At 44.1% G+C, this 126588-nt stretch overlaps 3 protein-coding genes across 3 annotated transcripts; 1 reads left to right on the plus strand and 2 right to left on the minus strand.

Moving 5' to 3' along the window:
• The first annotated feature begins 513 nt into the window (after positions 1-513).
• On the plus strand, positions 514-11013 carry Tsfm (Ts translation elongation factor, mitochondrial). The gene is made up of 6 exons (XM_076853062.1): positions 514-602; positions 867-1040; positions 1748-1876; positions 2601-2723; positions 8404-8491; positions 10427-11013. The coding sequence occupies exons 1-6, from the start codon at positions 546-548 to the stop codon at positions 10831-10833; spliced, it is 978 nt and encodes a 325-aa protein (XP_076709177.1). The 5' UTR covers positions 514-545; the 3' UTR covers positions 10834-11013.
• Positions 11014-12357: 1344 nt separating this feature from the next.
• On the minus strand, positions 12358-33174 carry Avil (advillin). Its single transcript, XM_076853061.1, has 20 exons — positions 33095-33174; positions 30824-30908; positions 29181-29255; positions 27863-28059; positions 26321-26429; positions 26118-26228; positions 25521-25723; positions 24995-25073; positions 24243-24341; positions 23383-23536; positions 23192-23292; positions 22288-22425; positions 22035-22193; positions 20597-20776; positions 19454-19599; positions 19170-19314; positions 17618-17806; positions 16947-17015; positions 15073-15198; positions 12358-12904 (listed from the first exon to the last, which is right to left on the minus strand). Exons 2-20 carry the CDS (start codon positions 30887-30889, stop codon positions 12791-12793), a joined length of 2460 nt encoding a protein of 819 aa, XP_076709176.1. The 5' UTR covers positions 30890-30908; positions 33095-33174; the 3' UTR covers positions 12358-12790.
• An 810-nt stretch (positions 33175-33984) lies between these two features.
• Ctdsp2 (CTD small phosphatase 2) lies at positions 33985-58704 on the minus strand. Its single transcript, XM_076854797.1, has 8 exons — positions 58111-58704; positions 44316-44464; positions 41543-41581; positions 41071-41172; positions 40482-40538; positions 38186-38278; positions 37861-38046; positions 33985-37682 (listed from the first exon to the last, which is right to left on the minus strand). Exons 1-8 carry the CDS (start codon positions 58172-58174, stop codon positions 37557-37559), a joined length of 816 nt encoding a protein of 271 aa, XP_076710912.1. The 5' UTR covers positions 58175-58704; the 3' UTR covers positions 33985-37556.
• Between the last annotated feature and the right edge of the window lie 67884 nt (positions 58705-126588).

A 126588-nucleotide genomic window follows, 5' to 3' on the forward strand; every position in this document is an offset into this window, starting at 1 on the left:
TTGACTTGTGTGAACATTTGTCTTATCCTTGTTTTCTCACTGTGGGATTTCCTTGGAGGGTAGAGCTGTGGTCCGTTTATTCATGTCTAATTCCCCGAAGCTTAGCACAGTTCCTGGCACACAAGTGTTCCACAGATATTTTGCTGATTTAACAAATACTTGCTAAGTTTATTGGAGGGACTCTACCCATCTACCTGCCTCAGGGAGTTTGTCGTGAGTCGTCAGTGGAAAATGAATGTGAAATTACATTGGAAATAAAAAAAAAAAAACAAGTGTCAACCATTCGTCTTACATTATTATTTTGTGACAACTTTATCCTTTGATTTTTCTTATTTTTCCTGTCGCGGGTAAATCCCTGTGAAGTGTCTGAATCTATGCTGTCTCCATAAATTGAAGCTGAATGGAGGTGACTGTGTTCCTCTTGCCAGCAGGTGGAGCCGCTTTTGTTTGCCACGTTCTGGGGAAGAATTTTGACCCTTCCGCCGCGTCGTAGTCTGTCGTTTGGCCCGTACGTCAGCGGGCGGGAGTGAGCCGTAAGTGGCGAGATGTCCCTGCTTCGGTCGCTACGCTTGTTCCTGGACGCGCGGACCGGGACTCTCCCGGTGAGGACACCTGGCCCGGTGCTCACATTGCCTTCCTTGTAGTTTTCCTATGCGCCCGGAGCGCACCCCTTCCTTTATCCCGACCGGCATTCAACTCGGTTCCACCTCCTCCACCGGCATTGACTCTTCTGTGTCCAGCTCCAGTCGCTGCCCTGTCCTCGTCTCCCCAGCCCTAAGGCTGCCTCGGAGCTGACGTGCCCTCTTCCCTCTCCCCGTCTCCTAGCTGCTTCCGGCTTCTCATCCCTGTCTTCTCACCCTCTCCAGGCCGGGTCCCTTGGGCTTCAGTCGCCCCAGCCACGGCACACCATTCACGCTGCGTCCTGGTTGTCTGCCTCTTCTTCCAGCAAGGAGCTCCTTATGAAGCTGCGGCAGAAAACAGGCTACTCCTTTGTAAATTGCAAGAAAGCTCTGGAAACTTGTGGTGGAGATCTCAAAAAGGTTGGAAAGGGATGCAGTGTAGGATACTAGGGTCCAACTTCAGTGTGGAGAAGTGATACTGGGGAGCGTAGGTGAGACCTGTGGCCCATAACCGCAGAAACCTAGATGGAATTCTGGCTTAAACAACCACCTCCACCTGTGTTAGTGGGGAGAAATTGACCCAGGGTTAACGAACCCTATGTCATGCGAGACTGCTTGGTGTTTTCTGCCGCATGGACCTGTGTGCACTCAGGAGTCAGACCCTCTAGGACTCAAATTATGGTGCCTTCACATCAATACTTTGTGGACATTTAAATTAATCTTTCATTGTTGAATCGTTCTTTAAAAAAATATTCAGTTTTTAGTTTTTTAAATGGACACAATGTCTTTATTTTACATTTATGTGGTGCTGAGGATTGAACTCAGTGCCTCAAGCATGCTAGATGAGCACTCTACCACTGAGCCACTGGCACAGCCCCCATAGTTGAATCATTCTTGTCTATATAATGAAAATAATACCATTTTCTCCATAGGGTGGTTGTGAAGATTAAAGTTGTCCAGAGCACCAGTTTCTGCAATCTATACTCAGCATTTAGTGGTGTACTGCCACTAGAATTATAGAATTTAGGGGAAGCAGAAAGAATCAAGGAGCTTGATCATATTTTAGAACATCATTCAGTATAAATTCTGTGACTTCATCATCTGCCCTTCTTCTTTCCAATTTATAGGCAGAGATCTGGCTTCACAAGCAGGCCCAGAAGGAGGGCTGGAGCAAAGCTACCAAGCTCAGTGGGAGAAAGACTAAAGAAGGACTGATTGGGCTGCTGCAAGAAGGAAATACTACTGTATTAGTAGAGGTAAGTTGTTGGAATTTCACATATCAAGAATGGATGGTCCTTCAGTGTAAGGCTTGTAGTTGACCTTTTTCATTCTAAAATAAGAAATTTGAGAATCATAAAGGGTAGTTGGAATTAAACTTTAGAGACCTTAGTTATTAGCTATGGACTCATTTAAGTATAGAATTGCACAGGTGTGGTCTAGAATATTAGTCCTAATATCCTAGAATATTAGTCCTAAATGTGAGTCTAGTGCAGTCTGTACCTTGTCATTATTTCCTGAAAATTTATATTTTAAAGTAGTAACCATATTAATTAGTAGAGAGTATCTGTTTTAGAGGAGGTTTTGGGGCCTTACCTAGTGAAAAGAAGTAGGTGTAATTAGTTTAGAGTAAGAGAAGGGGATAAGCAGGGTGATAGCAAATGTGATTTGGAATTGAAGGAGGCTGGAGAAATGAGGTGTGCAGTCAGAGGCAAGTGGTCAACTTGTAGTGAGCCCTTCACAACATTATGGAACCCCCTCTGAATGTGTATGTTTGTGCTAATTCATTGGCACAGAAAGAATCACTTCATTAGTTTCTGGCCTTGAGCAAGAGAGGAACTGAAGCTTTAAAACTCTCCTGGAGTCATTTGTTTTTGCTGAGTCTGAAGCTGATTCTATCAACATCTTGGTTTACTGCACAACCTTAGGGCACTTTTAGAAACAATCAGTAAACAACTTATACAACATCATTTATCCCTACAGGTAAACTGTGAGACAGATTTTGTTTCCAGAAATTTAAAATTTCAACAGTTGGTCCAGCAGGTAGCCCTGGGAACCATGTTGCATTGTCAGAGCCTAAAGGATCAACTCTCCACGTACAGTAAAGTGAGTTTGGAGGTTGTCTTCAGCATGCTGCATTTGTTCCTGTTTTGGTGTTGGGGATGGAATTTAGGGTCTTGTGCATGCTAAGTATGTGCTCTACCACTGTACTAAACCTCCAGCCCCTACTGTTTTTCTATTTTTTACCCCACTACCCCAAACTCTCTGATATCACTCTCTTGCTTCACATTGCTGCTTATATGTTATCTCTTTGGGGGAGGTGTATTTCCCTTTTGTTTTTCTTTCTCCTTAGTCTGCCTTATTTAAAATTTTTTTATTATAGTGCCCATATGTTACATTTATCTACTTATATATTGTCTGTCTCCCCCCATAGAATGTAAGCTTCATGAATTTGTTTTTTCACTGCTATATCTTTGGTGAAAGAGAAGTGGGGGCTGCATTCAATTGGAGCTTAGTAAACCTTTGTTGAATGAATGAATGAATGTCCATTGGATGGGATCACACAAATTAAGCAAAACCATCTGAGGCTTCCTATTCAGAAATCTGGAATGCCCTGAGGAAAGTGTTTCCAAGTGGGGAGATTGGAAGAAGCACAATTTGGGAGAGTAAACATATTCTGATTCATAGAAGGGTAAAGGAATGAATTAATCAGTCTGCCTTTGATTCAGTATTATTGTCAAGACAAAAATGATCCAACCACTCAATTACATTTTTTTGTGTGTTCATTATCATTTATTTCTTTTCTTATTTATCCTTCTCTTGAGATTGTGTGGTAAATGTTAATTGTTACAGCATTAATTAAAAAGTCCTATTTGGGCTGGGGATATAGCTCAGTTGGTAGAGTGCTTGCCTTGCAGGCACAAGGTCCTGGGTTCAATCGCCAGCACCACCAAAAAAAAAAAAAAAAAAAAAAAAATGTCATTTAGCCAGTCTTAGTGCTGCATACCTGTAATCCAGTGGCTCAGGAGGCTGAAACAAAAGGATCATAAATTCAAACCTTGTCTCAGAAACTTAGTGAGGCCTTAAGCAACTTAGTGAGATCCTATCTCAAAATAAATAAAAAAGGGCTGGAGATGTGGCTTAGTGGTTAAACACCTCTGGGTTCAATCCCTGGTACCCAAAAAAAAAAAGTATATTATATGAAAACTGTGTTGCATTAATTATTATTTGGGTGCTGGGTGGGTGCTGGGGATTGACAATACCCAGGACATTATACAGGGTAAGCGGTCCCCACCACCTTTTTTTTTTTTCATACTAGGATTGAATCCAGGGGTGTTCTACAATTGAGCTATATCTCCAGCTTTTTTTTTTTTTTTTTTTTTTAACTTTTTTATGTTTTGAGACAGGGTCTTGCTAAGTTGCCAAGGCTGGCCTTGGACTTGATCCTCCTGCCTCAGACTCCCAAGTAGGTAGGATTATAGGCGTGTGCTACTGTGCCTGGCTAACAACACTCTTTTTTTTTTTTTTACAATTGTATGCGTAGATGGATCACTTGAAGTATAAATTCTTATCCTTTTTAGAGACACAAGTGCTTAGGGATCAAATCCAGGATCTCACAAATGCTAGGCATGTGCTCTACCACTGAGCTATGCTATGAGCCGTACGTCCATCCCCATGAATTCTTTTTATTTTTGGAGGCGGTACTGGAGATTGACCCAGGGATACTTTAACACTGAACTTCATCTCTAGTCTTTTTACTTTTTATTTTGAGATAGAGTTTTGCTAAGTTGCTGAGGATCTCACTAAGTTCCTAAGGCTGGCCTCCAACTTGGGATCCTCCTACTTTAGCCTCTCAAGTTGCTAGTGTTACAGGTGTGCACCACCAACTATGGGCGTCCCCCTAAATTCTATATCTATTTTTTTCTCTTTTTTTTTCTTTTGGTCTAATTTTTTAAAAAAGTTTGTATTTTGAAAAAATTCAAACTTGTAAAAAAGTTGCCAATGTTCTGCAATAAATTCCAGTGTACTCTTTGTTCAGATACACCATTTGTTAGTATTTTACTGCATTTGCTTTATCTCTTTATATACATATTATCGTTCCTTTTTGTAGGAATATCAAATAGTATTTTTTTCAGATCATCACATGACAAGGCACATAGTGACTATTGGGTTCATTATTGGTGATGTTAACTTTGATCCCTTGGTTAAGGTAGTATTTGCCAGATTTCTCCACTGTAGTTGCCACATTCCTCTTTTTAATTGACAAATAATATGTATGAGAGATTCTTTGAGACTCAGTTGTTCCTCAGAAGACTTTTGGATAATGCTAGTTTTAGCATTCATTGATTATTCTTGCCAGGATCAGTTTTTACTACAATGGTCATTTAATGGTTATTTTTCTTTTATAATTTCTTCTGTATGCACTAATTAGTTGCATTCTACCATTAGAATTTCCCCCTCTTTTCCCTTATTTAATGATTTATTTAGTACCAACATTGACTCATGGATTCTTATTTTAGTTTTAATTAGTTTTTGATTACTGGGGGTTGGCAACTACACTGAGCTATAATAATCTATGAATTTGACCAGTGCAAATCAAACCTGTACAAGCTGGCTTTAATGTCTTTTTGATATGTCTTTATTATTTTCTGAGTATTACCTTCTTTTTGGCATAACAAAATATTCTGGGTTTATATCCCTGCCCCATCCATGGAATTGGCCACTTCTCCAAGGAGTCCTTTTCTTTTCTAAGTGGACACAATATCTTTATTTTGCTTTATGTGGTGCTGAGGATTGAACCCAGTGCCTCACACATGCTAGGCAAGTGCTCTACCACTGAGCCACAACCCCAGCCCATGATTTTTGTTTAATGGTACCAGGGATTGTGTCCAGGAAAGTTCTATCCACCAAACTACGTCCCAAACTTTTTAAAAATTCTCCTTTGAGACAGGATTTCACTAAGTTGCCTAGGCTGGCCTGGAGCTTGTGATCCTTCTGCCTTAGCTTCCCAAGTAGCTGGGATTATAAGTGTGTGCTACAGTGTTGTCCTCTTCCCCCATTCTTTGAGGTTATGTTAGTCATTTGAAATACAGTTGGGGTTTTCTGTTTGTTTAGTCAGTTTTTGTTTTCATCCCAGATCTTTGTTAATTTGATTTGATTTTTGACTATGGAAAACATTAACAAAGTTCCAAAAGCTTAAAATTATTTAAAGAAAAGAAGTATACCCAGAAGTCCTACTCCCCATTCTATCCAGTTCTCATTATTCCTATAAATAACCAACTTCACTGGGTTATGGTTATGCTTTCAGTATTTTTTTTTTTTTTGCAAAGTTAAAACGTGTATATGTACACACACATGCATATATATATTCCCCCCCACAGATATTTCTTACAATGATGATATAATGTGTATATATCCTTTCCTTTTTTGGTACTAGGGATTGAACCCGGGGGTGCTTTACCACTGAGCTCAACCCTTTTTATTTTTAATTCTGAGACAGGCTCTCACTAGGTTGCTGAGGGCCTTGCTAAGTTGCATAGGCTGACCTTGAACTTGTGATCCTTTTGTTTTAGCCTCCCGAGTTGCTGGGATTACAGACATGCACCACCAGGCCCATCTATGTATACTTTTATTTGTTTATTGGTACTTGGGGATTGAACCCAGTGGTACTTTATCACTGAGCTATAGCCCTGGTACTTTTTAAAAAATTATTTTGAGACAGGATCTTGCTAGATTGTTTAGGGCCTCTCTAAGTTGCTGAAGCTGGCCTTGAACTGGTTTTCCTGTTTTTTTGGTTTTTTTTGCAGTGCTAGGAATTGAACTCAGGGCCATATGCATGGTAGGCAAGTGCTCTACCACTGAGCTACATCCCTAGTCTTGGCCTTGAATTTGTGATCCTTCTGCCTCAGCCTCCTGAATCACTGGGATTACAAGTGTAATCCTGGAATTATATATACTTTTAATCTGCTTTTATCACTAATAATATATCCTAGAAATACTCTATAGCAGCTCCTGGAGATCTTTCTGTTTCTTTTTTTTTTCAACTGCATAGCAGTTTGTTGTGTGGATATGCCATAGTTTATTTAATCAATTCTTCTGTGGGCATTGAGGCTGATTCCAAAATACTCCTTTTTTCCTTTTTGGTACTGGGGACTGAACCCAGAGTGTTTACCACTGAACTAGATCCCTGCCCTTTTTGAGAGAGGGTCTTGCTAAGTTGCTTAGGGCCTTGCGAAGTTGATGGAATTGACCTGGAATCTGCTATTCTCCTGCCTCAGCCACCAAAGTTGCTGGGATTACAGTCATGCACCATCAGACCTAGCTCTGATTTCAAATTTTATGATTAGAGCTGGGTGTGGTGGCACATGTCTGTAATCCCAGTAACTCAGACTGAGCCAGGAGGATCATTAGTTTGAGGTCAGTTTGGGCAACTTAGTGAGAACTTGTCTCGAAATAAAAAGGGCTTAGAATGCAGCTCAGTAGTAGAGCACTCCAGGTTTAATTCCCAGTATTATATATTGCAAAAAACAAACAAACAAAGAAAACCCCACATTATTAGAAATAATTGTTTAATGAATAATCTTGTACATATGTACTTATATCTAGGTATTTTGGTTTTTTTTCTTTTCTTTTTGGTGGTGCTGGGGATTGACCCAGAGACTTGTGCCTGCTAGGCAAGCACTCTACCAACTGAGCTATATTCCTAACCCTTATGTCTAGTTTCAAATGTATCATAAAATTCTTAGAAACTGCCAGGCATGGCAGTACATGCCTGTAATCCCATGTATTCAGGAGGAAGAGGCAGGAGCATCACAACTGAGGCCAGCATCAGCAACTCAGACTCTGTCTGAAAACTAAAAAATTAAGAAAGGGCTGGAAATGAAGCTCAATGGTAAAATGTTCTTGGATTCAATCCCCAATGCCAAAAGGGGGAAAAATGTCAGAAACAGAACTGCAAGGTTAAAAGGTAAACATATATATAATTTTGTTAATTATTATCTAATTTTCTTCCTTTGGATTTGGGATATTTTGCATTCCCACCAACAATTTGTAATTCTCCTAGGTTTAATGTTTGTGTGAAAATATTGTGCCTGGTTTTTAGTAATTTATATTTTAAGAAGTTAGGTTAGGGGATGGGAGTGGAATGGAATTGGGGATAGTATAGTGATAAAATAATTCATAAAAACAAGACTGTTAACATTTTTTTTTTTTTTTTGTACTAGGGATTGAACCCAGGGGAACTTACCCACTGAGCCACAGCCCCAGTCCTCCTTTTTATTTTTTATTTTGAAGCATGTCTTCTCTACATTGCTCAGGGCCTCACTAAGTTGCTAAGGCTGACTTTGAACTTGCAATCCTCCTGCCTCTGCCTCCCAAGCCGAAAAAAGAGATTACAGATATGTGCCATCACACCTGGCCTGTTATCAGTTTTTAACATTTTTGGCTTAATGAAAATATTATCTGTTTCTGCTTAGTTATCTTAATCATTTTCTTAGAAATAGATTATTTTTGCCAGTTAATAATTTTTTTGGTGGGGGGTACCAGCGATTGAATTCAGGGGCACTAGACCACTGAGCCACATCCCCAACTCTGTTTTGTATTTTATTTAGAGACAGGGTCTCACTGAGTTGCTTAGTGCGTTGCTTTTGCTGAGGCTGGCTTTGAAATTGCAATCCTCCTGCCTCAGCCTCTCAAGCTGCTGGGATTACAGGTGTGTGCCACCTTGCCACTATTAATAATTTTAATAGTGCAAAACTGATTCGTGTTTGTTTTCTTGTGCACTTAGGGCTTCCTGAATTCCTCTGAGCTTTCTGGACTTCCAGCTGGGCCTGACAGAGAACGCTCTCTCAAGGATCAACTGGCCTTAGCAATAGGTAAGTATTTGTAAGGATTCTGGAAACTGGAAATTAATGACTAGATCTTTTGATCTTTGCTGTTCCTCCAATATTTCCATGGAGAATTGCAAGCTCCTGTGCCTTTCATCGAGCCAGATGATATGAATGTAAGAAATAGGTTGTGTTAGGTGTTAGGGAGCAATAGGCAGTTTGAAGTGCTTCTCTGCTGAAGCTAGCACTAGCACCAAACTCTAGCCACCTGTTATATATTAGGGTAAATGGAGTTCCAGTGATTACTGGATTCCTTAAAAGAATTCAGAATTATAGGCAGAAATCTCAGTTTTTAACTGTTTGCAAACTAAAATTATTTTCATCATTGTGCCAGCCAAACAAAGTGTGGCTAAGTTCCAGTTGACTATCTCTTTATATGACATAGGGAAAATAGTACTTTAAAGGTAAGTTTTTCTTCTTTATAAACAGTTCTAGGAATTTTTAGGGTCATTGTTTTTAGGGATTTGATCTCAAGATCAAGATCAAGATCAAAACCAGATGGTTCTGAATTTGTAAAGGTATGTTCTTTTAGAGCTCACTGATGTTGGGAATCAAATCTAGATCATTATGGTGGGAGTAGCAGGGATTTGCTTGTTTTCTGTATCCTTAGTGGAGGAAGGAAAGAGGGCTGGGATTGGAATTACTGGGATTTTTCTGCTTCTCTGCAGTTTCTAGTCAAGATGTTAGTTCTGTTTTTATCAGATCATAGTATTTATGATATTCCAGTGAGTCGTAGATGAGAACCAGCAGACTGTTACATATTAAGAAACAGGTGATTAAGAAATTAATTATTATTAAGAAATTCTGGAAGAACTTATTAAGAAATTCTGGAAGAACTGGGTGCATCAGCCTTGTAAATTTCAGGGAATTAACAATTGGGTAGATGTTTTAAGACATTTTAAAATTTGTTTTGGTTTCTGGATTCTCCCTTTTCATAACTTTTAGCTTTAGTTGTGGTTAATCCAGACATATTTATCCTGACCACTTTGTTTATCCTCCTCCTCCTTCCTACTTTTTGGTTTATTTGGACTTCTGAGAATGGCATCTGAGAGAAAGGAGAAAACTGCAATCTGTTTTTGGTTCTCATAATTCTGATAATGTCATCCTTTTGTTTTTAAGGAGAGGAAGTCAAAACTATCAGATGACATGGCTTTTGGATTTTCTGGGACTTTTAGTTGTAGATCTTTTCCTGATACAGTGAACGATGAGTTGTTGATGTCAGTTATGGTTATAGGGTAGGGATAGTAATTCAGTGGTAAAAATCACTTATTTGCTTTGGAGTCAGATCTGAGGTGTTTTTTTTTTGTTGTTGTTGTTTGTTTGTTTGTTTGTTTTTTGTGGTGCTGGGGATTCAATCCAGGACCTTGTGCATACATGGGAAGCACTCTATCAACTGAACTATATCCACAACCCAGATCTCAGTTTTAAATCCAGCTCTGCCATGTACTGTTGGGTGGGTTACTTAAGCACTAGTCTAAACCTAAGTTTAATGTATTAATAATAGCTAGCCTTTAAGTGCTCACTATGTGCCAGTTACAATAATAAAATACTTTTGCATATATCACCTTATTTATTTCTCTCTATAACCCTGAAGGTTTATAGACCAGGAAACTAAGGCTTGATAAATTAGTAAATAGGGTTATGTCATTAAGTCTCTTGCCCAAGGTCATATAGCTAGCAAGACATAGAACTAAGACTGTGTCTGAGACACCATAGCTTCTGTTTTAAATACTAGAATACCTATCACATAATGCTTCTTCAAGTACTCCCCTACCATGCCCCTGGTTCCTCTTTAAACAAAACTGAAAATTATATATCTTTGAGGAAGAATCACCTTCCAAATTTAGACTCTTTGTGCATACATTAATATCACCACAGGTATTATATTCTGGTGATGTGTTGTTTTTTGTTTGTTTTTAATAGGGAAACTAGGAGAAAACATGACTCTTAAACGAGCTGCATGGGTGAAGGTGCCACCTGGGTTCTACGTTGGCTCTTATGTCCATGGAGCAATGCACAGTCCCTCGCTCCACAACCTGGTGCTGGGGAAGTATGGGGCCCTGGTCATCTGTGAGACATCTGAACAGAAAGCAAACCTTGAAGACCTTGGCCGCCGTCTTGGGCAGCATGTGGTGGGCATGGCTCCCCTTTCTGTTGGCTCCCTGGATGATGAACCCGGGGGAGAGGCAGAGACCAAGATGCTGTCCCAACCATACTTGCTGGATCCCTCCATCACATTGGGACAGTATGTGCAGCCCCATGGGGTTTCTGTAGTAGACTTTGTGCGGTTTGAATGTGGAGAACTTGAAGAGGCAACAGAGGCTGAATAGGTTCTAGACACTTTTGACTTAGGAGAAAATGTTTACTTTTATTTCTGGACATCATAACAAAAAGAAGAAATTGCTCAAGCCTCTTCAAACCCAGAACTTGTCAACTGAATTTTTAATGAAATTATATAGTTCATGGGGTAAAGTTAATAAATAAAATATTTTTTCCTTGTTTGCATGCTATTGGATTTTCCTTGTTTGCATAATACTTGGGGGATTGGACCCAGGGACACTTAACCACTGGGCCACATCCCCAGCCCTTTTTATTTTTTAATTTTGAGACAAGGTCTAAGTTGCTTAAAGCCTTGCTAAATTGCTGAGGCTGGCCTTAAATTTGTGATCCATCTTTTGAACCACTGGGATCACAGGCATGTGCCACCACTCCCTGCTGGGTTTAGCTGTTTATTATTTTATTTTGGGGGGTATTGGGATTGAATTCAGGGCACTTGACCAGTGAGCCACATCCCCAGCCCTATTTTTTTGTATTTTATTTAGAGACAGTGTCTACTGAGTTGCTTAGTGCCTCGCCATTGCTGGCTTTGAACTTGCTATCCTCCTGCCTCAGTCTCCCAAGCCACTGGGATTACAGGCGTGTGCCACCACACCTGGCTTATTTTTTAATTTTAATTTTAATATTTTTTTGTATGTGGTAATGGGGATTAAACACAGGGCCTTACACATACTAGGCAAGCACTCTGCCACTGAGCTACATCCCAGCTCTTTAAAAAAAAATTATTATATTTTGAGACATGGTCTTCCTAAATTGAACAGCCTGGCCTCAAAGTTGTGATCCTCAAACCTCCTTAGTTACTGGGATTACAGTGTGTGCTACACATCTGCATGCAAGTCAGATTTTGACATTCTTGTACTAATGACAGTTATTACAGTGATCCAGTTGTTGAGAGAGTTCAATCAACACTGTCTCTTTGCTTTTCCAGTACTAAAACATTTTCCCAACATAATATAAAATTACCATAACAAGCACCCAAATACAGAAAAGAACTCCATTTGCTTAAACAGATTATTTTTATTTGAAAAGTTAAAAATGCTGTGGCATGTAATGGATCTGAGCCTTTGGATTTTGACCCTGAGATATATGTGCAAATAACTTCAATGCTTTGTGGGTTGAGTTGTGCTGGGAGCCATCAGCCAAGTAGGTATGACAAATTCCTTGCCAGCTTACTCCCATGCTGTCTAGTGGAAGGACTTCTGAAAGGTGACCTTGCTCAAGGACCAGGGCAGGATCCGTGTTTAGGGTGTTCCCCCTTTAGAATAGGGCAGTTTAGCATAATAGGAGAGTAGGGTGTTTCCCCTTTAGAATAGGGCGGTTTAGTAATAGGAGATTAGGGTGTTCCTCTTTTGGAATAGGGCGTATCCTGCTGCTGAGTTCCTCTTGAGTGCTTAGGGTCAGACAGTATATTTTGGGAGACAGAAGCCCATGCGGAGGGGATTTGGGAGAGAGTGGATTTGGGAAGAGAACGTGGATTCCCCCAGAACGTGTTTGTAGACGGCCGGTGTGAGTTCGGGAATAAAGAATTGCTGTTTGAATCTACAAGCTGTGTGGAGACTCGTGATTTGTGCCCAGCCAGAGACTGCGGCAGAGTTGACTTCAGAAGTACTGATCTTAAAATTTAAAGCAAACGTAGGGCTTTGCATGGTGTTATATATTTTAAGATTAGTTTTTGATTCTCTTACTCTTGGCTTCTCTAAATTCATGCAGTTTTAGTATTTTCTGCTAAGGCTTTAGCCAGAAGACCACAAAAGCCAAAAAGTGTATAAGTTAATGTTTTAAATATATAATAAGCAAGAGATACATGAGAAAAAAATGGAGAACATGCTGTGATTTTCAGATTCTATAAATGTGTCTAAATCAGTAGCAGGCAAAAGTTGGTAGGTAAATTCTTTCCCAACATCGGCACTATCTGCTGTCTTCTGTGTTCTTCTAATAGGTCTTCTTGCTTTAGAAAAGCCCCTTTTCTTTCTTCAGTTGGAGCTGTTTCCAGCCAGGCAGAGCAGTAAATTGCCCTCTTGTAATGCCAAACACAGACACAAAGTCCTGTTCAGAGAGGTAATTCTAAGAGAGAAAACAAAGTTTCTGATTAGTAGGAAGATATGGTACCTATTGGTGCTAACAGAGGTGGAGAGAGTAGGGGCAAGAGGGAGACCTATGTAGATCCTTGGAGGGGGAAGTAGAATGAATTGTTAGGAAGGCTATACTAGACTTAAATTATTCAAGGCCAAATTGTTCTTCAGGTAGTGGATCCCCAAGGTGGCCTGTGGAAGAAACTGACTGGATTCCCTGCTCTCATGATCCCAGTTTCTTTCCTGAAAGACAGTGGATTATATAAAATGGATAAATTATAGGGGCTGGGGATGTGGCTCAAGCAGTAATGCGCTCGCCTGGCATGCATGGGTCGCTGGGTTCGATCCTCAGCACCACATAAAAATAAAGATATTGTGTCCACCGAAAACTACAAAATAAATATTTTAAAAAATGGATAAATTATAGAGATTAGATTTTGGAGGAATGGACAACTAAACTGAGTGGTGCTTTTCTTATACTAATGTCCTTAACTACCCTTTTTTGGGAGGGAGGGGCTTACTAGGGATTGAACCCAAGGGTGTTTTACCATTGAGCTATAGCCCCAGGTATATTTTTGAGATAGGGTCTTATTAAGTGGCTTAGACTGGCCTTCATCCTGGTGATCTTCCTGCCTAAACCTTCCAAGTCCCTGGGATTACAGTAGTGTACCACTAGGCCCAGACTTAATCAACTTTGTTTTTTGGTGCTGGGGATTGAACCCAGGACCTGATGCATGCTAAGCGTGTGCTCTGCCGACAAGCTACATCCTCAGACTCCCAGAATATTTCAAGTGGATCTTACTGAGACCCTATAGTTCTCCTAACATTTATTTTTTGATGTAATGATTATTTTGTATCCAAGTAAAGCTTATTAATATGCGGCCTCTACTTTCAAAAATGTTGTAGTCCAGATACTTAAGACTTAGGACATTGTAATAAATCCAAAGCCCTTTCCCAAATCAACTCTTCCAAGGGGAATTTAATTAATTCAACATGAACATGTTAATTCATTCATCAAAATCCTATCTCATAGGCATCTTTTTAGGAGTTGAAAAGATGGGAATATGACTGGGCATGGTGATGTACACTTGTAATCCTAGTGGCTCAGGAGGCTGAGACAGGAGGATCACAAGTTCAAAGCCAGACTCAGAAACTTAGCGAGGCTCTAAGCAACTCAATGAGATCCTGTCTCAAAATAAAATCTTAAGGCTAAGGATGTGTCTCAGTGGTTAAACAACCCTGAGTTCAATCCCCTGTACCAGAACTAGACAAAACAATGAAAATATGATGGCAAACAGGACAGAGAAGGTCCTTCCTCCTAAGGATATTACTAGTGGGGGATATAGACAATGAACAAATTTAAGGGGACTGGAGGGGATGAGGGAAGAAGTGTTTGATGGGGTGGTTAAGGAAGGCTTTCCTGGGGTGGTGATGTTTGAGCTGAGACCTATACAGTGGGAAGGAGCTGGCTTTGTGACTGTCTGAGAGAACATTTGTTTAGGCAGGAGCACTAGGAAGTGTAAAGTCTCCAAGGCTGGGATGAGCATGTTTAAGTGATGAAAATCCCAGAGGGTGATGGAGCCCGGATTATGTAGACCTTCAGTGAGGAGCTACTTGAGCTGTTTCAAACAGGACAGTAGGCATCTGCTTTAAAAGGTCCCTTTGATAGCCAGGTGTGGTGGTACACTCCTGTAATCCCAACTACCCAGGAGGCTAAGGCAGAAGCCTGGGCAATTTAGCAAGGCTTTGTCTCAAAAATAAAATTTAAAAAACTACCAGGGATATTGCTCAGTGGTAAAACACTCACCTAGCATGTGTGATGCCCTGGGTTTAATTCTCAATATTGCAAAAAAGATCCCTTTGGCTATTATAATGGCCATGTGGAGAACAAATTATAGGGATGAGGTAGAAATCATTTGGATTACAGTAGTACATGATGGCTAGATTAAATCAGTGGTAGATAGATGGAGAGGAGTAACAGAGGCTAACTGATTTCATGTGAGAGGTGAGAAAAACAATCAAGAAGGAGCTCTTGGTTTAAGCCACTGGGTAGCTCCAGTGTCCACTGAGTGCCTACAATGTGCACAATGTCCTAGGCCATTTACTGAGATGGGTGCTTTACTGACAGCTCCACTTATCCTAGTTCCTTTAGCCACTCACCTCCTTTTTGGCAGGGTTCACATCCTCAGGAAGCTCCTGATTCTGATTTTTCAATAGAACTTCTATAGGGTAATATTTTGGCTCACTGCCAGCAGAATTCAGGGAAAGGGTTGCATTTTTCATGTCCTAGGTATAAAAGTATAGACATGGGAAAAGACTATTCAGTGCAGTGTCTGGCAATCACAGTTTTGCATGTATATAATATTTAACATTTTGTTTTATACCACTTCATCCTTCATAGTCATCTTTGTTCTCAAACTTGACTGCATGTCAAAGTCATCTGGGAATCAAAAATATTCAGAGTTTGGATTCTTCTTGGGAAAGTTGATTCACTAAGCCTAAGGTGAGTCCTCATAGCCAGTTTGGAATACATGCTGTATTTTAAGTCTCTTTTATTATTATTTTTAGGTCCTGGAGATCCTACCCAGAGCCTAGTGCGTGCTAGGCAAATACTTTACCACTGATTTAAAACTCCGGCCCTAAGGCTCTTTTAAATATTATGGTAACATACCTTTCCTTGACTCTTTTATTTAGGTCCTACATTTCCAGTATTTTTTTTTTTTTTGTACTGGGAATTGAACCCAGGGGACTTAATCACTGAGCCACATCCCCAGTCCTTTTTATTTTTTATTTTGAGATAGGGACTCACTAAGTTGCATAGAGCCTTGATAAGTTGCTGAGGCTGGCCTCAAACTTGTGATGCTCTTGTCTCAGCTTCCTAAGCTTCTGGAATTACAGGCTTGCTTCAGTGCGCCTGGCTTAAATGCCTTCAGATGGAAGTCTTATTTTTCTTAAAAACAATTTAGAAGACTCTACATAACCATTATCTTTGAAATTTGACTTTGTGGAGCACAAAGAACATTGCCAGATGATTTGAACTCCTGATACCATACAACACTTGTCCTAATTTTGTGTGTGTAGGTGTGTGTGTTGTACTGGGGATTGAACCTAAGGGCACATTACCCTTGATATGCATCCCCAGTTTTTTTTTTTTTTCTTTCATTATTTTCCTCTCAGTTGTTTTTATTTTTTTACTTTGAGACATGGTCTTACTAAGTTGCCTAGGCTGCCTTGAACTTTTGATCTTCCTGCCTTAGCCTCCCGACTTCCTTGGATTATAGGTGCGCATCTACTTGCCCAACCAATCATCCTGATGTTAAAGAGCTGTTGGATTCCTGACTAGAGGCTACACTTCTTTTATCTGTTAAAACAGTGGTAAATGACCTGCGATTCTGTGGGCTTAACTGTCAGAAACTGATAAAAATATAATTTGAATGAGAAATTTATTCACCAAAACTGCCAATAACTTTAATCTCTCCTAAATGGCAGAGAGGCAAATAATAAATAAAATTAGTTTTATTTTTTTATTGTTCTTCTTTAAATAGCAAGTCTATTCGAAGTTCTGGAAGGCAGAAAGATAAGGAACTTAGGTCTGAGATCTGTTTTTCAGTCAACTGAAAAAATCTTGGTGCCAGGCTCAGAGGCAAAGGCCTGTAATCCCAAGCAACTCAGGAGGCTTGAGGTAGGAGGATTGCAAGTTCAAGGCCAACCTCAGCAACTCAGTAAGACTCTGTCTCAAAATTTAAAAAATGAAAAGGGCTGGGTATTTAGCTCAGTGGTGAAGTATCCCTAGGTTCAATCCCCAGTACTGCATAAATAAATAAATATCTTGGGGTTGCTCCTGGTATAGCACTTGCCTGGCATGTATCAAGCCCTGAGTCCAAACCCCACCATTGAAACAAAACAAAACAAAACACTCTTCGTCAAGGATAGACAACTAGGGCAACACTAAGAAAGACATGGTAGAGCTTTGACCACTAGCATTTGCTTTTTTCTTTGGCTCTGGGGCTTCTCTAAGAGCAAACCCAACTCACAGAAGTGATTTGCATGATAGTAGCAGCATCTCCCAGCTCCTCCTTTAATTGTTCATATGATTTTCCAGCCTGAGAAGAGAGAGAAAACACAGGAAGAGATATTGCTCATAGGTGAGAAACATCTTAGGCCTGGTCTGTACCTTCAGGAAAAGCAAAAAGTCCCGAGAATCAGATAATACATAAGTAAGACCAAAAATTTTGGTTTGGATTCGTGCAGGCTACAAAGATTCTTTAATTTACATTCTTTGAAAGTATTCCTTCAATGCCCCCTGTAAGATTTAAGAAAGAGCAGTTGAATGAGTTAGTAAGCCTGACTTCTTCTTATTGACTATGACTTTGAACTTGTCCTCTCAGTGCCTTCATTTGTAACATAGGAAACACAGTACCTGCTCTATCAGAATAGTTTATAAAGATCAGAAAGTTGATGTGTATAAATACACTTTATAAACTGTATTACTTCACAGTGCCTACTGCCGAGTCAAGCTGTGAATGCTCTAATGGAACTTACTGCTTTGGTGGTGAAGGGGAAGAGAAGAAAAGTAAAAAGCAGGGATTGGAAGAAATAAGGTCCTTGGTTTTACTTGGCCCCTAAATCTGTACACTCCATCTCCTCTTATTTCTGAGCTCTCTAACTGTAAGATCAAAATAACCTCCCCAATCTCTGTTCTTACGCTCCAAATGTGAGGGTCCCAGGCCAGGAACCAGCCTGTGAAGGTGGGAGGCTCAGAACCCTGTTTGATGATCAGGATGGGTGTATGGATGTCTCGGCCACTGGGGTGAGTGTGCAGGTACTCCTGGGCAGTAGCAAGGGCCCTCTCCTTCTCTATGGCATTGGCCTCAGCTCCAATCCACAAGAACACCTGTTATGGTACAGATTTAATATTTGTTAATGAGGTCAGACCAAGGACTAAGTACTAGATCATATATCTATCCCCCTCAGTAATTTGCAGCCTCAGAAAATGTCTCAGCCTGATTTGTTCAGCAGAGAGAAAGGTTTTCCCAGAATCAGCTTGATATTTTTGGTTTTAATTGCTATGTGTATCTCCCAAATCTACATCGTGAAATCTGAGCTCTCTCTGAACCTCAGCTTCCTAAATCTAACTTGCAAAACTTCTCTTGGCCGTCTCCAACTATCTCAAATAAAACCCTCCTAAAATATAGTTCCTCTTTTCTAAATGTGTATCTCCACTCTAAGTAAATGGTATTCATCCATTCATCTAGGGCAGAATTCTAGGAGGCATGTCCATAACCCTCCATATCCAGTGAGTCACCAGTGCTGGTCAACTAGACTTCCTCTGCCTTTGTCAAATTTGTCATTCCTCTGTCCCTACTCCATTGCCCTCTGCAGGCCCACAGCAGTTCTTACTTGACCCTCATCTGCTTCTAACTGGAACTTACAGGAGTGAGCTCTCTAAAGTGTAATTTGACTATGTCACTTACCTGCTTAAACTTCAGGATAAACTTCTTGACATGGTAGGTCAGGCCCATACCTACTTTTTCAGCTTCATTTCTAAGGTGGTCCTTAACTCTAGCTTATGTTCTGATAATATTTCATGTCTTGCTTTTACATGTACAATTTTCTTTTCCCACAAGGCTTCTCCATCCTTTGCCTGCTCATCCGTTGAGTTTCATCCTGAGAGTCATCTCTTCTAGGAATTCTTCTTAGCACCCTTAAACTGTATTTAGTGCCCTTAATTTGTGTTCCTGTGGCTCCTCATCATGGCTCAATGATATTTCTCTGGCTCCTCCCACCAGCGTGTAAACTCTGAGAGTGAAGCCCTTTATTTGATGACACCCACCTGGTACAATGACTAGGCATGGAGGTGCTCAAAGTGTTTGCTGAGCTGAACACAAGAACATGGTATATGGAGGAGGGGTTGCCTTGAAAATACCCATCCATACCCTTTGGTTCCCTAAAAGGTCCACATTATCTGGATTTGGAATCTGTTGCTATTGATCCTAAGATTAAAGAAGGGAAGGATGATGTGATGACCAGATTTTCCCAAAGCAAGGTGGGAAAATTTCCAAGGTGGTTTTAGCCATCTTTCTGTACTTTGTGACCATGGCAAAAAGCAGGCTCTTTCTTTGGTTTCTACTAACACATGTTGACTTGGGGATGATACAAGGTTATCCAGGGCCTATTCTGAGTGTCGACATATACAAAAATAACCTAAACTGTGGGCATCCTTGTTATTTGTTCAGAGTTCTGTAGCTGTGTCTTACCTGATCCCAGGTATCCAGGAGCATCACATCACCTGGGTTCAGGTCATCCTGGGTGAAGTCTGTGATTTCAGTGATAATGAACCGGCCAGTCTTATTAGAACATTCAAAGAGACGGGATTGGACATCTAGGGTTTCCTGCTGTAGTCTACAACACAGTCCATTTAGAGGCACTGATGTACATAGAAATCATGTTTTTAAATCTGAAAGAGATCTTAAGAGTTTGTGCAGTTCACAAGCTTGGAGGCAGGGGGAGCCAAGAAGAGGAGAATACTGTATTCCCATACCTTTTGTCATTGGCATAGGGAGTTTTACCTCCCAGTAGGTCCCAGAACTCAGCTGATTCCTGGCCCTCTGCCACAGTTTCCTCGGTGCCATCACAGAGAAGACTGGCCAGCTCTTTAGCCATTGCCCGCTCATCTCCACTAGATCCCTGAGAGTCGGGCAAGCAAGGCACAGATGTTAGTCACATGTGGACACATTGATGTGGACAGAGAAGTTTCAAGACTAACTCAGTGTAATCAGGATTAGATGCCAAGACACAGTGCCTCAGAATAAGGGAAGATAGGTTAGTTCTAGTGGTGGGAATAGAAGAAGGAAGACAGAATGTGCGGGCAAAGAATAGGACTGCACTCTGAAACCTGCAGTGGATATAGACAAGAGTAACAGTCACCTTTATTTCAGCTTCAGCTGGAATTTTTAGCACCTACTTTTTTTTTTTTTTTTTTTTTTTTTTTGGTGCTAGGGATTGAACCCAAGGATACTTTATCACTGAGCCATAGCCCCAGCCTTTTTTTTTTTTTTTTTGAGACAGGGTATCCTTAAGTTACCCAGATTGATTTCCAACTTCCACTTCCTCTGTGATGCTTCTGCCATGGCCTCCCAAGTAGCCATGATAGCTGGGATTACAGATGCTTGCCACCAAACCCAACTTCATTTCTGTGTAAAACAATTACAGTTTTTTTTTTTTTTTTTTCTGGTGGAGCTGGGAATCAAACGCAGGGTTTTATGCATGCTAGGCAAGCACTCTACCTAGACTATATCCCCAGCCCCAATTTCAGTGCTTTTTAAGAAACTAATGCAATATGAATTATGACAACATCATTTTTTTTGTTGTTCTGTTAGCATCTTTCCTGTTATAGGTCAGCAAACTCATGTGGGAAGATTGACTTATCTAGTCTTCATCATGTTTGTAGTTGTTTATGGAATGTCTCTTGGATGTAAGTCGGGCTATCCGTGATTTTCTGGTGAAGGCCTGACTATGGGGAATGTTGGTGCTTCCTTTGAAGTTTCTTTAGGGAAAAGGATCCCCTTTTGAGCACCACACCAGTTGACTTTTTAGTTCCTTTGACCTTGCTGACCTAGGATCAAGGCCACAGCAAGGCTAGGCTCCAAGGGACTGGCCTGACCACTGGGCCCAGCCATCCTACCTTGCCATACCATAGGTAGTGCTCTGCCTGGGTCTTTAGCAGAAAGACATCATTGGAGTTTAAGGAGGAGGCGAAGGCTGGAAGCTCCACTGCTTTGGTGTTAGATTTGTCATTTCCTCGAATCTGGAAGAGTCTTACTGGAGGGTCAGGCTCGGTATTTCCTTTCCTGGAAGTCCCACCCTAGAGCAAAGAGGAAAAGGAAAGTCTGGAATCTTGCATTAGGCTGGCTGTTGTGGGAAATGTGGATGTATTTGATGCTATCTTTGTCTTTCTAGAGCTTCTAGACTAATAGGAAATGGTTAGGGTGAGCTGGGGCTGTGACACAATAATATTAGCTTTCATTGTTTTTTTATAAAGCATAAGGCTTTGGGGGCTGTGGTTGTGGCTCAGTGGTAGAGCACTTGCCTTGCATGTGTGAGGCATTGAGTTTGATCCTTGGCACCACATAAAAATGAATAAAAAAAATAAAGGTATAAATAAATGTTAAAAAAATAAAAGAATAAGGCTTGTCACTGGTTGTGGTTAGTGAGACCCTGTCTCAAAATAAAAAATAAAAGGGCTGAAGATGTAGCTCAGTGGTATAGTACTCCTTGGGCTCAATCCCCAATACTGACAAAAATAAAATAAAAAGGGGTAGGGGATGCAGCTCAGTTGTTGAGAGCCCTTGGTTCAATCCCCAGTACCATACACACACACACACAAAAAAAAAAAAAAAAAAAAAAAAAGAGGAGGAGGGGAGAAGGAGAAGAAGAGGAGTTGTATTTTGTGCCAGGCTCTGTGATTCGGGCCTTACTAATACTTTGCTGATCCTGATTTTCATGATAACTCTTAACTCTATGAAGTAGTAATGAAGTAGGTGTTATTATTCCATGGTGCAGATAAGGAAACTGAGATTTAGAAACCTGGCTGATAAATAACAAGACTAGGACTTGACCCCAGACAGATGTGATATCTAGAATATGGCCTGGTAGTGCTTTAGTCAAGCTTCTGTTATGGTTTGGATGTGAGGTGTTCCCCAAAAGCTCAAGTGTGAGAAAAGCAAGAAGATTCAGAGGAGAAACGATTGGATTATAAGAGTCTTAACCCAATCAGTAAATTAATCCCCTGATAGGGATTAACTGAGTGGTAACTAGAGGCAGGTGGGGTGTGGCTGGAGGAGGTGGGGCATTGGGTGGGTAGCTTTGGGGTATATATTTTGTATCTGGAGAGTGGAGTCTGTCTGTCTGCTTCCTAATCATCATGTGAGTTGCTTCCCTCTGCCACACTCTTCTGCTGTGATGTTCAGCCTCATCTCGAGCCTCTAGGAATAGAGCCGGCTGTCTATGGATGGAGACCTCTGAAACTAGGAGCTCTTAAATAAACTTTTCCTCCTCTACAATTGTGCTGGTCAGGTCTTTTAATCACAGCAGTGAAAAACCTGACTAAAACAGCCCCTCACCTCATAGATAACCAGCTTCCCTTTGAAGATGGCCATGAAGTGGCGTGGCTCCTTCCCCATGCTGACACGAACCTGCACGGGAGCCCCGTCCAACTGCTGATCCAGCTGCACTGCCTGGTATGCTGAGGCTGCCAGCTCATCCTGTGAGGCGTGGCGGCCCTGCAGCAGTGAGAGGGGAGCCATGGGCCCTGCTTCCTGCCCCAGCCCAGTGGCCAGAGGAAGCACATCTGGATCCAAAGCTGAGAGCCTGTACCTGCCAGATGTATAAGATGTAATTTGGCTTCCCGTTCACCTCATATGTATAAAGAACCAGATAGCAGTCTCCTCCATAGAAGAAGCCGTGCCACTGATGTTCCACAGGGACCAGCTCCAGGTTTTCAATTCTCCAGACCTGTGAACAGAAGGAAGCACAGTTCCTTAGAGATAGGTGTCCTGTTCAGAGTGCATTACCCAAAGGGAACTGGGCCATGCTTAGTGGAGTACCAGGTGGGTGAGGTGCTAACATTCACTCCATGTACCCCTTTCCTCTCTGGTTCTTCTCTGCCAGTGGTGAGGCTTGTCACGTATGCATGATTTGAATCCTGAGAACTAGGTCATGAGGCTAGAGGTGTGTAGCTCAGTGGTAGAGTTCTTGCCTTACATGTGTGAAGTCTTAGGGTGCAATCCCCAGCATCGGCCAGGTATGGTGGTACACACCTATCATTCCAGTGACTCAGGAGGCTGAGGCAGGAAAGTTGCAAGTTTGAGGCCAGCCTCAGCCACTTAGCAAGACCCTGTCTCAAAATAAAAAGGACTGGGGATATAGCTCAGTGGTAAATTACTCCTAGGTCCAATTCCCAGTTTAAAAAAAAAAATAAGAAAAAAATTCCCTGAACCACAAACAAAAAACTGAGTTATCCTTATTGGGTGTATCCTGTCCAGCTGGGTTTTTGTAGGCTAGGCAAGCAATGATTTGAATATATCTGTCAGGTGAGTTACTGGTAGCAGATTTGGGGATGTGTCTTTCACTTCCCTGAAGCATTGTGGGGAAACTGTCAACTTGCAAGCCTCTTATAGAATACTGAGGAACCAGAGGGGAAAGGGAAAGGGGAGCAGACAGAATCACCTGCCTCTTCTACAGCAGGCAAGAGGACCAGTGTTGCCCTCACTGGGCTCACCTCAACTTTCCCACTGCCATCATCCACCATCCTTTCCTTGGCGGCTACCTCTGGCTTTGTGTGTAGCAGAGTCACATCAAACTTGTCCTGGGAAACTTTAGCTGCATAGGAAGAGTTGGGAAGAGCGGTGAGTGAGGAGCACCTATGCCTGGCTGTCTAGTAGTGACAGGATTCTCTGGGGGCCATCTCACCAATTTTACCAATGTTGAACATTTTCCCCAGGCCTGTGGTCTGGTCCTTCACTGACCACTTCTGGAACAGCTGCTTGAACATGGCTGACTCAGCACCATCATTGACGGTCTCCACGTTAGTGCTGCTGGGGTAGCCCTTCATTCTGATGAAGCCCTGTAGACCCACCCGAATACAAAGGCAGGTCAGTTGGGGAATATATCGAGCTCTTTGCTTCTCTAGTAATTAACCCCTTTGAAGTTAGTTGGTAGGATCCCTCTTCTCTGGGAGTCAAAATTCTAACTCAAAAAGTGCCTGTGTGGAACATCTTAGCATCTCTTCATAGGCCTATCCTGATTATGATGATTACTGTTTTTGTAAGACCCTGTATGCTGTGTTCCTTCAGCACTTATATAGCTCTACTGACTTTGTATTACTGTCATTTGCTCATTTATTGCTTTGTAAGTACATCTTGTCTGCTGGGTCTGCATGAATATCATAAGCTCCTTGAGGAAAGGACCATTAACCTTGACATGTGATATCTCCTTCAATAACAACAGTCACCTATTATGGAGCAGGTGCTGGGTGCCAACTACTGTTCTGAATGTTTTACATATGGTATTTAACCCTCACAACAACCTAGGAGATAGTTATTACCCCTGTGTTAGATGTGGAGAAACTGAGGCTTGGTAGTATTCAGTGTCTTGCCCCAGAATATTCAACAAGAAAAGGCAAAACCTGGATTTGAATCTTGGTTTGTCTGTCTGACTTTGAAGTCCATGTATGTTACCTCAGTATTATATGTGCAAGTGCCTAGCATGGCTCTCTGCACACATCTGAAGTGATATTAGTAGATGTATTACCACACATCTGTAGCTCCTACCAGGGCTTTAGACATGGCCGCCTGTTTCTCAACCTTTGTGGCTCCTTTTCCTTTCCACACGTAGATCTTGGTTCCATTTTGGTCCACAATGTAGCAGTCCTGAAGCAGTTAGGAACAAATGTGGTTACTGCTGTTCAAGATCAGAAGGAAGGACTTTGCCTAGGCTCTATTTTTTATTTTGTTTTTTTTTTTATACCAGTGATTGAATCCAGAGGCATTTAACCACTGAACCACATCCCCAGCCTCTTTTTACATTTTATTTAGAGATAAGGTCTTGCTAAATCGCTTAGGGCCTCATTGAGGCAGGCCTTGAACTTCTGATCCTCCTGCCTCGGCCTCCCAAGTCTCTGGGATTACAGGCATGTGCCACCATGCCTGGCTCCAAGGTTCATTTTTTTTTTTTAATTAATTTTTATTGTAGGTTGTTCAAAACATTACACAGTTCTTGATATATCATATTTCACACTTTGATTCAAGTGGGATATGAGCTCCCATTTTTACCCCATATACAGATTGCAGAATCACATCAGTTGCACAACCATTGATTTACATATTGCCATTCTGGTGTCTGTGAGGGGAAAGGAGGAAAAATATAAGGGGGAGAAATGAATTACAGTAGAGGGGGTAGAGAGAGAAGGGGGAGGGGAGGGGGAGGGGGGATAGTAGAGGATAGGAAAGGCAGCAGAATCCAAGGTTCATTTTTGAAGCCAGGTCTGGCTACCCTGAGCTAAGCTCCTTCAAGCTGTACTTACATCATGGATCAGTAAGTCCTGGACCAGAGGCCTCGTTGCTACCTCTGTGACCACCAACTGCCCGACCGAATCTGAGACACTAGAGAAGGGAGAGGTTAGTTTGTACCTTCTCTTCTACAAAGAATCCTGTAGTCAATTTGATGTTTCAGTTGGGTGTATCTGGGTGGAGTTTGACTTCTTAAGATAGACATGACTTAGATACAGTCAGGAATATATAGACTCTATTCTCTGGAGGAGACTTTTGTCCCAAACTTTATTCTTTCCACATCACTGAGCACATATAGACCAGCCTACAGGAAAGGTCTCCTTAAGAGAGCAGGACTGAGTTGCTAACAAGAACAGAAGATAGCTGCCTCCTTGAGAGGGGAGTCTCTGAGCTCTTAATGGGAGTTGTTGCATTTGAAAAGGACAGAGAAGAAAACCAGGCGCCTGCACCCAGAACAAGGAGCCAAGGTGAGTGCCTGGCTTTTTAGGGGACACCTTCCACTACCCAGCCTCTAGCCAGCAGCTGAGTTTATCTACTCACTGATATAGCATGATATTTGATTTCTGCTGCTGATCTATGATCTCATCAGGGACTGCAGGCTTGATAATTGAGCGTTGACCAAGGGTGTCCTGAAGAACCTTCATCAGCTCTGGGCTGGCTGCCTCCTTGTCTCCTTCGATCACTCCTATTTCAGCACGGCCCCCTCGCTCCCTGTCCCGAATGTCCTTTGCCAGAAGCATAGCCTGTTAAAGAAGCCCAAGGAAGCACTCAGCTCATCTGGAACCCCTTTCTGCCTGATAGGCTCATGGGGAGCAAACTTAATTCTAGACACAGGAGTTATTCTGATACCGAGGAGTCCTGCATTTTGCCTAGACTACTCAAAGGCAGGGATCCAGCTAGGCACACCTGTAATCCTAGTTACTCAGGAGGCTGAGGCAGGAGAATCATAAGTTTAAGTCCAGCCTCAGCAACTTAGTGAGACCCTGTCTCAAGGAAAAAAAAAAAAAAGGCAGGGTCCACTTTGAATCTTAGAGAACAAACAGCATGGAAGGAAAAGGGTAAAATTATCTGAGAGGGCCCAGACTCATAACCAGGCCTGAGCCGAGAGAGCTCTAAGACTAAAAGGCCATACCATACCTTCAGGCGCTCTCCACTGTTGCTCTCTGGACCATTCCATTGGATGATGACCTTCCCAAGGTCCAGCAAGAAGACATCACCTTGGTTAAAACTGTCCCAGCTCATTTCCACCTGCAGGTGAGAGGTAAACGTTGTTGAGGAGATATTCTTAGGTGCCAGGTAGGGAAGCCCTGGGCCCAGGGTAGTCAGCAAGCAGGACTCACCTCGGTGGCCCTGATATTTCTCTTCCCCTTCACATGTAGCAGCCGCTTCACATCATATGTGTTGGTCTCCACATGCTTCATCCCAGAGGCTACACCTCCCTTTTTATAACTGAGGGGACATCCATGCAGTTATTTATTGAGCATCTGTGCCTAGGTTCTGAGAAGACTGCTATGAATTATACAGATGCATCCTCTGCCCGGATGAGTGATGACAACAAATGAACTAGGTAAATACAGACAGCAGTAGCTGTTTTCCTACAAGTAGACTTGGTGACTGACTTTCTGATGGGTCAAGGCAGATGTCTCTGAAGAACTAGCATTTGACAGCTTCAGCAATGGCGAGGTACTAAACAACTCAGACCCTGTCTCTAAATAAAATACAAAATAGGGCTGGGGACGTGCTTAGTGGTTGAGTGCCCCTGAGTTGAATCCCTGGAACCCTCTCCCCCACAAAAAAGAACTGGCATTTGAGCTGGAATATTACAATTAGAAGGAGCCAACAACACAAGGAATAGTGTTCCAGACAGAGGGAAACTTCATTGGAATTTTTTGTTTTTAATTTTAGCTACAAAGTTTGAATTAATGTAACTCCTCAGTTTATGGAACATTATCATCATTGGCCTTATAAGCCCCTCTTGTGTTAAGTGTCTAAGTACTTCCTATTATTTGTGTGCCCCATTCCCCTTCTTCCTCCCACCACACTCTTTCATTCTTTTTTTTTAATATTTATTTTTTAGTTGTAGTTGGACACAATGCCTTTATTGTATCTATTTATTTTTATGTGATGCTGAGGGTCGAAACTAGGGCCTTGCACATGCTAGGCCAGTGCTGTACTACCCCAGCCCAGTTTAACATCTCTTTTCATTTTCATTTCAGTAAGATGTGTCCTGTTGCTTATGTGCTTTCTTTTTTTTAAAAAAAATAAAACAGAAGTTGGATTCTGTTATGAAGTAGTCTATTTTATACTGTGTTCTGTAAGCACCATGTCTGTGAGATGTGTCCATGTGCTAGGTACGTAATCTAATCTGTTGCTTCTGGTGCACATGTTCAGTCTCCCAATTAATCTACCCACAGCTTCCTACCACCACTGACACAACTATAAACATTCTGGTTTGTGTGCCTTTATGGTCCTGAGTATGTAAAGCTCTCTTTGAGGTGTATACCCCCAAGTGAAAAATTGCATTAGTGGCATTGACTATTTTCCAGAATGCAGTGTCAGTCCACACTGCCATCAGCAGGCATGAAGCTGCATTTCCTTGCGGCCTCACCAGCAGTTGGCACCACCCAGCTCTCTAATTTGTGCTAATTTAATAAGTGTCAATGGCAGCTTTGTTTTGCTTTGCGTTTCTCTGATTACTTCTTTCTTTCTTTTTCTTTTTTTCTTTTTGTGGTACTCAGGAAGAAACCCAGGGCTTCACACATGCAAGGCAAGTTCTCTACCACTGAGCCCCTCAGATAACCTTCTTCATGTGAATTGGCCCTATGGGTTTCTTCTGTTAATGGCTGTCTCTGTCCTTGTTCAGTGCTGATATTACTACTTACATGATGCCCTGTTTGAAGTAGCCTCGGAAGGTGTCAGACTCATGGAACTGGACCTCTCGGTGCTGCACAGGACTGCCTCCCAGATAGTCGTCCAGCTGTGTGGTGTAGATAGCTGCACAGCTCTGCTCATCCTGGGAGGAGTCCTTCCCGATCCAGAAGTGGATGTTCTGGGAGAGAAGACTGCCCAATCTCCGGGTCTGGGATGTAGTCAAAGAGAGCAGGTCAGGGGCCAGCTTACCTCCCCTTTGCTGCTGGCTCCTCTGGCATGGGAAGAATGTGGCATAAAGTTGTTTGTGCTCTGCCCTTGGCAGAGTAGGATTCCTCCCCTATCCCTGCAGTGTATTGGGGTTGCCGTGTCCTTTTCTCAGACCAGCTATTGTGGCCCAAGCTTTGACAGCCCAAATTCCTCCCCACATTTGGGAACACTGACAACTTTTTGCTCCCAAAATAAATGGATACCAATGGGGATCTTTTCTCAGTTGGATTATTATGGTTTGGATACATATGTGTTCCCCAAAAGCTCTTGTGTTAATGCAGAGAGGTTTAGAGGTGAAATGATTGGATTATGAGGGCTGTGACCTAATCAGTCCATCCTACTTTGAATAGACTGACTGGGTAGGGTGTGGCTGGAGGAGGTGGGTTGCTGAGGGGAGGCATCCTTCCAGGGATCATTTTTCCTGCAGGTCCTTCCTCTCGCAGCTTCCTGGCCACTACAAGTAGAGCAGACTCCTCCACCATGCCCTTCTGCACTGTTTCTTCCTCACCTTGGGCCTGGAGCAGTGGACTTGGGTGACCATGGACTAAACCTCTGGGACTCTGAGCCATTATAAACTTTTTCTTTTCTAAGTTGTTTTTATCAGGTATTTTGGTCACAACAACACAAAGCTGACTAACAGATTGCAGACTTACCTTGCAGGTCCTCCTTGTGACCCTGCACCTAACCTCTGATCATGCACAGCTGACCTGTTTGTGCTGTTCATGTGGGATGTTCTGTCCTTCATTAGAATGGGAAGAGTTAGGCCTTTTTCTATGTCTGGCCTTCTGCCTCACCACTTTAGTATGAGGCCTGGGTCTCTGGAGGGAGAAGTGCTGCTTGTGGGTTTAGACTGAGGGCTTCATACCTGCCTTTGGATGTAAAATTTTAAACCCAGGCCTATCAATGGCCTCAAACTGGAGGCCTGCTCCCACAGAACTGAGGAAGAAGTAAGATGGATATCAAGAAACCCTATTTCCTTCCCTCACCAGCAGATCTCTCAACAAAGCCTAGGAACTGGCTCTTAGGGGAGATGGTCACAGGAATGGGGAGTATGGCGCTCACCGAGAGGATGATGTAGCAGTCCCCCTCATAGAAGTTGCCATGGGCACTCAGGGGCACCAGTGCCAGCTCCATTTTCTGGAAGGACAAGGGGTATAGATAATCTGCATTCCCTCCTCCTTCCTTACCCACAGCCTCTTTCTCTTTTCTTTGACACAGGTGGTAGGGGAGAAATGTTTCCATGACCTTACGGGGCCAGGTGGCCAGCACAAGATTTATGTGGTCACCCCTCTGGCTTCTGTGAGTTCTATCTGCATCACCCTGGATCTGAAGTTGGGCCCAGTACTGGTTTCCCTGGCCCTGTTATCCCCATGTCCTGCTTGGTCTCATCTCGCCATACTGTGAGGAACCTTGTGAGTCACATGCTGCCCTTTGCAGGGGAGAGTTGGATATAGATTGTGAAACAAAAATTCTCAGTTGTACCAATGCCTCAGTACTCTTGTCCCATTCTCTGTCACCCAAAGCCAGCAGGCCTGCCATGTAGAAAGGGTGCTGGAACTTTGTGGAGGTGAGGAGGAGGCTAACGGCAGTTGGAGGTGCCATTGGGGAGCTGAACTCCAAGCTGAGTCCCATATCTGGGTTGGGGCCTTGATTTGTCACTGCATGCACTGCTTGTCCCCAGAGGGCCATTCACATAGCCTCTGATGTAAATTTTCAGTCTCTTCAAGTGAGGTAAATCTGTAGGCATGTTTGTGTTCTATGTGAGATGTGTCTGTTAATTCTCAAAAATAAGTATATCATAATTCTTAAAACTCCATTTTAGTACTAATTTATATTTTAAGTAAACCGGGAGCCTTAAAACAATGGAAATGGTCTGGGTCTTTCACAAACTCTGAGAGGCTTGCTATCACTCCTTCCTGATTGAGGAGAGTGAAGGGAGGCATCATCTCTTGGATTTTTGTTTGTGGTGCTGGGGATTGAACCCAGGGCCTTGCACATGTTAAGTAAGCACTCTATCACTGACCTACATCCCCAACCTCTTAAAATTTTATTTTGAGGCAAGGTCTAAGTAAGTCATTCAGGCTGACCTTGAATTTGTAATTCTCCTGCCTCTGCCTCCCAAGTAGCTGATGACAGGTATGCAACCACCATGACTGGCACCTCTGGGTTTTATGCAGTAGTAACTGACTGGACTTGGGGAGGGTTATCCTCACATCTGGCAGGCAGAGCGACCCAGGCCAGAGCTTGGAGCTTAGTCATCCAGAGGGGTACAAATGCAGGGGGAGAAGAGATGAGCAATGCCTCCTCCGTGCAGTGCCCTCACCACCGTCCTTCAACTCTTTGTAGAACTAGAGTGCCCTGTAGAAGACATGTTCCATTTATCTGACTGGAGCAACCAGGAGTCTCCTGGGAAAATTCCACCCATCTTTCCAGAGCATTTACTGGAAGTGCAGACTCCTAGGAAATGGCTGGGAAAAGGACAAGCTAATTTTTGTTTGGAGTCCCATTTTCCAGAACTAAAAAGCATTTTTTCCTCCTGCCACCTATCTGTTTTAAGCATCAGGGAAGGAACAAGGATGGGAAAATGCACACTGTTCTCAAACCATAGGATCAGGAGGATTGAAGGGCTGTCATGTAGCAGACCTGGGCAGTTGGCTAATAGATCCCAGCAATCAGGAGTAGGATGTGCCTCCCACCCTGCTCACCTCTATTCTCCAGGTGATGATCCCAGGGTCGTTGCCCACAGCCCTGAAGGCGCTGCTCAGAGACATGGTGCTTGTCTTCCCAGGACTGAAACATCATAGAGCAAGAGGTGATACCCCTTGAACTGGGCATCAATCCAGTTTTTCTTGTAAATCACATCCCAATCTTGAACAGCTATCCTGCCACGTCCTCGTGGTGCATCCCCACACCATTTCATCATTATGTGGTGAGCCTGGCTGGCCTAGTCCCTACCCACAAGTCCTGCTTTCCACCTGCCACTTCCTTTGTTAAGAGCTCTGGTAATAGCTATGATTATTTTCTAAAGGAGTGATGAATATTTTAAGTCTTATGTTGAGTCACTTTGCATACATTATCTCATTTAATTCTCAGAAGGTGAGCATATTTTCTTCATCTTGTAGTATAGCTGAGGTTTAGAGAGGTTAAATGACTTGCCCAAAGATATATACTAGAATGAGATCCATATCGATCTTAAAATCTGTGCTTTTAGCTATTTTGACATACAGCAACCCTTCCTAAATTTATCGAAATTCACTGGCTTGTGGAAAGAAAACCTGGTTTAAAAAAAATTTTCCCCCCAAGGTTTTCTTCTTTTACTCTTTAAATCTTCCCAGATTCTCTGCTTGAAGGTTCTCTTCATAGTCACCTCTTTGTTTCCATCTTTCTGTTTTTACCTTTTTTTTTTTTTTTAAAGTAAACTACTTTAGAACTCAACCTTTTTAGAACTCTGGAAGAGTTCTTCCACCCCCAGCCCTGAGGTCTTCAGTTCCTTCAGGCCTGAGCAAAAGGAGGAAGTGGTAAACAGTAGTCCATGTGTCCATGTGGATCGCAGGTTTTCTGAATTCCAGGCATGGCTTGGGTTATTAAGCACCTGCACATGTCCAAGGTCACTTAGAGGCTTTAAATAATTTAAGTGCCTCCCTAGGTAGTTGCTGCTCTCAAGGAGATTGCAGTCTGACAGCATGACAACTAATGAATGTTAGATTAGTTTCTAAGGAAAAAGGATGAGATTGGTGGATTTACATAGGAAAAAAAAAAATCATCCAGGAAGGACTACGTGGATTTTTGCTATTTGGAGGCATATTGTTTGTTACGAGGAACATGTCAGGGCTGGAGTGTCGCTCAGTATTAGATCAGTTGCCTAGCATTTTTGAGGCTCTAGCTCTCTCTCTCTCTCTCTCTCTCTCACACACACACACACCCCACACACACCCCTACATGCCCCGTCCCCGCAACAAAAAACGTGTCTAAGGATACTTCAGCTTTGATGGATGAAGCTAGGTTTGGAGAATATGTGCCATTATCTAGTACAGACTTTGGCAAAGCAAAACTAAAAGAAGAAACTAAGAGCAAACTTGTTTTGTGTACTGCTAGAGCAGGACTAAAGCAGAGCAATGATGCGGAGCAGCCAGTGTTTGAGGATTTAATTTGATAACTTATGCTGCCCCACCCTCTGCTGCTCAGAATTGCCAGGAAATATTTGTGTGAGCTTTCTTCAGACCCTGGATTTCAGTTATTAAAGGCAATTACATGAACCAGCAAGGGGAAAGGGACCATAGCCGAATCCATTCCTTGGAGATGGATACGTATCAACCTGGTAAATGCCAAGCTAACTGGCATTATTTTGAGCTGAGTTTCAGATCCCCAAAGCAGTCCTATTTCCCAGCAGGGACTTCAGAACTGGGAAGGTGCTCACTCAACTGGAGACCCTGAATGCAGGTGATGATATACTCCAAAAAGGGACTTCTCACTACACTGGAACACCCCCCCAAATCTAATTTCATCTGCAAAAACAAAGTCCCCAAAAAGCTGGATCCCTCCCTTTCACCCTTCCCAAGTTCTAATTTATAATTCACTATCCTTTGAGAGGACTGCAGAGATTTTTGAAATGGGATTCGAGTTTTGAAATTCCAGATTAAAAGTCAGTGGTCCTGAATCTCACAGAGGTACCTTTATGGATGGACCCCAAGTAGAGGAAGCTGGTTTACTTCTGCCTTGCCCCATGCCACCTTCCTCAAAAAGATAAACACGGTCTTCATCTTTCCCTGCTTTGAAAATGTGCCCTATCTGTTCAGTGGTCTTTTAAAAACGCCTGTTCACCTCAACAGAAGTTTGTAAAACTGGTCACAAACACCTGATTCAACACTTAAAAATTCTTATCCCAGAAGAAAAAGCGAAAGAATTTTTCTCCTTTCTGCCTCATTTAGTAGGATTGTTTCACTAATGAGTACCCTTATATAAACCAGAGATCTTACCTTGCCTGGTGAATTCCTAGTTTTTTGGTGAATTAGCAGCAGTAGTATTGAAGAGCTACTCCAATGTAGGAGGCTTCAGGTCCTGAGGACTTAGCAATGGCTGCAGAGACGCTGGGTTATATTTGCTTGTGTTTGCATCTTAACCACATTTTCCTAGTCCTGGCCAATCACAGCCAACCTAGCCCTGGGCTTGACTTATTCAAACCAGAGGGAAAGCTTTATCTGTTCCTATTCAAAACAGTAAAAACAAGAGCAGACTTTTAAAGGCTTCTTTTTAACTCCAGCTCCACGCCCTGATCTATTGATTTTTTTAAAGTGCACAGCCCATCAATAATGCAGAGGGAGGGAGGATATGAAATTTGCCATATTGTAGATATGAATGCATTACACTGATGACAGGAGGCAGGGGCTGGAGCTGCCTGGTGTGTACCTGGAAGTCCAGGGTGGCAGAGCTTGAGAAGCTTCTGGCATTTCTCAAAGGAAGGGACAGTTTGGGAGAGGGGTCAGTAACATTTTGCTCCTTGCAATCTCCATCAGTCATTCATCAGTCCAATCAGTATTTGAGTGCCTACTGTGTTGCCAGGAAATTTCAAAGCTTCCAGTTTGGTAGCATGTGGGAGGGGCAATAGGAAAATCCAGACTTCATTTTCCTTAGGGTTTTTGGTTTGAGCCCAGCAATCGATAGGACACCAAGCACACACTTGTCAAGTACCTGGATGGAAATGGAGTTGGTGCCAAAGAGGGGCCCAGGAAGATCCTACTGCTGTAACCTTGTCTGGAACCCAGTGCTTGTTCCACTTCATCATGATTGAAGGGGTTGTGAGAAGAGTAATGCCCTCTGAGTGCCCAACGAACAATGGCAAGTTAAGGAGGCAGCTCCCATTCCCAGGTAGGTTTTTTAAACCTGCTTTTATTAATTAACTGTAAGTAATACAAATATTCCAAAAATATAAACAGACACTTAATGGCGTCCTACATTTCAAGTTTTTGAATACAACAAATTTATCAAATCATGAAGCAAGGTAGTCAGAATCCCATAGCCCAGTCACAGTGGGAAGCAGATCTCCCCTTCAAATGGCATCTTGAAAGGGGAATGTGGCAAACTTAGGGTAATTACAAGCAAAGAAGCTCATGGGCCAAAGAGAAGGGTCTGTTCCAGGAACAGGCCCCACAACATTAAAGGAGGGGGGCAGATGGCTAGATCTTTGACCTTTCCCACAGTTGAATATGCAGATATTTACTGGCATTAAAAAAGAAAAAGGAAAAAGACAAAACTAAGTCCCCATTTCACAAAAAAGGTGACTTAAGTGCCACAGTGGTTAAATAACCAACTGAAGATCTGAAGGGAAAATAGGCTTACCTTTCTCATACACTTGGCCTGGCAGGAAAACTACATAAACAGCCATTCGTGGGGCTGCCCTACTAATGAGGCCTCCGAATAAGACAGGGAAAGCAGAATTGCATGGGATCCATTTCCCAGGGAATGACTGCCTTCAGACTCCCATGCTTTAGTATAAAGAAGCTTCTGGGCCACTGTTAAGAGGTGAGTTTACACATTTAAACATACAAAAAAAAAAAAAAAAATCTTTGGGAGGCAGGAGAGGGAGCTAAATAGAAGGTCCCAAGTTAACTGAAGGCAAATTCACTCAACCTCTCTATTAAGGGACCCATGGGCCTACAGAGTGTCCCCTCTACAATGTGCAGAGTGAAAACCCTTACCTGACCCTTTACCAAACTGGTCCTGTGTCCAAAGCTCCCCCTATAAGAGGGACACGAACATCAGGCTTTTGATTTAGAAGCCCAATCAGAGAGACACACTGTGTCCCTGAAGAGGCACCTTAAAGAACTGAACCTGGCAGGGGGCAGATTCCTGGCATGGCTTGAGTTGGTGTGACACTAGGCACGGTGGCCTGGCCTGACTCCCAAATCCAGTTTCAACAGATAGTGGGATGAACCGGCTCCCTTCCAATCTTGCCCTCTTTCAAAAAATGAGTCTCCCTGATTCCTCTAAGGAATTGCAATCACTTGCTCTTAACGCACTGTGAAACTAGAAAGTGGATGGCAATGATGGCTTCAGGCTGGCTCTGGTTCACACCGATGTTCTGTTTAGGTCTGTTCAAGTTGCTTTTCTGGGAAAATAAAGAGGGGCAAGTGGAGATGGCATTTCTGTGGAAGGACTGTGTGTGGGCAAGAAAGTTCTATACAGCAAGGCTTCATGCAGGACACTCTCCCCAAGCCAGCCTGGGCTTTGGTCATGGGTAATGCTCTAAGCACTCAGCTAAGTCTGAGAGAAAAGGGGGTGGGGAGTGGTATAGCCTCTTCCTCCATGTGGAAAAACATGGAGATTCAAAGGAGGGCAGAAAAGTTTCTTAAAATTCAATCGGCTTTGAGCCTTTTATTGCTTAAATAAGAAAAGCGTGGCTGGGTCAAATGGCAGAAGACCTGGCCATGGGTTAACCCTCAGGGTAGGGTTTTGGAAAGAGGCCTCTCCTGACACCAGGCAGGAGGCACTGAGGCCAGGGCCTGGTTCTGAAGCCACAGCTGGCCTTAAGAGTCCAAGCTTCTACTTTCCATCAGAAGATGGCGTTCCTTACTAGCACCTGGAACACTCTTCCCCCTCAGTTGTGCCAGGACCCCACAGGGATCTGGGAATGCTGCTGGGGGAAATAACCACATGAGCTTTGGGGGCTCTGTTCCATTCTGTGATGCTAAAAGACAAAGCCTCACAAACTTGGGACAAGGAGGGACAGTGGCGGCACTGGAATACTGCAAAAAGAAGCTAGCCAGCCAGCTACCACTCAGAACCCTGAGCTGCTACTCCACCACCTGGCTTTCTTCAGATTGGTTAGTTTCTCAGGGTAGAACCAGTGTGGGGAAACTAAAAAGGAAAATAGGATGAGTCCTGAGTGGGTGGTGTCCCTGCACCTGAAGCAATTCACAAATGATTTATGACACCTGCCTCCAGGGAAAACAGAGATGGGGAAAGAAACTCATTCCCACTCCAGGGAGAAGGAGGGAAGAGAGGAGAGAACCCCACCCAGCCCCTGGGGAGGCCATGATTAAGGCAGTGATGCTGAGGTGAGGCCCTTTTGGTGGCCCCCTGTGCTCCCAATTACAGCAGCACTTCCCCTTTTCTGCCCTGGGGAAACTTCCATTTTGTGACCTTGAAAGCATTCATGATTAAGAACCTTTGAAAGCAAGAGACACCCAAAGTTCAGGAAGATGACAAACCAAATGACAAGACGACCCTTTCCCCTCAGTCCTGGAGACGCAGGAGTTCTAGGCCCAGGAGAGGAAGATGACAGCTAGGAAAGATGAAGGTTGGAACAGACAAAGCTTGGCATAAGACAGGCCCCAAGAGAGGACAACAGGAAAGAGCACTGCCCAAGCAATGGGAGGGGCTGGGACAGCTTAGAGAGTCCTTCCCAGCCTTTGAAATAGAAGTGCTTTTGCCAGCACCAACGAGAATCCCTGAAGAGCAGACTTAGGAAAGCAGCTCAGCTGATCTACAAAGCCAAGGGGATGCACATTCATGCTTTGGGGGTTTATCTTTCCTGCGCCTCCAGCACTGCCCACATTCACCTCAGGCCCAGAACTGCAGCTTTGCCAGAAACAAACCAGGCCCAACTCTCCATGTTTAGAAAGAGAATTTTAAAATGGCGTCAAGAACGGAAATAAGTTATCTGTCCTCTTCCAGGGCAATGAGAAGACCTCCTTCCCCAGAGGATCAAGACTATGGCTAGGTGGTGAGGAAGGCAAGCCCAGTGCTTGAGCCTTGGGGAGACATAGAAAGAGCCCACGGCAGGCAGTCAGTTGGAGGGAAGCAGCTGGTGGGCCACAGGACCTGATGGTCGCGGGGATACTGGTTCTGGAAACAAGTTCTCATCTTCCCAGAAATGGCATCTTTTTGTCTGCAGCAGCTGGTTGGAGAAAGTTTTTAGGAAGGAGTGTGCCTGGGGCATCCAAAGGCAGCCTCTGGCCCTTCCTTTCTCCTTGGCATGGGCCTTACAACACTAAGGGAAGGCCGTGGTTTGGCAATGGAGCCTGTGATAGTCTTCATCCCTGTAAAGCTCAGTGGCTCATATGGTGACAGGAGAAGAGATGAACTAACTTGGGAAGAGTCTTGATCTTTCAGCTTCTCCCCCACTGAAACACTGAATTATCCCAAGGCCACAGTTCACCGCAATACACACCTGCATACATACACTCACTCACACTCACCACACCCACACACACACATCTTGGAAACCCAACTCAGGAAGCAGGCAGCTCTGGATATCGTTGGTCTGATTTGCCCACTGGGCACCTAACCTGCCCTAAAGCTCTTTCCAATCAATTTTCCCTATTTCCAGGCCCCATTTGGTGAGGTGCCCCAGCTTCCGCTCAGTCTGTCAGGCTGATCAGAAAGGCACAGTGTAGCAAAGTCCCCTACTGGGATGGCCGTTGCTTGGAAGCAGGAAGGCTAAGGGGCCCGTAGTTGCCCAAGGCTGGTGTAGACATCATCTGCTCCACTCAATTCCTCAAAGATTGGGATCAGGTTCAGCAACTCAGTATCTGCCATGTCATCAAACCAGGACTGCACAGGCACCTGGGCAGGAAAAAGGGAATGTCAATCTCCTGGCTACCGCTTCTTCCCTTTCTCACCCTCGATCCCCTGCAGGCTATTGGGTTGGCCTGGGGTAGTGCGCTCCTTTGGTGAAGGCTTTGGTCCCCCAGCCCACACCCTCTCTCAAGCCCTACTTTGTAGGCCTGTCTGGACCACTCACTGCATTCTCTGGGTGGAAGATGTAAGAAGCAGGTGAATTGTCCAGGATCAGAGTTTTCCTCAGGTCCCGCCCCAGGCGGCTGAGGTCCTTGACATAGCAGCCCTGATGGAACACACAGGACTCCCGGAACAGGCGGGCCCGGAACACCCCACACCGGTCTAGCAGGTCAGTCACAGGGTCGGCATACTGGAAGGAGAGGATGCCTTGGTTTGGATGCAGTTCTGGTACCCCTATGGCATCCTAAGGACCAGGAAGCAGCTGCTGGACCACACCTGTGGCTGCCACACCTGTTCCTGTTCTTTCCTCCCCTTCTGCCCACAGGTACCTTGGCCAGGCTGGCAGTGAAGAGAACACATTCAAAGAGTTCCCCCATTCGTCTCAGGAATTCATCCACGTAAGGCCTCTTGAGCACATATACCTGAGGAGAAGCAGAGGGGCTTGTTGGAGATGCCCTCTGAGGCAGAAGCTGCATGTGTTGGTCTCCTTTACCATGGATACAGAAAGTAGCAAACAGGTCAACTTCCCATCCCAGTTTCTTAGGCCAGTGGGCTGGAACCTTTTGCTCCAGCCCAGGCTAGCATCATTCCCTCACCAGTATTCTGCTGGTTCAGTGGTCCCAACCTTAACCCAGCTCAGGAAGAAATGCATACACCATGTCCCAGGAGCCATCTCTGATTCCAGCGGTAGACTATCAGCTGCCTCCAGAAACAAGTAATCAAGAATAGGCCTCACGGATGGAAACAGCCTATCCTGGATTACTTGAATCCAGCCACAGCCTCTGTGGGAGCTTTCTGTCATTGGCTCCATCAGGACAGTCCATCCAGGTCCCCATCAGGCAAACCTCTGCCTTCACTTGGTTTCTCTGAACTTTTTTCTCCCTGATGACCACAGATACTGTGTCATGCTACAGCACCCTACTGCCCCCTTTTAAACTCACACCTACCAGCCAGTGTCAACCTTTAATGATCTTGCAGGGTTTTTTTTTTTTTTTAATATTTATTTTTTTAGTTTTTGGTGGACATAATATCTTTATTTTACATTTATGTAGTGCTGAGGATTGAACCCAGTGCCTCACGCATGCCAGGCGAGCGCTCTACCACTGAGCCACAACCCCAGCCCCAATCTTGCAGATTTTGCTCTAAAAGGTTCTTTGATTACAGGTTCCCCATCAGTCTGTGTTCTACTGCTTCCTGCTATCAGCCTACATAGGTGCTTCTAGAACTAAATCCTCAAAGTCCCTCTTATCCACACCACTCCTTAGCTTAAACAGTGCACACTTACCCTAACTCCCTTCTAGAGCCGATCTAATTTGGCCACCAACTAATTTGGCTCTTTTTAACCCTGCAAGAACCACTCTCTTCCAAGAAGCCACAACTTTATTCTCATTAGTCTGCCAATTTTTCAACCTCCACAGCAAGCCCCTCCCTCTTCCTGGCTTTTTTATCAAGCTTGATCTCTCCTTACCACTCTTTGCTCAAAATCCACCTTGGGTAGGTAGTCCATCCTCATTTTAATCTCACACATTGCCTTTATTTATTTATTTTTTTATGTGGTACTGAAGATCAAACCTAGGGGCATCACACGTGCTAGTGCTCCACCACTGAGCCACAAACTCAACCTAATCTCATCCCTTTTTTATTATTCATGACCTCCTCATTAATCAGGTCACAGTATATATATATATATGATTGTTTCAAAGTATGCAAAATCCATGGAGAAAAGAGGAAGGCCTATCTCCATATCCTCAACTAGACTGTAAAGGGTTGCTGGGTTTGAAAGAGCCTCTTAGTTGGGGTGATGCAGAAACCTCCTTCTAATGGAGGTGGGACATGTGACAACCTATGGAAGCCTCAAACCTCCTCTACTATTTGACCAGGTCATGAAAACAAGTATATATAGGCTACCAGGTTCCAATGGCCTCTGATGTGAGGCCAACTGGCAGGCCTTCTGAGCAAGCATAAGGTCTTTTCCTACAAACTTCACATGATCCTCAACCCCATACAGAGCAGGTTATATAAGGCTGGAGCCTAGTTCTATTTAGAGTCAAGTGTTCTTTGACAACTGTCTACAGAGCAGTTACTTGGGCAGCATCCAGTATAGGGACCCAAGGGGAGGGAAATAAGACAAGGTTTCCAAGAGAATGAGATGCCTGGATTGGGGAGGAAGAAATTTACTAGCTTCTCACAGGTGGCATGGTGATATGGGCCTTCCAGGCAGAGAACCACCATTACTGTTTCCTTGCCTTTATGAGGCAGACACACCAACTATTCAGGAATAGACACAAATGCAATAAATCCCTAAGTGTTGGTCACATGAGAAGTGGTGATTAATAAACAATAAATGCTACTATACTAAATAATGTAAGTTGTTCTTTCAAATATCCTGGCTACAAAGACAAAAAAGGGTGACAGCTAGGGGCTGAAGGGTTTTTGTTTGTTTGTTTTTAAGAGGACAAAGACTTGAGTGTCAAAGATACCAATAAAATAGGAGTAGCTAAGATTATAGAAAAGAGATCAATTGATAGAATAAAACCCTGAGTGGGGCAGAGGACCCCAGTGCAGGTGGAGCAGAAGGCAGATTCCCTACTGTCTGGGTTGGGTGTGACCAGGCAGGCAACTTACCTGGTGAGTGGTCCCCTCAATCTCTACAGGCACTATGAAGTCAGCATTATTGATTGGCTGGAAGGTAGAAAAGTTAATAATATCAGCATGGTGAAAGAGACAGGAAGCCCCACCATATTCCTGGGACGGGTGGGGAGAAGCAGATCTTGGAAGACTCCAGGAAACTACTGCCAGCCCACAAAGGGTTCCTGCCTCAGTACTGGATGCCACATCCCCTTCGGGTTTTCCCTACTACTCAGTTCCCTCCTCAGCCAAATTTTACCTGAGCTGAGAGTTGCATGGCTTCCCTGAGTTAACAAATATCCAGATAATAAATACAGGGGCAAGGCCAGAGCTGACTGAACCATGCTTTTATGTCTCCCCTGTGTGGAGTCCTAGCAGCTATCTGTGCTACGTGGCTGGGGGCAGATCTAGCCTGTTGGAAGTGATTAGGGGGAATAACATCCTTAGATATCTGTGACACCAGAGTGGGCCTGGCCTCTCCTTTCTGCTCACTTCTATCCTCATCTTTAGGCTGCCTCATAGCAATTATTGTTAGACTCATGGACAGGCCCAAGATGGTATAGGAAGAGCTTTAGATGTCACTTACCTTAAAGGAGCTATGCACAAGGGTTTCATCCAGGTCAATGACCACACAGATCCTTCCTTGATCTTCCTCTGTCACCTCTGGGAGCAGGCAGGTCCCAGGGATCTAAAACCAGAGCCAGGATGCTGAGATGTACCCACCAGCAAAGCCCAAAAGTTCCCTGCTGCAGAACTGTGGGAAAAGCAGGGCTGTTTGTGAAACTGGACCCAGGATAGGCACCACTTAAAGGCAGAGAACAAAGGAGGTAGAGTTGAGTCCTTGGTTTTAGCCTCCCAGGGGGCCTAGTGTTTGACATTGGAGGTGGCAACTAGGGCTAAAAACTGCAGGAAGAGGATGTGTAGCACCAGCTATCACCCAAACTTAATGGTGGGCTCTCAGCAAATATTTAGAATGAATGGTTTCTCAGCATAGGAAATAAGGGCATTGCCCCGCCCACCAATAGCCAGGGATCAGAGGCCTGGCCAGAGTCACATACCTGATAAAACTGGTACTGTAGACACTGAAGCAGATCCGACTAGGGGAGAGAAGAAGGTGGTCAGTGCCAACTCACCCACATCCAAACCACTGCTTCTGCCTCCTAAAGAACCAGTCACCTAGAGGTTCTTCACATAATAACAGTGCCTTTTTAAAAGGATCTTGTCAAGGCCAGAGCTTCCTTTCCACATTAAACCTGATAAAGGATGGAGAAGACAGTGTCCCTGTTCTTGGCTGTCACTGCCTCTCAGCTGACAAAGTAAGAAACAAGGAACTTGAGTGGCTGATTCAGAGACATAAAGTTAGAGGCAGAACCAAATCCTGAATTCCTACTGTGGCTGTTTAGCCTCTTGCTTAGTTCTTAAACCCAGCCTCTCTTTGAAAACAGTTTCTGTGCCTTCCATGGGGAGACAGGGGGCACATCAGGTGCCACAAAACATCAAATAAGCCAATGTGAAGCAATTATGGGTACCCAAAATGTGAGTGAAGGGAGGTGCAATACAGAGATCAAAAAGATACCCCCTCCCACCTTTTGCTTAATAAAAACATTATGCTGTAAAAATTGTTATAACTATTCTTAATGAAAACCTTGAAGAAGAAAATTAAAATCCCAGCATTTACAAAAATCAAGTATTGACATTTTAGTATGTTTTCGCAGTCTTTTTTCCATAATATTAATACTATATAATTTCACAACCTGCTTTTCCATTTAATGTTGCAACTCAATAGTTTTCCATGTTGTGAGACTCTTTAAAAAAATTAATTGCTTAGTAATACTGTCATGTTGCACTTCATGTAACCATTTCTCATCATTGGATAATGAAATGATTTTTCACTGATAAATCATGTTGGTCCTTTGCTGGGGATCGAACGCAGGGCCTTGTGTATGCAAGGCAAGCACTCTACCAACTGAGCTATATCCCCAGCCCTTTATTGTGATTTTTGAGAGAGAGATAGAACAGCTAGACCTTGGTGTTTCACAGAGGTGCCATTGGCAGAATAATATTTGTTGGTCAGGGCTGGCTTCACCTTCAAAATTGTAGACACAGTGCCTGTCGTTGAGGTGCCTGTAATCCAGCGGCTTGGGAGGCTGAGGCAGGAGGATCACGAGTTCAAAGCCAGCCTCAGCAAAAGCAGGTGCTAAGCAACTCAGTGAGACCCTGTCTAACTGGGGATGTGGGGATGTGGCTTAGTGAATGAGTGCCCCTGAGTTCAATGCCCAGTACCCCACCCGACCCCTGCCAAATTGTACACATATCAGGAAGGGTTATTAAGAGCATGGCAGAGCGGTCACTCTTTAATGACAGCACCACCTAGAGGTCGCTGAGCTCCAGCTAAAGGACAAGGGGCAGGTAAGTTAAGGAGGCCTATCTACTATGGTTTGTATGAAGCCGACTGCCTACAAGTCAACTGGTAGTAAAGCACTTAGGCAACAACTGGTTATAAGAGCAACTCCCAAGAGTATACCCTTTACAGGAGAGGTCGTTACAGGGTGGTAAGGTGGCATTCCATGAAATTAGACATTATCAGAAGTCCATTGAACTTCTGATTTGTAAACTCCCCTTCTTATATCTGATAAAATGCTCAGACTTCAAAACAGATCTGTGCTTCCAGAGTACAACTACTGGTAATTTGCAGGAGGCAAGTGAGGCTTATCTGGTTGGGTTTTTTGAAGACACCAATCTGTGTGCTATCCATGCCAAATGTGTGACAATTATGCCAAAAGACATCCAAGTAGCATGCTGCATACATGGGGAGTGTGTTTAAGAATCCACTGTGATGTGAAACTTCATTCTCAAAAAAATAAAATAATATTTTTCTCACCTTCTTCCTGTAATAGAAACCCCCACCCCCACCCCCACCCGCAATGGGGTCAAAAAGCACGCACATACATGATTGCAAGTGAGAAATGGGGAACAGAAATCAAGTATTGGCAGTTTTTCCATTTTCATTTGTGTGAATTTTTAACATAGGGATGTAAAAGATTAAACCAAGTCAAAATGTTCCAGTGAATAAGTTTCAGTTGCTCAACATTATAACAATTATAAATAAACCTGTTAGATTTTTTTCTGGGCAATGCTAGCATTTGGATTATTTTAAAACAAGTAAGATGCTAATTGATGGCAACTAAATGTTGTATCATTTTTATCATAAAGAAGATTCCATTCATTTTCTATGCTTTTCTAAGTGAGTGGTCCTACATGCAAATACATTTCTAATATTGTCTGTCTTCTGTGCCGTTCCTCTAAGTTGTTATTAAAATACACTAAACTATTTTAAAAAAACACAACAGTAACAAAAAAAGAGCATGGCAGAATTTCAATTCCTTTGTACCCTGCAAGTCAGGTAAAACTTGGAAGGCAGCTTTGCATAGTAGAAAACAATAAACATGGGCTTTACAGTCAGAGAGATCTGAGTTTGAACTCTGACATTACCACTGATTAGCTATAAACTCTTCTGGCACTGCATACCCTCTAGGTCTCAGTTTCTGTATCTTCAAAGTAGGAATCCTATGAATTCTCCAGAGTTGCTGTGTGGACCACACGAGACAATATATGCAAAGCACCTTGCAGGGGCCCTCGGAAACCAAAGGGGCATCTGGATGGCTCATGCCACAAACAGGATGTAAGAGCAAGGAAATGGAAAGAGGGGGAGTCTCTGAATCAGAGATCTTTGTAAACTCAGGCAAGGCTACTTTGTCTACTTGCTATGGTCTGCAGGAGTCTCCACCAGCAGACCCTGCCTTACTTCATCACACCACCCTATCTAGCTACCTTGGCAATGGTGTTGGCTTCCTCCTTGTATGCAGCAAGCTCAGTTGAGGAGCTTGACTGGCCAACATGCTGGGCACGAAAACAGCAGAAAAGGGCGTTGAAGATGCTACGTCCTCGAGGCTTCTTAGGAGAAGACTTGGAGACCAGGCCTAAAGAGGAAAGAATGACAGAGGCATCAGCTATACAACATAGTCTCTGCCTGCATCCCTTCCAAGCACACAGTATATGCCTGCTGAACAACCACATAGAGTTAACAGTAGAACATGCATATTTTTATTTCACCATTTTCTTTCTTTTTTTTCCCTACCATTTTCTCTTTAAAGCAGAAATGGCAGGAAACCTGTTTAGTTTGGACAACAGGAGACCCTGAGCTGCAGAAGATTTGTTATTCATTCTATGGGCAGCAGTGGAGGTGGAGGGAGATAAGCCAGGTATAGAGCCTAGATGTTCTGTTGCTCTGGTGACAACACACGAAGGTGCCCTCAAATTTAATTCTCAAAGATATAAATCCTCCCTGGCTAACAGCAGGTCCCAGCAGTACCATCTTAGACAAGGAAGTAACCTAGTTCCCTTTGAGTTAGTAGAGCTGCATTCAGTTCAGTGTCATCTTCCCTAGATGCTGGGTCCACGGCAGCAGAACTGAGTTCAATTTGCATAAAAACTCCGGACTAGAAACTCACAAATGGCCAGAGTCCCAAGGAAGAAACATTTTTTTTTTTTTGTTTACACTCTTATCTCCGTCCAACATTACAGACACTTTTAAAAATATATATATTTTTTTAATTGTAGTTGGACACAATATCTTTATTTATTTTTTATGTGGTGCTGAAGATTGAATCCAGGGCCTCGCATGTGCTAGGCAAGTACTCTACCCCTGAGTTACAACCCCAGCCCCATAGACACATTTTTTTAATGCTCTCTCCCTTCAGAGATAAGGACCCTATTGGTAAAACATAGGTGGATTAAGCCCATGGGACAAGTGCATCCAACCCCTAGTCCTAGGGTGAGGCCTTTGCTTCTAGACTGCAGCTGTTTAGCCCTACTTTGGCAATTTGGGCTTTGGAAATAAGGCTTGGCAAAGCAGTCCCAGAAAGGCAAAGCATTGCCTTTTAAAAGCTATGGCATTATAGGATTGACCAGAAATGGACTTCAAAATATCTTTTGCAAGTTCATTTTTCTTTAGATGAATTGTTCAGACACCTATTGTGCAACATTGGGGAGACACAATGGGTTCTGTGGTCAGGAGGTGGCGCTGCACAACCACTCTCAGAATGGTCCCCGCCACAGGTCTCTCTCAGAGCCTGAGTGGAGACTGGCCTAAAAATTAAGCCCAAGCCATTCCAGTTTAAACAGAGGGCAAATGCCTATATGTCTTTGTAGGGGAAAGAAAAGCAAAGAGAATACACCAGTGAGGTTTCCATGTATTATTCCTTGGGAAGGTAATGTGGTGGAGGCCACTCAGGAGACACCTGGAGCTCCTGCAGCAAAGTTCAGTCCTCAGAGCCCTCACTGAGGTAGTCCTTGCACACATGGGTAATGGGAGAGCCAGTGACCCTGGAGAGGATGAGAGAAAACCAAACTTTCCAGGACCAAGAGGGAGGAAGTGGTCCTTATGTAACAGTCAAGGTAAGTCAACACCACTCAAAAGACAACAGATTCAGCTCCAACTCAAGAGAAAGGCAGATACTTTCCACAGGTACAGCCCAGGCCTCTCCAGTTGGGTCCAGAGGTCTCTCCTTCCCCTTCCCTGGTTAGGCCAGAGCCCTTGACACTAGTAAGACCACTGGGAACTTTTTAGAAAATGACAGTCTTTCTAGCAATTAGCCCCAAAGCCTAGCTGTCATGCTTAAGCTCCTGGCCCTGAAAAATCAAGATTTTGGCCTGGGGGCGGGGGAGGGGTTAGGGCTGGTAGGGGATTTTTTTAATAAAGATGTGCTGGAGAATTCTTCAAAGCTCCTCTGATTCAGAGACCAGATTCAGAGACCAAATTCAGAGCACAGCCCTGTACTTACAGACATGTGAGATTCCTTGGACCCCACCCCTATACACATACTATTCTTATAAATCTATGTAGAAATCAGAGGAAAAGGGCAGCTTCCCCATCTGCCTGTTGGCCCACATTACACTCCAAGTCCAGGAACTCAGGCAGACACCAACACAAAGCTCCAAGACCAAAGCTGAGCGGTTGCTTTTCCTTTGGTTTATGGTTTCTTCATGCAGAACCACAATTGGAGGCTTAACCCGGCACGTAGCCTTTCTTAAGAGGCCACACAGCCTGGGTCTTTCCTGAAGAGAGGCTGTCAGGAATGCACTCAGCATCTTAGTGACAGACACTGTGAAGACTGAGTAATCCTGAGAGGCAGCAGGGTGAAAGGGCCAGCTGGCTGGGGCCATGCAGAGGCTTCGCCTGTGCCCGCTGCGGGAGGCCCAACGGGCACAAGTGCCTTGGTCTTATATAGGGAGCTTGGATTCTGTGGAGAATGAGGGTCTTCTCAAAAACACAATATGACTGGGAGCCCCTGTGCCTCAGAGATCACAAATGTTCTGACCCTGGGGGCAGGCGCTCAAAGCAGAATACCCCAGGCCCACAACAGCAAGGTCAATACTCCCATCGTCCCTCACTCCCCCTCTGCTGTGGGCCTCTCTCCCCTCCTTTCTCCAGGCTGTCTGTCCTCCTTACCTTTACAAACACCACTCCTGAGAATTCATCCAGGCCTGCTTCAGCCTCCCACAACATGGCTGCCTCCCCATAGGGCCTGCAAGAGCCTCAGCCGTTAGTCTCTGACCTCTATGTAGCAGGTGTGCAAAAACTTTTTGATTGGCTGTGTGAATAACTCAGGGGTCTCTGTCAATTCTACAGAGCTAGGACTTGGGAAACCTACTAGTTTGCAATAGCCCCAAAGAGCTGGAAACAAAAACGCCTTGAGCAAAGTGGCACTGAAGGAGCTGAGTACCTAAGTCAAACGGCTGGGTTTTTCAGGGCCTCAGTCACGTTAACTGAGCACTCATGATGTGCCAGGCCTGTGCTGGACACCTGATATCACTGCCTGATATCCCTCAAGTTCATTTAGAGGCACTAATGCCCCAATTTACAGAAGGAAAGCTGAAGCACTGACAGGTTAAGTAACCAGCTCAAGGTCATTCAGGTGGTCTAACAGCAGAGCCAGGATTTGAAATCATAAATGCAGCTAAGACTCTTAACCATTACCCTGTAGGGCCTTTGACAGTTCCAAGAACATTGTGCACATTTACCCATGCAACAATCGGGAAATTTGGGAGCACTCTCAAGATCTTTTCTTGGGAACTTTTGCTCTATTCCTCTCTAGGATGGGCTGGGTTGGTGAAAAATCAGTTTGAGGTCCAGTCCCCTACTTTCTTGCATTCTCTTGGGCAGCCCATTAAAGGAACAGGGATAATGGTACAAGGCTCTGGGATTCCACTCCAAGGGAATCGATTCCCATCCCTTTTCTGTACCTGCTCTGACCAGCAAATACTGAGGTGGGGATGTGGGAAGGTGGAACCAGGAGCTTTGGCCCAAGACCCACTTTGTTCAGTGGGTTTGGAACCACTCACCCACAGAGTGGGATCTGAAAGTTGTGTCAAAGAGCCTTTCAATGGCTCCTTTCAGCCAATACTCAGCTTTGTATCTCTGACATTTAGGTGCAGGCCACTCACTCCCTAACCCCTCTGTATGATGAGGAGAGGCACCAGCCTCTCTACCCAGAAGGGAAACACAAGGATTTACAGGCCTGAAGGGGTTTTATTCCATATGGCTTTCCCAATGAGGGAAGGCAGGATCCAGTGGGTATCATGAAACTCCAGTCAGCTGCTCTCCCTCCTTCATCTCCCTGTTGCTACCCTCTTTGTGGACATTCAGTCCTTCTCCTGCCCAGCTGATAATGTGCATCTGTTCTCACTGCTCCAAATTTCTGGTTTAGGGCTAGATGTCTAAAAGGAGCATCACTGACTTGATGAAGGAGCCAGCTCTGATGCAAGAAGAAAGTGGGCACTGTTGCTGAAGACATGGAAACCAAGCCACAACTTACTGCTGGAGCCTCCCTACGGAGGCAGGATGTGGAAAACAGGGGGATGCAAGAGTTCTCCCTCTACTCTGATGACTGCCTGGGCTGAGGTCCAGGCTCTGCCAGTTACTAACTCAACCATACAGCCTCTTGTAGCCAAGTTTCCTCATCCATAAACTGGGATAACAGCAAGAACCTCTCTCAGGACTGAAAGGATAAACAAAACAAGAGTGAGGCACCGTGCAAACTCTAAGACCAAATGCTATGTTTGGTTTAATTATTATCTAATTGGCAACATCCTGCGCCTCATTCATGGATCACTAATTGGTGACATCATGGGTCTTATTTCAGGGGACCAGTGACAGTGAACTAGGAGCCCTCCCAATCCATTGTGTGGTTGAAGCCCAAGAATACAAGATGAGGGAGAACACTTGGAAACACTCATTGTGAGCAGGTTTCAAAAAAATCTCTATACATTCTCCCAAATCCACCACAATTTGTGTCCCAGTATATAAGCCCCTGACTAGTACTCCACGAATGAGAGGAAAGGCTGTCCCATTTGTTGTGAACACTGCTCTCTCCCTATATATCCCCTTCATTGCTTCAAGAAGCACCAGATAAGAACACTATTGATCTCTGCCTCAAAGAAGAATGTGTGTGGTGCACCAGTACATGCGCGTGCGTGCACACATAAACACACACACACAGATGAATACCAGCCTTAATAGGACAACACTATTTTTAACCTTCTTTTGAAGGTCAGGTCCAGGTCCACATATCACTGTTGCCAACAACACAGCTTGGTATCCCAGCAAAGGAACTCCTCACAGGAAATCCGCTCAGGACTGGGCAGAAGGAAACCTCTCAAGCTATATTGGATTTTAGCAAGCCCATTCACATCCAAGTATACTTTCTTGGTTTACCCCCCTGAAGTATTTCCTTCCCCACTACTTCCCATCCCTCCACAGTGAAAGGTTTAGTCTGGCTATTGCTATAAAATGGCCTCTCTGAGGGGCCTCTCTCCTTAGCTATTGGAGGAAGCATTTGGAGCATTTCCGGCCCTTCTTGGCCAGCTGCCTGGGCCCTGCGGCCAAGACACATCTGATTGGGGCTCCCCATGGAGAGGAGTCCTCCCAGGTTCTTGGCAAAGGACATCTGTGCCTTGGCTAAAGGCAGGAGCTAAAGTGCCAGGTGGATGGAAGGGCTTCTTAGACCAGCAGGTGAGTGGGCAGAGGGACAAAAGATGGTATAGTCATCCCACACAGAGAAAAGCCTGGAAACAACAGGGAAGATGGATGACCTCTTTCGCCCAAGCACTCTTCAGCTAACAGGCAAGCAGGGCCTCACCCAACTCAGGACCAGCTCCCATAGTTCTAAAAAAGTAGCTGTGACTGACTGTATGGACTTTTTTTCTTTTTCTTTCTTTCTTTCTTTCTTTCTTTTTTTTTTTTTAAAGCAGTTTAAGCTATACTGTTTGGTTCTTACCAGTACATTCTACACTAGTGCCTTCCCTGCAGTCAGCATTTGGGATAGTCCTGCTCCCTGAATGTCTCCTTTCTAAGAAAGGACTTCTTTGAGACCTGTATCCTTAATGCTACCTGTGGAATGAGGCTGGGGTCACAGGTCACATGCGACCATGCCTCTTGTCTTTTTCCTGTACCCTTTAGCAATCTGGTCTCTGATCTTCTTTAGGGACCTTCTCTCAAAGATTTAGTTTTGGGAGGAGGGGACTCTGGCAACTTCTAAAGCATGATCAACATATTCTGTTGATTTCAGAATTGGCTCAAAATGATTTACTGGCAAAACAGTCTCCTGGGCAGCTTCAACATTCTTTGAAAATGTACTAGGTGTAGAGTCCCCAGAAAGTAGGGGACCCTCAAGAGAGGAGGAATTTTCTCACAGATATGTCAACAGCAGGCTCAGCCTTCTAGCTCCGATTCAGAGGAGTCCTAAGGAATGTTCTAAGATGTCACCCAAGAAAACTTTAGGGCTGGTAGGGTGGGCATGGTGGTGTATGCCTGTAATTCCAGCTACGTGGAAGGATGAGGCAGGAGGATCCCAATCAAGGTGAGCCTGGGCAACTCAGTGAGGCCTTATTTCAAAATCTAAAAAAGGGCTGGAGATGTAGTTCTCACAGAGGGGGGGGAAGGGGGTGAGAAAAAAAGAAAACTCCAAGGGTTAGATCTTACCTCTGCCTCTGAGGACACCCCAGCCCACGTAGCACCAGCTAGAGCAGGGGCAATACTGTAAGGGATTAGAATCAGCAATCTTGAGCCTGTCTTCTCCTGAGGAGGTGCTAAGCAGGTTCCTGGGGACTAACAGAAACCTGTTACACAGGGCACAACAAACACCCTTATGGTGGCTGTTTCAATTCCTGCCTTGACTCTCTGCCCCTGACTCTTGGAATGCTTTAGTCAAAAACCAAGAAGAAACCAGTGCCTCTTTCTCCTCCAGCTATAAACCTACTTTAGGTTGCATGATGGTGAGATGGAAAGAGAACAGACACAGGCAAGTAAGGGTACCCTCTGACTGGTGAACAAAACAGTGGCTCTGTGGGCGCCGCTCAGAAGTAGGGCACTTGACTAGCAAGTGAGACATCCATCCCTACCCAGCACCGAAACACACACAAAACAAACAAAAAACCCCCTCAGCTCTGCCATGCATAAGCAATGTAGCCAGGGCCTCAGTTTCTTTATCTGTAAAATGAAGATGCCTGTATCTCAGAGCATGAGAGTTATAGGAACTCAGGGAGTGTCCTGGCACTAATAAAAATCTTCCTCCTCAGTGTCAGCTGCTAGTATTAAGAGCAAAGTACTTTCATGCTCTTATCTCAATTTCAATCTCAAAATGTTCACACTTAAAGGGACCATAGAGATTTTTTCTAGCTCATTTCAGAGGTCATGCAGAAGTAGTGACAGGACCAAGTGTGGGAAATGAGCCTCCACCAAAATCATTTTCTCTCTCTCCTTCTCTCTCATGCACACAGACACTGAGATTGGCCAACAAATTCCTTCTTCGTGTGGTAGGCCTCTGTAGGACAAAGAGGAGTGTGCCATGCTAGGAGTGTGCCAAGGAAGCATCTACCTCCATGGACACTCACCTGTTCCTTCCAACAATCCTCAGCTTCACCTAGGTCTAGACAACCAGGAAAGATGTGTCCACTTGAGAGAGCACTGAGCTGGAAGTCCGGAAACCTGGCTTATGCCCCAGTGTGGCTTCTAAGCTGCTCTAGGGTTGTTCCTGCACAGGCCAATGGGAAGAGGTCTCCCCTACCTGGTCCTTTATAAGGTGGCTTCAGATCACCTGGGGTATGAAGTCAAGGGCACTTCAAAAAGTGGAATGCCAATGCAAATGAAAGGCTTGTGGGGCTGGTTAAGGTTGGACTCCTTAGTGAAGACTCTGGGTGACTGCAGGGTTGTGTCCTCAGGCAAAGGTCTTCCCTTCATCTGTCAAGTAATTGCTACCTCATACGGTTGTTATGAGGATTAAGTGAGGTACTAGATACAAAATTCTAGAAAATTCAGTGTCTTGCCCATGGTAAATACTCTATAAATATTGGTTGTGACTAATACTGGGTAAGTAAGGATCATTATACTATCTATTCACTCAGAAAACTTTAGGACTCTCTTTGAGGAACACAGGATCTTTAACAAACAGTAAAACTCAGCCCCCAAGGGGAATCTTCCTCCTCAGGGCTGAACAGGCAGTTGGAGCTACTGCTGTGCTTACCTGGCTCTTCTCCGAGGACACCTGTCAGAATCACAGGGAGCATTTGGAACACATGCATGCCTGGCCCACCTGTCATGCTCTGATGATTCAGTAAGTCTCAGGTGGGGGTCAGTAATTTTAGCAAGTGTCACAAGAGTCTCTGATGTATGTCCCTGGCTGAGTGTCAGTGTCTAAAAGTTGCCAAGGGTCTTCAACCAGCCCTTCTAGGACTGGAACATGATTCAGCTGAAGTCCTGTTGGCCCCTCTCCACCATATCTGAGGGCTTAGAGTATCTTCAGGTCTCAAAGAACCCATGTCCAGGGTCTGGTTTGCCTTTCTAGGGTCGCTTGTTCTATTCCATACACAAATCAAAAGATCTGAGCCTGCTCTCCCTGCAGGTCCCTGTTGCTGTGGGAAGGACCCCACCCTATTCTGCTATGGAAACAGAAGAGCTGGCTTACACTGTCCCTTCCCATAAGCTTGTGTTATGCAATTTATGACTCTCCATAAGTCTGCTTGGTATTTCACTGGGGTTGGGACCATGTCTGTTCCCTGGAAACAGGGCAGGTGGGAAAGAGAAAATTTGAGAGGATGGAAGAGCTGTGTCAAGAGAAAGAAGAGAGTCAAGTGTGGCAGGCCTCTGTAGGACTAAGAGGAGTGTGCATGCCTGTAATCCCAGTCACTTGGGAGGTTGAGGCAGGAGGATCACAAGTTAGAGACTGTTTCAAAAAAAAAATTTAAAGGGTCTAGGGATGTAGCTCAGTGGTAGAGTGCCCTGGGTTCAATCTCCAGTAGAGAGAGAGAGAGAGAGAGAGAGAGAGAGAGAGAGAGGGGAGAGGGGGGAAGATACAGATTAAGAGCAAAGCCTGTTTGGGGGGTGGGAGAGGGGATGGGCTTAAGAGCTCCTGGGAGAGAGAGGAAACATCCGCTAACCAATAAAACAAGACATGCACACCTCCAGCCCAGAGGGAGACTGTGGTGCCCACTAGAATACTCATTGTGCAGTAACAGATCCTGGTGCAGGCACAACCAGACCTTAAGGGTTAGGCACTTTGCTGACAAAGAAACTGCATTTTAGTTGATTTCTGGTCCAGAGAGGCTTCCAGTTCTAAGAAATCAACTTCTCCACTTTGATTTCTACTAGTTCTTTCATAAGATTTGCATGTTAACATGCTCATCTGCATCCCAATTGGGAACTATCCCCCACTTCAGAAGAGGGAAAGAATTATGTCAGAGCCACACCCCATTTTTATCCACCCCCCACAAGTGAATTAATTTCCAAGCTTCCCAGATCTGGCCAGGCTGAGACAGAATGAAAAGCAATTTAATGCTACTTTGTGCTCTCTCAATGTTCTACCTCCAAACCAAGGCTGTGAAGGCATAGTTTAAGAATATCTATTTCTCTTCAAAACCTGTTACTTTTCCCATCTTGTTATTAAGATTCCTTAAAAGAATCTGAATTTCTCAGAGCTCATTAACTCTCAAAGCAAATGCAAACTGTAAGAGAATGTGGCACATTGTCCTCTTGAGTATTGTTATAGCCATCTTTGGGAGGTCCCACAACTGCCATGAAGGTTTAGTTAAGACTTCAGAGACTTATATGAGGCATATTACTCCCTGGCCTCCTCCCAGATGCCCAGGCACCAGACAGAATGGCTGAAGCCCCAAGGTATAAGTGCTACTCAAGGCACATGCAGATAAAATCCCATTCCGAGTCACAGTGGTATAAAGAAGGGGTCTGTGCAGGAAGGCTATGTGTAAGCCTTAGAGGTTGATTCTTCCAGAAGGCCCAAACCCCCACATTAGTGTACCCTCTGAATTGTATCCCCCACAGCAGTAATCCACATGACTGCTGCTTAACCTATGTGTCCCTGGAATAGAAGGAGAATAGTGTGGCAGTCTAGCTACATTAAAAAAAGGGACATTAACATTTATTAATCATTTACTAAGTGCTGGCATTATAGAAAGGTAGATATTATTCCTATTTTACAGATAAGTTGCTTGGAATACTAAAGTAATTTGTCAAATCTCACTGTGAATAGGTAGAACAGTATTTGAACCCAGGCCTGAACCAACTGGGACAATTATTCCCAATAACAGTGAACATTTTTTTTACTGCTTCTGCACATTACCTTGATACCATTTTGCCCAATCCAAGACTCAAATTTCCCAAGGTGTAAATAAGAAACAATTACCCAAAAGCTAGGAGGAAGAGAGTTGAGGAAGAAAAGTGAAGAGAAACTGTATGTATACACACACACACACACACACACACACACACACACACAATGCCTGTATATTTGTATATTGTCTTTCCTATATTTAAGAGCATTTCTATTAATTCTCCACAAAGAGGTTGGGAACATGGATTCCACCTGGGCTAGGAATGTGACTTCTATAGTATTTACCATTTTAACAAATCCACACTAAAGTATTTGGGAGGTCCACAAAAAAGAAACAACCACTTCATTTTTTTTTTTTTTTTTTTAACTTTTCTCAAGTTGTCTCTAGCTCAGAGGGAGGAGACAGGAATACCACCACCTCTGCCACTCCCCTGAGGAATTTTTCACAGAAATTCCCAAGTCCTGCTCAGTGACTCTAAATTACCTGGGAAGCTCTAGCTCTGAATGTTGAGCATTTACAAACTTATAAACTTTGTTGCTGAGTTAGGAACACTCTCCTAACTCAGCAAACACAAGCTGAAATAGCCACACAGGCCCCACCAAAGTGGAGAAAAAGCTCCAAAGGAGAAACAGGGGTAAGCCTCAGTGGCCTCTGGTCTTTAGAAAAGACCAAGGCTGGACTGGAGAGAGGAGAAAGCATAAGCATACACCCTGGCCCTGCAGCTCAGCCAAGGAGCACCCCACCCACAGAGCCAGCTGAGGAAGAAGGGCCAGCAAGACTCCTTTTTCGGCTTTCCAAATTAAGGGCTTAGCTACCTCTATAGCAAAAGGTGTTTGAACAGTTTCTTGAGTGAATAAGGCAGAATTTCTCCCTTCTGTGGAGAAAGCAGGAGCTAGAAAAACTTGCTGCCATCCTAATTTTTAGGGATGTCAGAGAGTCTGAGAGGAAGTCTTACCATTATCTATCAGAACATGCACAGTTTCACATGTGAGAATCCAAAGGTTCATCAGCCCTCCCTGAGAAGGGGCGTCATCAGGTCTCTCCCACAAGAAAGTATCTCTGACTCCACCCCCCTCCCCAGGGCTGCAGGTCACCAAGCTGGGGAAGAGGCTGCCTACCCCTTTTATTTCACACTGGTAGGTCACAGCATGGGCCCCAATCCCTTGGCTTTTCCCCACCAAAGCCCAAAACCTACAGCACAACCTCCCAGTAAGGGGGTGACACACTCCTATGGGGCTGCAATAAGTGGCCATTCTTGCCAAACTGATATTAACTTTGCTCTTTTATTTTTGATGTTACACACAATCCTGTCCTTGCTGTACCAGGAAGCCATTTCATCCATCTGTCTGGGAAGATGATCCAATTTTGGTGCTTTTATCATCGAAGCTTTCAGCAACTTTGTTCTACTTCCCCTAGTGTAATTACCTTTGAATCATCAACACACCCAGACAGCCTTAAAGCTCAGAGAGGAGAATGCTAAAAATGAAGGGGGAAAAAAACTGCAATGGAAAATAACTTCACTAAAAAGCTACTCAAGCTAAGAGCAATTTGTTTCTTTCCAGAAATTTACTTAATAAACTGCCTCACACTCCTTCTAAGCAGGGCTTGGGGATGGGATATGGGGGAGAGGGAGGAGGGTAGGAACTCTTCAAGGAGCTAATTAAAACATTTGCCCCCTCAGCCTAGTTTTGGTTTTAAGATGCAGTACTGTTTGTAAATGATGTGGGACTCAAAAAAGTTGGCTTGGTGGTTGCTGGGTGCCCAAGCAGTTCAGAAAAGAGGTATGCCTTCTCTGGAAGGCAGTCAAATTTCATTGGGAGGGGAGGGTGAGACCCAGTGTTGGCTTCAGAATTCAGATTCTTCCAGGGATAAGTCTGAAGGACAAACCACACACACACAAAGAAAACAAATACGTAACTCTAAGAAAATCCAACCAACACCAGCAACTTGACACTGTCAAGGAGCCAGCTGCTTTGCTTTCTGCTGTTATCTGGCCTGCCACTTGCCCTGGTGGATGAAACTTCCAGCTCTGCTTTGTAAGATCCCACTTTACAGTTCAGCTTTCCCTCCTCTTGCTGTGGCCCCACCATCCAGGGCGTGCAGGAGAGAAGGATCAAGGAGGAAGCACAGGGTTATTCTTCCTGGCTTCTCACCACAGCCCCATTTTGTATCCTTCCACATCCAGCTTTCTTCACTGCTGGCTAGTGCTTAGGGTCCTTTCCTGGGGATGAAGCTGGGGAGAGTGGGAAGAGTCTGGCAGTGAATTATAAACACAGGAAGCCTCCCCTTTTAGGCTCAGCACAGCAAAGCAGCCAGCAGAAACGGTGAATTTGCTGTCTGGGTCACACAGCCAGATCTGTGATACAGCCAGGAGAGCAGGGATCCTGGCAACGCCAAGGTCAGGGAGGCAGGGGCCTTCTTGGGGTTGGGGATCCGAGTAGGCAAGGCTCCGTTCTTTCTCGGGATAGGCTTATTTAAAGGGCTAGAGAGGCGAGAAGCAAACAGTGCCCCTCCCCCTCCACTAAGGGAATTCCAAGAGGCTGACACACCATCCCAGCTGCTCTGCCTTTAGGCAAGTTGGGGGGAGCTCCATGGGAACAAGAACCCCGAGAATAGGTGAACTGCTGATTACCATTGCCAAACAGGGATGTGGAGCGACACCACCAAGGCCCTGCACCCGGCTGCCCACCAGCCTCTAGGCCTCATTTTAGCACGGGTCTTTCAAGCCCTGTTGGAGGGGGGTTGGAGGGCAGGAATGCTCCGATCTGGTCCCTAGAGCGTGCTCTCTCCTCAGTCTCAGGGCCAGGTGGCCCCAGTCCTTGGAGTTCTCCAGAAAAAGGCGACACTAATTCTTACTCCCAACGGAAATTCTACCCATTATTTTGGACACATTCCTCGAGGCCAGAACAACATGGGGGAAGGGGAGAGTTTCAGGACTCTCACTGTGACCAAACAGCTAGTCCATCCTCGCCCCCGCAAAAGGCCGACGAGGCCCCACTCTGCTCGAGTCCCCAAACCCACCCCCCAAAATCCCCCTTGCTTCTCCACTTGACCCTCAGGAAGGCAAAGGTAGAGAGCCCACAGAGAACTCGCACTTTTTCGCTGCGCGATTCAGAAACACGCCGGGTCTGATGCCATCCGGCGAATTATGTAACCAGGGACACCGCTCCCGGGCTAAACAAACGCGGCTCTGTGTGTGCAGCGGCGGCCCCGGGGGAGCGCACCGGGGCAGGGAGGGGCTTCGGCCAGGCCTCGGGTCGGGCTTGTTTGCTCAGCAAAACCGGAGGGGGCAGCCGTGCAAGAGCCCTGGGCCACCTTGGTCCCGGGCCCGGCGCAGAGCCGTGAGCTGGCTAAGTCTGGTCCACCAGGGCCCGGGCCCCTCCCCCATCACGGCCGCCCCCGCCTCCAGACGGTGAACTTGGTCCCAAGTCCCACCGGACGCAGTCAACGCCTGCTGTCCGAGCGACCCAAAGCTTGGGGGACCTGGAAAGTGATGAACTAGAGTGACGGCTCCATTCCAGCTTGGGACCCCTCTATCCCTCCTCACCCTTTCCTTTGGTGCTGGGGCAGCTGCGCGTAGCGCTGCAGGAAAGTGACTACCCGGCCCCCTCCTCCGCCTCAACTCTGGAGGGGGCGGACGTGGTGGGCTAGAGCTTGGAGCTCTACCTCTCCGTCTCTGCCCCAGGGGGAGGGTTGCAGGACGCGGTGACAGCTGCGCGATGACACCCCTCCCCCTTGGGTGCGGGGAGCTCGGGCCCTGCGTGGCCCCCACCCGGTCTGAGTGCGGACCAGGACGCGGGGGCAGATGAACCCGGGTGTCAGGTTGGAATCACCGGTCCTGAGCCCCAAGAGGTCAGGGGCCGAGACGCGGGTTCCGGGATGTGCTAGCCCCCTCCCCGCCCGGGGGCGACTCAAAGTTTTGGGAAGTTGCTACCCCTACCTTGCTTGGTGAGCACCAGGGCGTCTTCCCTCCGCGCCTGGGTGATGATGGAGCCGTGTTCCATCTAACAATTCCGCGGGCCCGGGCTGGCTGGGCGGGAGGACCGGCGGGCGCACAGGCTGGGCTGGGCTGGGGGGCCTGGGCGGGGGCCCGCTCCGGCTCCCGAGACTCCGACTCCCACAGCTGTTCACATCCCCCCTCTCGTTTCCTCCCCGGGCCGGGAAGGGAGGAGGCCTGTACCGAGGGCGGGCGGCCCGGGCAGTGGCTCCCCCGGGTGCCCCCGGCCCCGATCCCCCGGTGGCAGCTCCGGGCTCCTCAGTTTGGGTCCAACATGGAGAATCCGGAGCGAAAACAAGAGGAGGAAATGGGACACGGGGCGGTTTCCAGGCTCCCCCCTCCCCTCCGTACTCCAGATAAACAACCCGCGGCTGCAGCGCCCACCCCCGCGCGACTCCCGGATCTTGACCCGGTCTCTCCACGGCCTGCCGGCGCTTCCCACTCCGGGCCAGAGTCCTAGGCCCGGGGACCCTCCACCTGTAAGCGGCCTGGACTGCGGACGGTCCGGAGCTTTGCTATTTTGTTACCGAAAAAGCGAATCCCCGAGGGGGGTGGGGTGGCGGGCGGGCAGGCTGGCGGGGGAGACTTGAAACCGCTCCGGCGTTCCGATTGGTCCTCTCGGAGAAAAGGGGCGTGGCCCCTCTTTACTATGCGGTGCGAAGACCCAACAACATTCCAATCGCTACGGCCACGCCCCCGGGCCACTCCCCCCTCGCCCGGCTGCGGCCTCCCAGTCTCCTCGGCCACACCCCCTTGCCAACTACTTAAAAGGCCACTCCAAAGCTCACGTTTCCCTGCTAGGTGCTGGGGTGTTCTTGTCACTGCTGTTCTCTCAAGAAGAAGAAGGGCTAGACGAGAAGCCTAACCTGGGACGAGCTATGGTGGCAGAGGTCTGGAGCAGTTAACCTACTTCCTGCTTAGCCCTGCTTAGTACCCACTGATTCACACAAAAAGAGTACAACCATCAAATTCCGAAAGGGATGGGGAGCAGGTGAGGACCTAGTACTCTAGAGTGTCATAGCTGGAACTGGCCTTAGTACTGTGTGACCTCCACATTTAAAATGAGACCTGAAGTGCAGGGCTTTACTCAGCCATTCACTTGTTCCTATTCAGGCACCCCATCCTCCCAATCTCTTCCCCTTCCCAATTGCCTTATCCTCAGCTGAATGGAGGTCTCTTAAAGGAGGAGCTTCAACCCTGTGGGCTCAGGCTGCCCAATCTCTTTGCTTTTCAGACCCCAGGATACCCTCCTAGGGCACTCTCTTGGACTTTAAACTCTCAGGAGATCCTTGTCTAAGGTTGTAGCAAGGGATTTCCATTGGTCTCCAAGAGGTGGTAGCTCCAAAAAGGCAGGTTTCAGTTCAATATCAGGTCTTTTTCAGTTACCTAAATCTCTCCACAGGTGACATGGACTGTCTTGGAAGGAAGGGAGCTAGCTGTTCAAGGTGGGCAAGTCTGGGGTAGAGTAAGCTTGCAATGAGTGACTTCTGACCTACTTCAAGCCCTAATGTGCCTAATTCAGTGGAACTCATCCTGCCAGGGAAGGGGCTTCTAGAAGAGTTGGGACTTCTCTATTCTCTGGGAATTGGGCATGTTTCTTGACTTTCAAGCTCAAGTTCTTTTTTTTTTTTTTTTCAAAGAGAGAGAGAGAGAATTTTTTAATATTTATTTTTTAGTTTTCGGCAGACACAACATCTTTGTTTGTATGTAGTGCTGAGGATCCAACCCAGGCCGCACACGTGCAAGGTGAGTGCGCTACCGCTTGAGCCACATCCCCAGCCCCTGAAGTTCTTATTGCCCAACATGCATAGGGTCTTACTAGTGGTCAGAGGACAAGTAGTCAAAACTTAATTTGCCATTGTCATAATATGTATGTGCCTGTGTGCCTTAACAGTGCTCATGCTTGCCTGTTCCTGCTGTTTCTGAGCACATACACAAATCCTTTTTATATAACACCATTTTAATGGAAATGCTGCTTTTCCAAAATGAAAGTGGCTGTTACAGAAGATCTGAATGATGCTTATGTAACTTTAAACACTGAGTTTGGGTAGATTCTAATTCATTAACAGAAGGGAAAACGGAGGAGTTATGACATATTTACCTCCCACCGTTTAAAACAATAGGATCCTAAGGTAATCTTCAATAGTCAGGTTGCCAGGAGGCCTTTTTGGACCCTGCATCTGCTCTCTTGCAAGGTCAGTTCCGTTAGAGCGGGAACTGTATAGATAAGAGTGGAGGACTGAGGACTGAGGGGGACCTGCTACCCCATTATCAATAATGTTGAGTAGGTCTCTTCACTTTTTTGCTTCTCTTTCTTCATACATATAGACAGTCCATCCCCTTTTATAGCTTACAACATACTTTCATATACATTTTGTACTTGATTTGATCTCTCTCTTCTCTGAGATAACAGAGCAAATATCATGCCAATTTTGAAGGTGAAGAAAAACTGTCTGGAAAGGTTAACCGACTCATCTGCAGCCACACAGCTTGTTGAGAAGGCAGAACTTAGAGTTGTCTTTAGACTTTTAGACCTGAACTCTTGACACTTTATATTTTTTTTTTCTACCTATAATATGGAGGCAGTACTAGAACTAGTCATAGTCTTGCTAAGAATTCTACACCAACTCCTCTGGGAAGCCCTCCCAGGATTCCACTATCACAGGAGGAATTTATAGCCTCCTACATACTCTCTTGGGGCATTTAGCACCTTTTCTGGAACTGTTTGCCTTTTGGCTTCCCAACTAGAAGGCACATTGAGATTAGGGGCTATCCTGTTTACTAATGGATCTCTCTCTCTTTTTTTTTTTTTTTTAAAGAGAGATATTGAGAGAGAGAGATAGAGAACTTTAATGTTTATTTTTTAGTATTTGGTGGACACAACATCTTTGTTTTGTATGTGGTGCTGAGGATCGAACCCAGGCGGCACGCATGCCAGGCAAGGGCGCTACCGCTTGAGCCACATCCCCAGCCCCACTAATGGATCTCTTGTGCCTAGCATAATGCCCACACAGAAGAGCCTTTATGTGTTCACCTTATGCATCTTGACTTTACTGCCTTAACCAGTGTTCTTTTGTCCAGGGATTCAGTGGCCCATAGCAAAAAACACATTTTATATTGTGAGATAACTGAAAGAAAATTTTGACAGAACAATACTTATCCCTGCTATGTGCATATATTCTGATATTTTCTATTGCATGTATTATAGTCTTTTTCATTTTTTAAGGTGTTCTCTAAATTGATCTCTCCACTTTTTGGCTGTGACTCAGTATTAGCACAACACTGCTTTCACCTCTTGTATGTTATGGTGCCTCCTGTATGTTTGTAGGGCTCCGGCAGGTCCTGAACAATGCAGAGATGGCCTCAAGCACCTCTTGCTCTGAGATCAAAGAAAGATTCCCATATAACAGGCAGAAATCCTATCAAAGACAGAAGCACAACCCTGTGAAGAAAACCCAGCAAAGAAGGGTAAGTGAAGGAGAGGCCTTGTAAAGGCCCTCCTGTCCCTAGACACTACAAAGGTAATGGCAGCTTACTGGAGCCTGGAACCCCAAAATATAGACAGAAAAGATCCCACCTCTTGATGTCAGAAGTCAGGGCTTCTCACTGCTTTGCCCTTAGATTACTGGGAATAGGTCACCATTCCAGAAATCTCATTGGGATTTAGTGGGCCTTTTTCCTATGTTTAAGGTGCTGAGGGCCAGGCATGGTGGAGCAGGTCTCTAATTCTAACTACTCTGAAGGCTGAGGCAGAAAGGTTATAAGTTCAAGAGGTCAAGGCCAGTCTCAACAATTTAGTGAGACCTCCAGCAGTGTAGCAAGTCCCTGTCTCAAAATGCTCTTAGGTTTAAAAAAAAAAAAAAAAAAAAAAAAAAAAGTGGTAAGGGAGGTGGGAAACAAGTGGTCATTCTAAATTCTGCCTAAAACAGCTCATGTCCTGGGCCACTTGCTCTGTGTAACTTAGATAGTCCATTTAACCTGGTTCAAGCCAGGCTCTCTATGCCTAAAAACTCTCCAGAGAAAACCCACTGGCTCTCTCCCACACACCTACTCGCTCAATCCCTTTCCTCCCTAGCCTATCAGTCTGCAAGATTGGTGAGAGGCAACTTGGAAACCCCAGAACAGCCCTGCCCCCAGTGCTGGGACTGTGAACAGGTGGGTGGGGCTCACATGTAGTGGCTGTCCTGTTGTCTCCTATAGCTATTGAAGTCAGACTGAGTGTTCCAGAACCTAGGCTGCGGAAAGGGAAATGGAGCTGGAGGAGCTTCCTCTAGGGCCATGCATGCTTGCTTTAGGACCATGCCCTTTTCTGAAAGAAAGTAATCAGGGAGTGTACTGAGGGAGACCTTTCATGACCCTCTCTCTGATGTCATCCAAATGTAACTTTTATTTTTGGTTTGTTTCATTTATTTCAATTACAAACGGAAGACATCCATTTTCTTGTTTTTTCTGATTGTTCCTGCAGTCTCAGTTGGATCCTGTATTGTAACTGGGAAGGTGGGGTCTCAGTACCAGGGTTCTTTCTGGAGCCCTGTATTCCGGTCACAAGGCTTAGCCTCCACAAGGTCCTTGGCTGAGGTGGGGTAGGTGAGGGAGGGAGGGAGAAAACCAGTGACAGTGACTGAAACTGTGGGGGAAGAGAGGACACTGGATACTGAAGGCTGGGAAGAAAGGAGGAGTTAGAGGTAGGGAGCACAGATTTTTGGTAGAGCATCCTGGGAAAATCTTGCAGGGGCTTCAGATTCTGTACAATTCGTTCTGCAAAGTTCAGGCATATGCCCATCATCCCAACCTGACTACTTACTCATTTGCCCAATATTAAGGTTTAGATAACAGTAGTACCTACTTCATAGATTATTGTGAGAATTAAATAAACTTAACCTTATTTAAAATGTTAGTAAAGTGTTGCCAGGTGTGGTGGCACACGTCTATAATTCCAGCTACTTGGGAGGCTGAGACAGGAGGATCACCAGTTCCAGGCCAGACTGGGCAATTTAGACACTATTTTTAAAAAACGGCTCCATGTTAGAGTGCCCCTGGGTTTTGCTCCCAGTACTGGGGGTGTGGAGGGCAAAGTGAGTGTTTAGTGCCTGACATGCTGTAAGGGCTCCATAAACATTATTCTCATTGTTATCAAACCTGTTCTTTGTGTACCATCATCAGCCCACTTCCCCAAGCCAGAATCTAAAGTTACCCAAGTGTCTCCCCCCGACTTGTGTTCACCCCCAATGAGTTTGGAACACAGGCAGCTTCTCCAAGCATTTGTCAGGTCCTTACTTTCTTCCTGTCCCACTCATGCTCTCTCAGGGGAAGCTGGCAATAGGCTCCTGATCAACATTTTTCATTCTCTAGGTTCCAAATCCAAATCCATCCCTAGCTCTCTTAGAAAATGAAAATCTGATTCTGTCTAGATGGGATGATTCAGCAGTTCCCCAAGCCTATCTGGATGAAGCTCAGATGCCTCACTGGGTACACATGGCTCTGAGATCTAGCTTCTGTTGGTTTGCCCACTCTGTCTCCTGCTCTTTCCCTACAATCACCTGTGCTGCTGTCAGGAAGAAAGAACTAAGTACCTGGGGCTCTGCTCCTGACATCCTGTGCCTCCACACTTTTACACAGGCAGTTCTCTCTGCCTGGATACTATTTCCCTTCTCTGTAAGGTACAACTCAAGTGCCACTTCTTCCTCAAACCTTCTCAGATGCCGACTTAGAGCTTCTCTGAGTTCCCACACTGTATCTTCATCTGGTTTTTACTGCATAAGCTTCTTCAGGGTGGACACTACCTTGTTTTCCCCACACACCCCTGATGCCTCTCAAATAACCTGGCACCCATTGCTCTGTTGGAAGCCAGGGCCAGAGGGCACCTTCCTCTCTGGGCACTGCTGGTGAACCTGGGGCATTGGACCAGGGAGGGTGGGAGACAGGATGCCCGCTCCTTGGACAACACCTCTCCACCAAGGCCAGGGAAGCCCCAGCCCCAGCTGCCCATACCCGGCCCAACACCTCAGGCACAGGAGCCTGGGCCACCCCCCAACTTCCAAAACAAGACACTGGGCTTTCAAAACAAGACTCAAGCAACTGAGACTTGGGGAATCGGACAGACACACCTCGCCTGAACAATCAGAAAGGGTGCGTGGAGTGGAGAAACCCTAAGCCGGGCAGATCCCGGACCTACCCACCCCGACATTCAGTATGGGTGTGTGTGTGTGAGAGATAAAGATAGAACTATTTGGGACTGGGGCCAGCCCGCTTCCAGATCTCCTCTCTCTGGGAGCTCAAATTCCTCGGTCCTGGTAAGTCATGTGACCGGAGCCCCAGGCAGCCACTAAACGCGGGGCTCCAGCCCTTCTCCTAAATAAGGCAGCGACAGGCGCAGATCGAGTTTCCCAGTCGGTATTTACAGGTTCCCTGGGCGAAGCCAAACCTCCCTCTTCCTGTGCTCCTCCCTGCTCTCGCGGCGGTGAAAGGAAGAGAAGGGGCCCCTTTTGCGCCCTACCCCCACCCCTCCAGTCCTGCGAGCCCCCAGTGAGGCCTCTCCTTCCCGGGCCGCTCGGCCGGCCCCTCTAGGGGCACCGTTTAGGTCGCTGCATTCCAAAGCCCTGGCGGCTCTTTGAGGTCACGTGGCGCTGTGGGGGTGGGGAGGCAGGATGCCCCTGACCCGGGCAGGCGACCTTGAGGCATTCCAGGGAAGTAGATTCTGGTCCCTTCTCCCTCTGACCACCCAGAGGCCAGCTTTGTACTGGCTCTCCCTCCAGGAGAGCCGCAGCAGGTTTTTACCCTCCAGCGCCTACAGTGTGTGTGGCCAGCCAGAGCTAAGCACGCCCGCTCCTTCCCTCCAAACCTCCCAGCGCCCCGGGCTCTGCCCTCATACTGTCCCACTCAAGACACTGACCGCTAGCTAGTCACGAGTCAGGAGGGCACGCCAGCCGAAAGGGCCGGAACCTTGGCTGATGGCCTGCAAAAAATGGACAGGGAAGTGAGAACACTGGGTAGGGCCAGCGGTTTAGTTTAGGCCAAGATCCATTCTTGTCAGGCAAAGGCCAGAGCTGAATCTGGTCCCCCCTGTTAAGCCAGGGTCCTAGACCTCTGGAGATGTACTTTGGGCTTGGGCACAGGGAAACTGAGAGGGAGTTGATTTTCTTCCTAGCTGGACCGACAAACACCCACAAGCAGCTCATTCCAATCTAGTGCAAACTCAGAAAGCCGTGTACTGGAGCTGACTCAGGTCACAGGAAGGGGCTCTCGCTTCCATACGGGTTGAGGCTGGAGTGCAGGGACTGGGAATTGAGCATTGGCCACAGCTAACTTGTCTGAGAAGTATGACATTATAGAAAGGAGTAAGAGTAGACAGTAGAATGAAGGAGGGAGACAAAGACGACAGTCAGGATGGGATGGCGGTCTGCATTTTTTTTTCATGAAACATTCATTTGAATGTTTATTGAGCCTTTACTAAAAGTGAGTCATGGATTCACTTGTGTGATGTGTGATTACTGACTCTTTTTTATGCACTGGCCCTGCCTTGTGGATTCAGGGAGTAAGATAGAGCTCCTGCCCTCTTGGGACTACTACCATCCAGTAGGAAAGCCAGACTAAGGAGCAATTTACAGTACAGTTTGCTGAAGGCTACAGCTAGAGATGAGGAGGGGACACACAGTGGAGTATTTAACCCAAATTAGAGGGGAAAGGGACAGCTAGGGCGGAAATTTATCTAAACTGAGGCATGAAGTAGAAAACAGAGTTTATCAGTTGGGAAGGATAGCCTTTCACATAGAAGGGACAGCGCATGTAGACCCAGAGGCATCTTCTGGAAACAAGCATGTTAGTACAGTTAGTAGTATGACTGCCAGAGGAACAGGAGGAAGTGAGTGAAATTGTACTTGAGAGGGAAAAAAGGGTGAGCTGATGAATAGGGCTCACCCTGAAGGGGATGAGGGTGGGGAAAGCCCCTGTCCCTCTGAATCCACACTAAGTCCTGCAGGCATGCTATAAGGATGTGGCACCAGCTAGAGTTTCGTTATAAAATTGATATTTGTATCATTGAGATAATGCACATAGATTTAAAAAAATCATATAGTACTAAAAGGGTTGTAACAAAAACAAGTCCTCCCTGGTCCTTTTCCCATCCCTTATGCTAGTCCCAGGGACCACCACTTTCAACTCTTAGCTGTTTCTCCTGGTATTTCCTTCCTTATTTCTAAATAATATACATACTGCCAATCTGGATTCATCTATCTAATTTGTTGACTTCTTGTTTTGGAACAGGAGGGTTTTGATTCTCTGCTCGTCTCTCTTTCCCTGCCCTCATCCCATTAGTTTTTATCATAATTTAGGGTTGCATCTGTGTTTGATGATTTCATTATTGACTTTGTAAATACTATTCATTCTTCAGGCAAATATTCCAGTTACGTTTCCTTTTCTAATATAACTTTTTATTGTCTACTCTGTTTATATTTCCTTTCTTATACCGTCCCCCCCTCACGTTAATTACTTTATTTTTTTTTATTCGTGCGGGTTTTTTTTAATATCTGACTCTATTCTCATACCCTTTAACAGTTCTGCAAAATACCCTCTCGTCAGTACAATTTTGCATATGGCTAAGCCTGTTTTTTTCTTTAAATATTTATTTTTTAATTGTAGTTGGACACAATATCTTTATTTAAAAAAATTTTTTTTGAGAGAGAGAGAGAATTTTTAAGATATATATATTTTTTAGTTTTTAGTTTTCAGTGGACACAACATCTTTGTATGTGGTGATGAGGATCGAACCCGGGCCACATACATGCCAGGTGAGCGCACTACGGCTTGAGCCACATCCCTAGCCCCATATTTATTTATTTTTATGTGGTGCTGAGGATTGAACCCAGGGCCTCGCCTGTGCTAGGCGAGCGCTCTATCGCTGAGCCACAACCTCAGCCCTGTTTTTGTTTTTTATTTGGGTACTGAGAATTGAACCCAGGGTTGCTCTACCACATCCCCAACCCTTTTTATTTTTTATTTTGAGACAGAGTCTTGCTAAGTTGCTTAGGGCTTTGCTAAGGCTGGCCTTGACCTTGGAATATTCCAGAACTTAAAATCCTTCTGCTTCAGCCTCTCTGAGTTGCTTGGATCGTAAGCATGTACCACTGTGCCTGGCCTATCATACAATTTTATTGCTACTACATTTTCCCCCTTGGAGGCATTTGTCCCAAGGTATTTCATCCTGGCACTTTTATCTGGTTGTGTTGCTCACTAGGCCTGTGGTATTCCTGTCATTCTGGACTTCTCATTGCTAGTGGTGAAAAATTTCCTGTGCAGACTGTCCTTGTATTGGAGATTGAATCCGGGTCCTCATGTCTGCAGCTGAACAAGAGCTCTACTACTGTGCTACACTCTCAGTCCATCCCTTTGCTTTTTTTTTCCCTTTCCAGGACCCACTGTTTTCTTCTTTCTTAGTTTACTACTTTGTTTTTAAATATTTATTTTTTAGGTATAGATGGACATAACACAATGCCTTTATTTATTTTTTTATGGTGCTGAGGATACCGCTGAGCCACAATTCCAGCCCCAACTCCCTTATTTTGATGAACCTTATCCTTCAATAATTTCCTGCAAAAGAGTGCTGGGGTGGGGGTGGGGTAACATTTTGCAGACTTTTCCACACTTAAAATGGTTTTATTCCACCCTTACACTTTTTTTTCCATCCTCACACAAAATTGATAATTTGTCTAGGTAAGGAATTTTAGGTTGAAAATCATCTTCCTTCAGAGTTTTTTAAACACACACACACACACACATTTTTTTTTTTTTTGGATTGTACCCATGAACCTACTCACTTGCTGCCCCAGCATCCTTTATGTGTTTTTTTGTGTGTGTGTGTGTGTATATGTGTGTGTGTGTGTGTGTGTGTGTGTGAGAGAGAGAGAGAGAGAGAGAGAGAGAGAGAGATAGATAGATATGGAGGGAGGAGGGTATTAGGGATTGAAACCAGAGGTGCTCTACCACTGAGCTACATCCACAGCCCTCTTTGAGACAGGGTCTTGCTAAATTGTCCAGGCTGTCTTCAGATGTGTAATCCTCCTGCTTTAGCTGCCTGAGTCACTGGGATTACAGGTGTGCACCACTGTCCACCTATTCAAAAATTTAAAGACATTGCTCCCCTGTTTTCCAGCTTCTCATTTTGCAGTTGAAAAGATTTTGCCATTGTGATTCCTGAGACTTTGAATTCATCTCTCCCTACTTACCCCCACTTTTAGGAATTTTTTTTCCTTTTATCTCTATTGAAATGTCACAATATAGTGGCATGGGTCATTTTTTCCATTCATTTTCTGGACATTTGATAGGTCCTTTTAATCTAAAACAGTGATTCTCAAAATGTAGCCCCACAGCATTACTGTCACATATGGGAACATGTTAGAAATGCAAATTCTGGGACCCTATCCCAATCTGTGCTTCAATAAAAATATGCCCCACCACTTATGCTAATTCTTAAAGAACCTCTGGGTTCTAGGCAGGAACTATGGCACAGGTTTGTACTGTAATTCCAGCTACCTGTGAGTCTGAGGCAGGAGGATCACAAGTTTAGGATCAGCCTGGGCAATTTAGTGAGACTCTGTCTCAAAATTTAAAAATGTTGGGGATGTAGCTCAGTGGTAGGATACTTGTATAGCATGGGCAAACCCCTGGGTTCAGTCCCCAGTACCACAAAAGAACCTCTGTTCTAACAATTTATGTCCTTTATTCTGGGGGAATTTCTTTATTATTCCTTTGAAATTTCTTTCACCATCATTTTCTCTTTCATTCTTTCTGCAAGTTCTATTATTTTGGTACTGACTCCTTGGGTTGGCCTTTTAATTTTCCCATTATTTCTCTCTTATAAACCATCTCTTTGTGTTGTTTTCTGGAAAATAGCCTCTCTGTTGTACCCTAATCTGTTCCCTAAGTATATTGGTAATAGCCCTTTTTCTTTTCTTTCTTTCCTTAAAATTTCAGAAGTGTTTTCATGTCTCTGATTTTTTTTAAGTAGTTTTCACATTCTTTGGATACATGCAATATCTTATCTCTCTGAGGATATTACTTTGAAAATTTCTTCTCCCAGTGTCCTCTGATTCCATGTTTTCTGTGGCTTGGATTTGTATCATGTTGGAGACTTTCCTCAGCTGGGTGGTATGCCTGGGCTATCCATTCTATCCATTCATTTTTGAGAGGAAGGCACTAGAGAGTCAGGTGGAAGTGTTCTCTATGTGGGCTCAGGGTCAAGTGATGGGGATGGGGTTGGGGGAACTGGACTGTCACTGGGGAGCACCATTATCCATGTCAATAGCCTTAAAAAATTTATATATATATATATATATATATATATATATATATATATATATATAAATAAATAAAATGAAGTTGTAGTTGTAGAGCCAGAGTGAGGGGCAGTGAAGTGACTGGATGTGGTGCTGAGGATCTAACCCAGTGCCTCTCACATGCTAGGGAAGCGCTCTACCACTGAGCTACAACCCCATCCCTGTCAAGAGCCCTTTTTCTCTGGCACAGCTTGGGTTTTCTAAAACAAAGACCCTTTAGCGCAGTCTTCCTGCTCCAAGATTGTAAGCCAATCCGCCCTGAGTTCCAGGGCCAGGTATAGTGTTGGAAGGGAAGAGGTGCATGGCAGGGAGACTGGATGATCCAGTTCAAGATGCTGACTTTCACTCAGTTCCCACTCCTTTTTCTCCACCCTCACCCCCTCCCCAAGAAAAGTCCAGAATCCCTCTGTTTCAATATCTCCAGAATGGATCTTTCTGTCTCCTGTGTGAGTGGGGAAGGGGACATAGTAAGTCCCCTGATTGTGCTGGGTATAGCTGAGTTTCCTAACAGTCTGATTGCTTTTTAAGGAGATTTTTTTCAAGCAAACCCCAGATTTCAGACCCTGTCTCACCCCTGACTTCTTGGCTTAATTGCTACTTCTGATCCTGAGTTCTTGGAGGTCATTTGTCACTCTCTCATCTGCTTTCTGTTTTCATGTCCTGGGGATCAGGGTTCTAAACATCTCATAATTTTGTTTAAGATGGATTTAAGGTTTATGTTTATTTTTCTTGTACTTTTGAGGGCAGTTTTTGAGAAAGGAAGCTTTGCTCTACCCTCTTGTACCCAGAAGTCAGATGTGTTTTCTTGTGGAAGTCGAGTCACATGACAGATAATCTTGCTTATAAAGTTGCAGGGAGCAGGTTATCTACCAGGAAGAAGTTGGGAAGTGGGCAGGGGAGGAAAGGAACCTCTGAAACTTAGAAAAACTGTGGGAACCCTCCTAAAGAGGACAAGTGCCAGTGAGGCTTGGTGGAGGTGAGACAGAATCAGTGGTGAGTACAGCAGGGAACGTTGGTGGAGGCAATGAGCTGTGAGTGCTGGCCTCCAGCTTAGAGGGTGGGGGCTGTTCTAGAGCCAGAGTGGGGGGGCAGTGAAGTGACTGGCTTTGGGGAAGGCCATGTGCCATGAGGCAGGAGAGGATGAGACAATATTGTCACTCGCTGATCCAATGTTGTTTCCTTACCAGGCACTGAATCAGCCTCTTCAGAGCTGGCTGAGTGTGAGTGGGGAGCCAGGAGGAGGCATGGATGGGATTCCAGGTCAGAGAAGGAAGGGTAGAGTCTCAGGTTTCAGGGGTGAGAGGGGTAGGTCTGAGTGATGATGAACTCTTCTTCAGAGTTCTACTCAAGGGCAGAACCATTTGCAGAGCCCCAAGGAGGGTGACAGGTGAAGTGGGGAAAATGGTGGTGTAATTGTTCAAGTCCTCTGCCGGAAAGGTGGGAGGTGGGAGGGGCCTATTATCTAGGTAGTTGGCTTCTTGGGCATCATGGTAGAATTTTTAAAAGGGAAGGTGAGGGGCTGGGGATATAGTTTAATGGTAGAGCGCTTGCCCCACATGGATTCAATTCCCAATATTGCACAAACAAAATAAAAAAAACTAAAAGAAAGGGTAGTCACTTCAGTCCATTTCAGTATTTATGAACGTCTTCCTGAATTGCCTACCCTTGGTTATCCAGCCTGTGGATAGAATCACAGTAAAGTTCCCTGAACTACACAGCCTTAGGTTTCTAAGACCTAACAAACCAGCTGTCAAGCACAGAGACTCCTGAGTTCCTTGGGTTGTTTGGCATCTCTGTCTGTCTGGCTATTTTCCATCTTATCTCATGGATATGTGCTGACATAGATCCTCCTGGTCATGACTGATGCCCCTGTCTTTCTTATTGCACAGCCTGAGAGTGAAGATCAGCCAGAGTTCTGTGGTTACAGGCCACAAAAACCAACTCTGGGTAACTGAAGTAGAAAAACAATTTATTGGAAGATTATTGGGCTGCTTCTGGATTCAACAGCCACTCCCTCTGTACATGCACGCCTTCCTTCTGATAAAGCCTTGGTTTTTGTTCTGGAATTTACTTGCCTATTTCTCAGGGAAGGAGGCCCTATCCTCAGCCACAGGGAATGACCAGTGATGAGTTTCAGCCAACCAGGGTGCTTCCTGCCTCCTGGCTAGTGATAGGTTTAGGCCTTGGCATATGATGCAACCCTGGCCAGGGAATCCTAAGGGGAAGCCCACTAGGCCAGGGATTTGGGAAAGAATCAAAGAGAATTTGACTTTATTGAAGGATGGAATTAACCTTTGGCCTATGAAAAAATGATAGACTTGCTTATTTTTTCAGCTGTTTTTATAATTGAAAAGTTCTAACTAATGTGTAAATGCCAGTTTTCTTTCTTGGGCAACCTGGAGGGTAAAGGAGAAGAAAATAAACTGATGATATTAACCTTGTCTGCCTATGAAAAAGCAAAAACAATAAAATAGGTAAAAGTAATATAAAAATAAAAAACCCAATAAAATAGTTTGCAAAAAAAAAAAAGGAGACTGATTTGTTGTTGTTGTTGTTGAAACAGAAGAATTCCCTAATAGAAAAGAGTTGGTTGAATCAGGGAGAAGAAAACCACTAATCAGTAAGCAGATACCTACTCTACATCAGACACCATGAAAGGTGCTGAGATACAGTGATAGTTGGAGAGACAAGGTCAATCTGGGTAGGGTAGAGAGACAATAAACATGTACTTAAACAGAATAAGATAATGGAAGGCAATTTTAGGGGGTGGTTAATTTTGATAGATGGTGGTCAAGAAAGACCTCTCTGGCCAGGCATGGTGGTGCATACCTGTAATCCCAGCAGCTCAGGAGGATGAGGCAGGAGGATTGCGAGTTCAAACCAGCCTCAACAATGGCGAGATTTGGGGGCTGAGGATGTGGCTCAAGTGGTAGCGCGCTCGCCTGGCATACAATGGCGAGATGGTAAGCAACTGAGTGAGACCCTGTCTCTAAATAAAATACAAAATAGGGGTGTGGATGTGGCTCAGTAGTTGAGTGGCCCTGAGTTCAATTCCTGGTATCCATGGGGGGAAAAAAAAAGAAAGAAAGAAAGAAAAATTTAAAAAATAAAGAAAGTCCCCTCTGAAAAGGAGACCCAAGGCTTCATGAGCCAGCACAAGAAGAATCATAAGAAGACTGCAGAAGATGGTTCAGGGCAGCAGTTGCTATGTCTGGCTAGCACAAGAGAGGCCAGTGTTCATTCAGGGAAGGGAAAGAGAGGATACCACAGTTTGGAGGCTTCTGTAGCCAGGAGTGACAGAGCAGCTGGAGATACTGTTATTTCCTAGGACTTGCACGGAAATCACCTCTCCTGTGTGAGGGCATGCTGGGAACCCTCCCTGACTTTCTGGAATCACTGACTTTCTAGAGGCTGAAAAATTTTGAATGGAGTATTTGGAGGGTTGCAGGGCAGATACTTGGGGCCAGTAGATGACCCACACCTCTGGCCCCCAAGTGCTCAGATGCATCCTGCCTCTTCCTGTTCATCCAAGTTTGGATTTTCAAGCTTCTTCCTTTTAATAGTCCAATCAAATGAACAATAACAACAACTACTGCTACTATTTTCATCCTCATTCTCCTCCTCTTCCTCCTTTTTTTTTGGTACCAGAGATTGAATTCAGTGGCACTTAACCAATGGGCCACATCCACATCCTGAGCCCTTTTAAAATATTTTATTTAGAATCAGGGATCTCACTGAATTACTTAGGGCCTTGCTAGTTGTTGAGGCTGGCTTTGAACTCAAGATTCTCCTGCCTCAGCCTCCCAAGCCACTGGGATTATAGGTCTGAGCCACCATGCCCGGCTCAGCCAGCACTTTTGAAATCTGCTTTGTGAGCAGCTTCTGTGGGTGTTGGTGTGCAGTGGATGCTATGAGAGAAAGACAAGAATTCACCTCCAGTAGCACTCTGGTCAAGGTTCCACAACACCGCATCTAAAACAGGAAACAGTTTGTCAGTAGAAGATCAAAGACATCAGCAGAATTATAGACCATGGATGGCCATCACAAGCCACCTGTGACATATAGTGCGTTAGTCACAACCTCCCAGTGGCCACCATAGTCCTCCTGGGCTCACCCATTCTTCCCTTCTATTCCCCAGTATCTAAGAGGAAGTTGAAATTTGATGCAAATTTTTTGCTCATCTTGTATGTGGTATTCCTTCACTCTCCTGGGGATGTGAAGGAGAAGTGGGAAGGAACCAGTCAGATGGACTGAAACTCCTTTGCCAAAGGTGACAGTACCATGATGGGACTCTTCAAAGACAGTCTTTTTGAGAACCTGCCCAGAATGAAGTCCTAATTTCAAGGGTCCTGTAGCTGAACAGATAAGAAAATACTGAGGGCTTACCTTGTGCCAGGGTCTGTTGAAAAGGTAGACCAAGGGCATCTTTCTTGTATTATCTCATTCAATCCATGTAATGATTCTTTATAGTGGGAATTTTGTTTTATTTTATTATTTATTTATTTGCAATCCTGGGGATTTGAACTTAGCACACTACCACTGAACCATATCCGCAGACCTTTCTTATTTTTTATTTTGAGACAGGGTCATAAGTTGCTGAGGATGGCCTCTAACTTGTGATCCTTCTGCCTTAGCCTCTGAAGTCACATGCCCGGCTTATGGTAGGAATTTTAAATATTCCATTTTTACAGCTGAGAAAGCTAAGGCACAAAGAGGTAAAGTCCCTTGGCCTAGTCAAACAACTAATAAGTGGCGGAGCCAAGATCTGATTGAACCCAAGCAGACTGATGACACCATCTCCTATTGACACCACTGTGCACACTGCCAAATTGCTTATTCTAGGAACTTCCTTTCTTCATGCCACAACCTGTTAAAAATTGAGCTAGAGGCCATTTTGAGCAAGAACCAGTCCCCCAACCCCACCCTGAGGCCAGTGAGAAAGAGGTGGGATCTGAAAGAAGAGGAATTCCAGAAGAGACACTGCCACTTTGGCTATTTTTCCTGAATGTTCCCTGGACAGACAGCTCGATCTTTTGATTTGCCAGGTGTCTTTCTGTTCTTCTAATTAATACCAGAGTCAGCCTTTAGCCAGAACCCTGCCTATAGCTGGAATTCATAAACCTGTGGCTCAATCCTCTGCTGGCCAAAAAGAATGGTGAGAGTACTCCTGGGGTGGAGTTTCCTGGGATGATGCTCCCTGTGCTTCATCCAGAAAAAGCTCCAATATGATCCTCCCCATTTCAGGAGAGGCCAGGGTGGCAGTGTGCAGGAGGAGGAAGAATCAGGCTGAAGCAGCTCTTCCTTGCTTCCCTGGATTCTCTTCCAAAATGCTGTCAGCACTGCCAGTTGGAAAATATTTTTCTCCCTCCCTTTGTCTTCTTTCTTATTAAAAAAAAAAAAAAAAAAAAAAAAAAAAAAGCCATCTGGTGTCAAATTCACTCCTGGCACATCATAAAGGGTAGCACTAAAAATGTCCCTGAAAAACTAAAAGCAAAACCACAGCAGTACACATGGGACTTAATCTCAGCATCCTAGAATTTCAGAGAGGCTAGGGGCCTCAGAGATCAAACCTGTCCTTGTACACAGGAGGAAACTGAGGCCAGCGGGGATTAGGTCATTCTTTCAAAAAGGTTTATTGAACGCCTACTATGTTCAAGGTACACACTGATTGCCAGAAGTAATTATTAACATTAGAGACAAAAACTCCCCGGGCACTCCTGTAATTCCAGCGAGTCTGTAGACTGAGGAAGGAGGATCGCAAGTTCGAGGACAGCCTCAGCAATTTAGTGAGATCCTGTGTCAAAAATAAAAAAGGCTGGGGGTGTAGCTCAGTGGTAGAGTATCCCGGTATGGAGGGTAGGAAGGGACAAAACTGTGTTTTCTTGGAGTTTTCCGTGGGACGCTGCTACCCCCATCTTTGGGCCTGCCTCCCTGCCCTTCCTAAATGGCCAGGAGGCAGGAGCCTTGGCTTGCCTGTCCTAGCCGCACGCCGCACCCCAGGCTGCGGGGCTGCACTCCGGGCTGTGAGCCTGGCCTGGGGTCGTCCGTCGCCCCGCTGCCACCGCCCTGAGCTACTGTTTACGTGAGGGCGAAGTGTGCAGCGCGCGGCCCCCGCGCGGTCCCGCCTGCCGGCCGCTGCGATCTCCCGCCTTTCCTCCAGCCGTTGCTTTGGCTCCGCATTCCTCAGTGTTGAGCAACAACTTTCCCTCCGAGGGAGGCTGGGTTGCGGCCAGACCCAGTCGTTTGCGCTGGCCCCTCGCGGGGTGCGGCGGGTTGCGGGCGCAGGGCCTCTTGGGGGCGCGCACAGGGTCTCGGGTGGTTCCAGTGGCACTGCTGGCCAAAGAGGAGAGCAGTCGAGAGCCCCTGTCTCCGGAGCCACGAGCCACGTTGGCGCGCTGGGGACTGAGGGTCGAGGTTCCATCCTGTAGTAGAAGCAGAATTGCCAAAAGACCAAATGGGTGTGTGGGCCTGACTCTGATCTTGATCTTGGAGCTGGTCCACGCAGACCGTCCAGTCTGACGCCCTGCATTGGGTAAGCACACAGTGTTTGCTTCAAAAAAAAAAAAAAAAAAAAAAAAAAAATTAACTCTGATCTTTGGGATTCTTTGAGAAGGAACAGAGGAGGGTTTGTAATAACTCCAGAAGGGGGTTCCTAACTAAATCTAAATATTTACCCTAATCATATTAATACAAGCACTTTTATCCTTTCAGCACACTCTCATGCCTACTGAATTTCAACATATCTCTGGGAGAAAGTTCATTTCTAATTATTTTGCTCATTTTATAAATGAATAAGCTCAGATACAGAGTTCCATGAAGACTTAGAACACAAGAAGGAGTTAACCTGGCATCCTCTGGAGTCACCTCAAGTCTTCTGATTCTCTTGGGTCAGTGATAGTCCTTCCTGGACCCTGATGTGACCCTGAAAAAACTGGTCCCACTTCCAGTCCTGGGAGATGGGTGCCTGATCCTGTAGGGCAGAGTGGGGTTAGATAAGCAGACTAAATTCCAGATCCACCAAAATGTAAGTCCCGGAAAAGTAGGAATTTGGTTCCTGGGGTCAAATCCTTTTATTTTTATTTTTTTTAGGTGATGCTGGGGATCAAGCTCAGGGCCTCACACATGCGGGGCAAGTGCTTTACCACTAAGTCACATCCCTAACTCTCCTGGGGATTATTTGAGAAGGAACAGAGGAAGGTTGTAATAACTCCAGAAGGGGTTCCTGCCTAAATCTAAGTTTTTACTCCAATTTTATTAATACAAACACTTTTATCCCTTCAGCACTCCTTTGTTCATGGCTGTATTCACTGCTCTGAAAACAATATTTGGCACATAACAGATGCTCAATAAATATCTGTTGCTCAATAAATATTTCTTGAATGAATACAATAAGTCTTCACATTCTTAACCAAGAATTAGAACTGTAACCTCTCTTTTTTCTTCCTTTACCTTCTGTTTAAACCTTCTTTCTCTTCCTGGCTCTTAAAATTTTAAGTTTAAATTTTGAAAGTTTTTTTTAAAGTTTTATTTTAATGTAAAAATTTTAGATTTACATGAGAGTAGAAAGGGTAATATAGAGAGTTCCCATATTCCCTACATACATCTTCTTCTTAAGGTGACTTCTTATCTAACTATGGTACGTTTGCCAAAATGGAGAAGTCAACATTGGTACCATACTTTCCCCCCCCCCTTTTGGTACTGGGAATTGAACCCGGAGATAACTGTTATCATTCCCAAAGATGAACAATTATGGCCTTTGCTCTCTAGAAGCTTGTGGTCTAGAGGGAGTTCAGGGGTGCTTTACCACTGAACTGCAACCCCAGTTCTTTTTTATTTTGAAGCAGGATCTTGCTGAATTGCTCAGGGACTCACTAAGTTGCTGAGACTGGCCTTGAACTTGTGATTCTCCTGCCTTAGCTTTCTGAGTTGCTGGGATTACAGGTTTGTGTCACTGCACCTGGTGGTACAATACTATTAACCAAACTACAGACTATTTGGATTTCATGTTTTCCCACTATGTCCTTATTCTGTTTCAGGATCCAATCTGGGAGATCACATTTTATTCAGGGCTTGAAACATTTTACCATGTAATCCAGATCTCATTGTGCAGAGTCTTTCTCCTCAGAGGTGAGGCAGGAAGCAGAGTCCTTGGCGCTGACTGAGCTCCTTGTCCAGGGGTCCTAGGAAATCCTGGAGCCCTGGATTTTCTGCTACTTCTATTAAGGGATTCCTGCTGGGTCTACCTGATGGCCCTGGTAGCCCTTGGTGGTCAAATCTAGAACTTGAGGCTTGCACTGGGTCTTCCTCCCTGTCCCCTTCCTCCATACATATGCAGATCGGAAATGAGACCAAGATGCTGCTCCTGGTGATGCAACTCCAGTCTGCATTTCCTTTGGGACCTGATTCCTCAGTGCCCCTCATCACCTGTCTCACATTCTTTGATCTTCATAAGAGACAAACCTCATTCACCTCTCCCCAGCATTACTGCTTCTTTTTTTCTGTCCTGGAATCATCATCCTTCCCTGAAACCCTCAGGGAAACAATCTCTATGTTGGACTAGGTTACTTGGTCACAGATCACAATTGAGTTAGCCTTGAACTGGAGATGAGTGAAGTGAAGGACAATTCATTTTGTCACTCTCAAAGATGAACAATTATGGCCTCTGTTCTCTAGGAGTTCACGGTCTAGATGGAGTCACAAATAGTGCATACAAATAATTGCATACATGGTGGGATATGCTGTAATGGAGGTGATGTGTGTGCACAGTTGAGTGGCCACACAGAGTGCAGAGCTTGCTGCTGGGATTGTGGAAGAGCACAGGGACTACTTCTCAGATGAGTCAGAACTTGCAAGATAGATAGGGGGTGCCAAGTGCACAAGAAGGGACCAGGATGAGGAGAGATGGGTATTTCTGACTTAATAAGTAGCAGGTATAGGAGCATTTGAAGGCAGGACATGTGAGGGACACACAAAGTAGCCCAGGCAGCTTGAACATGTGGCAGGAGAGAAAAGAATTGAACAGGTGATCATCATGACTTAGGTGCCATAGTAAGGAGCCTGCACTTTGTTCAGCAGCTGGTGGGAAGCCACTGAGAACTATGAGCCATTTTTTTTTTTCCCTAGAATTCCCTACTTGGGCAGCTCTGTGAAGTGTGGACTGGGGGTTAGGGGCACCTGGTAGTTGCATACATGAGAATCCAGGTGATCTGGACCAGGGCCATGGGATTAGGGTGCAGAGGACAAACTCAAGGAATGCATGATGCAGTGCTTAGAGATTGAATAGTGGTGGGGTGTCTGACTTGCAGAAAGAAGATGGAGAGTCGGAAGGGGAAGTGGAATGAGGTGGAATTATTCAGTCTCCCCCACCACTACATAGAGGAACTCCTTGAGTAGGGCATGGGGACAATGTGTGGCACAGATTGGCTGGCTGGGCCCCACCTTCACTGTTCAGAGGAGGGAGGTAGTTGCTGGGAGGTAGGGAGGCAGAACAGACCCACTGAGACTCGTGGCTCCAGAGGTGTCTAATTGGGAGGCATTGGGACTGGGAGGCGAGGAGAGTGGGGAGGAAGCACCTAGGAGAGATAAAGTTGGGGACTGGAGAAGGAAGGAATTTGGTCTTAGGGAACCAAGGAAAGGCACTGAATCATTCAAGGTGCAGAAGGCAGAGCAGAATTCAGCATCCTCTAAGCAGACTGAAGACAAGGAAGTCTCTTGGGTTCCCAAGAAAACACTCAGAGCTGAGGAGGTGAGCAGGGATGTCCCTGTCTTTAGGCATTTCAAGACCTGCTAGAATTCTGGATGGCTGAAATTTGTTGGAAGTCACTCCTCTCTGTTTGGTGGTGAGAGGGATCTAGGTGCCTGGAAGCATCCTTGTGAGAAATTCAGTAGCTAAGAAGTGGTTAATGGCAGATTTTCTAATAACTACCCTTATAGAAATTGTGATTCATAGCCAAACAGTGACAAGTAATGTGAAGGGCCTGAAATTTTATCCTACTTGTATGCTAACAAAGTAGCTGACAAGTGTCATGGCTGCTGATAGAAGCCAAGACTCCTGGATCAGAGACAAAAGACAGTTTATTACTCACAGCAATAATAGTAATAAGAGTGTCAGCTCCCATTCTCACAGGGATTTGCAGAGAGGGTCAGGTTTCACATACTGGATTGTATTTCAGGAGAGGAGCCCTGAATGTAGGGAACCCATTTTTTTTTTTGCACCAGGGGTTGAACCCAGAAGCACTTTAACCACTGAGCCACATCCTCAGCCCTTTTTCATATTTTATTTAGAGACAGGGTTTTGCCAAGTTGCTTAGGGCCTCACTAAATTGCTGAAGCTTGGCTTTGAACTCTCCATCCTACTGTGTCAGCCTCCCAAACTGCTGGGATTACAGGCACGCACCACTGCGCCTGGTTCTGTGTGAGTTTGATAATGGGTACCATGACTGCCCTTTCCTCTGGAGAGAGACACTGTATAGCTTCCAAGGCTGTTTGGTATATCCTGGAATGGTAATCTGAAACAAAGGATGGTCAACGCCTCCCTTGCAAGATGTACAGAAATGGAACAGAACTATGAAGAATTCTCTGCCAACAAACACATGGTCATACAAAACCAACATTACATTGCCCAGCCCCTCTTGCAGCTAGGGGTAACCATGTAGTTAAACTGTTATCTATTCGGTATAACCTTTTGTGTGGCAGCTTCTGGGAAATCTCAATGGCTTCATGATCCCTGGGCACTCTCTTCCCATCTTTGTTTTCCCTGATGCCTGGAATGTGGAGCTTGAGCATCAGTTGATACTGGACTAGGAACAACATGCTAAGGACTAAGGATGGCAGAGCAGTGAGATGCAAGAGGCCTGTGTTTCTGATAGTGGTGGAAGTGACAAATTAGGTACAGGCTGATAACCTTTGGATTTCTTGAGAAAAAAGAAACTCCCATCTTCTTTTTAACTTTTAATTTTTTGATATGTATGCCTAAACTTAATCCTAGCTGATAGAGAGCTAGAGCAGAGGAGGACCAAGGAAGGATTAAACCCATCAGCAGAGAAAAGGGTCCTTCTCCCCTTTTCACCCACTCTGCTTCATCAGTGATGGAGGAGGGGCAAGTCACCTCTGGCCTGTTCACCACCCACTGGTGATGCCTCATTCACAAGGGGCCTAACTGGCCACGCGACCCAGCAGCATTCATTTGAAGGCAGTAAGCAACAAACTGGCTCCATTCACAAACCCTGTCCTCCTTTGAAAACCAATCACCATGTGAAGCGTGACTGGGTGGTGGCCAGTGTCGGCCCATCTGTCACGCCCTTTCAGAGAGCCAGGCAACGGCAGCCGGCTTGGGCCGAGCCATCCCCTTTCCCTTTGTACCCCAGGGACATGCACTGAAATGAGATCACAGTGCCTACTGAATTATTCAGAGCTTCCCTGAGTGCCAGTTTTATTATAAACATGCAGATTGCTCCAGGCTCCAAACTTCCAAACCTCTAGTGGTCATCTCCCTCCAGGATTTTGCGATGGCCGCTTTGGGCCTCTGATTTCCCCTGGCTTGGATGGCCTAATTTGCCTTTGACTGATTCCTACCTGCTGCTAAGCAGGAATCCTCTGCTCCCTTTACCCAGAGCATGTTCAGGCCTCATTCTTTGCTCAAACCCTGTCCTCATTGTACCCTAGGCATCCTGTCTCTGCCTTATACTGTCTCCTCTTGTCTTTTCTCACCCCAGTCAGTGAAATCAGCCTCTTCCAGTACCCCACTTTCCACTGATGGGGACTTGTTAATGACAGCATCCTCCAAGACTGTTGCCGCAGTCTAGCCTCTAAGACTGCTAGATCTCCCCTCTTTCCTATCCCTGTTCCAGCCCCAACTCAACCCTCTGCCCCTTCCCACAAGTCCCATATTCCCACTACTCTCCGGAATGGATCTGGAGAATACCCCCCAGCTGGTAATGAAGCAGAGATGGTAATGCACATTTAAGAGTAATGAAATGCAGTGATATTTCAGGCCTGACAGACCTATTTCTGGCAGCCTTAGAATTAAAGTGTGAGGCTTTGTACTGCAGCTGCTACTAGGAGCCTTCAGAGTTTTTCTAAAGATGTGAATAAAGCTTCCAGGGTTTCAGCTCAGATCACTGTGGCTATTTATCCTGCTGCTGCTTTCATTGTACCTTTTTATTTGAAATTTTAGAGCTTTTAGATGAAGGAAACGCAGCAGCAAGTGCAAAGCATACAAAATATCCTGGTGGGGGAGAATGTCCCCGTTTTTCTCTCCAATTGTCACTGACAGTTCTGGGGAGGAAGAACCGTTCACAGGGAGCATTGCCTCTCTCTCCCTTTGAGTGGGCCCCTCTTGGATTCTTGCCCTGCTGCAGCAGGATGTAGGGCCTCCTGAGAAGGCATTAGGAGGGAGTCCTTGCCACCAAAATGCATGTTGGGTGTATTCTGTCCTTGATTGGACAATGGGGTAGGAAGGAGTAAATCTACTTTGAGCCAATAGTGAGCATTCTCTCCAGTATTCCAGCTAGGAAAGCTGTCCTGCTGATTTCCATCTCCTCACCCAGCTCTATCCAAGGCCACTTGGAAGGTTACAGTCATCTATGAGTAGAAACCATCCAGGATGGTGGGTAAAGCATAGGTTCTGCCATCAGAGACCTGCATGTAAAACCTGCTTACCAGTTAGCCTTTCTGGACTTTGGTTTCCCCACCTGAAAAATGGGTATAATAATAGGTCCTTGTGATGGGTGTAGAGTACCTGACATATGAAGTCACAATGTCTGTTATTAATAGCAACTTGTCCCTGGATTCAGGATAGCTAGGCTTCCTTTCCCTGGTGTTCATGTGCCAAGTCCTCCCCCTCACTGTGGGTCAGAGAGGTGCAGTGAAAGCACCAGATTCCAATCCTAACTCCTTCATTTTCTGGTTTGATTAGATAGATGAGTGACCCTGGGTCCAATCCCAGCACTCCAAAAATACATACATGCATACATACATACATACATTTCTTGAAGGTTGTAATGAGTATTAAATGAGAAGCAGTTGGTGTTGATAAATAATTATTTCCTTCCCCACTGTCTTGTTCTCCTCTGCTTTGTTAAAAGGAGGGAAGTTTTAGGTCCTGGTGCCAGTTTATGGGAAATGCAAGATGACGACAAGCATGGTGAATGGTGGCAGGGGAGTCTATCAGCAAGATCCAGAATTGGGGAAATTCTTTAGGAAAATGATCCAGAACCTTTAGCAAGTAATGACAAGAAGTTGTGAGAAAGAATGAGAGAGGGTGAATCAAGTGAAATATGAGGACCTTGTTTGGATATTAATTTAAACAAACCAACTGGGCAAAAATAAGAGACAACCAGGAAAACTTTTATATTGATTGGATATCTGATAACATTAAGCAATTATTGTGAACATTTACGTGTGATAATGGTAATGTGGTTATGTTCCAAAAGAGTTTAAATTTTTTTTTTGTAGATGGACAGAATGCCTTTATTTTATTTGTTTATTTTTATGTGGTGCCGAGAATCAAACCCCATGCCTCATGCATACTAGACAAGTGTTCTGCCACTGAACTACAGCCCCAGCCCCACAAAAGAGTTTTTAAAAAAATATTTTAGGATACTTCCTAAAGAAATTATATACTAAATACCATGGTAATTGGGATTTGCTTTTCAATAATTCAGTGGGGTAAAATGGGGTGTAGACAAAGCAAAACTGGTCATGCGTAGATAGCAAAGTTGGGTGATGGTATATGGGAGGTTTGTTAAATTATTCTCTCTACTCTCATATATGTCTGAATATCTCTATAAAAGTGAAAAAAAAAAAAAAGAAGAAGAAAAAAAGGCAGTGGTCCTTTCTCGATTGGAAGTGGCTCTCCCATCTGTCTCCTCTCGGCATCCTCCCAGCCTCTCCCTTCTTATCACTTGCCTGGACTATTGCACAGCCTCTTATAGTCTCCCAGCCTTTGGTCTCTCTCCTCTCAATCTTCTTCCCATTTTGCTGCCAAAGTTATGTTCCCAAAATACAAGTCAGACCATGTCACTTCCCTGCTTAAAAGCCGTTTAGTAGCTTCCTACTGCCCAAAATATATTAGCATATAAAGTCCTTGTTCTGTGATTCAGAATCCAGTTGAAGCTCAGCATTCCTGTCCAGTCCTGATCCCAGCCCTGTGCCCACCCCTCAGGAAGAGGCTTGGTCATACTAGACAGGCCCTTGCACATGGCCATGTCTTCTCTTATATAATTCTCTGGCAGGTCCTCCTCCCTGGCCCTTAACTGTATTTACTGAAGACAAATACTTTTCAAACCTTTGTTCAAATGTCATTCTTCCTTAAAGGTTTCCAGAAGTACTTTTTTTTTTTTTGTATTGGAGATTTAACCCCCAGGGGTACTTCACCACTGAACCACATCTCCACCCCTTTTTAAAAATTCATTTTTATTTTTTTCGTGTATTCATGCATGTACTTAGGGTAATGATGTCCATCTCATTCCACCATCTTTCCTACACTCATGCCCTCTCCCTTCCTCTCCCTCCCCTTTGCCTTATCTAAAGTTCCTCCATTCTTCCCATGCTCTCCTGATGCCCATTATGGATCAGCATCAACATCAGAGAAAACATTTGACTTCTGATTTTTTGGGATTGGCTTACTTCACTTAGCATGATATTCTCCAACTCCATCCATTTACCTGCAAATGCCATGACTTTATTCTCTTTTAATGTTGAATAATATTCCATTGTGTGTGTATATATATATATGTGTGTGTGTGTGTGTGTGTGTGTATACCACATTTTCTTTATCCATTCATCTAGGCTGGTTCCACAGTTTAGCTATTGTGAATTGTGCTGCTATAAACATTGATATGGCTATGTCCCTATAGTATGCTGTTTTTAAGTCCTTTGGGTATAGATCAGGAGAGGGATAGCTGGGTCAGATGGTGGTTCCATTCCCAGTTTTCCAAGGAATCTCCATACTGCTTTCCATATTGGCTATACCATTTTATAGTCCCACCAGCAGTGTATGAGTGTGCCTTTTTCCCCCACATCCTCACCAACAGTTACTGTTGTTTGTATTCTTAATAGCTACCATTTTGACTATAGTGAGATGAAATCTTAGTAGTTTTGATTTGCATTTCTCTAATTGTTAGAGATGTTGAACTTTTTTTCATATATTTTCCATGATTATATATTATCTTCTAAGAAGTGTCTGTTCAGATCCTTGGTCCATTTATTGATTAGGTTATTTTTTTTTTTTTGGTGTTAAGTTTATTTGAGTTCTTTATATATCCTAGGGATTAGTGCTCTATCTGATGTGCGTGTGGTAAAAATTTGCTCCCATTCTGTAGGCTCTCTCTTTACCTCACTGATTATTTCTTTTGCTGAGAAGAAGCTTTCAGTTTGAATCTACCCCATTTATTGGTTCTTGGTTTTATTTCTTGTGCTATAGGAGTCTGATCCAACATGATGAAGATTTGGGCCTACTTTTTTCTTTAATTAGATACAGGGTCTTTGGTCTCATTCCTAGGTCCTTGATCCACTTGAGTTTTGTGCATGGTGAGAGATTGGGGCTTATGCATATGGATTTCTGGTTCTCCCAGCACTATTTGTTGAAGAGACTATCTTTTCTCCAATATATGTTTTTGATACCTTTGTCTAATGTAAGATAACTGTATTTATGTGGGTTTGTCTTCTATTCTGTACCATTAGTCTACAAGTATATTTTGGTGCCAAACCATGCTATTTTTGTTACTATTGCTCTGTGGTATAGTTTAAGATCTGGTATAGTACCCCAACCCTTTTTGTATTTTGAGACAGGGTCTCACTAAGTTGCTTAGAGCCTTGCTAAGTTGCTGAGGTTGGCCTTGAACTTGTGATCTTCCTATTTCAGCCTCCCAAGCCACTGGAATTATAGGTGTGCACCACCATGCTGGCCCAGAAGTCTTTTTGCTGTCCACCAAAATATCTCTGTCTCCCTGCATTCTAGCATATGGTAGGATCTGTCTTCCTGGCTCTCTCTGGTTGGATAGGACCATACTACCAATTTTAGCCAATAGGTTGTGAGTTGATGGTCATACATTTCACTTCTGGGTCGAGAATCTAATTGCTAATTCAAAACGCTTCTGAGTTCTCTTTCTCTCTGACTCAGCGATGGGCAATATCCAGATAAAGGCTGTTCTATTAAGTTGGGTTCTGGAAAGAGCATGAGGCCAGGGCATAGAACCTCCTGTGCATCTGTGAAAGCCAGGCCATGTACGGTAAATAAATCTGATCAGTTTTTTATTTTTCAGCATAACCTAGTCTATCCTGACTAGGTCATCCTTCTCTAAGTTGGAATCAACTGTGCTGTCCTCTGTGCCTTTGCATGTATATGAAATATATCTTGATGATACCTCCTTCAGGTTAGGAATTCTAGGTTATGGTCTTGCATTCTAGACTTCCTCCACCTAGCATGATGCCTTGAAGAATGGAGGTGTAAACTGAACATGTAGCAATTCATAGCTGTTTGTGCAGGTGGACAAACATGCATGGGTTGAGCTGTGACATTCTTATGAGAGACCACACACTCATTAATCTTGGTGATCATGATGGTTTGGAGATAATCTAGGGCTTGGTCTTCTCAATGGATGGCATGCCAGCCCCAGGGAGCAAAGTCTGACTGGTCTAAACAATCATAATAATCCCTTTGTCTTGTGGTTATGATGAATTTAGACATGGCACAAGGTCTGGACAGGGGGATATAAGGAAAAGTCTTGTTCCTTCCATGAAAAACAGAACTACAGATGAAGAAATAGTAGCTAGTCTGTTCTGGCTTGGATTTCCCTGAGAGCAGAGAGGGAGACAGGATTCAAAGGCTAACTGTTTATGTTGAAGGGAATTCCGGGGAGCAGGGAAGAGGAAGTAGAAAGAAGAGAGGAAGAAGAATGAATCAGGAAAAGAAAGGCCCAGAGAAGGTGTACTTTAGAGCTTATTACACCTTCCCAAGGGCATCAGCATTTTCTTTCCACATGGCAGAAGGTGGGACATTTGTCCAATGACTTTCATTGGTTACCAGTTAGAAGCCTGTTTTCCCCCCATTTTGATGGAACTGGATGTTCACTGGTGGCTTTGTCGTGACAGGAATTCAATGGGTGCTTTCTTGTCCAATTTCATCTTTGCTGAATCTGTCCACTGCTTCTTCCTTTGTGTTCTCTTCTATCTTCTGTGATAATTCTCCTTCCCATGCTTTCCTGGCTCTCTGGCCACTCCTTTTTGTTTCCTTTCCAGGCTCCTTTTCCTTCCCCCCCTTCTAGATGATCTCCTAGATTCTATTCTGGTCTTCCTCATTTCTTTCCTTCCTCACTAGGCAAATGATTCCATGAAATGGTTTCCACTGTTACTATTGGGATTCCAGCTCCCAAATCTCCCACCCACCCAGTATGCACTCTCTCTCTCTCTCTCTCCCCCTCTCCCTCTCTCTCCTGAGTTCTATATATCTATCCACCCGTCCAACAAATATTGATGAAGCAGTTTTAATCTGTTGGGAGTTGGGATAGAGTAGTGAATAGGAACTTCCCTTTTGAGAGTGCCTGTCAAGATGGAGCTAGTGGACAAAATCCAAGGAAACAAGTAAACCAGATAATTTTATTTGTTTGTTCACTTGTTTGTTTTGCTACCAGAGATTAAACCCAGGGTATTTAACAACATCCCCAGCACTTTTTATATTTCATTTAGAGACAGGGTCTTGCTAAGTTGCTTAGGGCCTCTCTAAGTTGCTGAGACTGGCTTTGAACTCACAATTCTCCTGCCTCAGATTCCTGAGCCTTTGGGATTACAGGTGTGTGCCACCACACCTGGCTTTAATTTTTTTTTTCTCAGTCAGGTATTTTTAGATAGTGATAAGTGTTAGGCACCCACTAAAACAGGTCAGTGTGATGGAAAGTTTGCATGTGTGTGTGCATATTATTTTAGAGTGCTTTGAGGGGGTGACATTTGAACAGAGATCATGCAGTTGCTTCTGTCAATTGTGACTGTGCAAATGCAAAGGTCACAGGGGCAAAGAGAACTTTCTAGTGTGTTTGAGAAAGAGAAGGAGGACCTGTGTGGCTGGAGCGATGTAGGCATGAGGGAATGTGGTGGGAGACAAAGTCAGAGAAATAGCAGGGACCAGGTCAACTGGGGTGAGGTGAGCATGCTTCTAACAAGATCCCCAGGTGATCCTTATGTAAGCTTTTGCACACATTTGAGAGCCACTAGGTAGATGGAGAAGAGAAGAGATGAGAAGAGAAATCCCATTTAAAAGTTATTCTTAAAAAGTATTTTGGAAAGTCTAAAACACAAAAGTATAAAGTACTACCACAACCTCCCATGTACCCATCACCCAGCTTCAACACCAACAACTATATTTTACAAAGGAAACTGAAAATAGTAGCCAGGAACGTGGGAGGGAAACCAGGGAAAGATTCTGTCGATAAAGCATGTCAAAGAGAGCGAGGTCAACAGGGACAAATACAGGCCAAAGGTTCTGTATGTTGTGCAGAGGTCTGGTAGCCAGGGGCTTCTTATAAGAAAGATGGGCAGCAAAGGTGCTAGTGTTACTTGATAGCATGCCCTTGACCTGCGTTTTATGTTCTCTATCAATGTGACTTCAATGGTTCCTATGTAGGATGAAAGCAGAACCCAAAACTTAGGCTTGGGTTCAGGGGATCTCTTTGGGAGGTGATCCTGGAAAGCAGAAGTAAGGGAGAAAGAGGAATGGGGCAGGCTAGGAAGAAAAGACTTGAAGTATATGTCATGGAGCTGGTTACTACTGGGAACAGCTGCAGCTCACCCTGGCTGGAGGTCTAAGGAACTGGGTGGAATGCATTTCAGATTGTCCCACAGAACAGGAGGTTGGGGCACTTATTTATTGGATCTCTCATGCACAATCGTGTTTCTGGGGTCCCTGCATGCTAACTGAAGAAACTAGCCATGTATTGGCCACTAAGGAGGGACTCTGCCAGTGGATGGGCAAGTGGGTAGGGCAGTCAACTACAGCTGCTGTTGGGTTTGAGGTGCACAGAGGGTGCAGGGTGTGGGCACTTGAAGCTGAATCTCAACTCCTTATGACACCAGAGTCTCTCTACTACCCAGGCCAGTCATTCTAAATGCTTCTCTAACTACTCTTCTCCCTTATTTATCTCTGCAGCCACCCCCTTAGCTCAGTGGTATTATGGTTAGGGATCTGTAATGCCATCTCAAAAGCTGATGTTGAAAGCCTTGTCCCCATGCAGCAAGGTTCAGGGGTGGGGCTTTTAGGAGATGACTGGATCATGAGGGCTATAACTTCATTAGTAGATTAGTCCATTTGATAGATTAACAGTGTGAATGAACTCACTGGGAGTGGTGAAAACTATAAGCCAGTGGGGCATGAGTAGAGGACTAGTCCCTGGGGGCACAGACTCGGGGACTATATCTTCCCCTAACCCCTTCCTATAGCGTTTTCTCTCTCTGATTCCCAACTGCCACGAGCTGAGCAGCTTTCCTTTGCCATTTGCTTCAGCCAGGATATTTCTGCAACAGAGTCAGCCAAAGATGGACTGAAACCTCTGAAACCATGAGCCAAAAGAAATCTTTCCTCCTCTAAGTTGTTCTTGTCAGATATTTCAGTCACATCAACTTTTGATGAAAGTTGACTAATACAGATGGTCATATCTTGGGGACACTTGTGATGACCTTTTTGTTTCTTATTAAGTACCAGTGATATGGAAAAAATGACGTGTATGGGAAGTTCAAGGAGCTAAGGAGTCATAGATGGATGCCTTACTCAGTATTGGCTGATCAGGGAAAACTTTCAGGAAGAAGTGACATCCAAGCTGAACTCTGAGGATTGAGTAGGAATTAGCCATACAAAGGAGTGCAATGCAATGCAATGGTTCAGTAAGAGGGATAAGCATGCATGAAAACTCAGCAAGGACATGGCAAATTTAAGACACAAAGTCAGTTAATCTGAAGTATAAAAGAGGAAGAGAAGAGAAATTAGAGATAAACAGTGGTCAGATCATGCAGGACCATGCAAGTCTAAATTTTGCCTTTCCTCTAAAGGAAATGGGAAGCCAAAAGGACTCAAAACAGGACAATGAATGGCTGGAATCTCATTTTTCGTAAAATCACTTTGGCTAAGGAATGGGAAAAAAAAAATTAGTAGATCACACTAATATCTGGCTATTTGGTTACAATCTGGTTGGTTTCCTACTCAGTATCTATTCCCTAGTTCCTGCCATTGCATACAGTTTTCCATTTTTAAGATTTCACATCCTCAACCATATAATTTGGGTGGAATAAATTAGCACAGAGGCTGGGTTAAAGTCCAGCATTTGACCCATTCTGAGTCAGTGAGACAATACATCTGAGGGCTTGAATAGCTGCTCATGGTATGAAGATATAAGGTCTGAATGGCAGTGGTCACTTTTTGAATGTCAGGAAGGAGCCTGGACCTTTGTGAAACATGATGATTAAGTCACCATGAAAGGAAGATTTGGAGAGGGGGGGAAAACTGAGTCCTTGGTGACATTGTATGAACTGTTGGATCTAGACTTGCTCAGAGCCACCTCTTCCCCTGGACTTTATAATAATGAGTCAATAAATTCTCTAATGTTTAAGCCAGTTGAATCAGGTTTTTTTCCAAGCTCAAATTCTTGACTGATATGGAAGCTAGTTCCCTGAGTAGGATGTTTCAAGATATAGACCCTAAAAAGGGAATTGGCTCAACCAAAGAAGTAAGATGAAGGACAGTAGGACCCTTGCATCTTGGTGGAAATTAAAATTTAACATTAATTTTAAATGTTATACAGTTTCCTGTTGTATCTTGGGATGCAGATCATGTGCTCATTGTAGAAAAATTCAGAGGGTTAAATTGGGATGTCTCCTTCTTGTTGCTAATAGTAAGTTACCATAGAAAGGTAAACTATGTTCAAACTAGACAATCCAAAAAACAGAGGAGGAAAATACAACTTTGATAAGAGAATGCCTTTGTAAAAAAATGACAGAGATCCTAAAAACTGGAAGGGCTGGAAAAGCCCCAAAATTTTGACCCAAGGTATATTAGTAGGTACCCAAGGTATGTTATGCAGAAGCAGAGAGAGGGGAATGTATTACATGAGGCAATACTGTATTACATGATGAAGCCTGCTCCCTATTCTCTTCCCAACAATTTCCTAGTTTTTACTGCACTCAAAATAAAGGAGACCATCATTCCCATTAGGAATGTAAGTGCAATGCGGCCTACAGGCAAAAACCAGATTTAAGTGCCTCTCAGCCTGTTTCTTCAAATTGTTCTAAGGTACAGATCAAGAAATAAGTTTAAAGCTGGGCATTTGAGAAGAAGACTAAGACCTATTGCTTTTTTTTTTTTTTTTTTTTTTAAAGAGAGAGTGAGAGAGGGAGGGAGAGAGAGAGAGAGAGAGAGAGAATTTTTTTTTAATATTTATTTTTTAGTTATCGGCGGACACAACATCTTTGTATGTGGTGCTAAGGATCGAACCCGGGCCGCACACATGCCAGGCGAGTGCGCTACCGCTTGAGCCACATCCCCAGCCCAGACCTATTGCTTTGAGAGAGGAAAAAAAAAATACCAGGCCAGACTCCAGACTAAAAGCAAGATTTCTAGCTATAGAATCCATCAGAAACAAATAAATCTGAAACCCATTAATTATAATGGGTTTTATAGTGTCAAAAAATCTCTGAGAAAGATGACAAAGGCTGGAGACTTTTGAACGCCTAACATAATTCCAAAATATAATGAATCAGTCTTGATTCAGAGGGTTGAAATTTATTAAAAACGTAGCTACTTAGGCCCAGCCTAAGACTCTGGAGGCTGAGGCAGGAGGATCTCAAGTTTGAAGCCAGTCTGAGCCACTTAGCAAGACCCTGTCCCCCAAATAAAAAGGGCTTGGGATGTAGCTCAGTGGTAGAGCACCCCAGAGTTTAATCCCTGGTACTAAAATCCCAAACAAACCCCATTCAAATAAATAAATAAAAACCTCCAGAACATTAACTGTTGGCCTTCATCTCCAACAACTCTGATTACTTCCACATGGGATTGGGCTCAGAGATCTGCATTAATAAAAAAAAAATCCCTGATGATTCACATGCAGGTGGATAGGAAACCCCACTTTGATAAGTATTGCATTTAGGGAAATTATTAAATTCTATAAGAACAGGCAACATTGCTTATTTTTGCCTCATAGTACCTGTGCCCTGTGTCAAGCACAGATAGGTAGCTCAGTAGAGCCTTATCTATTTGACCTAAAAAACTTGGATTTTCAGAGCCAAAGTGGGTTGGGAAGTATGCAGACTGTGATTCCAGACTGACCTTCCCTGAGTCCCTGATCCTCTCTCTGCTCCTTTGGTTCTGCTTTGTACCTATTGGGGCTGCTTTGTCTAGACACTGAACTGGCACTGAATATGCTTAGGATCCTTTGTCAGTCCCTTGTATAGGCAGAGAGTTCTGGATACACCTGTGGGAAGTGGGGAGAGTAGTTTACTAGATTTTTCCTTGTTTGTTTTCTTCCCTCCACCACACTTCAGGACAGGGAGTATTCTGAGAGCTTTTGTGAAGCAATTACACTTTCCTGGCACCTTGGGTGACTCATGTGTCTTAGTTCCACACACCCTCCATCAAAGGCCTTGGGATTGTCAAGGTCAGGATATTTAAAGTCACATTCTTGGGAGTCTTCTGGACATTGCCAGCTCAGCACAGGATGAGGGAGGTGCCCAGAGGACAGCTGTCAGTGTCAGTGCCCACTGTTCACGGTAAATCTAATAGCACATATCAGTTACAGGTATGGCCTTATCATTGTTTAGTTCTAGATGGTGATGTTCAAGTGACCACAGGTTTATTTTCATTCATTCTTCTAAACATTTAATTTAGCACATACAATATGCAGACACAAGGGAGGATACAAAGATATATAACTGTGACTCTACCTCAAATGAGCTCACAGTCTAGGAAGCAATATAATGCAATATAATAGCCCTTCAGAGAGAGACACATGTATAATGTATCAAATGCAAGGCATTATGAGCTCAATATGGCAGGGTATCCATCTGCAGTGGTGGAATAGATGGTAGGGTAGGGAAATCTTCTGAAAGCAGGGTTCCAAACTGAATATACATATTTAGGTAGAAGTTACTCAGGCCAACTTGTTTCTTGCAAAGATAAAATAAGAGAGATGGAATTTATCCTTCTACCTGAGGCAAATGAAAAGTTGTACAAAATATATGAAGGAGTGGTTTTGGATATCAGACAGTACAGGACAATTATCTCTGAGAGAGAGAAAACAAGTGGGTCCTGTGATTGTGCCTGCTTAATGTCTTAAGAGGCTTTCAAGGACACAGCACAAAGAGGGGGAATCTGAGCAAAGTCCAAAAGCTTTGAGTTGGGGAGCATGGAGCCTAGGGAGGGTTAGGCAGCTAGAGTTTGGAGAGTGGGGTACCAGAGAAGAGAGAGATTCAGAGAGAGGAAAGAAGAGAAGGAGAAGGGGAGGGGTGCAGAGAGAAAGAGAAAAAGAATAAGGAGGAAGAGGAGGAGGAGAAGAAATCTGCAGAGGGTCCCCTTTAGTGCTCAGCTGAGTACTGACCAGAGCATCTGAAAGGAAAGTACATAAAGTACGTGGGTCTAGGAAAACAAATACCCAAAAGAAATAGAGGAAACAATCTTGGAGCTCACACAAGGAAAGGAGTAGTTTATGTTCTCACTGGCCAAAATGGAAAGCTTCACAAGTTACAAGGCATCAGATAGAAAAGTCAGAAGGGTAATATCTTAGTAGCAAAGCAAAATTAACCCAGCCTAATGGGTATCCTGGTTCCAATTAACAGATCTTAAAGAAAGCCTTGAAAGGATCAAACCATTTCTAAGTAACTAAACTGTGTCCCAGAATAAAGGCCAAGAGTATTTATAGGAACACAGAAATATCCAGCCTCCAACAAGGTAAAACTCACAATGTCTATCATCTAGAAAAAAATTACCAGGCATGCTTTTGAACAAAATGAGGTAACATTCCCAAATATGCCATACAATTCTCTGTCTCCTGCACCTCCACCCTTCCTGTTTCTCTCCCTAGAAATACTTCTCTCACCCCCCTATGACTACCTTTTGGAGTTCCACCTTCTCCAAATCCTGGCTTAAATGCCACCATTCTCACAAAGATGCCCTTTAATTCCTTTCCCCTGGCAAGGCACAAAACCCCTCCTCTTAGTTCTACACACTTGTTTTGGGTCCCTTTCCTTACTCAATCCCTTGTAGCTCTTATGGTGCTCCTCTAATCATCCTTAAGGGCTGAGAGGTCTTGGGGGGAGGTGATGAGGGTGGTGAGTGGATCAGGGACAGTCCCTTACTTATATTGCAACTTCTTGAGATATGCCCCATCGGAGGGTTGAAAGAAATAGCTATTGAGTGAAACAAAGCCAAACAAAATTATTTAACTACCCAGGGTATGGAGAGAGAATAAGTGGACCTAGATCCCCTTCTCCTTTTCCATACTTCAGGGAAGACATTAAATAAAACATTCAAAAAAATCGGGTATGCAAAATTGGGAAAATATGGCTCATAATCAGAAATCAATCAATAGAAACAAATCCAGAAATGACATGGAGGTTAGAAAAAGGATGTTAGTACATAGGGACATGTATATTTTAATAATTTTATAATATTAAGATATAAAAAAAATCTAAATTGAACTTCTAGAGATGAAAAATATGTGAAATAAACACAGTGGATGAAAGTAACAGCATATTAAACGCTGCAGAAAAAAAGTAAAGAAACAGTCATAGAAACTACCCAAAATATAATGCAAGGGCTGGGGGCGTAGCTCAGTGATAAAGCATTTGCCTAACAGGCATGAGTCTCTGGATTCATTGCCAGTGCTGGGGAAAAAGACAATGAAAGAGAAGACATGATAAGAAAGGAAAAATAAAAGACCAGAGCCTCAGTGATCTGTAAGAAAACTTCAGGTGACCTGATACTTATGTAATTGGAGTCTTTGAAAAAGTGGGAAGGGCAAAAAACACTTGAAGACCTACTAGTCAAATATATTCCAAATGTGACAACTACTATAAGTGCTCGAATCTAAGAAGCTCAATGAACCACTGGCACAAGAAACTGAAGAACCACACCAAGACACATCATAATCATATTGATTAAAAACTTGTGTTAAATAAAATATACTAAAAGCAATCAGGGGAAAAAGGACACATTATGTAAAAAAGAACAAAGTTAAAAATGACAACAGACTTCCTTTTGACGGCAATGAAAACCAGAAGGCAATGGAGCAACATCTTCAAAGAACTAAAAGAAAAAATAATTGTCATCCTTGAATTGTATACCCCCCAAAAAATAGCTTTCAAAATGAAGGTAAAATAAAAAATTTTTCAGATGTGCAAAAATGTGAGGGAACTCATTGCCAAGAGACTTGTACTCTAAGCAATGTTGACAGAAGGAAAATTCAAGTATAAGGAAAATTATGCCAGAAAGAAATCTGGGTCTTTACAAAGCAATTAAAGAGTATTGGGAATGCGGTATTCTATTTAATAAATGCATAAGAAATGATAAAGCAGAATATTACAATTTTGAAACTCCTAAAAGCAGAATTAGGCAATAATTAACAATGACTGATAATATGACAGAAAAAGAGAAGACTAGATATTGTATGTTCTTATAGAGGCACGTTTCTCCACCTATGCAAAGTAATACTGGGGAAAAAAGAAAGAAGGAAAGAAACAGAACAAAAAGATATAAAAAAGATCTAAATCGAGCTTCTAGAGATGAAAAATATGTGAAATAAACACAGTGGATGAAAAAAAATAATAATAATCAAACCTGAAATTGGGTTTCTGGATGAAACTATTAGTTAACAGGCTATACAAAAGACAAAGAATCTTGTTCAGTGACACTACTGTGTTTTTTAATTTTTAAAAATCTAGACTTGGGAAGTCCAAAGGATAAACAACTACTTTTTTTTTTTTTTTTAAATAAAGAAAGTACCAGAAGAGCAAGCTAGAGATTTACTTGGAGGGAAACTATAAATGACTTTAGAAACATACCCATTAATCACAACAAATAGGTCTTATTTAGATTCTTAATTCAGACAAAAATACTTTAAAAAAGGGGAAAAATAAGACATTCAAGGAAATGTTTACTCTGATAGCTATTTTATAATATTAAAGAATTATTGGGGAAAACTAATAAGGAGGACCAATGCTGGTGGTCGGGGAGGAATGGTGGGGTGCAGGGGCAATGACAGCACTGGCTGGTGTGACAGCTTGGCAGTGGCAGGGGAAGGGCTACTGCTGCATAAACATCCTTTGACTTCTTCATGGAGATTATTTTGGTTGAACTTTTCTGGCTTCCCTTGGCATAGGGGCCACCTAGGCATGGGTAGGAGTCCTGTTGAGGGTTTCTTTCTTTTTCTTTCTTGGTGCTGAGTATTGAACCACAGCATTTCACCACTGAGCTATACCCCCAGCCCTTTTTTTTTTTTTTTTTTTTTGAGACAGGATCTTACTAAATTGTTCAAGATTATTACTAATTACTAGGCTAACTGGATAACTGAGACTAAGTTGCTGAGGCTGGCCTTGTACTGGAGATATTCCTGCCTCAGCCTCCCAAGTTGCTGGAATTACAGGCATGTGCCAACCTGCTCAGGCTGTTGAGGGTCTTTAAGGCCACTCTTAGCAAGAGGGGAAAAGGACCCAATGGTTTGGGTGGGACAGAAGTTCCCAGCTGTGCCCTGGGTTTAGAAGACCAGGAAGAAGAGGTTTAGCAGGCAGGAAAGGAAAGGAAAGAGGAAAGGGGAGACAGAAGGGAAGGAGAGAGAAGGGACAAGAAAAGGAGAGGCTGAAGTTGGATTTCAAGATGTGGCCAGCTCTTGTAAAGTACCAGTTGACTTAAGTCCCTTAACAGTGGTGTGTAGTGGTCTGTCTTCTCCCTCTCCATAGTCCAAGAGGCAAAGCAAGAGGGTCAGGAGGGATAATGGAGACTCTACAGTTATGTGGAGGTTAAGGAATTTGCTCAGGGCCAACAGGCCGAGCCAGACTTGGCCTTTGGTTTATCCATGTTGTTCCAACATCAACCACATATGTCACATGCCCTTGTCCTGTGGTGTCCTGTTGTACCAAGATGCCCAGTGAAAAACAGAACTAATCTCATTAATTAAAAACCTTATTTTTATCTTTTTTTTTTATTTTTTTTTGGTGGTTCTGGGGATCAAACCCAGGGCCTTGTGCGTGTGAGGCAAGCACTCTACCAACTGAGCTATATCCCCAGCCCCAACAATCTTATTTTAAAAAATATTTTTTGTTATAGATGGACACAATACCTTTATTTTATTTATTTATTTTTATGTGTTGCTAAGGATCAAACCCAGGGCCTCCCACATGCTAGGCAAGTGCTCTACCACTGAACCTCAGCCCCAGCCTCTAGTTAACATTCTTGAGTGTTCATTATGCCAGGCCCTATTCTAAATACTTTATATATTAATTTATTTTATCTTTTCAATAACACTTTGAGGAAGATTCTGTTATTAAACCCATCTAGTGGATGAGGTAATGGAGTCCACAGAGGTTAAGTAACTTTCTAAGGTCACACAGATATTAAGAGGCATTATTGAACATGCCTTTTTCATAACTAGGCAGAATGGCAGTGGTGACCTGGGCCAAGCCTAGTGACCTCAGTTCTCTTTCCAGACAGAGCTTTATAAAGGATACCCCTAGCCCCACCCCCAAAGAACTGGGGTCTAGGGCTGAATTCAAGGTTTCCCAGAGCTCTGAAAAAGACCCTGAGCTGCACTGGGAAAAGCCACCCTGTACAGGAAAGGCTGTTAGGGCCCCAAGGCTGGGGAAGAGTTTGCCAAAAACAACAGCGTGTCTGTCCTAAACTGTTCTCAGACTGCACAGCCTGGACGCCAGGCTGGCCTGGCTCTGATTCTTATCAGCTCTCCAAGGAGTGAACTCTCAAGTACCAGCATTCCAACCTTAGGATGTTCTGGGGAACCAGGGAAGGTGGTGTCCAAGGCAGCACCCTAGCAGAGGGAGAGCTTGGGAGGCACTTATGTGAGTCCCAGCCTGGCTCTTGGTGGGCAGCTGGGTCCCCTCCCCAGGTTCTGGCAGAACACCCTTGAACAATTTAGCCTGAAATAGCAGAAGAACTTCTTTCCTATTTTTTCCAGGCTTTTGGATGAAATTATATTTTACAAATGACTCATTATTATATTTATAGCTTCTTCCCAAATGATTCAAATTGTGGTTTGTCGCCTCCCTGTCTCTCAGCTCCCCCCAGCTCGACAGGAAGAAGTGCTGTTTACTGTATGGCCAGGTGTGGCTGCTGAGAGTGGCTTTGCCTCTCCCTATAATTACGTTTGCCTAAGCCCTGACAAGCACCCAGCACATTTAGTCATGTGCAGCCTTTGTTCCAGCATGTTGTTGGGAGACAGTTCCGACATTAACTCGGCTTGGAATCTGTTCCTGTAGGAAGCGCATGTGTGTGTGGGTGGGTGGGGGGGGGAGAGTGGGTAGCCTCAGGGGGAGGCCTGTTCTTGGGGCGGCTGTGACAGAGGGGCCTTTGTGAGGGCAAAGGCTGGAGATGCAGGAGCTGCTGTTCCTCAAAGCACCCTGTGAGAAGGCTGGGATGGGCCAAGACCAGCAAGGGCCTCTATGGGGGCAGGACTCCTCCCCCCAGCCTCCATGTAGGAGGTGGTGACTGGTGTCTTGCTATTGACCCTTCACAGTTTCTTGTGAGGAACTGCTAGTGCTTTCAGGAAAGGGTTACTCTTGAATTCCCTCCCCCTTCCAGGGAGCTCCCAGCCAGAGGTCTGCTCAGCGCCACCCCTGACCTTGGTCCTCCCACCCTGGCTCCTCCCTGCCTCAGGTGTGGTAAGTTTGTGTGAAAGCAGCTTGCTCTTAAACAGGCCACCTTTGAGAGAAAGGGTGGAGAGGAGGCTGACATGACGCCCCATTTGCAGTAACAGTTTATTCCACCCAGGTGCCCATGATCACAGTTCTCTTGTTCTGCCCTGCCTGATTACTAAGAAATGTGATAATCCCATAAAATGGGAAAGAAAAATGTTCTGGAACTCATGGGGGACATTCTCAGAGCTTCACAACAACCCTCTCTGGGTCCTTGAACCTGGGTGTGGGTGATCTGAAGATGCTCCTGGCTGGCTGTGGATGAAGTCCTGTGGGGCTACAGCTAGGAAGGCCACCTGGAGCATCCTAAGGCCCTGAGGAGAAAAGGGAACAGCCACCCTATGAAGCACAGATGGCATCATAGGAAATCTCTACATACCCCTTTCTTACTTTAAGTGAAAAACTGGCTCCTTTCTTTATATTATAGATCCAGCAGCTAAGGTACAGCAGCTCTTGGGAGGCTGCGCTGGACAAGGTGGGAGCCTCAGTTGTGCATGATCCAAGTCTGGGCCCCTGGTTGTGTCCCTAGATCCCCTGCTGGGTTCCTTTAGGTCTGCTTCCAGTTTCCCTTCTTGGCACAGCCTGTGTGAGTGGGACAGGGACTCAGGAGGAGGTGATGTGGGAATGGGTGTGGACAAGCATAACGTAATTATTGGTGAAGTCAGCATGAAGCCTTAGCTAGATGACTTCCATCTGGGCTGAGCTGGGCCCCTGTGAGGTGCATGAGACAGTTCTGAGTGTGTGGGAGTCCCTGGACTTTTCTTCCAGGTGTTCCCTGGAGGTGGAAAGGGGCCATTAACCAGTCTCTCCTTAAAGGGGAGAGAAGGACCAGAAAGGTCCTGGTAAGGCACGGGGGGCCAAAGGGAGGAAGGGTATGTGCTTACTTGGGCCATGGCAATCTAAACTTGCTTCTTAGGCTTGAAGGAAAGGTGGACTTCTTGGAGAGAAGTGCTGCCTCCTAAACCCTGTGGAAATAGATAGCTGGTGGTCAGACTGAGGGGCAGCCAACACTGTCAACTGAAATCACCATTGGGCCACCTTTTTTTTTTTTTAATGAAATTTTTATGGTCTTGTAGTCACCAGATGTGTGCTGGCACTTTTTCATTAGTCCTTTGACAGTCAACGTGTTAGAATGCTTTGAACATTATTAGAAGGTGCTTTTTTTGTGGGGGGAAGGTACTGGGGATTGAACTCAAGGGCACTTGACCACTGAGCCACATCCTCATCCCATTTTTGTATTTTATTTAGAGACAGGGTCTTACTGAGTTGCTTAGTGCCTTGCCTTTGCTGGGGCTGGCTTTGAACTCATGATCCTCCTGTCTCAGCCTCCCAAACAGCTGTGATTACAGGCGTGCGCCATGGTGCCCTGTAGAAGGTGCCATTTTTGACTATGTACTCAAGGGGTACACCCCTCTCTGCCCACTCCATAGTTCCTATGCTGCTGAGAGTCCCACCATATGCCTCATTAACGCAGTACAGAGTGCAACCTGTGGACAGAGTTGGACACTGACTCTGAATAAAAGCTAATCATGGAGAAAATAAGTGTTTTGACGAAATGGGGTTTTCTGGTACAGACCAGACTGAGAAGGGTTTTGCTTCATTCCACCTTTGAGAGGAGACTGATGACTTAGGGATGTTGGCTTAAGATAAGAGTTTTATTTTTAGGTTGTATTTACTGAGCATTTGCTAGCTACCTCCTTATTTTCAGGTAGCAACTTCCTTATTATGTTAAAGATGCTTCTTGTTTGACAAAGTGAAATAAGAGATAATGAAACCAAGCCCAGTGCAGTGGAACACACCTGTAATCTCAGCCACTTGGGAGGCTAAAGCAAGATCACAAGTTCAAGACCAGCCTGGGCAACTTAGTGAGACCCTGTCTCAAAATAAAAAAAATAAAGGACTGGGGATGTGGTTCAGTGGTAGAGCACTTATCTACCTTGTAAAGGCCCTGGGTTTGATCCTCAGTATTGAAAGAAAAATAAATAAATAAGAAGGAGAGAGAGTGCTGGGGATATAGCTCAGTTGTAGAGTGCTTGTTTTGCATGCCCTAGGCCCTGGGTTCAATCCCCAGCACTTTACATACAAAAAAAAAAAAAAAAAAAAAAAGAGAGAGAGAGAGAGAGAGAGAGAGAGAGAGAGAAAGGTAATGAAGCTGGCTTGCACCTACTTCTCAATGTGTATTCCCATCTATCAGGATGTAGAGATGATGAAATAACTTGCCCAGTGCCACCCAGCTATCTTATGACTGAACTGAACCAGGTTTAGAAGGCTCTTATCCCAGTGGCCACTGTTCTCTGGTTCATGTGATTTCTATCAATTGAAAAAGGAGCATATGCCTGTAGCAAAATGGGCAGGGTCAAAAGAAAGATGACTGATCACCAGTCTGAGAGCAGGAGAGGGTGATCTCCTTACCTTGGGAACTCTCCACAGGTATGTTGTGATCCAGGGTTGCTGAAGGAAAATTCCAAATTTGTTGAATTAACTGCAAGTCCCTCTTGGGGTCAGAATGAAGGCTGCTGACTTTTTAAAAATAATTGCAGTAAAGTATATATATAACATGAAACTTATTATTTTAACTGTTTAAGTGCATAGTTCAGTGATGAAGTATATTCATACTTTACATTCACCACCATCCCTCTTTTTCATCATTCCAAACTGAAACTTAATCCCCAATAAACAATAACTTGCTCTTCTCTCCTCATCGCAGCACCTAGCAATGACCCTACTTTCTAGTCTGTATAAATTTGACTTTTGTAAGTACCTCATATAAGAGGAATCATTTATTATTTGTCCTTTTGTGCCTGTCTTAGCTGATTTACTTTTAATTGGGCCATCATTTTCAACTACAATAGGAATGCTCCATGCCTACAGAGGAGGGGAAAAAAAGGAGCAATTTGGGGTGGATTTCTTGATTGTCAGGGGTACCAGATGTAAGGGGGCGATGATGGCGGGTGGATAGGAAGAAAGTGTTACAGAGAAAACAAAATGCTGTGCTTTAGCATTCCAGGGGAGGGACTGGCATCTATCCTGGAGGAAGATGCCTCTTTGGGGGGATTGTAGTGAGAGGAACACAGTGGGGAAGGCTCTGGTGAGAACAATAAAACCCTCTGGGCATGCTGAAGGCAAGATAAATTGTTCTTTGGGAGAAATCCACAGAAACTTGAAGTTTGCCGAGCAGAATCTGGAGGAGAAGAGAGAGAAAGAAAAAAAAAAAAAGGTATATGTTGGGACTTAAGGAACATAGAGAAGTTTTCCAGACATGGGGTTGATGAATGTTTAGGAGAGTATGTATATTAACAACTTCTCATTTGCTCACTGTGATTCCCCTCTCTGACCCTCAAAGCCAGAGTAAAAGCCTGCTGCTCTGTGAATTACAGGGTGACCAGGAGAATGCAGGAATGTAGCAGAGCCCAGGGTGAGGTGCTGGGAGAGGACAGCAGCTGTGGAGGTGTGGTGTCCATGAAGGCTGGGGGAAGTAGAAAGCAGGAACTCTAAGTCAGGTCACTCACAAAAACATAAGACCAGCCTGGGCAACTTAGTGAGACCCTGTCTCAAAATAAAAAATAAAGGACTGGGGATGTGGTTCAGTGATAGAGCACTTATCTACCCTCTGACACTCTTGGGCAAGTCAATGGGTGGAGGGACACAATGATTTGGGCCTTACAGTGGGGGTACAGGGCTTGAGTCATTTGCTAGAATGTTTTGTGGCAGGCATAGCAGTTAGCCTGAAGGAAGGAGTGAATAGATCTTCTCTTCCTGGAGACCTTCTGGCAAAATCTGGACAAGGCATAGCCTGGTTGATTTAGGAGCTCCCTTGAGCTGAGATCACTGCCTCCAGGATTTTCTTATACACAGAGAGCAGTACTGTTTTTTTTTTTTTGAGGCAGAGATGGAGCTAGAACCAAAGCCAAGCACCAGAACACGTCTTGAGCTTTCAAAACAACACTCTTTAAACTCATCTGATAGCAGAGCCGCTCTGCTATCTCTGTCGGAGACATGTGCTTTTTGAATCTCTTAGGCATAGTAGGAGCCCAAAGAGAGGGTCTGGGTGGGCTGCTCCCACTCAGAGACCCCAGAGGAACCTGGCATGGAAAGTGAGCTGTGCTTCATGTTGCTGGGAATGCTTGGTGATTCTGGGGCCAGGTCCTGGGCTGAGTGTGGGCTGGGGATGGAACTCTGCCTGGAATCATTGATGCATCTTGAGATCTCTGGACTAGCCTGTGTGGTGGCGGAGACCGCCACGAGGCCGGCCGAGGACATTTCCCTCTGGTCCTCTCCAGCCTTGGCCCAGAGAACCAAGGCTTTGGACTTGTCTGGCAGGATCCCATTTTTGTCCCAACCCAGCATCTCTTAGGTCCTGGGGAAAAGGGCCTGGTTTGGCTTGTCTTCAAGGAGGTTGCCAAATGTGTTAGTTACCACTAAAAGACTGCAAACTGGGGTACAGGATGCTGGGGTGGGCTGGCTGGAGGGTGTACTGTTTAGAAGTTCCAAAAGTTCCTTGCTGGCTGGGAGGGAGGAATGTCCCTGTAGAGTCAGAGGCGAGCCCGCACTGGGGCCTGGGCCAGCTTTCCCTCTCTCGGGCCCCTTGGCTCTGGTTTGGGGGGGGCGGGGGCGGAGGGGAGCTGCATGTTCCCTTCTACTCAGCAGCTTGGGAAAGACCAGGGGCCCTTTCAGGGAAAGGAAAAAGAGGGAAGCAGGCCCCAAACATTTCTGAAAGTCCAATTCTGAGCTTCAGCTGCCGACCCGGCCCTGAGCACAAATGTATTTTCTACTCAATTATGAGCACGGACAGCTTTCTAAAAGGTGCTGTGGACTTTTTTTTTTAGAGTTTCAGAGCTTAAGAGATAGGAGGACCTTAAAGACCAGTTAGTACAGCCTTTACTGGAAGACTAATTTGAAACAGTGGGATTTGGCAGAGGCTGGGATACCTTTTTTCTTCTGAGGCCCCATTTCCTGAAAGAGACAGTATCCATGATGAGCTGATTTCACTAATTCAACATTGAGTTCTTTGGTACATTAAAAAAGAAAGGGGAGAAAGAAAGAAGGCAGGAAGAAATCAAAACCCAAAACAAATAAAACAAAACACTTAGGAAGTCCAGATCTGTCTTTTTTCAAAGGTAGCCAAGTTTGTGGCTTCCAGGGTGTTTTCAATTTGGGGGCTATAATTTCTGTTTATTCCTTTAAAATCCTTATTCACTACAGGCTTAGCCAGATCTCCCTTTGCACATTATCAGGTTATGCTCATGAATGGCTAAAGAAAATAGGAGAAATCAGGGAAATACTGAGAATGGCACTGGGATGAAGGCAGGGTCTGTAGGACCTAGGTGTGTTGGAAGGAGGAGGTTGCCAGACTCAAGGATAAGGGTTTGGGCATCCTCAATAAGGACGCCTTCCACCAATGGAAGACTAAAGAGACTTCCAGTAGGCCTTTATGCAGGGTCTAAGGGCTCAGTACACCCTTGGAAACCACTGAGTTGCATTAGGAAGATGGCAGCTGGATTCACCACGAAAGGCTCTGAAATGGCAGGCCTAGGGGCTTGGAAGCATAGGAAGCTTAGGAAGGAGGAACCCTGGATGGGGCAGCCATAGCAAAAGGGAAGAGAGGAAAGGAAAGAGAGAACGCAGGTGGCATGGAATAAAGTGGGGCCTGAACTAAATTATAAATTTTGACGGCTATATCCTTTTTGAGAAGGACCTTGAAGGCTGCCAACTTTGATTTCATTTTTTGGACAGACCTTTATGTTACTTCTTGTCTCTACTACCTAATCATCAGAGAGTTAATGTCTTCTCATGGAAACAGTTCTTGACAGAACCAGGAGACAGATGCAGGTGGGGGTGGAGGTAACACCTGCTAGCGGTGGGCTGGGGTAGATAAGCTAGTAGAGAAAAAGAAAGTCTTTCCTAATCTCCTGTCCTGGGACCTAGTATGGAGGGCCAGTGTAGGGCTCAGGGAGGGAATGTGTCTGTCTTACTCACATTGCACTCCCAGTGCCCAGCTCAGCACCAGGCACACACTAAATAACTGAATCACTGAATGCGTGAATTCGGCATCTATCTGAATGATCAGAATGCTATCCCCTACAATCCCAATGTTAACAGTATTTTTCTTTAGGATTTTAAGAATAACCAAGAATGTGAGCTTCCCCCTCCAGGAAGGGTCTTCTTACTGCTCCTGTGAGAGGGCACTGAGGCACTGTTTCTGAAATGAACTCAGCCTAAAGATCCTCCATTGGACAGGGAAAGGGGGGATGGGAGGAGGGCTGCCATGACCTTCCTAGGAGCAGCTGGCTGTGTGGGATGCAGAGAGTGGGCTGGGACAGAGGCTGATGGCAGAGGTCATGGTGAGATGATGCATTAGCAACTTGGTTAATTGCATCATGTTTTCCCTCCATGTGACAGCCCTGGGTTTATGCCTCATCCCCAGCAGAGGACCGTGGAGGCAATTCAAATGGAATTTAAACGTTAACTCTGACAAGCTTTAACCCCTTGAATTGGTTACTCTGAGAATCTATGGGTTTCTTTCCTGGGATACTTTCAGAGTAGACACTGTGGTTTATTGGAAGGACAAGGTGCTGAGAGAGAGACCCCTTGTCTATCCTTCCCGCTTTCTCCATTGAGAAAGCCCCTCGGATTTCTCAATGTCTTTTTGGAAGAAAACCTTTTGGATATTGTTTTGGAAGATACTGCTAATCCTCTCCCCCTATAAGCATATTCAACAACAGGGCTATGACTGAGATGACCTTTCAGTCCCTGTACCCCAGCAGGATCTGAGCATTTTCTTTTCCTTCAGGAGCTGTCAGACTTTATGGTGCTTTTCCCACGGAACCCACCCTGCCTTTAATGTCGGAAAAATCTATGGTAGTTCTCAGGGCCTCCCAATCAACATTCTCTCTTGACTCTGCCTGAAAAGGCCACATCAGTTCCTTTCATGAAAGCTTCGTCCTCTGGCTAAATACATCTAGCTCTCAGATGTAGAAATGGCTGATTTTCATCATGCCCTTTCCCAACCAAATTATTTCTTGAACTGCTCTCCCCTCCTGCTGGGTGCCCTAGCTCTCCTTTCTGAGAAGTTGAGGGAAGCCTCAAGTCCCCTCGGCATACTTTCACCTGAGGGGGGCAAGCGGGGCTGGCCGCGGGCCCCTGGCGGGCAGCAGCGCCCAGGGCTTTGTGCGTCCTCAGCGGCCGCACACCGCGGGGTCGCGTTGGGGACCTCCTGCCGCAAGGCTGTTTGGGGACCAAACTCTGCTGCGCGCCAAGGCCGCCGCCTCGGCACGGCGTCCGAGGCCCCAGGGAAGAGCCGCGGGAGTGCGCCCCGTGCAGGCGGCTTTGTGCCGAGCGCGCCCGAGCCGCGCCGCCCCTGCCGCCGAGCCCAGCCCAGCCCAGCCCGCGCCCGGGCCCCTCGGGGAAGGGCTCGGAGGCGTCGGGGGCGGGGGCCGGGAGGAGGGAGCGTTCCTGCAAATCACATGATTTTCCCGCTTATATAAATCACAGCTTGTTTTTCTCCACTGGCTGCAGACTTAAAGGTGCAGTGTCTTCTTTCTCTCTCAAGGGCAGGGCTTCCCTTGGGTACTTTAGACTGCCTTGGAGTTGAGTTGGAGTGGTTTCACCAACGAACAAGTAAGGGTTCAGGAGTTAAACACACCCCCTCCCTCATACTTAGGGATGTTTCCCTGGGTTAGGCAATCCAGAGAAAGGAAAGGAAACAGCACCACCAAATCAGCAACCAGAGCCGGCTCCAGGCAGCGTGGATCTGCAACCTTTCTGAACCACAATAACCTCTTAGAGCCACTGAAACCCTGGATGCCTGCATTTGGACCCCCGAACTGGGAGAGTAACATGAAATTGGCCTGTGGGAGATTAGTGATGGCCAAGTCAGGTCTCCAAGGCCAGTGCTTACTCTTCTGACCAGCCTGGCTGTTTGAAGCCAATGTATGTGGGAAGAGAAGCAAAATCAAAAAATATATATCCAACACTTACTAGGTACTGTAGGGAGAAACAGACTCATTAGAGAGACTTCACCTGCAAGTAGCTTATGCTGTTGGGGTGATGAGATATATACATAGAGATAGAGAGAGAGACATGAGATATGGAGATTAAATAGCCCTAGTCAGTTTCAATGCCTGTTCCGGGCTAAACAGTAGAGAGTTACAAGACAGTGCATAATTACTGGGCTGATGAACAGTGCAGATAAAGAATCCTGCAGGCTTTGGGGGGAGGGCTCTGGAGGCCTTGACTGCAGGTGGGCAGTTGAAAGGAGGGGACAGGCTGCTGGGGAAACAGGGTGCCATAGTGGGAAGGGGAGGAAAAGACTGGTGTCGGGAAGTACGTGTGGTGAGCAATCTTTTTTGCCATACTGGGGAATTGGGAGGTGGAGGCTGAGGCTAGAAAGTCATGGGAGGCCAAACACAGGCTTCTTGAGTGCAGGCTGAATGTGAACTTGATCTCATGAAGGCAGCAAGGGGTCCAGCAAAGTGGGAGGGCAGGCAGGTCAATGTTGTGATGAAGATGGTGTCTTAAGGACAACCAATTTGGCAGCTATGAACAGGGTAAATGGGAAGCACTGAGGGAAATCAGTTGGAGGCTTCTGCAAGGAACCAGGCAGGCATCAGGTCACAGTGCTGGGTGTTGAGAAAAAGTAGAAACCAACAGTGAGAGGTAACCGATTTTTTTTTTTTTTTTTTTAAGAGAGAGAGAGAATCTCAATATTTATTTTTTGTTTTTGGCGAACACAACATCTTTGTTTGTATGTGGTGCTGAGGATCGAACCCGGGCCGCACGCATGCCAGGCGAGCGCGCTACCGCTTGAGCCACATCCCCAGCCTGGTAACAGATGTTTTGAAGAAAGGATTGAGATGACGGGATGATTGTGTATATGGGAAGGGGAAAAATCACCAAAAGTGATGCTGATTTTGGGACCTGGGAGGCAGGGAGAAGGGTCAATCCCTGAGAGAAGGGGCAAGGGAGTAGGGAGGCCAGGCAAGCCTTTTAGAGATTATATTTGCAAAGACTGTGGGATCTCAATGGGGAAGCTTCCAGGAGGCTGGAAGCCAGGGAAGAGAATCTGTAAAGAAGCCAAGGGATGAACAAGATGCCATGCATCTTGAAGCTAACAGAAAGAGAGTGATGAGGCCAGGGAACACCCTGGGATTAGGAGCAGGAGCCCTAATGCAAGGCTGTGGAGGCCATGTGTGCGTGTTCTGATGGCAGCTCAGACAGTCAAGGATCTCTGCCTGACCTTGGCCAGGTTGTTTATTCTCTCTGAATCTTGGTGTTTTCATCCATAGAATGGGAGTTAACAAAACTTGCATCACATTCTGTGAGGACCAAATGAAATGTCCGTAGGATTTTGCAAGCCACAGAGTGCTGGTACCTTGTAGCAGGGCTTGATACTTTATCTTATCTACCTTGAGGTTCCCTCCTCACCCTCTATTCTTTTAGTGACAGGCACTGGAATTCAGGCTCCCTCCCTCCCTCCCTTCCTTCCTTCCTTCCTTCTTCCCTTCCTTCTTCCCTTCTTTCCTCCCTCCCTCCCTCTGCCTCTTTCTTTCTCTCTCTCTCTCTCTCTCTTTCTTTCTTTCTTGTACCAGGGATTGAACTCAGGGACACTTAACCACTGAGTCACATCCCCAGCCCTTTTTTTAAAATTTTTTATTTTGAGACAGGGTCTCATTAAGTTGCTTAGAGCTGTGCTAAATTGCTGAGACTGGCTTTGAACTTGTGATCCTCCTGCCTCAGCCTCCTTGAGCCTCTGAGATTACAGGTGTGTGCCTCCGCTCCTGGCTTTTTTCTCTCTTTTAAAACTGGGACTGCGCGCTGTTGCTTTTCTTCTTGCCCTTCCTCCTCTGTTACTTTCTCCTTTTTCTTTTTCTAGAAGAAACACAGTGCTGTTTGCATGACTAATTATTTGAACTGAAAATACCCTCGTTTATAAAGGAAGGAAATAATAAATTTGATTCCTGAGGACCTCTTAATTGAAGATGGCTATTATCTCATTTGATCTTTCCAGCCCTGCATGATTCTGGAGGGCAGGTATTATCAGGTGTTTCTCTTTCTCTCTCTCTTTAATTCACAGCCAAAGAAATGAAAGAACAGATACCAAAAGTTTTATTATTCTGTTTGAGAACCACATATTCACCAGTACTCTATAGTTCAAAGATTTCCAAACTTTTCTTTGTAGCCCTTTGCTTTTGGAAACAAATTTACTCAATAGTCAAATACAAAAGATATAAGCAACACATTTCTGGTTTCAGTGGGATCGGGAGGTTCTGGGTTGCAATCACTGGGCTCTGTTCCCACTCTGGTGTTCTGACTACGCTGAAAAATGGGAGCTTGATTCTGGGGTAACTTAGCACCAAGAGCCTCTGTCCCTACACTCAGCTTCATATTCTCTTTTTTTCAGTCACAAATTTCCTGACTGTGTGGGCCTGAGCCCAAGAAGGCTTCACAGACCCCTGGGTGTGCCCACTGTGTAAGCCAAGTGTTTACTCTGGCCTTGATGCCAGCGGCTCAGCCCTCCCAGGTTTCAGCAGTGTGGAGCATGAAGCAGATGAGCAGGGCCAACATGGGCAAGGTGGAAGCCAGAGTGTGCTGTCTATGGTCAGACAAGATGAATCACAGGCCTGATATTACTGTGGGGTCCAGGAGCTACTCCCACTGGGCCATGCCAGCCCACTTTGTGAATGGCTTTGAGTCTTAATTTCCTCTTTGAATAGGTTTTCTAAAAAATAAGCTTTTTAGTTGTAGAAAGTTTATGGTTTTTACAATGATGATTTGAAATAAAGCAAATATTGGTAAAATGCTTTATGGTGTTCATGTTGACATGAATGTAAGACATTTATGGCAGTGGAATTAAGTGAAAGTATATGTACATTAATTTTGATGGGGGCACTTCTGGGAATTGAATTCAGGGTCTCATGCATGTTAGGCACACGTGAAGCAGCACTGAGCTGCTTCCCTCAGCAGTTTGCTTATTTATTTACTCACTTATTTATGGAATAGGGTCTTACTATGTTGCCCATGCTACCTGAACTCCCGTGATCCTTCTGCTTCAGCCTCTTAAGTAGCTGGGACTTCAGCTGTGTACCACTGAATCTGGCATATATATGTACGTTACTTTTCTCTCTCTCTCTCTTTTTTTTTTCGTGGTACTGGGAATCTAACCTAGGGCTACACACATGCCAGGCAAGCACTCTATCACTGAGCTACATCCCCAACCTTTATTTTATTTTGAGACAACAGAGTCACTCAGTTGCCCATATTGGCCTGGCATTTGCGGTATTTCTGCCTCAGCCTAACCAGTCATTGGAATTACATATATGCATGGTGCCACTGCACCTGGCCTGTACATTAAATTAAAATGTTATTCTACACTATTTAAGACATAAAAAAAAGATTAAAGACTAAAAACTTGAAAACAATAACAACAACAATAACATACTGTCAACACAAGTAAATGCTCCTCTCACAGCCTGATGGCCATCTCTTTCTGTCCACTCCCAGGATGCTAGGATCCTGAATTTGCTAATATCTTTCCCACGCAATGCTTTGAATGTGTTTATCATATGAGTTCTTTGGGAACTTGCATCTTCTCCTCAATATTATATTTCTGAGATTCTTTTCCATGTTGATAACTTTCTTTTCTTTTCTTTTTTCAGTACTGGGGATTGAACCCAGGGCCTTTTGCATGCTAGGAAGTGCTATACACAGGAGCTGCATCCCCAATCCCCATGTTGGTAGCTTTTTGGACATATTTTTACTACTGAATAGCTTCAAGTTACCACCAGAAGACGCTTGAAGAGCTTCGAGATTACCACAACTTGTGTATCTATTTTCTAGTTAATGGACATTAAAGTTGTACCAATTTTTCTGTTACAAACAACATGACTGTGAACGTTCTTTTTTTTTTTTTTTTTTTGACTGGCCTGAGAACTGAACCTAAGGTCTTTCACACGCTAGGTAATTGCTTATTTATTATTATTTCCTTAGGGTATTTTTTTTTTTTTAAAGAGAGAGGGAGAGGGAGAGAGAGAAAGAGAGAGAGAGAGAGAATTTTATTATTTATTTTTTAGTTATTGGCGGACACAACATCTTTGTTTTGTATGTGGTGTTGAGGATCGAACCCGGGTCGCACGCATGCCAGGCGAGCACGCAACCACTTGAGCCACATCCCTAGCCCTCCTTAGGGTCTTAATGACTCCATCCCACATACCACTGAGTTATACCCCCAGCCCCCTGCTGTGAACATACTTATATATCTTTAAATTGCGTGTTTATAGATTTCTTTAGGATATTTACCTAGGAGGAGAATTGTTGGTTCATAGATATGGGGAATTGTCCATGATACTAAAGTATTTTCTAAACTGGTGTGCTAATTGACAGGCTTACCTCAGTCACTCTATATTCTGTGAGATATTGTCAAAGCTTTTAATGGTTGTGAATTTGTCTTTTCTTTGTTGTCTATATAATTTTGCTTTTTGCAGTACTAGTCATCGAGCCCATCCCCAGTCCTTTTATTAATTTTTTATTTTGAGACAAAGTCTCACTAAATTGCCCAGGCTAGCCTCAAACTTGTGATTCTCTTGCCTTAGGAGTTGCTGGGCTTGCAAGTGTGTACCACTATGCCCTGCTCCTAATTGATTATTAAATATTTTGCAAATATATTTTCTCATCTGTTGATTATTTTTTCACTTTCCAAATGAGCAAACATTTGATGAAAAGAAGCTGATTTAAAGTTGAGGTTTATATTTAAAATTTTTGATGTTGTTAATTGCTCAGCTTATATTTCTGTCAGTGGTATATAAGAGTGCCTGGTTTTCCACACTCCTGCCAACACTGGATATTATTGATTTTAATTTTTGTTAATCTGATAGGTGAAAATGGTGTCTTATTATTTTGACTTGTCTCATAAGTAAGCCTGAGCATGTTTTCGCAGGGTTATTGACATTTTACATTTGTTTTTCTGGGTTTAGTATTCATTTTTCTATGCTTGTTCTTTTCCTAATTGGTTTTCCTAATTGATTTGTAAAGACTTCCTAAATGTTAAAGAACTTCACCCTTCTTCTGCCATGCATATGGCTGTGCTGCTCTGCATATCCCTTTCCTGTAGCCCACTAATGATGGGATTAAAAACCTTGACCTCCATAACACATTGAACATATTTGGCTCTGAGCACTTCACCATATTGAAGGATAAAGTAAAAGCTCGTGGAGACTTGGTGGAGGAAGCAGTGTCGCTCTGTGGAAGTGGACAGTTCATATTAAACGGACATTCACAATGTGAATGTCCATTTACTATGAAGACAATATTGAAATGAAGACTGGAGAGAAGGTTTGAGTTGGGGCAATGGGGATGTGGTCAGTGTTCTCTGTTCTTTTTTTTTTTTTTTTTTTTCAGTATTTGGAATTGAACCCAGGGCCTCAAGAATAGTAGGCAGGTGCTCTGCCACTGAGCTATATCCCCAGCCCTGAATTCTCATTTCTTAAGTAAAATGTTACCTGAGTAAGTTTTAGGTGTCTTGGGTATCTTGGCTCCCCTCCGCTCATGGTAAGAACAGGGAAACTGAATAGTTTCCAGGGTCCAGCCTGTCAGGCACACAGCCCTGAGGGAAGGCATTCTTATGTGGGAAAAACACAAGCTCAAGAAAGCTGACTTGTTCCAGGTCACACAGCTGTTAAGTGGCCAAGCTGGGACTCAACTCTGGGAACACTCACTCCCTATCCCTGCTCTTTGCAGTGAATCATAGTTCTACAATGATTAGGCTCAATTAGGGAAGAACTTGGCTTCCAAAAAAGGGATTTGTCAGCAGGGCCTTCTAACAAGAGAGCAAAATTAGGACATGTTTTGCCATCTCAACAGTGAAATTTCATATTTATATGATTTAATGTCAATAATTAGCATAGGTAGTACTTCTTGGAGAACACAGGTAAATGAACAGTAATTATAATTGGGCTCTATTGAAAAAGAGCAATAGTTTCAATAGCCCTGTTCACACCTGAATGTTTTTCCCCCTCTTGAATTTGGATGACACTAAATTTTCTCCTCATTCATTTATTTATTCAACAACTGTTTACTAAGCACACATATACTGTTTTGTTCAAAGCTGAGATAGTGAATAGACCCAGGTCCTGCCCTCATGGAGCCTATAGTCTAGTGGAGGGATAGTCAGTAAACAAGGAAACAGACAAATGAAATACCTAGTGCTTCACATGAGTGCTGTGAAGGACATATACATGTAAAATTGCAATAGGGAATAACATGGGGACAGTTTAGTGGAAGGTGGGCAGTCAGGGAAGGAAATATTTATTTCATGGGTGGTTAGGTACTAATATTTATTTATTTTTGGTAAAAAAAATATCTCCTATAATCAGCCTCCATATAAATAGCTTTCTTATAGGGGAGGAGAAACAGTATCCGTATATTAAGAAGCAAAGCAGGGAATGGGATTATTTCTTCTGGGGGGCTACACAATTAAAATAACCACAAAGCTCCCCAGACAGGGTTTCCTTCTAGTTCTGTATGCAATCACCATTCATTCCTAGTGTAGTCTTTTCATACACTCTTGATATGAATCCTTATTTTTGATGAAAATTGCTTCCTTGAGATAAGGAAAAAGATACCCCCCCTTTTTTTAGAGAACGCGTCTAAGGAGAATATAAATTCCAGAAGCCTGTCCAGAACTCACATGAAAGTCCCTTTCCTAAGTTTGCAGTCCTTCAAGGCAAAGTGACTTCCTTGGAGCAGGTTTGGGGATTGGCTCTCTGTATCTTACCCCACCCCTGTCCCACTTGCCAGTCCATCATGGCCTAGCAGCCACACTGGCCTGAACGTTTTTCCTCACCAAACTCTCTCTTGCAAGGACACCTTTCACTTGGGTCTTCTGAGACAGGAGAGCACCAAACTTTCAGGAATGTAAGCTGATGCTCATGGTTGGGATCCGTTCTTCCTTTCTGGACTGTTTGGAGGGCTTTTATTTTGATTGTTTTGCTTGTAGGCATATACATTTATTTGTTTTTAACTAAAATACCATAATACCCCTGAAAAAAATAATGATAATTCTTTGGATGAATATAAATCCTTAGTCTATATTCAAATTCTTGGCTCTTTTATTTGGACTTCAAGAAACCCTCTTTTCTAAATAATTCTTTTCCCCCAGTACAGAGATTGAGCCCAGGGTCTGGCCCATGCACACAAGGGCTTTATGACTTTTCTAGACCCCCAGGCTGGGTAGTTGGAAAGCTCATAGAGTCTTGCCAAGTTGTTCAGGCTGGCTACACGTTTGCTATGCTACTGCCTCAATTTCAGGAGTAACTGGGTATAACCAATATTTAAAAATTTCTTAAGTGTTGCTTTTTTTTCCCCTTCCTACATTTCCTCTTCCTAAACAAAGTAACAGATAGCCCTCCACAATTGACAGGTGTTTGTATGGTCACTATGGGAGAGATTTCACTTTCAAGGTAGAGGGAATAAAGGAAAACTGGTAACTGTAGCGACTTGATATGGCGTTAACATCTTGCCTCCCTTAAACTAGCATTTGGGTCCCTCTCGTGGCCAAAATAATTATAACACAAATTCGGCCTCCCCTTTTCCCTCTGGTGTTAGTAGGTAGTATGACACCCTTGGAATCTTCCTGCTTTTCAGGATTATAGAAATAAAGATACTGATCAAGAAGGAAGTGAATTAAAATTAATATTAACTCTTATAAAGCAGATGGGGGATGGAGATGGGTTAGGATAGTACCAACACAGGCATGACAGCTGCAGTTGCTGCCTGCTGGCCCCAGGATATTTAAGAAAACCCTACATAAGAAAATCCAAATTTTAATTTTGGGTGGAGTTGGGTAGAGATATATTATCAATTAAAAAATAATTATCTTGTTCTTGAGTCACAGAATTTTAGAGATGAAAAGATCTTAGAAATTAGTCAAAATTATTTTATTGCATTTTTACTATGTATTAAGTGGGACCTAAGGACGAATGAGATACATGTGAGGCCTGTCCTCAATGGATTGAAAGTATAGGAGAAAAGACAAATAAGCAAGCAAATGCCTTGTAGTGTTGTAGGTGCAATAACAGTGAAAGAGCATGGCATGCTGTGGGGACAGAAATGTAGAATGGTCACCTTCACACAGAGACTAGTGAAGGTTTAAAGAGAGGAGACAGCACCTGTTCTGTCTTGCTAAATGAAGTTTTAGGGAGGTGGGTGGGAGTAGAGATGAGAGAGGGAGGCTTAGGTAGTTGGAAAGCTCACTGCCTTGGGTGTCCGGGCAGTGCAAATGTGCCCACGGCATTTGGTGTGAGGTGCAAAGCAGATGCTCCAGTCATTGCTGCATGAGTGAGTGATCACTCACTGGGAATGGTGAGAGAGGAGGCCAAGGAGTTTACCTGAGGCCAGATGATAACACTAAAGGAATTGAATGTGTATGGGAAGAGGTGAGGAGCCATAGGGGAGGAGGTCCCGCTAAAGGGTCTAAGCAATGGAATTATAGCATCAGATTTGTATTTAAAACATTTTTTTTGGTAGCAGTGAGGAGACAGAGAACTAATTAGTGCACTATTATAGTAGTTCAGTGAAGGATGATAAAGTCTCAAAGCAGTGAAATGGGAACACTGAGGACAGAATTGGTTTGAGTACTGTTGAGAATGTAGAATTGATTGACACAATGAGAGAGAGGGAAGTCTGGGATGGCTGCCACTCAGGGTTCCAGCATGGAGTCTTGGAGGAACAGAATTTGATTGGAAGATAACACAGTAGCAAGCCAGGTAGACATCTTGAAAATGTAGGACCTGGTTTAGGATCATAAGACTAAGTGAAAGACCCCCAAGAGCCTGTGGAGGAGTGGGCAGAGAGCCAAAGAGAAGGAACTTTGTGAGCAAAGGATTGGTGGAGAGGGGGCAGAAGAGAAGCTAGGAGAGGAGACACAGTGGAGGGACAGCAGTCTCAGGATGGGACATGCTGTGCAGGATACAGGACAGGCTGGCAAACTGCACTAGAGTCTGCTCTGAAGGGATCCGAAATCTGAGCTGGCCTGAATTGCTTATTAATGCTTTCTGTGTTCTGCATTATATGTTCACTTTTTAAATCCATTACTTGCCTTCATCTTCTGAGGGCGCCTCTCTCTAGGCTGGAGTGGCAGCTCAGTGCCCTCCCTGCCTGCAGCCTCTCTCTTCTGGTCCTTCTCATCACGGGAGTCTCACGGGCTTGGATAATGGGCAATGGGCACATTGGTGACTTTTCCTCATCACTCTTGTTCGCTCTTTTTTTTTTTTTTTTTTGTGGGAGGTGGGTACTGGATGGGGATTGAATCCAGAGCCTCGCACATCTAGGCAAGCACTCTACCACTGAGCTACAGCACAAGCCCTTTAAAAAACTTAATAGAATAAAACAGGTTGCCCAGACTTAACTGGGATTGTAGGTGTGTGTCACTGTATTTGGCCATTTTCTCTTTTTTTTTCTAAAGAGAGAGTGAGAGAGGAGAGAGAGAGAGAGAGAGAGAGAGAGAGAGAATTTTAATATTTATTTTTTAGTTATCAGTGGACACAACATCTTTGTTTGTACGTGGTGCTGAGAATCGAACCCGGGTCGCACGCATGCCAGGCAAGCGCGCTATCACTTGAGCCACATCCCCAGCCCCCCATTTTCTCTTTTTTCCATCTCCTTTTCTTGAGACTCCCTACTTCCTCTGTAATAGCTCTCTAGCCTGAAATTCAGGAACCCTTAAATCTGAACCCAATCTCTCTTTCCAGCTTTGTCTCAGAACTTCCCTACTCACTTCCACTAAGTCAGATGTTAGACATGTAGAAGCACATTCCCTCCCTCTATATTGTCACCCAAATTCTTTCCATCCTGTAAGGTCAAAATAGAATAGTCCTCCATTCACATTTATCCTTGTGTAGTCATTTTTTTTAAGAGAGAGAGAGAGGTAGAGAGAGAGAGAGAATTTTCATATCCTTGTGTAGTCATTTTTTTTAAGAGAGAGAGAGAGGTAGAGAGAGAGAGAGAATTTTCATATTTACTTTTTAGTTATCGGCAGGCACAACATCTTTGCTTGTATGTGGTGCTGAGGATCGAACCTGGGCCGCACGCATGCCAGGCGAGTGCGCTACCGCTTGAGCCACATCCCCAGCCCATGTGTAGTAATTTAAAATCCCATTTTATCATTTTAGGCCTGTCAAGATAGAAGGGGTCTGTCATACTTTTCTTCTTTTTTTGTTTTGGTACTGGGGATTGAACCCAGGGGTGCTTAACCACTGAACCACATCTTCAGTCCTTTTTGAGACAGGGTCTCGCTAAGTTGGAGGCTGTCTTTGAACTTGTGATCCTCCTGTCTTAGTCTCCTGAGCTGCTGAGATTCCAGGCATGTGCCATTGCCCCTGGCCTTCTCATTTTTTTTTTTTTCTAAAGTGCCCAACAAAATGTCCTGTACATACTCAGTGAATGTTAGAGAATAATTGATGACAGACAAATCCTCAGGACATAGTTTAAATGCCTGGGGAAGTAGCAGCTACTATATTTTTTCTGAACTAAGTTAAGAGTTGAAGCAGAAGAATAATTGGGAAGCACAAACCAGTCCTATTTATCAGTTTGGGTGCCCATAGAAAAGGGCAACAAGGAAGACTGTGGACTACCTAAGGGCAAGACCCCAGGATTGTGCTTGAAGATAGTTGCAGGAGTTCATTACTTTGTTAGCTCCCTTATAGACATTGACTGAGGAAGTTTATTATGTTTTTAAAAGGGGAGGCAAGGAGAGATAGCTGTCACAGCCTGTCCTGCGGAGCAGGAGGAGTGGGGTGCCACTGGGGTCTATGTGCATGGACTCTGTGGTTGGGGGCTTGGATGGTTCTTCAGAACTTTAGGGAGCTATTGAGGTCAAACATTGCCTTATACATGTTTTGCTGAGGGACACCCTGCATAAGAGGTTAGCTACCAGCCTCACCTTCTCTGGCCTTAAAATGAGAATATAGCACAAACATGGGCAGGAAGGTGTGGTAGGCCAAATAATGTGTGTTCACCCACCAAGGGTCTACACCCTAATCCCAGGAATCTGTGAATATGTTAAATTGCATGGTAAAAGAGATCTCACAGAGGGATTTAAGATTATGGACTTGAAAATAGGGAGATTATCCTGGATTATCCAGATGGGTCTAATGTAATCACATGAGCCTTTAAAGAAGGGGGCTGGTTGGCAGCACAATAAGTCAGAGAGGTGAGACTGAAACATTGGAAGCATAAAGAGGACTTGAACTCTGGCTTTGAAGATGGAGAAAGGCAGCCATGGCCAAGGAGCATAGGCAGCCTCTAGAAACTAGGAACAGCTGATGAAATGGAGACGTCAGTCGTACAGTAAATTTCAAAGAGGTGAATTCTGCAACAACCTGAAAGAGCATGGAACTTGATCGATTTTCCTCTAGAGCCACCAGAAAAGCAGCTTGCCGCCTTGTAGATTTTAGCCTCAAGAGACCTACAGAACTGTAAGCTAATACATTTAAGTTACTAAATTTGTGGTGCTTTGTTACTGTAGCAATAGAAAGCTAATACAAAGGTAGATCACCACTTAACTTCTTAGGTCAGTAGTCTTTCACTGATACCCCCATGAAAGCTATGGATCTTCCATCTAGAAGAATTCACATATGGGGTGGGGATAGAGGGAGGTTGGGTAATAGATACCAAAACAAAGTTGAATAGAGGGACCAAGAAACAGAGTTCTACAGCATAACGTGGGGACTGAAGTTCACAATAATTTATTATGTATATTATGAATAACTGGAAGGGAGGAGCCTGAAGCCTCCAAACACAAAGAAATGATAAGGAGAGGGAAATGTTAATAATCCTCATTTAATAATTATATGATGTATCAAATTATATACATGTATCAAATTATCACAGTGAACCCCATAAATACGTACAATTAAAATATAAGTGGATCCCAGAATCACCACCAAGAAAAAAAAAAAGAGAAAAATATTCAGATACACAAAACTTTGAATACAATTTCAAGAGTTTTATAAACCCAATAAAGCACATCTCATGGGCCCAGGGGAGAAACCTTTGTAGGTGGTAAAAGGCAGAGAGTACTGTTCAGAGGAGACAAGCAGGGTAAAAGGAGAATTCCTAGTTAATGCATTGTTATCCCACCAAGGGCTGTCACAGTACCCAGGAGAACGCTTAGCTGGGTTACATTGAACTAATTCAATTTTAATGAAATGAATTTCCCAGACACTGGAGCTGAAAGGCACTGTCTCTGCCTCATCGTTTACTGACTTCTTGGAATGAGGCCACACCACTGAGTATGATAGTCAGTCTTCATCAGATAGCTACTGATATCTAGTGATTTGAGGATTATTCTGAAAAATTAAAATCACTAAGAGGGGGTTATTGATTTTATTCCCCAGAGTATGAACAGGGGAAAAAAACCCACCACAGGTATTATTATTAGTAATTTAAATTTAGTAAAAGTTTGTGATAACAACTGTTTTTGGAGATTGTTGGTGTTATATATTTCCTATTTATTACCAATAGAAATATAATGTGATCTACTTAGGTAATTCTAGTAGCCTCATTTAAAAAAAGTAAAAGGAAGTAAAATTAATTTTAATAATTATTTTATTTAGTTTAATATATCTAAAACAGTAACATTTAAACATTTGTCAATATACAAATATAAATGAGGTATGTTTCATCTTTTTTTTTTAAACAGTCTTTGATATCTGGTGTATAGTTAGTTCATGCTTATAACATTTCTCAATTCTGACCAGCCATATTTCAAAAGTTTAGTCGCCATGAGTGGATAATGCTGACCATATTAGTTAGACAACACAGATTTAGAAAGCCATGAAGTGCTGACATGAAATTTTAGAGGCATAGATATTATTCAATAATAAATTATAAACATTTATGTCTATATTATACAAACACACAGAAATAGAATCTGAAGCTGAAGTATTTATTATGTGGAGGAAAGATTGCTGCTCTTCTTGATTATATACATAGGGGTGACTTTGACAGTAATGTATGAAAGAATAGAAAAAAATCTAAAGATTATTTTTCAGCAGATATTTTTTTCTTTTTGCCGGGGTGGGGGTGGTGGTGGTGCAGGTACTGGGGACTGAACTCAGGGGCACTCAACCACTGAGCAACATCCTTAGCCATATTTTGTATTTTTCTTAGAAATAGGGTCTCACTGAGTGACTTAGCACCTTGCTTTTGCTGAAGCTGGCTTTGAACTCACAACAATCCTGTCTCAGACTCCCGAGCTTCTGAGTTACAGGTGTGTGTTACTGCGCCTGGCTTCAGCAGATTTTAATTTAAGCAGATTGGACCAAAGTAGACTTATTTAACCTTCTCTGTACATAATAATCCTTTAATATGCATCGGTTCATTTTTATTTTGTCACTAAAACCACAATTTTAGTATTGGAAAAGATCTTAAAGATAATTTATTATTTTTTTTTTTTTCAAGTGGGAAACAGATTAGAGGATGGTAAGGAAAGAAAGCGTGAAGTTATCTTTTTAGCCTTACCTGCATGGGGGTTTTATGTAGAAAGTCTAAGTTCTCTCCTCTGTCCACTATCAGTTACTATTTATTGAGTTACTAATGTGTCAGACACTAAAAACCATCATTATTCATTCTACATTAACTCTGCCAGGTGATATTTTTAATCCCCATTTGATAGAAGAAAACACTGAGACCTAGAGCTAAAAGTCAAAGTTACCTTTTTTTTTTTTTTTTTTAGTACTAGGGATTGAATCCAGGGTGCTCTACCGCTGAGCTATACCCCCGAGCCCTTTTTGTATTTTACCTTGAGACAGTGTTGCAAAATTGCTCAGGCTGGCCTCATACTTTGTGATCCTCCTGCCTCAGCCTCCAGAATTGCTGGGATTATGGTGTGTGCTGCCAGGTCAGGCTTAAAGTTACACCTTTTCATCCAAAGCCTGTGCTGTTTCCACTATGACACGCGGCCTCCATCAAGTCTGGGAAGGAGAGATGAAGGAGAAGATAAAAAGCAAGGGACAGAAGGTAGAAGTGTGGTATAAGAAGGGAAAGCCAATTGGATGCAGGGTTGAAGTTAGTGGGGTGGTTTTCTCCAGCCTCCCTAGAGCAGTGGCCCTTGCTTGACAGTTAGCCAGCATGGGCTTTGAAGAGGTGGGGGAGGAAGACACTGGTGAGCTGATTGACTCCCTTAGGGAAGGGCCTGGCCTCCTGGCTGGTTCCACATTGTTATCCATTGACAGAAGGGCCTTTTCCTGTTTGGGATCCTGAGGATGGCAAGAACAAAGTGGGGGCTTAAAGCCTGTGCACATACTGCTCAGCAGCCTGTGCTTCTTGGGGGTTGCAGTGTGCATTCAGTCAGACCTGAGAAATATCTGCAGTCTTCTCCTTGCATATGTCTCAGGATGATATTTAGTTTCACACATTTACCTTTTGCTTGTTTCTTGGTGCCAGAATTTCCAAACGTGAAAAAAATTTTCTTACATGATGGAAATATGTGAATAAAGCAAAACCATAATTTTCAGAGAAGATAAACACAACACTCAATCTCTGAGACAGTGACAAAGGGCATGTGAATATAAATTTGAGTGATTGTCCTTAAGGCATGGTATTTGCATCTAGCCTGCTGGTGGGGTGGCAGCCAGGCTATGTGATGGGCGCTTGGCTCTGTGGCTAAGGCAAGGGAAATGCAACATGGGTCTGGAACACTTGCTCTGCCAGAAAGTAAAAGCTAAAGCAAGCTCGGGGACAAAAGGACACAGAAAGGGATGTGTAGAAGGAAAAAGATTTAGAAAATCACCAATTATACAATTACCATAATAATAATTTATTCAAGCAAGAATCATCAGTGTGTGCTAAAATTTTGTTGTAGAAAATTCATTGTCTCGGGGCTGGGGTTGTAGCTCAGTGGTTGAGCACTTGTTTCGCATGTGTAAGGCACTGAGTTCAATCCTTAGCAGCATATAAAAATAAATAAAATAAAATAAAGATATTGTCCATCTACAACTAAAAAATATATATATAAAAAGGAAATTCATTGTCTCAAAAATTATCAGCTAAATATAAAGAGAAAAGGAAGGACAAATCTTGAGGAAATCACTTTATGCAAGTCATCAAGGTCAATAGCATCATTTCAAATGATACAAAATGACCTTAAATATGTCCTGATGTAATGGATATAATATTGCTTATGTAGTGTTTCTGTCCAAAATACATAATCTTGATTGACTCATGAAGAGACAATGGGAACAAAACAATGGGCCTGTATTCTTAAAAAATGTCACTGTCACAGTCAGGTTCAGTGATGCATGTCTGTAATCCTAGCTACTAGGGAGGCTGAGGTAGGAGGACTGCAAGTTTGAAGCTAACCTCAGCAACTTAGAAGATCCTTAGAGACACCTTATCTCAAAATAATATATAAAAAGGACTGGGATGTAGCTCAGTGGTAAAGCACCCTTGGGTTCAATCCCCAGTACCAAAAATAAATAAATATTAGGATTTTCTAAATATTTCCTAATTTTGTGGTTAGTTAAGAGAATGCTCTTGTTCCTAGGATATACATGCTAAGGTGATATGTCAGTTAGTTTGATGCTCAGCACCAAGTATAAATAAATAAATAAATGTCCATCATTAAAAAATAATTAAAAAATAAAATGGAAATATAAGGCAAATATTATGCTTGTAAGGCTAAAAGTAACAAGTTCCATATCTTTTTATAGAAAGTGGGATATATGAGTCCAAATTGCTCTAGTTGGACTCATTTATTTATATAAAAAAATAGATTCATTCTAGCTACTTCAAATTAAAGATGATGATAATAACAAGAGTGTTATGATTTGGATCTGAAATGTCTCCCAATGGCCATGTGCTAAAAAGCTTGAGTGCCAGCATGTGGCAGTATTACGAGGTAGTAAAAACCATGAGGTAGGGTCTTGTTGTTGGAAGTAGGTCATGGGAGTGTGATTTGAAGAGCATATTTTGTTCCTGATCTGTTCCTCTCTCTCACCTCAGGTCCAGAAACAATGGAGCCCAGTAGTCATAAACTGAAATCTCTGAAATTAGGAGCCAAAGTAAATATTTACTTCCCTTAAGCTGTTTGTGTCAGGTATTTTGTCACAGGGATGGAAAACTGACTAACACAGAAACTCGGTATTGAAAAGTGAGGTCATTACTGTAACTACATCTAACAATGTGGTTCAGAAGCCTTTGGAGTTGGTGTTTGAAAATGTTGGAGAAGAAAGCTAGAGAAAGCTTAGAATGATGTTATAGGAAGTTATTAGGTAATCTGGTGGGAACTAAGAAGACCAGAATGCTGATAGAAATGTGAGAATAAAGGTCAGTCTTGTAAGGTTTCAGACAGAAATGAGGACTCTATTAGAAATTGGACTATAGCCCATTTGTATTACATTCATGCAAAGAACTTGTTCAAAAATTATTCATGCCCCGAGACTTTGTGGGAGGTTGAATTTAAAAGTGATGGGCTAGTTTATCTGTCAGGGGAACTTTCAAGACAGTACAGTGGCCAGCCTGTGGCATGATTTATTATTGGCTGTTTTTAGCTAAACTTACAGTGAAAATTGGGAGTAAGAGGCAGGGCAGAAAAATTTGAAAATCTTGTAGCTAGGCCAGAAAAGAAGTTGTGGCTAAGGAAGGCATGGTTGTTAAAGAGATTAGCACCATCAAAAAGAAGCCAAGTATTTTTCACTGGGTCAATAGGAAAGATGTCTTGAGGGTATTTTAGGTATCAGCAAGACTCCATCCCTCCCAGGCTCAAAGATGCAAAAATAGAAAGATTTCATTTTAGAAGAGAGCTTCTGGATGACCTGCTTTCACAGGGCCACTTTGGAAGTTGTTTCCCCAAGATTTGTTTCACATGTTCAACCATTTGGGCAGTCAGAGGCTGCTGCAGCAGTGGTCCAAGTGGCCCTCACTACTGCTTAAACTGAAGGCAGACTCTGGTGTTGTCCCTGAGGTGCTGGTTTTCCAGGTACACAGAATGAAAGATTTGTGGGGTCATAGAGGCTTTCACCAAGATTTCAAAGGAAGGCCTACAAGGCCAAGCAGTATGTGGCTGGGTTAAAGTCCCTGCCAGCAGTCTCTGAGGGGTGGGGCAAAGTTCCAGGCAGCAAGCCCATGGAGTGGGGCTGCCCAGGCCCTTTGAAGCTTACCATTACCATTACGTGACCCAGATGCTGAATATGGAGCTATAGGACTCTTTTTTTTCTTTCATTTTTCTTTTTTTTGTGGTACTGGGAATTGAAACCAGAGGGCACTCTTACCACTGAGCTATATCCCCAGCCTTTTGTAATTTTGAGACAGTGTCTTGCTAAATTGCAGAGGCTAGCTTCAACTTGCTATCCTCCTGCCTCTGCCTTCCGAGTGGTTGGGATGACAAGTATGCATTACTGTACCTGGCCAGAGCTACGGGATTTAATGTTTTCCCTCCTGGGTTTTGGTTTTGCATTAGTCCAATACTTCCTTGTTCTTCTCCTTTTCCTTACTTTTGGAATGGAGATGTTTACCAAGTGCTATTGTATGTTGGAAGTATATAACTTTTGTTTTACTTTTTATTGTTATAGGGGCTCACAGCTAAGAATCATATTGAATCTCAGAGGAAACTGGATTTGAATTTTTGATCAATGCCAGCAGTGCTAACTTTGGGGACTCCTGGAGATGGACTGATTTTGCATTATGATATGGAAATGTACCTTTGGGGATCTGTGGCATAATGTTGTGGTTTGGACCTGAAATGTTCTCAAAAGACCATGTTCTAAAGGCTTGGTCACCAACTCATGGTGCTATTAGGAGGTGATGAAACCTTTGGGAGGTAGGACCTAGTTGGATGAAATCAGTCAATCCCTGGGGTTGGTCTTTGAAGGGTACATTTTTTCCCCCTGGCTACTTCCCCTTGCTCTGTCTGTCTTTATGCTTCCTGGCTGCCATTACATGAGCAGATTGCTCTACCATACCCTCCCCACCATGATCTTCTGCCTCACCACAGGCCCAGAAACAACAGAGCCCAGTGACCATGAACTGAAACCTCTGAAACAATAAGCCCCAAATACATTTTTCCTTCTCTTGTTTATGTCAGATATTTTGTCAGAGTAATAGAAGGCTGACTACAAAGAGGGACAAATAGACAACATACTGGGATTATACCTCAGAGACTCTAGCTGGAGAATGGTTCTGTATTTAAGCAGATATGTGTTGGCCTTGGCTCCATGCTTTGGCATTAATGTGATTGGGGGATGCTGTACTTTTCTGAGTCCAACTGTTCAGCCTAGTGATTGGCTGCTCTTGAGTAAGGTATCTGATTATATTGATGTGATGCTCTTGGCTAAAAGAAATAGAAAACCTGATTCAAAGTTGTGTAAACATTATCATATATACCATTAATCTGGAGATGGGGCATGTCCTCTTTGACCTCATCAAGGGCTCAGGTTCTTCCCATCTTCCTGTTTGCCATTCTTAGCCTGTTGGCTTTTTCTCTGAAGTTGGCTTCTTTGATGATTCCAAATTGGCTGGTACAGCTTCAGAAATCACAGGGGTTGACAATACTGAGAGACAAAGTTAACTGTCTCTATCATGTGTTCCTTTTAGAGAGCAAAGGCTTCCAACAGATTTACGCTTGTATCTTATTGGCAGACTGGGCAAGGGAAATGGTACTTATCATGACTGACTTAGACTAGTCAAGATTCATCCTTTTGGGCTGAAGAGGTTATCAGGCTGGCATAATGCATTTGATTAAAATAACAAGGAAAGTTCCCACTAGAAGAAAGAAGGGAAAGAATACTATTAGATGTAGTGAAACACTCCCTGGCTAATCATTGATGGTGATGATAAATGGTGACATGGTCCAATAAATTGCCCTTTAGGGAAAAATATGTGCACAAAAAGTTCCCTTAGAAGAAAATGTGGGTTGCCAGATGTCCATAAAAGAGAATATATGAATAAATTATGGTATACACATAAAGGATTCTATGTAAGCAACAAAAAGGGAAAAAATAGGACATTTTAAAAAACATTTTAAGTTAAAACAATTAGACACAAAATGGTACATACTGTAAGTATGAGCACATTTATATGAAGTCCAAGAATAGGTAAAACTATCAGAGGGCTGCCTAACCCTTCCATCTTTTTTGCCACATGAAGACACAGTGTTTGTCCCTTCCACCATTTGAGGACATAGCAAACAGGTGCCATTCTTGGAAGCAGTGAACCTCTGATAGGCATTGAATCTGCCAGTGTCTTGTTCTTGGACTTTCCAGTCTCCATAACTCTGATAAATCAACTTTTATTATTTAGAAAGTACCCAGTTAAGTTATATTGTTATAGCAGCATGAATAGACTAAGTCACTATCTATGGGGATGGCAGTGAGAAAGTAGTTGATTCTAGGGGTAAAGGGAACTGACTGTAGAGACTCATGATAGAACTTTCTGGGGTGATAGAAATATTCTATATCTTATTTTGGGAGGAAACTACATGAGTATATACAATTGTTAAAATTAATCAGTTATAATCTTTGCATTTAAAATTTTCATTATAACTTAATGAAAAAGGTAAATAGAATTTATCTCTTGGTGGGTGCATACATCATTGACTTACCTATAAAAGATTGCCAGAAATGTTGAATCTGAATCTGATAAAGTTTCTAGATCTATGCTTCAATTTACAGGAAACAGAGAGGAAAAAAAAATAATGACACCTTGGGGTTGTGATCGGCAAAACTCAGACTATGGGTAATTTTACTGCAGTACTTTACTGCAGGAAAACACCCCCTGCTCAGGGCCTCCTCTGGATGTGCCTCTTCAGATGGGGAGAGATGTCCATGGGACATATCCACTTAGAATTGGTGCCTCTTCTTTCAGACCATGGTCTAGTTACCTAGAACCTGAACTTCCTGGTCTACACACAACCCGTGCCTATTTCCAGGACCTGCATGGGCCCATTCCTAAGTTTGTTCTCCCAAAGGTTGTCTACAGAATCCTCTCTGTTTGTAGAGGTTGTTGACTGAGCTTGGACATGTCCTTTTTTTAAAAAAAAAATTTTTGTGGTGCTGGGGATGGAACTCATGGCCTTACACATGCTGGGAAAGCCTTTATTGCTGAGCTAAATCCCCAACTTAAAAAAAATTTTTTTGAGAAACTGGAAATCCATATGTAACAAAATGAAATTAAACCCCTATCTCTCACCATGCACAAAACTTAACTAAAA

This window comes from Callospermophilus lateralis, chromosome 4, assembly GCF_048772815.1.
Source record: "Callospermophilus lateralis isolate mCalLat2 chromosome 4, mCalLat2.hap1, whole genome shotgun sequence".
Taxonomy (NCBI): domain Eukaryota; kingdom Metazoa; phylum Chordata; class Mammalia; order Rodentia; family Sciuridae; genus Callospermophilus; species Callospermophilus lateralis.

Bases quoted from the DNA above. Each gene is read 5' to 3' on its own strand.
- Tsfm (XM_076853062.1), top strand. From the start codon at position 546: ATGTCCCTGCTTCGGTCGCTACGCTTGTTCCTGGACGCGCGGACCGGG. The intron at 603-866 runs GTGAGGACACCT...CACCCTCTCCAG, and splicing joins CGCGGACCGGGACTCTCCCG to GCCGGGTCCCTTGGGCTTCA. The intron at 1,877-2,600 runs GTAAGTTGTTGG...TTATCCCTACAG, and splicing joins ATACTACTGTATTAGTAGAG to GTAAACTGTGAGACAGATTT.
- Avil (XM_076853061.1), bottom strand. From the start codon at position 30,889: ATGTCTCTGAGCAGCGCCTTCAGGGCTGTGGGCAACGACCCTGGGATC. The intron at 17,807-19,169 runs GTAAGACACAGC...GTACCATAACAG, and splicing joins TCCTGGATACCTGGGATCAG to GTGTTCTTGTGGATTGGAGC. The intron at 17,016-17,617 runs GTAAGAACAGAG...CTCTCTTCTCAG, and splicing joins GGGACCCTCACATTTGGAGC to GCTGGAAAATCATATGAACA.
- Ctdsp2 (XM_076854797.1), bottom strand. From the start codon at position 58,174: ATGGAACACGGCTCCATCATCACCCAGGCGCGGAGGGAAGACGCCCTG. The intron at 41,582-44,315 runs GTAGCTAGATAG...TCTCTCCCCTAG, and splicing joins AAGCCAACACCATTGCCAAG to TCGGATCTGCTTCAGTGTCT. The intron at 40,539-41,070 runs GTAAGTGACATC...TCTACCTTCCAG, and splicing joins TTGTGCATAGCTCCTTTAAG to CCAATCAATAATGCTGACTT.